The sequence below is a fragment of the Lygodium microphyllum genome, chromosome 28 (assembly GCF_053477565.2).
Source record: "Lygodium microphyllum isolate KBCC chromosome 28, Lygodium_microphyllum_v1.1.10, whole genome shotgun sequence".
Classification (NCBI taxonomy): Eukaryota; Viridiplantae; Streptophyta; class Polypodiopsida; order Schizaeales; family Lygodiaceae; genus Lygodium; species Lygodium microphyllum.
Genome location: NC_141162.1, coordinates 103061970 through 103206148, shown reverse-complemented (window position 1 = coordinate 103206148; position 144179 = coordinate 103061970). Strand labels below are relative to the sequence as shown.

The 144179-nt window shown below is 40.9% G+C and overlaps 1 protein-coding gene and 1 pseudogene across 4 annotated transcripts; both read left to right on the top strand.

Moving 5' to 3' along the window:
- The first annotated feature begins 42129 nt into the window (after positions 1-42129).
- LOC148011820 (NagB/RpiA/CoA transferase-like superfamily protein) lies at positions 42130-133132 on the top strand. Of its 4 annotated transcripts, none has more exons than XM_087670007.1 (9): positions 42130-42319; positions 43002-43129; positions 49187-49256; positions 85235-85339; positions 85463-85558; positions 120445-120501; positions 120662-120779; positions 128546-128612; positions 132799-133132. In XM_087670007.1, the coding sequence occupies exons 1-9, from the start codon at positions 42188-42190 to the stop codon at positions 132887-132889; spliced, it is 864 nt and encodes a 287-aa protein (XP_087526133.1). In that variant the 5' UTR covers positions 42130-42187; the 3' UTR covers positions 132890-133132. The 4 variants fall into 4 exon arrangements, with proteins under 4 accessions (XP_087526133.1, XP_087526132.1, XP_087526135.1 ...); XM_087670006.1 differs by having other exon boundaries at positions 85445-85558; XM_087670009.1 differs by having other exon boundaries at positions 42211-42333; positions 85445-85558.
- Positions 80393-81738, top strand: LOC148011821 (uncharacterized; annotated as a pseudogene).
- Positions 133133-144179: the final 11047 nt, after the last annotated feature.

The following is a 144179-nucleotide window of genomic DNA, read 5'->3' as shown; positions in this document are numbered from 1 at the left end:
TTAAAACATCATGTTTACAACACACGAAGGTTTCATGGCTGAACAAAAATTTTTCAGAGGAAGATTTGAACAAAATTTTAGGTCTATGTTGGAAAGTCAAGGAATCTGACAACAAAGGTGATTTTATAAGGTGCAATATGTGCCCTCAATCATTGGGTTTATCCTATAATATATCTCGACAATCTCTTATCATAGGTTTTGATTGTAGAAGATACAAACTTAGATTGGGTGCTTGGCTTCCTCTAGATTCAGATATTGATTGTAAGACATTGAAATTTACACTGTAAGTTACCGCACAAGAAGTAAAAGAGGTGAACATTACTTCAAAGTGGAGTCTTAAGGATGTAAGAGACACCTTGGAGTTTCTAGAAAATATTACTCTTGGATATAAGTTCAAGGTAAATGGTGCTGTAATTGGAAAAAGAGCTAAGAGCTCCGTATCATGTATGAGCTATTTGCCTCCTAGTGTTGTGAGTTTCGGACCATAAATATGCATGTACAAATAATTTTGAATCTTTCTTTTGCTCACAAATATTGCTGCCAGAAACATGGAATTATACACATTGAGAAGTACTATTTAAGAAAATCTTAGTATAAGCTTTGTAATGATTATGTGAATAACAAATTGTCGTTTGTGGACCAAAATGATTTCATTATATCACGAGTTACAAAATTGCTGTACAATTTAATAGGAAAGACTTGGTACAAGCTTTATAATTCTTTATGATTCTATGAACAAAAAATCGTCTTTCATGGGTAAGATCAATATGACATATCATTACATTTTGGGTCAGAATATTGCACTATATATGTATATACAAGGGGAATGTTACTTTAGTACAAATAGACAAATTGATAATTATAAGGCTATTCTTTAGCTTCTCCATCCTTAAGACTTTCTCCTTCATCCGTCATCACTAGTTTCCTCTTGGGTGTTTTCTTTCGTTGCTCAAAGAACTTAATTACCTCAGGCACTCTTTTCTCCTTAGGATTTAGAGGAGATGTACTGAATTTCAATGGGGAAAGCTTAGGCATGCCCTTCATTTTGTGCCACTTTTATTTGAACCTTGGAGACTTCTTTTTCTTGGTGGTTGCCATTTTCTTGCCTTTGCTCTTCGTTGTTGCCTGTCCTTTGGAATTTTTAGCTGCTAGGAGAGGGAAATTTGGGTCCACTGGTGTAATTGCCCTATCCAAATCTAGTTCAATACACCTCTCCTGTATCCACCACATGTATGCCTCAGGGTAGTCTCTGCACTACAACAAAGCACACAAGTTATTTGAAGTAGCAAGATACTTTCACTATAAAAAGGATAAAGCATAGGAGACTTACATTCACCCCCTCTACATTCAGTAACTTTGAATCTATTATCCTCGAAGCATTTGAAACAACTCTCCAGCCAGAACTATGTATGCCATTTTGCAATGGGACCTCTTGAAGCAGAAACTTGAAAGGTCTTTGAGGATCAGCAATGCTTTCAAAGCTAGTGTCCAAGTGTGTAGCAACAAGTCTAGCAGCACTACACATATTAACTTATTAGCAAATATTATAAACTTTATCCAATAAAGATAAATTAAGAGTGTTTATTGACAATACATCTTTGATTGGCCATGGATTCCTGAAAGAGAATTCATAAAAATGACCTCTCTTGCAGGAATATCGATATAGATTAGGCTCCAGTGACCTTTGCAAACCAGAACACAAGTGAGCAATAATAACCTTATAAACAAATCATCAAGAGATAGAATGTTAAAGAAAGTACCTTTCAATATATGGAAAAAAAAAAGATGGTTTGTGACACTATGGAAGTCCTTAAAAAACCTTGCAATATTTGAATCAGATTTCGAAAACAAATTCACTGAGAGAAGTGGATCAATAACAAATATACTCTTAGCAATATTACTGCTAAGAGAAGCAACATATGCCGAGTAAAGACTGAATAAGAAAATGAGTACAATATAAGGACCCTTGGAAAAATTCATTATAAATAAAGAGAAGCAAAAGACCTTACCTCACAAAAATAAACTATTGAATCTGTAACTTGAGTATCCTTTTTCTCAAATAGGATCTTATCCTTTGGAGAAATGGTGAGGTACTCTTCTTTCTAAGGACTAATAGAAACATTCACGACCATTTGGTTGTACACTTTACCCATCCTCTCGTAGTTCACTGGGCCAAGAGTCAAAATCTTTCTCTGGCAGATCAAATCCTCAATTTCTATTGCCTCTTTCCTTCTCCTCCATGACAAATTCCTGCTCACTCTCAACCCTTGTAGGATACAAATGTGCAACCTCTTCAATCTTCGGTGCTGGTGGCTCTTTCTGCTTTCTCTTGGATGGAACATTGAGGATTTTAAATGCTTTTTGATTAGTCGGATGGAAGAGGCTTCAAAACTTTGTCAAACCTATGTCTAAGTTTGCTAACCATACTAAATTCTTTATTCATTAATGTAATTCTATATGCATGGGCAGCTGCAATATAAGCATCATTCATAAAATCTATCAAAAAATCATCTGTTGAATCTTGTAAGCATATGAGGGCAGACAACTGCCATCTCTTGTTGAGGTCATCCACAGAAGCAACAAGGGACAACCTATCAGATATCTCCTTGATCAGTCTAAAAAATGCAGCCTTAGGAATGAGGTGCTTGGTTGACTTTTGAGCAAAACATCTTTGCATGTAAAACACCTTTGCATGTAAAACCTTTTCATGTAAAACCATCTTGACTTTCTCTTTTTCCTGATAGGGGCTTCCTTGGCAGATTGAGATTGAGGAGAAGCTGAGGGCTCAAACTCACCAAATGACTTGTTCTCTGAGGGAAATTCACATGAACTACTAGCTGGTGTAACAGGGACAACAATTTCTTCAACTGTCTCCTCAACAATTAGCTCAGCACCTTCTTCAGATGATTTCTTCACCAATACCTTCCTTGTAGTTTGTTTTGTCCTTGCCATTGAAACCAACACGACGCGATCAGGAAGATGAATACAAAGGCGACTTGCTCCTCTCGCGCGATATGAAAGCCGAAATAATGCTTGGCCCAATACAACGTGATAGCGCTGATATGAGGTTTACACTTTGACCTTATCGCTTCGTATCGGAGCCGCAACGATGTTGTCCCTTGAACCCTTTATCCCTATTGCTTATTTCCAATATAATGCGATATAGAAAATTTGACACCCTACATTGACGTTATAGCTTCGTATTAGCCCTTGGACCTGTCTTCCTTTCCTTGCAAAAAATTCCCAATACAACATGATTTGGTGAATTTGATTTCCTCCTTTCCTCTAATCGCTTCATATTGGGGGATTACAACAAACCATGAGTGAATGAGCAGCATGGATGTATGACAGTATTGTCGATCGTACGGCAGTCGTGATGTAAGGTTTTGTCATACGAACGATAGTGGTGACGTAAGTTTTGAATTTGCGCTCCCGCCAAATGAGAAGTGCTTATATACTTGGGTTGCTTATGTCCATGTGTCACACTCTCATTCACCTCGATATTAGGGTTTTTTTGGAAAGTTCCTTTCTCCCCCTCTCGCTTTTTTAAGCCCACTCAAAAAATTTCACGCCTTTTTCCTCCCCATTTCCTCCTATACCAAATTTCTTCCTCTCTCCTCGGCTCCTTTCCTTTCCTTATCACAGACGCCCGTCTCCATCTTCATCCCCTTATGGCTTAATCACACATGCCCGTCCGTCCATAATTCCATTCCCCCAATGTCACCGAATATGTCATCCCAACATTCTATACTTCGTCCAAACATTACGTCCAATATCGTTCCCAACCCGCCGTAGAACCTTCCATGCATGCCTGAGCAGATTGCCAAAGTCCATCCCCAGATTTTTATCTTTGTGTTCTCATATTCACGTGTCCACACGTATTCACGTCTCCACTCACAAGGTTTTTTTCTCTCCACTCGCAAGGTTTTTTTCACATGCGAGTCTTTTAACATGTGAGTCTTATCCCATGTTAGGTTTTTTTCTCTTCAGTCGCAATGTTTTTTTCTCTCCACTCGCGTCATCCATGATCAAAACAACGTGATAGGTATTAAAGCAAGGCTTTCGTTTCTCATCCACTCGTGTCATATTGGAAAGACCTTATTGCGTCATAATCATGTCTGCACTCATGTCGTCCTCCATTCGCGTCGACCTCCATCGAAACAATCACTCGCGTCAACGTCCACCGAAGTAATCACTCGTGTCATCCTCCACTCGCATCGACCTCCACTGAAACAATGCGATAGAGCTAATATGAGGGCTTTTATTTCTCTCCACTCACGCTGTATTGGAAAGACTTCGCTTAAGGTGATTATTTTTCTTGCAATGTTCTCTCACGCATGTGTCTTTGTTTTGCATTGTGTGTGTAGAATCCCAACCAATTTTTGAACCAGAATGGCGCGATAGAGGAGTTTTGAGGCTGGTAAATGCTTCTACTCGCATCGTAAAGATTGATCTTCCAACACGGAGCAAGGGTTGCACTTCAAGAGATCTATACGTTTATATTTGCTTTGTATAGGCAAGTAGTTTTTAGAGCTATTGATTCAAGATGTCAGGAACTAAAGTGTCACACATATCTGCCTTCACATCTATAAAGGGGAAAAGAGATCTTGAGCCCACAATGACAAAGGAGTGAGTTTCTTCAGATGTTTCAATTGCATCTCATATGTCAGTGACAGGTGAAGGTTCAAGGAAGGCTTCAAAGAAGGGAAAGGCTTCAAAGTCTCCTGTGAGGGTCCCAAGGCTTTCCCAAATTATAGATGTTACAGCCTTTGAGAAGCTCTTGGATTTTCTCATAGAAAATAATATTGACCTTACATTCTATCCAACAGGTAGGGAGATTTTCAATCCAGAGTGGGATCTTGATCAAGTTCTTAATTTCTCAAAGGACTTTTGCAATGAAGATTTTGCAGAGTTTGAAGAGTTGGTATATCATGTTGTTCAGTTGGATTCCAAGGAGTATGTTCACACCCTTGTTGGAAGGTCAGGCAAGCACTGCGAAGTCCTTGTTTACCAAGAAATGTGGTTATCATTCTCTTGATAGATTTTATGCAGCCGAATTATGCTCTTTACACCCAAAAAAATGCAGGCTTATGCTTAAGTCTACTACATTCATTGTATTTGCCCTTGTGAAATACCCTCTTAAATATGATAAAAAGCATAAAGAAACCTCAAAATTATCTAGTTGTTGCCTTCTTAAAGAGATAGTTGATGAAGTTGATGTTGAGGAGCAACTAGACACCTAGATGGAAGCACTAGTTTCAAAGGGCCTGGATGTTGCTAAATTTAAAGTAGAGATTGTAATTGAAGAAACCACTATAGGGGTTGATGAGCCATTTGACAGTCTTTCAAGCCTTATTGTTCCATCTTTGCCTACTTTCCCAATTAAAGACAATGAATACATATTATTGTCTAATCTCCAAACTCTTTTCAATTTGAGAGAAGATTATTGCTTGGTAGTTATTGCAAAGGCATAGTGGATGTTGAAAATGAGTCCAAGGAGGACTTATTTAAATTAGATACTCAAATGTCCGATGATATGTTTATAGATGCATCAAATGCTTTATCCTTATGTTTAAGGAAGGTTTGCAATACAATACAATACGCGGTATCTTTAACCTTCCTTAAACATGCAAAGATACTGAGATAAAGATGTATTGTATTGCACGACTTGACCTTCCTTAAACATACACGGCTTGACCTTCCTTAAACATACAAAGATACTAAGATAAAGTATAGAAGCTGACAAAGAGTTTGACCAATTTCAAGAGAAGCTTGGAATCTCCAATTTTGGAAGGGAGGAGTCAGAATATGTAAACGAGCTCAAGGATATCAAGGAGACATCAATCAGCTTATGGAATCCAAGCAAACTTGAGAGTGATGAAAATCAAATGGTAATGCATTCTTTTGTTTTTATGGAATCACATACATATTTTCATTTTTTTCATTCTGACTATTACTTTTATAGTTGGAGATTACAGATGAGGATAATTTCTTGGGAAGAGCCAAAGGATCGAGAGTTGGTGGTAGTTCCCTAAAGGATGTTGCACTTGGGCATTACATATCGAGGATTGATTCCAATATTCTGTTGGTTTTGCATAGCACTTTCTCAGAGGAGGCCTCATGGCCAATTGTTTATGTAAAAACACTTACACGGCTTCTTGGATACTCACGTTTGCAATACAATACGCATAAAGTTATGGTTTTGGAAAAGACAGCAGCCATCCGAATATTTGGTTATGGTCCCAGCTTCTCTGCCTCCAGGGCTGGATACTTCCTTGCATACTCATCTTATGTTTTAGCAGCAAACAAAGCAAATATCAAATCCATAGCTAGGTACAAGAGAAGAAAGTTTTTATGTTATAGAGGACAAATGCCCAAGGAGGAAGAGGATGTAAAGGCTCCTAAAAGCTAGTCATGTATATAGCATTTTGAAAATAGTATCGGTATTTTAGATTCCACTGTATTTATTGTGTTCTTTAAAGTTTTCTTCGAAAAAACCAATTGAATAACTCCTAAAGGACATTGGTTTTTGTTGCTCCTCCTCCATGTCTAGTGCTCCGAAAGAAACTCATGCACGCTTGGTAGTGAGATTTCTCTATACCTTGGCTATTGTAAGTTGCTAGGGGCCCTTGCTCTTCCACAAAAAAAGGCCCATGAATAAGAAGAATATGCTATGACAACCCAACAAGCAATAATCGGTTTAAATCATTAAACCTTGTTTTCAAAACAGAAAGGTTCAAATTTATGTTCATTTTACTAAGTAGAAAGTAATATCCTTTTCTCCCCAAGCTTTCTTGATTGCTCGAACAAGATTCACAATTGAACGTTTGTACTCTTCCGAATAGTTAGATGTTATCTTTTGTTGCCTGAGCATTTTTAAAAATATGTCAAGGTGTCTCCAAACCTCCATTCGTAGAAATGCTATTCGTGGTGTGCTAGCCACATTTGTTGTGATTGCACACAACTCTCTCCAACACTCCTACAATGCGTTCATTTGTTTACTAGTATGATTTCTTAGAAATCGTCTAGCTTTTGCACCCCCCATAGAGACATCTGCTAGTACCTCTCTTGTTTTCCGTGAGCCTTTTGGATCCTTTCTCACGTGAACTTGACCTCTATGAAAATCCATTTTTGACAGTAAAGCCTCACATTTATCAATACAATCATCTGACAAAGATACTGGTTTTATTGAATATGCATAGTCAAGTTGCAATCTAAGCAACTTATCAATTATTCTAATCTCTACATGTAATGTACAAATATGGATGTTTCTTAGAGAGATTGAGAGAATAGGATCCCATAAGCCATCCACGTTTTTGAACTTACTCAAATCTATAGAGTTTCGAGTCGGGGCTCTTCTTGCTGGCCACAAAGTACTCCATTGTTTGGATCCCAAACTCTCCATGCAATAAATACAAGGATATTTTGCATTGGCCCCATTACTTACTCCAAGCATACATTTGATAGTTTTTAAGTCAACACTCATATGCCAGTCCACATTAAAACTACCAACACCATCGACTATCAACATTTCACCTTCACTTTGAGACTTTATAATATCAGGAATACTTGTATGAGAGAATAACCATTTCAAGATTTCATGACTTTTAGTTGGTACTTGGGCCGCACCAATCCACCCAAGCTCATCTTAGATTGTATCTTAAATTGTTGTTCTGGCTCCTTGCTGGTACTGTAATCCAAAGGCCTATTCATGATACAGATGCTGACTCTTTCCATCTTTTGTCCCTTTTGAATCTGTGCTTCATCCAATTTTTGTGCAAACTTCAAAATACCACAACATTCTTGGACAGTAAATTTATACATATGGACCATTGCAATCTGGACTCTTTTAAGATCAATCCAAATATTATTAAACATGTTGTATTTAAAAAAGGCATTTGTTTTATATTTTTCATAGGGCATGGATCCTTCTATATGAATATACTCCCCAAAAACATTTGGAATCCTACGGTTCATAGCTGTCCTAGCAATTGAAACTACAAGAGGCTGAGGCAAACCAAATGCACTTATTATATGGCATTTAAGATTTGTAAACCACAATGTAGAGAGAGCACAATAACCTCTATGACTGATACCCATACTGTCACATGTCTCCACTATTTCATTTGGTTTAATTGTTCCTTTTAATGGGTTCTCAAGTCTACATTTTCAGGTGATTTAAGAATCCTTATAATGTCCTTCTTTGTCATGGTTTCTTTAATAAGCTTAATCCTCTCATTGTTCTCTCGAATATTAATACCTGAAATATTAGAGACACATCTCTTTGCAAGATTTAGTCTCCTTTTCTTCACCCGACTACACAAGTCCATTATATTTTAAGTGGTCTTTTTCTTTGTCTAAACCCTATTGGAGTTTCTTTCAAGCATAGTAATTTTTCTTGCAATGACTGATTAGAGTTTTCTAGATTATCAACCTTGTCCGTTAGCTCAGAAATAGTTTTTTGTGCCAATGTTAATGGTTCCTTCATTTCGTGAGTTTGTTCTGTAAATGTAAAAGATGTAGAATATAACCTCATGCAATAGCCAAGCATCCCATCACAACCATCTCCAACATACCTTATGAAGTTGTGAATATTGTAAAAAGGAGGATGCTTACCTGTAGAAGGGTCCAGAGGATAAATATTTCCATCCATCCATAAATCTACATGCTTCTTTCCTTGTAATCGCAACCTGTTAGCTTAATCCTTGTCCAACAATGCTCGATGGTGTATACTCCTCCAATATGAATAGACAGGATCTAACAAAATAGTAAGTTTATACTCCTCCAAGATGAATAGACATGATCTAACTAAATAGTAAGTTTATACTTGCATGGTGGGACTGTGCTTGTATTGCTAGAAGAGGTACTGGTAAACATTTTAGTAGGGAACCCTAAATGGGACAACATTATCACAGAGAAGGAAATAAAAACCACAGGAAAGAGAGGTGCAAAAAATGAACATCGAGGAACACAAACGAGCGACGTCTTTTGGTGCGAAAATTCAAAAATACAAGATTTTGCAATTTTCAAGAGAATAAGACTGAAAAGGTGACACTTAACATCCATTAAAGATTGAAGATATCTAATACTCGACCTCTTAAATGAATCATCTATTCTCTCATTAATCAAGTCCAAGTAGCCAAATTTGGAGGATTTTTCTTTTCTAAACCTCTTCTAATTAGAAACTTAATAATTTTCTTACGAGTGACGTTTTGAAACGTTTTTGGCCCTAATGCTATGGCGATTAAATCACTTACACATTGTACATTATGGATCAAGAGGGGGTGCATGTAAATGCCAACTCCAAAATGTTGTTGAATAGTTAGATTGTGTTTTTGTTGGTTGAAGAGAAAACATTGTGGGTCCATTATTTCCCCCCGAAAGGAATTAGTGTAAAAAATGAAAGGATTAAGACACTCATATTAATGAACATAGGAATAAGTGGAATATGGAATGGGCAATATATTTACTATTGCAAGTTGATTCTACAAATGTACTAAGGTGCACATTGTATACAAGCATTTCGTCGTGTGGAAAAAAAGAGAAAGAGAAGATTGCGATAGGAAAGAAAAGAGTGAACACATCAATCTACCTTGTAAAGACTAATATCTTCTCATTAAAAAAAGGGGGACCTAGCCATGGAAAAGTAATGTTGATTGTGGTAGAGAGATAATGAAGTCCTTTGCACACGAAGAGGGGCCTTGGGCCACGTTAAGAGGGAGAGAATGTTCCTATATAGGAATAGATAATAGGTTAGTTTTTTCAAAAGACTAAGTCTATTCATAAGTTATTTCATTTTAAAAAGGAGAAAAATCAATGATTAAGTCTATTCATACATTATAGTATTCAAAAATAAAAATAAAAAATCAATGATTGTACTTGTAGAAGGAGGGAAGCAGGGCCTAGCCTTAGCCCCCCCCATCAAATTTGTGTATCATTGTCACCTCCATGTCATTTTATTCACAAGAGTCAACACCTTATGCCTTGCATCCATCATCTTTACATTATCTATGGTGGTTGTCATCGAGTAGCTATCGCCTAAACAATGTTTACAAGTCAATAATTATGGCAAATTTGTGAAAGATATATCAAGTGCAATTGTAGATTCGTAAGCCATTTAGATGTAAATCTTTGACATGCATCTTTTGGTCATCTAATGTTGCCCCTACAAAAATATGATGTGGTGTCTTCATTATATACTCTTCAGGCACTTCAAAACACATTTGTGAGAACTGTATATTAGACAAAATCTATCATGTTTCCTTTCAAAAATTGGTACAATGAAAGATGTTTGCAAAGTAGAGCTTGTACATAGTGATGTTTGAGATCTAATGCAAATATTGTTTCTTGGCAAACTACATGCACTTCATGACTTTCATTGATGGTTACTCCACGAGTGCATGGGTATATGCTTCAAAACCGAAGTTCAAAGTGTTTTTGTGCTTCAAGAATTTATAGGCATGGATGAAATTTTTTCAGAATATAAAGGAAACACTCTCGCTTCTAATTTGGGAGGGGGGTGGTAATACATGTTAGGAGTTTAATGCATATCCATTGAACATGGAATAAAATGTTATAGTATTGTGTGCACCACGAAAAAATGATAATCTAAGAGAAATTAAATCTCTCTCATAGAATTGGCATTAATTATGATTAAAAGGAAAGCTTACATAAATTTTGGCTTGAGGCTATTTTCTATGTAGCTTACATACTTAATAGATGTCCCTAAAGGCATTGTAATCTTTAACTCCATATTTCGCTTAGTATGGTAAAATGTCATCCATTGCTCACTTATATGTTTTTGGGTACCTAGCTTATGCATTGATACTAGTTTGGTAATATTGTCTTTGTAGAAGATACTATTCAACCTTTAATTTCATGTATCAAAGAGATAAATGTATGCTCACAAGATATCTTGATACATTGCCATCTCTTTTTAGTGGTAGAAAATCAAATGTAGCACCAAATGAGCCACTCTTTTAGCCTTTCCACTCTTTGCATGTTTCCATAGAGCAAATGCCCCATCAAATTCAATGCCCTTCTATTGATGAGCATAATCCTTTGCTAGAATTATAGCCATATAGCAATCAACACTACAATGTAGCTTATGCTTCAACTTGTAAAATCAATTAGTAATAATGACCTTTGCTTCCTATATCTCTTGAAGCCGCCACAAAGTGGACTATTGTTACTTGCATGCTTTGGAATGCTAGTATCATTTAATGAGTTTCTAATGAGCTGGTACAAATGAATGAATTGGTTTTAAATAAGATCTCCATTATCTAGAAGAAACTATCATGATCCAGCAATTGGCCAACTAATCATACATGCATCCAACTTCTTCAATAGGTGTTTAGACAATCCTATGGTATACCCATGGGTTTCTCATGCTCTTCATTACCTAAAATGTGAAAATTCACCTCAAATAAAAACATTGGCACTCAATCTTTCATATCCTTGAAATAGTTAAGGCAATTGCAACTAGACACAAAAAGTTGGCACTCACTCTTTCATATTCTTGAAATGGTTAATGTAATAGCAACTCGACAGAAAAATCCATGACAAAATGTAGTTAAACTAGCCAATGGAGTGGAAGGAGAATCTAATCAAAGTGCAAGAATGGTTAAATTTGAGCTAGATAGCAAAGCTATCAAGAACAAATTCAAGATCCTACTATTACACACTTTTAATTGTGTCTTAAGAATGAATTGTCATATACCCAATGCTACCAATGTACATTGCAAAAGGAGACTAGCGAGTTTCAATAATCATATGGAGATAAGGTTAACAAAACAGACACCAAAAATTTATTTACATAAAGCAAACCACATGCAAAGGGAAATGAGAAAGAACAATCCACCTACATAGTTAAGTTGAACAAGGTTAGAAGAACCTAAGGTGGGGCTTATAATAAGCTTATTATTATAAACTATTTAAAGCTTAAGCATTATGAGAAACTTGTCACTAATTATGGGGTTATTTACTACCATTTTTAGCACCATGATTATTGAAAGGAGGTCACTTGCTATTAGCACATTTTTTGGATTGAGATAATGGTCACAATTGGTGGAATAAAGACAACAATAAGGGAAATGATTCTAGTGTGATTAAAATGATGGCTACAAGCCTTTAATTGATCTAGTAATAGCCAATAGTAGCTCGTTGTCTTGTGGGGGGAAATTTCTCTCTCTTCTTACCTTGGAAGAACCACATTAGTGTAGGAACGAACTTTGATAAATAAATTTGAATAAAATAGGACTTGAGAAAAAAAAGGTCGTGTGAAAAAGCCTTCAATTAGATCTATTGCAGTTATACATAGGAAATAATGAAAATGTTCTCTCACGGGCTTCAAGCCATAAACTAGTGGACAATAACTTAATTCCAGAGTTGCTTGAGTGGTGCCAGATGGGGTGGATAGGAAGAAGACATTAATGATGGATGGATGCCTTGTGCTTGATGGAGACCTTGCAAGTGACACATAGACCAATCATTGAGTTTTGATATCAATGTTGGAAGAAATCACTAGAGATTTACTAAAAGTTAAAGAAAATTCATGAACAACTAATTGCCAAAGAGTAGAGTTAAAAGATAAGAGCACAAGAGACCAATTGGGTACAACCATCTCACCATGCATAGGTGAGCACATTCCTCATGCATGTATTTGTTCAATTTTATTCTCTTGGTGCCCAAAATACAAAAGATATCCCAAAAATAGGCTACACATATATCTTCCTTGCACAGCTCATCTTTCCTAATTCTTTTCTCTAAAGTGAACTATTTTTCCTAAAGATAAGATCTAAAATATCAATCTTAATCTAGAAAAAATATATATCCATTAAATAATAAAAAAAGGCTTTTATAAATTAGCCTGTAAATAATCCCTAGTGCTTGTGATCATACAATTATCATGTTGAAGCGTGTGTATCCATAAAATAATTCCACACTACTTGTACACGCAATACATATTCCTTGCACACCATAAGCACTCTTTGATAAAATAATATCTTATTTTGAGATGTACATCAAGCTATCATCTTATTTTTTCATGATTATTCTTGTAATTTTGATAACAAATCCTATGTCAAGACTAGTGGCTATCATGGCATACGTCAAACTACCCACATAGATACATATGAGATCTTGGCCATCTTAGCCTTCTCAATCTACCTATTTGACCTTCACATGAGAAGGTAATGAGAAACCAAAAGGCTTACCATCTCACATATAGAGATGCTCAAGAATTTTAGGAATGTACTCCTTCTATGTGATAAGTAGAGGAGTCTATTAGAGCGATTGCATGTAATGTGCATACCAAGTATATGAGAGACATGCCCCATGACTTTCATCTCAAATCTCTTCCAAAGCCAAGTCTTCAACACATCTAGCTCATCATGTGTACTCCTAGCAATCAACACATCATCAACATATAGCACTAAAATGATAAGGCTACCACCACATGTCTTCTTCATGTAAAGACACACATCCATAGCACTACAAGAGTAAGCTTGTGAATGCATAAAGGCATCAAAATTATAATACCATTTCCTAGATGCCTCTTTAAGTCCATAAAGACTCCCACAATTTGCACAAGAGGTGTTTCTTACCTTTTTCTCAAAGCCCTTAGGCTACAATATATAAATGTCCTGATGCAAGTCTCCATGAAGAAAAATCGTTTTCACATCCATCTAGTACATGTCCAAATCCATATGTGCAACCAAGGGTATTACCTACATAGTGATAGTTGTCTTAACCACAAGAGAGAATATCTCACTAAAATAAATTCCCTTCTCCTACTTAAAACTCTTAGCAACCAATCTTACCTTATATAATTGCTTGGGGAAACTAGCAATACTCTTCAACTTTTAAACCCACTTACATGGCAATGCATACTTCCCATTGGGCAAAGGAACCAAATCCCATTTATGATTTTTCTACAACAAGTCATACTTAGACTACATGGCCCTCTCCCAAGAGTGACTATCACATATGCACATAGCCTCCTCATATGTGAGAGACTCATCAGAATTTGTCACCATGACATAATATATAAAGGGCTCAAAATGATTAAGAGGACATGAGACTCTAGTAGAGCATCTCAAAACTAGTCAATGTGGGGCTTATATGGCTTGCCCTCTCTATCCAACATCATGATTGTGCACAATAGGCAATACCTGGGCCACTACATCATCAACAAATTGATGTAGGCTATCTAACTAGGACTGGCCATACTATAATAGGATGCTCCTCTTAAAAAGATTACCCTACGTATCTCAACTACCTTCTCTAGTCTCATATGCATCTCTTCCTCATGGAATGCCATCATGGCTATACGGATAACATTTCGAGCCTATGGATCTCAAAAGTGATACCTGCATCACCATATCCAAGAAAAATGCATTTGATGGACTTCAAATCTAGCTTATTATATTTAACATTGAGAATATGGTAGAAAGCCTCACATCCAAAGACATGCAAGTATGCATACAAGGGAGATTTACCATACCGTACCTCCTCTGCAACTCTATCATCGAAAGCAGTGTATGGGCATATATTAATCAAATGAACTATAGTAGCAACTACCTATACTTAAAAGTATTGTGGTAAGCCTACACAACTAAGCATACTATAGAATCTTTCATGAATAGTCCTATTCATACACTCTAAAACACTAATATTGGTTGGGGTATACAAGGCAGATCTTAGGCATTTTAGCTAATGCCAAGACTGGTGGTTCTTAACCATAGCTAGAAAGTGTTGGAATGTTGACAATATATCCAATTTTTGCTTTAGGAATAGGCCCAAATCTAATGCGAATAATCATCAACGAACATGATGAAATACTTGCCACCACCTATTGATTGAAAGGCATGAAACCACAAACATTTGAATGAACAAGAGCCAAAGATTCACCCACACACATAGAGCCAAAGTTTTTATGAGAGTTACATGTTTGCTTGCCATATAAAAAATAATAACGAGTTAAAACATAAGTAGTCAAGTGGCAATAAATACTACAAAGAGTGTGTACTTTCATTCCTTTAAGAGACATATGCCCAAGATGGAAATGTGAGAGAGACACATGAGGAAGATCAATCACAAATCAAAATATGATCAATGGATCTAGATATAAGCCAAGGATAGAGACTGCTAATCAAGACTACCATGAGTAATCTTCTATGCAGAATCACCAAAAGAGACAAGGTACCTGCAATCATCTAGTTGTCCAGCGAAGATAAGGATTTTAGTCAAAGTCGAGACATAACATACATCATGAAGCATAAATGGAGTACCAACACTAAGCTACAATTTCATATCACCTATGCTAATAATATCTAATGCAGCATCATCCACCAATCTAACGAAACCTATAACAACACAGTAGGTATAAAACCAATGATGATATGGGATAACATGAAATGAAGCTTGCAAATCAAGAAGCCAACACTGAGAGTAAGAAGATAGAGCATTGATTAACTGAGTAGTATTAAGTGATGAAGCAACAAGTATGTAATTATTTGAGCTGGATTCCAAGGCATTTATCTATTCTATCTTAACACTAGACTTAGAAACAATGCTATGATTATTGGAAAATTTTACATTATCTTATGGTTTTTCTTTATCTTTTTTGCATCTTATGGAAATGTGGCCTTATGTGACCCTATTGTCCATGATAATGACAAGAGAGGACTTAGGACCACATGACTTATTTCATGACTACTCATGAGACTTATACTTGCCCCTATTGGGCTCTAAGTCTCTACCACGATTATTATTTCCATTACCACCTTATTTGGCTTCTGATTGTAAGTGCATCAGAAGTATAGGCTACAAGAAAAATTATTCATGTGTATGCTCTCTATAAGGAAAGAACCCTCTATATCCTTGAGTTAAAAGCAACCTTCAGGAGGGTCTACACTCATTGTATTACAAAATGTACCCCAAGATTCAAGCATTATGACAAACAAGAGAAGAGACTTGACATTCTCCTCAAACTTAAGACCTTGGAAAGTAAGATGATTGAAAATGGAATGAAACTCATTTAAATGAGAAGACATAGATATCCCTTTGTTCATATGAAGCTCCATGAGTTTCTTAGGCTAATACAACTAAGTTGCAGAACTCTACTTATCATAGAGATCACGAATCTTTTTCCATAATGCATGTGCACCACCCTTACTCTCAATGATATTGAAGTACATCTTCCTTGACAATGAAAAAATAATAGTAGATATGCATAGCTCATCAAGCTCTTCCATATCCTCTACATCATAAAGATTTGGCTTTACGCTCTCTAATTTCAATGGCTTGACTTGCTTATCTACCAAATTTGAGTCTTTCCATACTAGAAACTATTGCCATCTAACTTCTTTCTTGTTGAAGATAGCACTATCATTGGAAGCACTTAAAGCACCTTCCATTGTGTCTACCAAATAAAGAGAGTATGGCTTGCTATAATAATAACAAATCAACTCCAAAACTAAGCCAAAAAGAGTGTAGCAAAAGAAAGATTGAGCCAACATACTATTGTCCACAAGAAAAAGCAATAGAGTGTTGAATACAAGTGTCTGCCCTCAAAAGAATTACTCAAAACTAATTTTTAGTATGGCTATCCATAAAACTATAGTAAATCAATATATAACTATAGGCAAGCATGCAAAGGAATAAGATCCCATAGCCAAGGAGATTCAGGTAGCAATTGAGATGTATAATGCAACTAGTAGTGTAGCATAACCATTGAGTACCAAAGACTATCAAAGCATCTAAGGTATCAAATACATAGTTGTATACCACAATGCATGCCAACCATGTATCCACCAATGACAATCCACTAACAATAAGTGGTACAAGGTGTCCAAGTCAAAGACAAATCAGCCTACAGTCCCTCATAAACTCTACAACGATAGTGTATGCATAAACTAAGAGAGCATAAAAGAGTCTCCCATTGACGCACCTACCATGCTTGCATCTTCCAATATGTGAAAGTAGTGCCATCAAGTGTTTCAAAATTGAAAATAGTACTATCATTTGAAAAGCCAACCTTAATGACAAGATACCAATGCAAAATCCAAGAGAATGGGTTGCTATAAATGATTGCAAATCAACCCCAAAAACTCAACCAAAATAGGGGCAAACCAAGAGGGAATACCAAAGTATAGAGATGTCCACTGACTACAAGCAATAGACTACCAAAGTACAATGTTTGCTCCCTAACAATGCTAAAAAGTGTAATCACAACAGTGTTGAAATAAAGACATCAATATATTAAATCCAAATATGGACAAATGGCTAAGAAAGAAAGCTCCCACCACTAGGGATATCTGAGTAGCAATCGGGATACAAAGAATGAAATTAACAATGACTAAACATAGACCACCAATACCAAAGACTATCGTGAACTCAAATGTTAGTAAACCATACATCCCATAAGCATATACATCATTGACAAACTACTAACAAAGGTAAGTGTCAATGCCCAAAGCATAGAGAATCAAATCAGCTCACAAGTAGAGGTAACTGCATCCAATAGCATACAAGAGAGCATATACATGAACCAAGAGTCCCATCATTTCAAAGAACCAAACTCAATTACATAAAGAAACTAAAGCTCTAATGCCACTAGCAAGTAGCTCCCGCTAAAGCAAATTCAAATGCCAAATGAGCAATGCAAGCTCAAGACATTAGGTACATGACCATCCAAAATCCAAGATATGTTCGAGAGCATGAAACCTAAGTAAGTCTTCAAACCCATAATGTCAATGAATGAAGCAAATGAAGCATAAAGTCATAGCTCCAAAGTATCCAACGTAGCTCAAATGCGAGTGATAAATCCATCCATAATCATATGTGGGTCTAATTATCAATGCTAGACATCAATACATGTAAGTGGCATACTCAAATAACATCAAGTCTCAATAGGTATAACCTTCCCATTTTAGAAGGTTGTTATCCAAACTATTATTATAGGCATAACCTTCCCAATTTAGAAGCTTGTTATCCAAACTATTATTATAGCAAAAAACATTTGCAAAACAAAGCTAATCAAGCTTTAAGCTATCCAAATAGTACCCCAAAGCATAGACATATCTTTCGAGTACCAAAATAGCATCCCTGAAGCATCAAATAAGCATAGTGGAGCTCATTGATTGTTGTCCAAACCAAAGCTATTCTTTTATGTGTAAAATAGAAAATTGAAAAATGCATAGAAGCAACTCTCTATGAACACTCAAATCTATAGCTCTCATCGTAATCTTCATTTTTAGCTATAGAATTCTTGAATCTGATATCATATGCAAAAGTCATGAACCATATATTTAGGAATTTGGGAATTTTCATAAAGTTTGGAAACTCTTAATGTGATTAATATTTAGACACATGGTCAAATCTTATCCCCTTACTTGAAGGTGAAATTGTTCTTAGATACTATATAAGAAATTCCCCCAAGTTCCACTCTCAAATATGGGGTTATGATTTTGCCACTTGGTCAAATCTTTACACCTTATTTGAAAATGGAACTTGGGAGATTCACAAATTCTCTAATATGGTATTTATGGCTAAAATATGAAAGTGCTATCAAGTTGCCATGGATATCAATAACTTTTGCAACATGCTATGTATCCACTCAAAATGGATAGAATTGCTACTTCTTATCCCAATAAGCACTCAACAAGCCATGGGAAGCTCATCGACAAACTGAGAGTAAGTTAGAACAAGTTGGGAGAAGGGAATACTCAATGCATACCTTGAGAGGAAGAAACAATGGCTACCATGAAACCTTGAGTTAAAGCTTTGAATTCATGCTAAAGCAAAGGATGAAGATTAAATGGTTGGTTTTGATACCGGTTGAAAGGTAGAGCCCGAGTGGAAGTACAAAAGTAAAAGCAAGAGCTATAGTGGATGGAGCAAGAGAGCAAGAGAGAGCATCACCATATGTGGGAACTCCAACAATCACAATGTGTGACTAGCCTTTTCTTATTCAATAATCACTAAAAGAATAAAGAGACAATGATGGGTGCCGAACATCTACAATATATATGTGTGTGGTCACAGTGTGTGAAGTAAATATAGGGCGGTGTAGGCGCACGTGCATTTACCCCCAACAAAGTCAAGGTCACTAGGCCTAGCAAGGGTGAGTGTACACATAGGTGCATTTACCCTCAACAAAGTCAAGGCCACTAGGCTTGGCAAGGGTGAGTGGGCCACTCTAATCAACCATTTGTCTTGTGCTATTCGACTTGTCTGATTTAAGCAGATTTTCCTTGGATGTCACAATTGACACGAGCTTCCTTGCCATTGTAAGGCATGTGTAAGGTGTATATAGCCATGTGGCTAGCACATGACTAGTAGTAAGCTTGGGCAGGACCAACAACTCCTCTATTGAAAAGCCCTAGGTGGGGTAAGCCTAAACTTTCATGGTTATCCTAGGATATGTCACAAATTATGCCTAATATCTTACCTTTGCATCCTTGGGTGCAAGGCTATGTGCACTTTGCAATACTATGTAGAAGCTCTAAATCACTATTGCTACATGTATAAGAAAACCATAAATAAGCTCAAAGCTAAAACATAATTGGCAATTGTATAATGCACTTCTAGTTGAGTCTAGTGTTGGGAGTTAAAGGCTACATGTGCCTAGTCACCTACATTTAGTTGTACTTATCACCCTCACACGTACCTACAAGTGGTGGGGTTGCTCAACACTATCACTTTATTATTTATTCTTTGCATGACAATAGAATAAGGAAAGTTAGGTTACACATTGTGACTATTGGAGTTTCCACACATGGATCTCTCTTTCATTTGCTTGAATCTCCATAGCTCTTGCTTCTGTCTTACTTTCACTTATGCCTTCACTCTTGCTCCACCTTTTAATTGGTATCAAAGCTAGCATTTGGGAAGCTTCTTTAGCATTGCATTCATCCTAGGAAGAAGAGCTTTCTTGAGGCTTTCATGTAGCCAGACATTGAGGTATGGATAAATCCCATTGAGCTTCAACTTACTCCAGAGGTTTTTGAGGCCTTTCAAGGAAGCGTTTAAGCATTGTTAAGTGCTCCATTGTGGTACACACAGTTAATAGCAGCCCTAGCCCTGCAAGAATAGTCCATGATGTTTGCACGTACACTTTCTAGCCCTATCTTACTTCATACAGGTCGTTTGCAACTCTTGCCTTGGTCTTTAATACTTCAACATTGCTCCTAGCATTGAAGTCTTGGTTTTGAATACCATTTCAAGTGCATATGCTCATTTGTTAATTATGAACATAGGGTAGAACTTCTATAATACCATGTTGATATCATGTATTTGAATACCTAGGGTTTATATAGTGCTTATGGGGCAAGTTTGTAACCCATGAATGTTGGTTTGCTGCTTGGGAAACCTTCTTGGATTGATCAAAGCTTGAATAACTCAACATTTGAAGGGTTCTTTCTTGTAGCAAAGTTTCAGTAGAAAACATTCACCATGGATGCCTATATATTGATTACCTACATGCTATTTGGGTATGTTACATGGTTATCTTGATGCTTAACATTGATGTTTATGCTACCTAGAAATGATTAAGTTGAGCTCTCTTGGATTTGAGCTCCGTTGGTTGCATTTGGAAAATGGCAATTTGCTTCAGTGATTTCTACTTGTAGATTTGAAAATATATTGAATGTTTATGCTCGCAAATGTATATATGATGTACTTTGGGCACCCGATGCTATGAGCTCTATGCATTGAGCTTCTGTTGCTACTTTCAATACTCCAGATTTTCTTTAGTGAAAGTACTTGGTTTTTTAATGTAAGAAGTAGGTTAGGCCTTCGAAAACCAAGAGTGTAAAGCCCAAAGACATTAGTCAGGATGATTGGTTAAAAAAGAAGTAGGTTAGGCCTTTGAAAACCAAGAGTGTAAAGCCCAAATATATTAGTCACGATGATTGGGATGAGTTAGAAAAGCTATGTAAATCCACTCTTATACCATCATTATCTAAACAAGTTTAATTCAATGTTTTGGCACTGTGGGAGCTTTCGCTCAACCGCCAAGACCCACGGACCGCTTATTGTTTCAAGCGTTCCAAGCCGAGCACTAATGGCTACCTCTCACATAACTGACGCGCCATCCATATCTACGGGTGTAGTGAGCTTACCTCTGTGCCATTTGAGTTACCTCCTCTCCCGCGCACTTCGGTAGCTCCACGATCCAAGTGCAAGCTTCAAGTAAGCTCGATCCCTCCCACTCCAAGCTCCAAGCTCCATTGCCACGAGCAAGAGAAGAGAAGAGAAGAGAAGAGAAGAAGAGAGGAGAAGATGGAGAGCTTCTCCACCTCACAGTCCCTCACCCTCACACACTCACTCCCTTATACTCTCACACTCCCTCTCTCAAGCACAAGCTTCAAGCAAGCAAGAAGAAGAAGAAGAAGAAGAAGAGGAGAGCTACTTTTGGCCACACACAAGAATGAGCTTCCCATTCACTTTTCAACTTTATATACATGCCCTATTTTTCATGGGCGGTCATCCCTTTCCCCTTTTTACATGGCCGACCGTAGCCTAGGCCATTTTTCCCATTGTCATTCTACCTTCTTAGCTTCCTTTCCACCGCCCATCTACATTTACAAATTGCACGGGCGCGACCTTGTCGCTCCTTGAATTAAACCATGATGCGCTTGCACTCTTTTACAAAAGTTTTGACTTGCGCTTTTCCTTGTGTGCCTTTCTCCCTTATTTAGGACTCTTCTCCTTGTGCGTCTTTGTCTTCCGTTTCTCTTTGCCTTGGCCTTTGTCTTTGTCTTCTGCTTTAGATTTTTCGGATTTTCCACCTTCCTTCATTTGGGGGTTAACATTACCCCCCTCCTAGACGAGTGCCAGTCCCATGGCACTCACAATCGTAGGTAGCAGGCTGTAGCATGCATCGAAGACATGGGTGACAAGGACGCCTGTGGTTTCCGTGGAGGAGTGTTGGTGGTGGTGTGGCAGAAGGTCCTGGGGGCCTGTTGGTGGCCAAGGTGGCTGGTGGAAGGTTGTTGGAGTTGGTGGTAGGGATATTCTGTGTTGGGGATTGCATTGATGGCTAGTTGGTTTGTTGGGGATTCTGCACATGACAATTCTTTGCGGGCTTGTCGGATGGTAAGGGATAAGCATTCAGAGTTGGGTGTTGATGAAGAGCAAACGACACTTTCGTTGGAGTCTTCAACACCTGCAATTGAAAACCTCTCATGTGGTCTCTCCCTAAGGGCTAGTGCTAGTCTTCTTATCATGCACAAGACATATTTTGATTAGTTTGGGAGACAGGTCAAACTCTAAGCAAGCCTGAAGTATTGTCCTGCACTTGAGGACCCAAACCGTGTATAGGTTATAGTGTGAATATTAAGTGAGTACACATGCATATTTAGGTATTACTTAGTTAGAAGACTGTCGGCCTAGTTCCTTGTATAGCAATGGGTCAGTGAAGCAAGGGCTTAGTTGATGGAAAAATTTGTCGATGAAGACGGGGAGTACACTTGAAGATTGCTTGAGACACCATTATGGTCTTGTCAAGGCAATGTGGCACAATTAAGCTCTGTGATGTCTTAGCTTTTGGTAGCTAGTGGCTACTCATAGTGCTTGAAAAGTATGGTGTACTTTTCCATTGTCTTTCATGCCTTGCTTACCACTGTTGATTGTAATGGCATTGAGATGGAGTGCAAAAGAAATGGCAAGTGGTTCAGGGTGACAGGTCTAACCATAGGTGAGGCGAGCTCCCTAGGTATATCATGCCCTTGATGTGCCCTGAACAATTGTGGGGGATGTACAAAGGGCTAGGGAATTAGGGACGTGGCCAGCTGACCAAGGTCATTGGGCGTACCTAATTTGAGGACCCCTAGGTGCGGTGCTATGATCATGTGTGCTTTTTCTTTCTTTCTTTCTTTCTTTCTTTTCTTTTCTTTTCTTTTCTTTTCTTTTCTTTTCTTTTCTTTTCTTTTCTTTCTTTCTTTCTCTTTTTTTTTGTTGTGGAAAAAATGAATATAATCAATGCCATACATTGAGGCTGTTAGCCTTTCATTTGGATTGAGAAATGTTGGGATCCAAAGGCTATGAAGAATGGATATTATAGAGATGATTGTGTCACTAGCCTTGATGCTAGAGGAACTGTTGTTGAGATGAAGAGATACACTTGAGATTTTGCAAACCTCTTTGTAATATGTGAGACATCGAACAATTGAGGCAGTGCTTGGAGTGAGCTATGCATGGACAAGGGCAGAGCATCTTGCGAATTGAATCCTGGATGATGAAGAGACGTGCGCCCTTGTTGAGAGCATGGCTCCTACCCAAACATAGAGTTTGGCCAAGAAGGAGGAGGTAATCGATGATTATGCTTTGGCCATGCTCAGTTGCAATATGTGCTTTCTGCAGAGGTGTCCTTGGGTTCTCGCCCAGTGGCGTTTCTGTCATGGCTTTTGTTTCTTGGTATTCCTATCACTTCCTCCATAATGGTTCTTTGTGGGGTTGGTGGTCTTGTGGTGACTTGGATATTAAATGCCTCTAGACATTGACCTGTGTCATTCTGCATTCACTTGGAAAGGCGTGAGAGTACATGCAAGTCACATGCTTCAACCATAATGAAAATGTCCAGCTAAACAAGACATCGCCAACCTGAATCCCTTAGTTTTGACTTGATGCGTATCACCTGCACTTGGTCATCATTGCTCATGGGGTGTGTTGGCCTTTGCTTCTTTTGGTATTATTTACACAGTCACAAAACACATTGTTCATTTATGTATATGTTCATGAAACCATATCACTCCGTGAGGATAAAAACCAATTGTAGAACTCAGGATTGTACTGGAGCGTGGCACACGCATCCAGCACTCGTGGTAGCTTACTCAGTACCAATAGATATTTTGCCATATCGAGCAACATGGAACCTTCTCCGAGTCTACTGGCAACATGTAACTCCTCCTCAATGAGAACCTTATCAATCAAAGGGCTTTTTAGGCTAGTTCTAGCTAAGTCCGTACCCCGAATGTTAATCAGCACTCGAAGGGAAGTTGGTGCCACATAGGTTGGGTCTCTTTGAGACCGCCATTTGGCCAATCTCTCCTCTGAGACTGTCATGATCTGGGCTCCTAGTTCGGCCATTGCAATGCGGTTTTCACACCAACGCTGCTCAAATTGACTTCGGCCTGCTAACAGTCGCTTTAGTTGCTCTAGGTCTACGAGATTCAGTTGGCAGACCACTTCATTGAACATGATGGTTAAGCGTAGTTCATCAGCTTCCTCGCCCGAGATGAGTTGTAAGCGTTCGTGTAGGAGCTTGCTATAGTGCTCATCAAGGTGTTCCTGCTCTTTCCAAGATAAAGGGAAGGGCAAGTAATCTGCAAGCTGCTCCTTGGGGATTGTGCCCACATCCACAAGGACGTAGACTCGTGCGAACACCTTGAGGTTAGCATCCAACTTAGTTAAGCATTCCGTGACACTTCTATGTTCAACGAGGGCTTGCTCGGTTGCTATTTCATGCAAGGTTCTAGGAGTTTGGCTAGGCTTTAGCATAGCTGGGGGTTCAGGCCTGTATGAGTAAGATTGGTCAATGCTAGGATTGCTCATGCTCTTGGGGTTTCCTTGTTTCTCTTGAGGCTTCATTATTGCGCCATGGTTCTCCTTGGGTGTGATTGGTATGACCTTGTCACCTTGTTGTGATAGTGTTGTATCCACTCTTGATTGGTCAATGTGAGTTCTATTGTCAATGGATAGAGTGTTGCAAGCAACTGTTGATGGCAATGGTTGCTTTGGTTTTTCAGAGCACACGGATGTGTCTAAGGGTTCACCGCTATTAGGAGAGACATCAATGGGTTCATTGGTGGATAGACTTGATGCTTTATTCCCCAGCTCTCCCTCGCTCTTGGTCTCAATGCTCTTGGGGTCCACCACCACATATAGCTGCTATTGTTTTTGATGTTTTCTTCTCTTTTTCTTGGTCAATGAAGGTGCATCTCTCAACGACTCAGGACCCTGGACTAGGTCAACCGTTGATGTGCTTGGTTGGGCCTCAACATTCTCTTTCTCTAGTGTGTCCTTACGGGACATGGCCATGGCCTGCTGAATAGCCTCGCTAGGTTGTGAGAGCACAACTATCTCCCTTTTCGGAGAGTCTAGCCCTTCAGCCAACTCCCTTGTGTTTAATTCCTCTAGCCTAGGCTTTAGGCACTTTGAAAGTGCTGGAGTTTTCGAGGGATTTGGTTGCGACACCTCCCCCACAGGTAAACTCTTAAGGACATGTTCCACAAGGGGCGTTGTCACCGCTAAGGGATGTGACTGCTGTGATTTCTGATTGGAAGTAGTGGTGGCTAGTTCAGTGCACTGGCTACCATTGGTAGGTTGCGGTGTCAAGTCCTTAGGCAAATCAAAAGCGGTCGTGCCTTTTGTTGCTCTTTGCGTATTCACTTGTGCAGATTGAGTAGCGGTTGAGCTAGCCACGGTGGATTGCATACGCACATCCTTAGGTTGAGAGCTAAGGGTGGCGTCATGTCCTGCCTCTTGGACATTTGGAAGCTCTGATGTAGGTAGAGATTGGGATTGAGTAGCCTCACTTGATGAGTGTTGTGCTTTGTGTGTCCGTTTAGGGGAAGAAGGTGTAAGAGGCTTGGAACTCCTAAGTGGCTTTGACACTGGCTGGGAGATTTGCTCGTGGCTGTTAGATGATTTTGCTATTTGCTTTGTTGAGCATTCAGCCTTATCATGAGCAATGTTGTGCCTGTGGTACTCATTATCCTTTTGAGCAATCAAAGGCTCCTTGAGCACTAGTGGTCCTTGTACATGCTCGACAGTTACCTTTGATATCTGCTTGCTAAGCATGCTAGGCTAAGGATCTAATTTTTGATAGGTCATGTTTGGTTTCTTGATTCCAATCGTGAGGGGCTCAATCACTCCAATATTTTTGGTTCGAGACTTGGATTTTCGTTTAGGTTTCCTCCTATGCCTCTTTGCTTTTGACATAATTTGGGCTGCTATCAGAGGTGGTTTAGCAGGGGGTTTTGGTACCCAAATCCATTGGTTGCCTGCATAATACCTTTAAACCCGAAGCAACGCCTTGGATATCCATCGTGGCGTCGTGTTGGCTCTCCATTGACGCCTCCGTCTATAAGGCTTGGACTTCTTTCGTGGTCTTCTACGATATCTGTAAGTCCCAACTCCATCCTTGGCCTTGTCTCCTGACCTTTTTGTTTCAAGCATGGCCTCACTCACTGGTTCTCGTTGTTCGACCTGTGCTTGTATCAACTCTTTCCACAAGTCCTTGCCCTCGTTTGTAGGCTTGACTGTTATGTCATCACCTTCCTTGCCTTTCCCTTGAGGTTCGATGAAGTCACCCTTGCTAAAGGTAGTGAGTATCCTCACACCCGGTAGTGTCAGGTTTATCCTTTGTGCTACATAGTCAGCCTCACACTTGGTCGCCCTTTTGAAGGGTCTTCCTAGGAGGGTTTCTTTCCTGCAGCTAGCACTTTTTGGAGGAACATGAAATAGGATAGGCAAGCTTTCCGTTTCAATTGTTGCAAGGATTTTGCACTTCCCTATGAGTGCTTGTGGGTGTCCCCCATAAGGGCTAAGAGTTACACTAGTCAGTGTGAGCTCTGGTTGGCCTAGTAGGATCCATGATTCATAGGTCAAGATATTAAAATCTGCTCCTTCATCAATTAGAGCATCGATAGTATGCTCTCGTTTCGTGGTGAGTTTGACCCTAAGATAAGCAGGTGGTACTATGTCTTCATCTTCCGGGTCTTGGCTTGTAAATTTAAGCCTTCTGACAAATGTCCTTGAGTTCTCAACTGCACGGCCAGATGTGGATTCTCCACTGATGTCTTGGGTTGTCTGTGTAGTGTTGCTCAAGGTACATCTCTTGTCAAGACTGTCATATCTAGTCATTCTCGCTATTGTAGCTTGATGTTGTTGCTTTCCGCTTTGACTAGATGCAGCCCAAATACAACACATATGTGTTTTTGCAGTGTGGCCTTTTTGCCCTTGTTGGCTAGATGGGTCCATTGAGGTTCTAGGGTCTCTGTTTGTCTCTATTTGGGTACGGGCTTTTGGTTGCTCTTTTGCAAGTGAGAATCCATGCTCGTGTAGAGCCATTACTACACTAGGGTCTGTTTTGGAGGACCTGTCACGGCGCACGTTTTCTCTCTAACCTACTTAGGGGAGGTACAGAGAGGGCGAATCCCCCTCTGCAGGGGTCCGGGGAGGGGGGGAGCACTCCTCCCTAGCCCGCAGGGCCGTTACAGTAAACGCCATATGCAATTTGGAGGATTGTTTATAGCCAAATTTTGAACTACTTGCTCTAAGTTTCAGCCCAGTGAGACGGATTTGGGATGTGCCTTTAGCTCTATGTAGCATTTGGGGTCAATTTCGGGGTTTAGATGCGTCAAAATTTGTGTTCTAGATACCTGTTCGATTTTGACAGTTTTTTGTCCGATTCTCAGATGTTCGATTTTCAGGAGTCCGATTATCAAAATCGGACGTCTGATTTTGGGTTGATCCGATCGGCCCAGTGGTTCGATTTTGGTCACGTCCAATTCTGGGAGTCGGATCGAAAAAGTGGTCCAATTTTCAAAGTGGTCCAATTCTGGAAATCGGATCGGACAGGGTGGTCCAATTCTGGACTGGTCCGATTCTGGCTGGTCCGATTCTGGCTGGTCCAATTCTGGGTGGTCCGAGTATCCGAGTGTCCGAGTCGGACGGGTTGGTCCGATCGAACGTGGTTGGTTCGATCGGACTGTTGTCCGAGCGTCCGAGTCCATGTCGGACGGGTTGGGGGTCCGATTAGACGGTTGTCCGAGTGGTCCGAGCGGTCTGATTGGACGGTTGTCGGAGCATCCGATTATGGACTGGTCCGATTATGGACGGGTTTGATTCTAGGACTCGGACGAGCTGGTCCGACTACGTGGCCGACGGCTCGCGAGTTGCACGCAATACCTCTAGGCTGATGTCTACTACACCAAATCGTCTAGCACCTTCCAAATAGGTACAAGACACTATAAGGAAATGCCAGACATGCCTAGAATAACTATGGTGCTCGAATCAAACGGCACTCCAAGGATCTGTGCCCCTATTTCCCTGTTTTTGCCTGTTATACAGCAACAGAAAACCCTATTGTTTGCTTCTTTTTCTTTGTTTTTTCCTATCCTAAATGCATCCAAATCACAAAGTAAATACCTACACTACTCCATCTCACAACATAAATCTCAAAAAATCAAAAAACCTACTTGCCAAGGAGATCGAATACCATCTCCAACCTCCCTTGCTTCCTACCTATCTACCTCAAGCACCGGTTCGGGAAGCGCGCAAGCGCTCAAGGCTTGAATCCGTTGGTCCCGGCAACGGAACCAAAATGTGGGAGCTTTCGCTTAACCGCCAAGACCCACGGACTGCTTATTATTTCAAGCGTTCCAAGCCGAGCACTAATGGCTACCTCTCACATAACCAACGCGCCATCCATATCTATGGGTGTAGTGAGCTTACCTCTGTGCCGTTCGAGTTACCTCCTCTCCCGCGCACTCCGGTGTTGAGATATCGAGCTCCACTCGTGATATGCCAGGGTGACCGTTATGCATTTATGTCACCGACTTGTCAGTTTGCAGATGCTGTTGGTACATTGCCCATGAATAATAGCTAGATGACAGCTATCCTTATCTACTCTAGTTCGTGGCTCAGTTAGTATGCCACTTTAGTTAGTTGAGTTTGGTTTGAGACCCATATATAGGGTTCTTCTATTTCTTTGTATGAGAGTTCTTTTTGACTTACACAACTAAGAAGAGGAAAACTGTTTTTAGCCTCCACCAGTGTGTGTATTCCCCCATTGTGCAAGCAAGAAAGCTACAAGTGAGACTCCTTCCTTCTCTCCCACAATCTTGACATGGTATCAGAGCCTTGTTCGTGGTAAGGAGCTCAAGAAAGCAAGCCAAGTTCGCGGTGTTCTGGTAAGAGGACCAGTGTTGCTTTCATTCTTCTGTTTTGGTAGCAAGTCTCTACAGGTAGCGCAGCCGGAACGTGCAAGAGTGCATTGTCTCAGGTTGAGACGCCTTTCGCGATGAAGCAAGAGGGCAGTATATGTTGTGGGTAAGGGGCTTTAGCCCTCGGTGACCCTGCTTTTTTGATTTGAGGCCATTTCGGGGCCTGTTTTGGAGGCGGAAGTTTTCTGCACGCACTCAGAAAAGGCCCAGTTTTATGCTGTGCGACCATTGTTCTACAGGTCGGTGAAAATTTACTGTAGAAATTGCATCGTATGCCTGTGCACAGAGACATTGGGAGTTACAGAATCATCCTTGTTGCCTGTTGATGCAAAATCGTCACTAGGAAGTGACTGTGTGGTTAAATACCACTTTCGTTAGTTTTGCAGATTTGCCCTTGTGAGGCTGAAGCTGTGTTCTTTGCAATGACAAAATTTTTTGCAGTATTCTGTAATGGCGTATGATTCTCTTTCACAGATTGTCACTGAAAAGCTTGACAAGAACAACTTCCAAGCATGGAAGTTTTAGAATGACGAATTTCCTTATGGGAAAAGGATATTGGGAATTTGTTGCAGGAAATGAAGAAGAACCATTTCTTCCTGATGTTCCCAATCAACAGCAAATGCAAGCATTTAAAGCATGGCATGAGAGAGCCAGGAAAGTTATGTACTGGCTGTCTATCAACATTTCAGACTCTATGATTGTGCATATTCAAGATGCAAGTACGCCAAAGGAGGCATGGGATACTTTGTCAAAAATGTATAGCACAAATACGCAAGCCAGGAAAATGCAGCTCAAGCAAGAGTTGCATAATATGCAAAGAGAAAATATGAGCATCAATGATTACCACATGAAGGTGAAGAAGATTGCAGATGCACTTGCTTCCATTGGGTCACCAGTGGAAGATGATGATTTAGCTTCTGTGACCTTGAATGGTCTAGGAAAGGATTATGCACAGTTTCGAACATCCATTTTCGTCCGTGAAAGATTTCCTGATTTTGAGGAGTTGATTGCTCTTCTAATTTCTGAGGAGCAGAGAAATGGTGGTGTATCTTCTTCAGGAGGAACTTCAAAAGAAGCTGTCTTCTACTCAAATACTGGAAGAGGTAGAGGCAGAGGTAGAGGAGGCCGATCTGGAGGCCGTGGTAGAAATCAGAATATGCAGCAAACTCAAGAAAACCAGTCCTATGGAGGAGGACATGGTAACTCTAGAGGCAGGGGGAGCCAAAGAGGTCGTGGTGGATGGCAAAGAGGCCAAAATGCAAACAGCAATGTTGAATGCTACTACTGTGGTAAAATGGATCATATGGCTAAAGACTGCTATAAAAAGCAGAATGACATCATGAATGGAAAATTGCAACAAGGAAATTATGCATCTTCTAGTAGACAGGGTGATGACAGAAATGAGCATTTGTTTATGCTGCAGCACATGAACAATTCTGTGACAAGTGTAGAAGAAAGCAACAATGTATGGTATGTTGACTCAGGTGCCTCAAACCACATGGCAGGTCATGCAAAATGGATGGAGGATGCAAGAAAATGGAAAAACCAGGATTTGTGGAGACTGGTGATGATACTGCACATCCTACTGTGCAGATTGGAAAAATTTCTTTGTCTATGCAGAATGGGAAAAAGAAATACGTGTTAGATGTATTTCATGTCCCGAATATCACCAATAATCTAGTTTCTGTTGGTCAAATGGTTGAGCAAGGCTTGCAGGTCAGATTTAATCCTCATGGATGCTTTGTTGAGGATATGAAAAATAAAGGTCGCTTGATAGCAAAAGGAAAGAAGAAGGGCAGAATGTTTACATTGGATGCAGACATGCCTGAATTGAGTGCAGCAATGTTTGCCCATGGGACCGGTGTAGTTGCAGATATTGATATCTGGCATAAACGCATTGGTCATGTTAATGTACAACGACTTAAATCAATGCAGGCCTAAAATATTGTTACAGGATTGCCTAAATTCAAGGTTGCAGAAATGCATAAGGTATGTGAAGCCTGTCAGTTTGGAAAACAGGCAAGGAAACCATTTCCTAGACATGTTCAAGAGAGTAAGAAGCCATTGGAATTAATCCACTCTGATGTGTGGACTACTAAAGCTGCATCTCTTGGAGGCTGTCATTATTTTGTCACTTTTATTGATGACTATAGCAGAAAAGTTTGGGTGTATTTTATGAAAAAGAAAAGTGAAGTTTTTGGGCATTTTAAAACTCTTAAAGCTATGGTTGAAAAAGAAACATGCCTGCAAATAAAATGCCTAAGGTCAGATGGAGGGGGAGAGTACCTCTCAAATGAGTTTGCAAGGTTCCTACAGGAGCATGGCATAAAGCAGCAATATTCATGTAGTCATACCCCATAACAAAATGGAATTGCAGAAAGGAAAAACAGGCATATTGGAGAGGTATCTCGTGCCATGCTCAATGAAAAAGACTTGCCAGATTTTTACTGGGCTGAAGCAGTTGCTACAGCAGTCTACATAATGAACATGACTCCCACTGCAGCAATATATGGCATGACTCCGGAGGAGAGGTATACTGGTAGGAAACCAGATATTTCTCATTTGAAGATTTTTTGTTGCATTGCCTATGTTTATGTGCCAGATGAGTTGAGATCCAAGTTGGATCCAAAAGCTGAAAAGTGCATCTTTATTGGTTATTCTCTACAACAAAAAGGGTATAGATGTTATAACCCTTCTACTCGTAAGTTTATAGTGAGTAGAGATGTTATTTTTTATGAGATGAGTAGCTGGTATAAACCAGTAAATGTGATTGATAATGTAGATGCACAAAATGGTAATGCTGCATAGAATTCACAGCAGCAGTCACAAGATATTAGTGGACCATGAGCTTCCTCTAGCAGTGGTTCACATTCTTCGCCATGGACAGGCAGATTGAGATAAGGAGAATCTTCTCAAAGTAAAGCATATAGTGGTATGCAGGTATCACGAAAAGGAAAAGAGAAGGTAGATTAGTCCATGTTTGATGCGAATGCAGGTCACTCTTATGTGGATAGTGAATCCAATGGCTCAGAACAGAGCATTGATGATGAGTTGGGTATTCCTTCTATTGTTACACCTGGAGTAAGGAAGACCAGGGATGTTTTGAGAGCACCTGGGAGTGAACCTACTTTGCGCAGGTCTACCAGAGCTAGGTATCCTGTGGATAGGCTGAAATATGATGGATTTACAACCATTCACTATGCCTATATGGTCAAAGTGATACAAGAACCAGAACCCACTTCTTTTGAGCAAGCCATGGGAAAAGAAAAATGGGAGAAAGCCATGGATGAAGAAATGGATACCTTGGAAGGAAATGCTACATGGGAATTGGTACCTTTGCCTAAAGGTAAGAATGCAATTGGTTGTAAGTGGGTTTATAAGGTGAAGCATAATGCAGATGGTTCTGTGAATAGATACAAGGCAAGATTAGTAGTCAAGGGGTATGCACAAACATATCGCATTGATTATGAAGAAACATTCAATCCGGTTGCAAGGATGGCAACCGTAAGAGCAGTCATTGCTATGGCTGCATCAAAGGAATGGTCTTTACATCATATGGATGTAAAGAATGCCTTCTTGCATGGTGATTTGCAAGAAGAGGTATATATGGAGCAACCACCAGGTTATGTGCATGCTGTTCATCCTGAGTTTGTTTGCAGATTGAAGAAAGCATTGTATGGCTTGAAGCAAGCACCTAGAGCATGGTCTGACAAGATAGGACAGAATCTTGTCAATATTGGCTTTCAGATTTCCAATGCAGATTTCTCACTTTATGTGAGAAAAACAAAGAAAGGTATTATGCTACTTGTCATTTATGTTGATGATTTGATTATGACTGGTGACAGTGATGAAGATATCCTTCATGTAAGTTATCATGCTAGAACAAAGTACATTGAGGTGCATTATCACTATGTGCGAGAGAGAGTTTTACTAGGTCTTATTGATCTAGTTTATGTCAGCTCAGAGGATTAGGTAGCTGACATATTCACGAAGGCATTGGGCGCAGAGAAGCCGCGCAAGTTCAAAGACCTGCTTGGTGTGCAGGAATTGGGATTGAGCTCGAGGGGGAGTGTTGAGATATCGAGCTTCACTCGTGATATGCCAGGGTGACCGTTGTGCATTTATGTCACCGACTTGTCAGTTGCAGATGCGGTTGGTACACTGCCCATGAATAATAGCTAGATGACAGCTATCCTTATCTACTCTAGTTCGTGGCTCAGTTAGTATGCCACCTTAGTTAGTTGAGTTTGGTTTGAGACCCATATATAGGGTTCTTCTATTTCTTTGTATGAGAGTTCCTTTTGGCTTACACAACTAAGAAGAGGAAAATTGTTTTTAGCCTCCACCTGTGTGTGTATTCCCCCATTGTGCAAGCAAGAAAGCTACAAGTGAGACTCTTTCCTTCTCTCCCACAATCTTGACATCCGGTAGCTCCATGATCCAAGTGCAAGCTTCAAGCAAGCTCAATTCTCCCACTCCAAGCTCCAAGCTCCATTGCCGCAAGCAAGAGAAGAGAAGAGAAGAGAAGAGAAGAGAAGAGAAGAGAAGAGAAGTAGAGAGGAGAAGATGGAGAGCTTCTCCACCCCACGGTCCCTCACCCTCACAAACTCACTCCCTCACACTCTCACACTCCCTCTCTCAAGCACAAGCTTCAAGTAAGCAAGGACAAGAAGAAGAAGAAGAAGAAGAGAGCTACTTTTGGCCACACACAAGAATGAGCTTCCCATTCACTTTTCAACTTTATATATATGCCCTATTTTTCATGGGTGGTCATCCCTTTCTCCTTTGTACATGGCCGGCCGTAGCGTAGGCCCTTTTTCCCATTGTCCTTCTATCTTCTTAGCTTCCTTTCCACCGCTCATCTACATTTACAAATTGCACGAGTGAGAGCCTGGCGCTCCTTGAATTAAACCATGATGCGCTTGCACTCTTTTACAAAAGTTTTGACTTGCGCTTTTCCTTGTGCACATTTCTCCCTTATTTAGGACACTTCTCCTTGTGCATCTTTGTCTTCCATTTCTCTTTGCCTTGGCCTTTGTCTTTGTCTTGTGCTTTAGCTTTTTCGGATTTTTCACATTCGTTCGTTTGAGGGTTAACAGGCACCTAAGGATAATAGTTGGTAGTTATGGGAAAAGATATGCGATCTTTATGATATGCAAAGTCTTTATTCATAGATATATTGGTCAAAATAGCTCATGGACCTTCGCCTAAAGGAAGAGAGTAGTGTGTCCACGCATTTGAATGAAGTTTATTCTATTTTCAACCAATTAAATTTGCACAACATTGAGTTCATGGGTAATCTCCCTCCCTTGTTCTTGCTTGTGACACTTCCTGAGTCATAGGACACTATCCATACTACCATATGTGCTAATATACCTAAGGATGGTTTGAAACTCCAGAATGTTGAGGGTGCCTTACTCATAAAGGAGATAAACAAAAAGAATATAGATGTAGCTTTTACTTCTCATGCATTGGTTGTTAGGGGTAGACACAGTGGTAAGAGTAGTAATGACCACCATGTAGAGACTCACAAAGATGTCAATCTTGCTAGTAGACTCATAATAAGTCCCATGGATGCAAGGTCTCCCTTACATGTCATTACTATAGAAAGCATGGTCATTTTCGATCGTAGTGACATAAGATGCAGGACGATAAGTGCACAAAGAAAGATAAGGGCAAAGTGCAAGAAAAGTGGATGATCATAGCATTATCCCTAGTAATTCTAGTGTAAAGATTAAAGAGATAAATATATGCAACCTGAGTACATCTTAGCAGCTTCCTCTCTTTATGCCTCTTAGTTGACAAATGCTTTGTCTACATTTTCTCAGTGTTGATCTCTTAATTCATGGACTTTCTTTCACCCCGCACAGGGATTGGATTCAATCCTATAGTAGCATGACAAGTTTTGTTAGACTAGGAAATGACTTGGCATTGGATATATTGGTATTGGGGATATACAATTGTAGCTTCCTTCAAATAGCTCTTTTACTTTGTATAATATACATATGTATTAGCTTTGATCAAACACCTTCAAACTATTGGATAGTTGGATAATGCAAGCTATTATGTATCTTTTGGTAATTCCACATGGAAGATTACTTGTGGAAATCTTATTTTTGCTCAAGGTGCCAAGGCTGGCAACCTCTATTCCTTACTTGTATCTAGGTCTATTGACCATCTTTTGGTTGTGGTTGATATACCACATGTATCTTTATAGCATAATTTCTAGAATGAAAATGTTTTCTTGTTTGCAATATCTTTCACCCCTTGGCTACAAATGTTATGATTCATGTGATCATTGTCTTTATAAGAAGTTTGGCATTACGTGCATGGGTGAGCCTTTGCCTCGTTTATTTTGACATATGTGGTCCCATGCCCCTGAAAATCATTAGGTGGTGCAAATTATTTTGTGACTTTCATTGTTGATTATTCACATAAGGTCTAGACATATCCCACAAAGCAGAAATTAGATGTATTGGCTACCTTTCAACGTTGGCTTGCTCTTGTTGAGAACGAGTCTAGGTATAGGCCAAAATGCCTAAGGTTAAATAATGGGGGTGAATATATCTCTAAAAAATTTGAGTAGTTTTGCGATGAGCAAGGTATTAAGCATTTGTTGACTACCCCTTACACCCCACCCCAAAATAGTATCCCAAAGTGCATGAAGAGGACAATTAAAGAGAGAGTTTGTAGTATGGTTAGCCACATGCAAGCTTAACACAATATTTTTGGCTGAGACAATTACTATTATCATGCACTTGATAAATAGATCCACATACACTACTATTGGTTGTTAGGTTACAAAGGAGATATTGTCTAAAAAACTCCATCTTATGCTCATTTGCATGTCTTTAGATGTGAGGCTCTTTGCCATGTTCCCAAGGAAAAATACAACCAGCTAGATCCTAAATCAGTAGAATGCACCTTTCTTGGTTATGGAGATGCAAGTGATATGTACTATTAATAATCTATGAGATTTGTAGGCTAATGAAGGTCATATATAGCCATACTGTTGTTTTTCATGAAGAGACGATGCATAAGACACCTAAGTAGGTAGTTGAGGTATGCAATGTGATATTTCAAGAGGAGCCTTCTACTATCATAGAGCTAGCTCAATAACCTATAGCCTGTTGTTGACTTTAATGAGGTGTTTTTTCCTGTAGTCAAAATGACTACCCTATGATTGGTATGCTTGGTGTTGGCCTCGATTACTCAATTAGATCTAGATCTCTATTAGGTGGATGTTAAAATGGCTTTCTTACATGGAAACTTGCATGATGAGATCTATATGCAATAGGCTAAGGACTTTCAAGAAAAGCATAGGGAACACCTATCATGCAAGTTGAGAAAGACACTTTATGGTCTTAAACCAACACTTAGGGAATGTATCATAAGTTTGATGCATTTATGCAATCATAGTCTTACTCATGCAATTATATGGATCCATGTCTTTATACGAAGAAGACTCGTGATGGAAACCTTATTATCTTGGTACTTTATGTGGATGATATATTGATTGTTGGGAGAGCTCATAATGAGCTCAATGCTTTGAAAACTCAACTCAATAAGAGCTTTGAGATGAAGGACATGGGGCAAGCCTCGCATTTTCTTGGGATGTGCATCATGCATGATCGCTCTCAGGGGCTCCTTTACTTGTCTTAGAAGGAATACATACATATGAAAGATGCTTAAGCACTTTCATATGCAAGGTGTTTAGCCTATTGGATGTCCTTTACCTTCCTATGTGAACGTCAGTTAGGCAAATTGTACCTAGTTAGATGAGGAAAAGGCTAAGATGGCCAAGATATTTTATACATCCTCACTGGACAGTTTGATGTATGCCATGATCACCCCTCGCCCCCTTGACATAGCATTTGTAGTGGAAGTTGTGACACCCTATATGGTTACACCTAGTTGGCAACATTGGGACACTATGAAAGGTATCATGAAGTACCTAAAAGGCACTGTATATATGAGCATTTGCTATGGTGGCCAATAAATTACAATCATGGATTAACTGACTCCAACTATGTGGGACATTTCTTGGATGTTTAGTTTGCGAAAATGCAAAGACTTATTTACTATTGAGGCAAAATATGTTATAGCCAATCACTAAGACTTGCAAGGAGGCCTTATGGTTAATGATAAACCTTGGCATTAGTAATACTCCTACATTGCATTCAAATTCTACAAGTGCTATTCAATTGGCCAAGAATTCGATCTTCTATGCAAAGTCAAAGTACATTGAAGTGCACTATTACTCATTAGGGATGTGGTAGAGGACAAGTGTGTTAAGCTTGTCAAGAACTGGATGATGAGAATCCTACATATTTCCTCACTAAAAGTCTCTTAGCGGAATGTTTGGCCTTCCTTAGGAAGATGATGGGCATAGGATGAGATGACATCTATTTCTCATCCTATTTTACTTTACGTACATTTGAACCTTATCACTTTTTTCTTTTTCTCTTCTCACTAGAGATACATTCACCTTTAAGTAGGAGCTTGTTGGGGGTAAAGGCATGTATGCCTACACTGCCTTGTATTAACTTCACACACCATGACCGCACACATGCACACTACAAGTGGTGAGTGCCCATCACTATCACTTTTTTCTTTATTCTTTCAATGATTATTGAATAAGGGAAGCCTGGTCACACATTGCAATTGTTGGAAATTCACATACAATGGCTCTCTCTCTTGCTCTCTTGCTCCATCTGTTGTCATAGCTCTTACTTTTGCTTGTGTATTTCCACTCGGGCTCTATCTTTCAGACTTGAACAATGCCATGTGTCATGCTATTGTTTAAGAGTGGAATTATCAATGGGCCGAGAGATCAACTATGTCTCATGAAGAGTAATATGTGGGGTTAGCTGAGCCAACCTGGCTATCATAGTGAGTTATTGGATACTAGTCAACAAGAAGACATAAGACTTGGTTTTCACATTCTTTGGGGCCAAGTAAAAGGTTGCTAGAATTGAGGCAGCCTAGGGGTGGTTGAGGACTCTATGACTTGATAATAGTGCAACCCAAGTGGTTGGAGCCGATGTAGAACTGGCTAGGACAAGGTGTAGCTTGCTAAACATGTGGCCTATGAGCTGCCACGTAACAGGTGGCCAAAGAAGAAGGCCTTTGTACACCAAGTGTAAGCCAAGGAGTCATGGCTAGTAGGTGTGGTCGAAACACTTTGGGCCAAGAGAAGCATTGCAGGGCCAACGAGAGAGGCCAATATAAAGGGCTAAGAGAATTGGGGCTGTTCGAGCCTCAATGGGTCGAGAATAAGGAAATATGGCCCTAATTGGGCATGTCTAAACCGAACTATAGAGCTAGCATCTGAGCTCATCTCATTGTCTAGAGCATTTGTAGGGCCAAGACATTGGCCCAAACTAACAAATCAACCTTTTCTCATATCATTTTTTTCAAACAAAACTACGCCTAATTTCAAAGTTCCTAAATCTATTTCATCTTGAGACCAAACTTCTATTTCATTTCAAATTGTGTGCTTCTATTTTGTTGGATGGTGGAGAGTATGAATGCCATAATAGTTGATTTTATTGTGTCTCAGTGATGGAACCAAAATATCTTAGCTTTCTCAAGCTCGATGCAATACTTAACATAATGATTATTGATTCAATCGCTTCAAATGGCATGGCTATGGGTATCTCTCATAATAACCATTGCATGTTCTCACGAAGACCATAGCGAATTCATTGATTTACCTATTCATCCTATCTGCAAGGAAACTTCTTGATGGCTCCATGACTCAAATGATGCTCCTCAAGCAAGCTCCATCTCCATAGCTTTGATTGCCAGTGTTGCTCTATGAAGAAGAAGCCAAGAGGTTCAATCACATCGGTCTCTTACTCCCCCCCCAAAAGCAAGATGGAGAAGCAAGAAGCAAGAAGCAATAAGATAGCTCCATAATATTGCACACCACAAGAATGAGCTTATCCATTCATTTTCTAGCTTTTGTACATTGGGCTTTGAGTTGGACTTCCATTGAGGTCGAGTGCTTATCCCTCCTTTTTACCTCTTAGGTGATCTTTCTTGCTTGATGCATCCATATTTGGATTATATCTATTGCACCAAAAGTGAATAGAAGCTAGTACCCATGCCCTTATCTAGTTGTGTGTCTTCTATCCCAATATAAAAAATATTACATGTTGCATGAGCTTTGAGCATGGCTCTCAAAATAATATTACAACTAATTACATGACCACATTATTAACTAGAAAATAATGTGCACACGTGATCAAAATGATTAATTTGTAAACCTTTGCTAGATTTGTGCTTTTATTTCCTCTCCACCTTTTATTCATCTTTGCCATTTATCCATTGCTTGCCTGGTTGCCCGTTCCATTTTATGGTTCATAGTTTGTGTCACATAGATGTGATTTCATGCATATTGCCTTAAAGTGTGGAATGATTCAAATGTATATTTGTTGTTGAGAGAAGGTAGGTTGTTTGCACCAATTTATAGTGGATGTATATATATGTTGCATGCAAAATTGTATCAATATTTAGTAGACAGTGTGTGTGGCATTGTACAATGTTCATGTTCATTTCATGTGGATAAATATTGATAAGAGAATTATTCTGCCTTCCTCTTTCAAGGGTGATTCAAGGTTCATGCATAAATTATATCAAGATGCTATGGGAATTATGCATGCAAAGGGGAAGCCCATCTTCTCATAAGTTTTACATATTACTAGGATAGTTAGCACATGACCATCCTTACTTTGTTACTCTAAGCTTTTCAAACAAAGCATATTGATTTGATGGACATTAAGAAAAATATTTTTGGAAGCTTTGCTAGATATTGTAGATCCATTTAGACCTTCCATTGTAGATCATCATGATAGAATAGTTTACATAGAATTTCTAGATAAAGAAAGCTTCAATTTATTGCATGAAACAATTGAAGGGGGAAGTTTGAGTGGGAGCAAGAGCAAGCAAAAGCAACGGAGGTGCAAGCTATGGAGAGAGAGAGAGAGAGAGAGAGAGAGAGAGAGAGAGAGAGAGAGAGAGAGAGAGAGAGAGAGAGAGAGAGAGAGAGAGAGAGAGACGTGGGAACTCCAATAGTTATAATGTGTGTCGACTTTCCCTTATTCATTAGTCACTGAAAGAATAAAGAATAAGTGATAGTGATGGGTACTCACCACCTATCGTGTACAAGTGTGCGGGTACTGTAAGTGTAGTGAAGTATAGTGAATACACATGCAGCATAGGAACATGCATCTTTACCCCCAACAACCTCCCACTTAAAGGGGAATGTGCCTCTAGTGAGGAGAGAACAAGAAAAAAAAAGACAAAGTACAAACATAGAGTAATGATAAGTTGAGAAACGACGTCATCTCATCTTAAAGGCCAATGCACCTATAATCTTGCTTTGAAACTTGAATCCTAGAAGAGGGCTATGCAATAAAACAAGGCTGATATGCAAGGGTTTTAGTAGCAAGGTTTTAGAGGCTAAGATGATTACATGCACAAATATTGGTGCTAGAGTTTTCATTCCAAGAGCCACATTCATTCTCATAACCTTGCACTTTCCCTTTTCAATGAGGCGATGATAGTTTTGGTATCAACCTGCATTTGCAATGACTATTAACAAGGCTCAAGACCAAAACTTGACTTCAATGGGACTCTATCTTAAAAACCTTTTCTTTACACATGGATACATATATGTGGCTTTTTCTTGAGTGAAGTCCTTTGGTAGACTAGATTTTACGACACGTGAATGATGATTATGCGGGTTCCATTGTGAATACTGTGTACAAAGAAGTCCTACATACTTCTTGCAATGTGTATCATGCACAAGTATTTCAAACATTATCGTTCTTTCTAGATTCATTTTATCTTCCTTTGTTTAATTTTTCCCTTTAGTTTTGTAAGGAAATGAAGATCCTAGTGTCTCGTTACTATAGTGCATACAAGATAAATTTTAATCCTTGGTAGAAGCTTCTAAAATGCATGGATCTCTTGCATGCATGGTTGAATGCATTGAAAGTCTTTTATTTGTTCGAAGGTTTGAAGACCTTTTTATAGGGATTATTTATGAGTGATGTGTATAGTGTTACTATGTGGCACCCCATTATCTACAAGCATGCAATGTCTTGGTTGCACTCAATGAGGATTCCTCCTCGATGGCAATGATGGGAGTGCCATTATCGGTGTTGCTTGATTGTGCTAGAGTAGTTGAATATGGGTATCCTCGAAGGCATTTCTTTATCTTTATTGTAGTTAGTTTTATTCTTTAATATGCCCATTATATATTCTTTGGTTCATGTTGTGTTGTGTTGTTACATCACATAGCATATTATGTAAGGTTGTAAAGTCTAATAACAAATTTTCAGCTAAAGGTTCATTGCTCTTGCACATGGAAATGAGGATCCTTGTTGTCATTGATAGCAAGTGCCACAAAAGAAAGCTATTAGACTAAGTGATACTTTGGCAGCTTATTTTATGTTATCTTTATGTGTGAATAATTTAAATTGAAATTTCATTGGCTTTTGGCTTTGTAACAAACATGCATTATATCGTTGTGCAAAAACAATAAAGAGAGGATGGTGTGATGTTTATATATTACAAGATATAAGTTTAGGGTGTAGGGTAAACACCATCGCTTCATAGACATGCTACCGATCTGTGCTTGATTTGGATTGTAGTGGGAGTACTGGTTTTCTATTAAACCCTGGTTTTTCGAGAATACGAAGAGCCTTGCCATGTGCAGGTTTATTGACCTACTCATCGACACACGACAACTTCGGGCCTCATGGTCTTGCGCTGATCGACATTGATCTAGAGTGGATCTCATCGGCATAGAGTAGGGGCTAGGAAGGTATTGGGAGGAGAGAGAAACTTTTGTGTAGGTCAGAGGTAATCAAGGGAAAAAGGAGCCATCTTATAAAATACTGCCACGTGGATTCGCTTCGGCTAGTAGACGAAGTACCTCTAAATATGGAGGTACTCCAATGACTCGATGTAGCTCCGGTTTTTAACGGGGTTAAAATGCAAAACCGCGGGACACATGTAAGTTAAACTCCAATTTGTATACTTGCTGGCTGGAGTCAATTGACTTACGTGTGTCTCAGCTCTTAGCAAGCCCGTTGTGATTACATCGCCTTGTTCAAATAAAATAAAACAAAAAATATACCGGATTATCCACTGTCCAGTGACCGGTCCATTCTCAGTTCGGCTTTTAAATACTGGGAGAGAGAGAGACGAAGATAGCAGCGATGGCGGCGGCAGCTGCTGCTGCCACCATAGGAATTACGAGCTCAATGCCCTTCTCGTTCTCTTATCGATCGCCCAGCCCTGTACCCATGGCCTCACTGGATCACCGATTAGAAGCTGCAGCTAAGCAAACTGTAATCTAGTCTTTGTTCGTAATATCAACTATTCATCCTCAAGACTGTGATTGCTCTTGCGATGCAATTTTTGGCAATCTGTTCTTGCAAGTGAATATCTCGTCTGTCCAAGCAGGAGGCCATGGTTGTCCTTGTGCTGCAATTCCCATCAATCTTTGTCTTTGCAAGTGAATATGTTATTTGTCGAACTAGAAGACACCAATTCTAAATTTTCATCAATCCTGTCACAATAACTTTTGACATTTTCCTATGTGGGAGAGAGGGGTTCTTTTCCCTCGTGTCTCTCTATTGTCCTGAACATCGTGAGCTTCTGATTGGGAGGCACTGCATATCTAGTTAGATGTGGTTGCGGGCAGCAGGGAGCCGTTAGCCTCAGGTGCCTTAATTCACAATGTGCAAATTATAGTGGGAATCTGTCTAAAACTTCTTGTGTGTCTTTGCAAAGTGAATATGTGAACTATCAAACTAGAAGACTGTGATTGTCCTTGCGCTTGCACTTTTGATCAATCCTGTCTTTGCAAGTGAAAACGTCTACTGTTTAGCTAGAAAACTGTGATTGTTCTTGTGCTGTAGTGTTCTGTCTTTGCAAGTGATTGCAATCTATCAGAAAATGCCTTCTCTATTTTTTTTTCCATTCCATTCTCCTTCGACGTGTCAAACCTTGAGCATTTGCACCTGGCAGGTCGATTTCTTTGTCAAGGATGGAATGCTGTTAGGACTTGGAACTGGACCTGCATCACGTGCTGCTATTTCATATGTGGGTCAGAAGCTTCGGACAGATGCTCTTCGAGAGATTGTTGGTGTGCCCATGTGAGTTGCACTGGAATCATAATAATAAACTTGATGAGGATCGTTGTGGAAATTTGTGACTGTGCCTATGCAATGTTAATTGGTGGTTTGCCCATGTGAGTTGCATTGGGACTATGAACAAGCTCGGTAAGAATTGGAATCATGCTGGTCTGCATGTAGTGTTTATGTGAATGATCCTGATTTCATATTGATTATTCCATGTCAGACTACAAGTTCTATTTGTCTGTTCAATCTGTTGGTTTGGCTTAAGTAAGACTATCCTTGATTGCTGTCTTGGATTGCATGCACTGTCTATTAGGCAGCTACTTTCCATAACAGAAATAAAGGTTTTGATTGCACTTGCTGTACATGTAACATGCCAGTATACAGCTGGCAAAGCCATCTTGGAGACCAAAGATCTTCTGAATTACCATGTATCAACACATAATATAATATACTTGACTATTTTCTCAGTTTTGGATGTCTCAAACATTGTAACTTTGGGTGAGAACTCATTGAGCTTTTCATGGGTTTCTTTGTTTTGATGTAGACTAAGACCTGCATGTTCAGCTTACAAATTTCAATAAAGGGACTTTATTAAACTTGCAGAAATGCTATGCAGGGGAAACCTTCCTTACTATTTGATCTCTTCTTGTCAACTTCTCTAGTCTTTAGAGTGTATAAGCCTATATCTGTTTGTGAAAGCATAACTCCCTTGATGAGCTGGCAGGTTGTAAGTTTAAATTCAGAGACTAATGGAGGATGGACAACTTGGCCCAATGAAACACACATTCTCCTCCTTTTGCCCGTGAATGGCACCCCTCTTTGGCCTCCACACATTATTAATACCTCAATCTACACAGATCCCTTATTGTTGGCTAAGCACCTGCTCTCTCAGTGCATTCATGCTGTGAGTTGGTCTTGGTGTCTCACCCAGGTAACTTTCGTACACATGCTCATATGTGTCGGAGCATGCAAAATTTGCGTTGTGAGTTTTGGTACTCTTAAGGCTCACATAGTCTATGTTCTAAGGTTGAAGGCCTTATTAATACATCCATGGGCTTCTCTGGATGCATGGCAGCTTGAGTAGAATCTCAAGTGTCATTTTCCCACTTATAGATCACTTGGGAAGATCCATTTTGGTCATACCCACTTTTGTCTAGGGCATCTACATTTTTTTGGTGCGTTGGCATCCATGATCCCACCAGTCATGGATACATGTATGACTCATTTTCCCACTTATAGATGACTTGGGAAGATCCATTTGGGTCATACCCACTTTTGGCTAGGGCATCTACATTTTTTTGGTGCATTGGTATCCATGATCCCACTAGTCATGGATACGCGTATCACTCATTATATAAAGTGAAAATTTGCCCTCCAATGAGTTGTGAATTTCTTGCTTCTGTTATTAAGCAAGTGTGAGTGTAGGAGAATGTATGCTAATTTAAGCTTTCTTTCATGGTACCAGAGCTAGAGAAAACCACTATTTGTGTTTTCATCATCTGATGAGGAGAGCTTGCTGGTAATAGGGTGTAGTGGTACAGGTCTGTATCGTCTTGCTAGCAAGAAGCCATTTCAAGCTATTTTGAGCTGTTACAGCTGTGTTCAACAGTTCTACATCATCTTGAGGTGATGCACATCATAGGTGGGTGCATTCACATTAGAACAATACTGCAAGTGATTTTTGCGTCAAGTGGCAGCAGCCGCTGGCTGTATTTCCACTTTCTGGAGCGACAGGAGGTTATTCAGCCACATGAGGCATAGGATGCTATGTGGCAGCAGAGGCTGCTGTTTTGTACAGCCAAGTTCAGCAAGAAGCTTCATTTTCAGTAGATGTAGCAACAGGAGGCTGTGTTTTTGCAAGATGAGGTAGCAAGATGCAGCATCCCTGAATTTCAAGGCAACAAAAGGTGTGTATTCATCAGGCCAGCAAGATGTTGCATTCCCAATTTGTGGCAGCAAAAGATGTATGGGGTGTAATTCCAAGTATGGCCCCATCATGATGGACAGGATGGATATGAATTTCGAAGTGACTGTCAGGATAGTGGAAGCCTCATCCTTTTTTTGCTATGGTGTCCACCATTTACTTAACACCCTTTGTGGATGTATATTCATCGTTCTTGGTTTGACATGATCTTGTACTCGTGCAAGGGATAGTGATGGATGGTGTTATGCCCAAGAAATTGATCCAAGTCTGGTTTGTTGAGAAGTACCATCTATAAGGTGTCCAAGGGAAAGACCAAAGCAAAGAAGTGTTGCTTCTGAATCAAAGAGCAAGTGGAGGATGCCATAATTCAGATTGAGGACTTTCAGGTAAGAGTTTCCTTGAGAGTGGTCTCTCTTCTCAACGTTGATGTGATCTTAGGATGGCCACTGTTAGTTGTTGATTGGGTGGAATAGAAAGGATGTGTGTTGTGCAAACTCACAAAGTGAAGCAAGAACATGGAGACTGATAAAGTAGAGATAGTTGGAATGGTAGCTTGTATTAGGTAAGTGTTGAATGAAAAGCAAGCTAACAAAATATATCTCTAAGGTACAAAAGCAAAATCATCACTGCCCAAGTGGGTGGTCATACAAGAAAAATATCCCTCCCTAGCAAGAGTGTAAAAAGCGGCCGTTGTGTTAGAACATATTCACACCCAAATGGCTATGAGAGGAGCACATAAGTGTGACAATCCCCCCCTAGAGTGAACGATGTGAATGGATACAAGGTCTACTGATTAGTACCCAAAAGGGAGTAAACCTAAAGCCTTCCGGAAGACTTCAAACTTTTCTTGTGAAAGAGCTTTTGTAAACATATTTGCTACATTGTCTAGTGTAGGCACATAGACCAAGGCAATCTTTCTAGCAGGAAGCCTTTCCTTGACATAGTTATAGCAGACCTCAATGTGCTTTGTGTGAGCATGGAAAATTTTCTCTCACAATAGTCACAACACTCTAATTGTCAGTGTAAATGTGTATCAATGATAATTGCTTCACACCTAAATTGGCTTATAGGCATTTGAGCCACACACATTCCAAGGCAGCAGTAAATGCTGGCAGCTGCCTTGTATTCAGTCTGCTGTCTTAATCATTCCAGCCCTATCATCATCTTCTCTCTCATCTCTCCTTTGTAAGATTCTCTCACCTGCCCTTTCAGTCCGGAGCCCTCACTGACATGGCAGAGACTACACGTCCAGGGGCTGTTGTATCAGGTTTCCTTTGCTTTTGTTTAGATTGAATTTTTGCTTCCTTCATCATCTTCTGTGTTCTTCTTCAAACTATGTGTTCTTTCTTGCTTCTGTATTGTGCGCTCACTTTCTTGGGGGATGTCTTGCGCACGAATTAATTGCTATAGTAAAGGAATAGTTTGCCTTTCTGGATTTACCAGATGGTTCTTGGAGACAAAGACTCTAGGGTCTCAGAGGAGTGGGGATCATGAAAGAGACAATGGTAGGGAGCATATAGACACATCTTAGACTTGAGTTGATTCCTTTTCCAAATGAGATAGATATCCTGTTTGGAGTGATTGCAACCAACAGCAAGAGTCCCTTCACTTTCGTAGTAGATGGGGATGGCCCCTGCTTGCACGGGCATTGGAGAGACATGTTAGTGACAGAGTAGGACTGGAAAGTAGCATGTGAGGAAGAGTGCTGGCAACAAAGAATGAGGAAGTTAATGACAAAGAGTATAAGTGATGGTGAATGAACCTAGCAGCCTATACATAGGTGGAACCATTAAATCTGGCTGATCTGAATAAATGCAGGTGAGACCTGTCAAAAACTGGACAACTGCATGCTAAAATGCCCAGAGGGCTCCAAAAACTTGTGGGGCATGCCAGGAAAATATAGGGGACATGGTGCTGGGTCTAGATGAGAGCAAGGTTCAGGAAAAGAATTTTGAGGAAGAGGAAGTAAATCCTGTTCACCATCATTTGATAAGGAAGTATCCTCTATTGAGACTGTATTTTATACATAAAATTGAAAAATATAACTATATTTTTAGAAATTTGAAGAGGATTTTTTCCTTCTTCCAAAAATTTGAGAAAGATTTTTCTCAAGGTGAACAAGTTCTAGGTTGAAGCGAAAAAATCAATGTAGATAGTGCCAAAGCTCCAAATGTCTCTATCAGAATTAGATTGAGGCTCACAAATAGGAGATGACATGTAGAAAAAAATTAAATAAATCATGATTGCTAACATCTCCTACAAGATCTTGGGAGTGGCTGAATGCCAAAAATGTGCATGCAATGAGACATAAGAGGCACTGGAAGTTCCTTTGTGAAGATGTTAATAACATTGTCCTTTGTATGACAATGCACCAGTTCCACCTCATCGTCCAAGATACTCCCCCTGACCATAATGGAGTTCAACCTTGATGTGCTTTTTTGCAGCATGAAACATGAGGTTCTTTGCAATTGGCTAGAGCACTCTGATTTTTATATTGAAAAAGAGTAGCTTGCCACTGAGAGAACCTCATCTCTGCAAACATTTGTTGAAGCCAGGCAGCCTGCTATGCTAAGGAACATACAACTTGATACTCGGCCTGCATATAACAAAGAACATACAAATTGATGCCACAACACCCGCATTGTGGCTTGCCAATGGGAACTAGAAGTTTCTTCATGAAGGAGCTCAAAATGGCATGTGTGGAATGGCAAGCCACTTAAATTAAAGGCATGCATTGACACGAAAGTGCTACTTTTACTTCATTAAAAAGGCTTGAAAAAGATTTGCTTGTCAGAAATGCATTATCTTTATTCAGTAGGACAAATGCCCAAAAATTCACTATAAAATGACATATTGCAGGCATTCAGATTGTCTCATCTCTTTCATCCTTGATTATCCATCATCATTATCTTCATAGCAAACAGCTATTGCACACTCCTTTTCTGCCCATGCCCATTGGAGGAGCTGTCACCCAGCCTGAGGAGGTGCTGCCCTGCTGCCCGGAGGTGCCCTGCTGTCCATCCTGCAGCCCAGTTGCTGGATGCTGCTGCCCTGCATAGGAGGATATCACCAGCCCCTGAACATCTTTGCCAGTCACTGCCAGCCTGTCTACTCCCACCAACAGCTGCTTGCCATGTTTCTGATCAGCTGCAGCTTATGTTTTCACTGTGCAGCCTGCTTTTCCAGCTTGTGCTTGGCAACTTGTCAATAAACTGTTCTCACAAAAGCTTACATTATTCTAAAAGCTCGCCGACAGAAACTTGCCAAAACCTTTCCCCATTTCCAGACAAGTAGAGGCTGCCTCATTTTACTTGCTTCATTAAAGGGGTAGATGGAAGTGACATACTTTGCATGATTGTTGGCATACCAAGTGACTGATTCAAGAGGTAGGAGAAGTCCAACAGCAGATAAGTTTACTACATCATAGTAGCCATAACATGGTCCACAAACACTACATAGTCTATGAACAAGAGGTAGTTTATAACATCGTGGAAACCATAACATAGTGCACTTCTACTTACATTGTCTATGAAAAAGGCAAAAGTGATGAAGGTGGAAAATGTAAAATTATAAAGAGTAAGCATGAAGACCATGGAAAGTGTTACTCTTTTCAGTTTTGAATTATTTGGCAAGAAGGATATATTGTACTGAGACTTGACATATATCACCTGAGTACTTTGTCATGTCAAATTTTCTGTATTTTCTTTCAGTTTTATGTGGTTAAATGCATCAAGTGTGATAGAATTGACAAACAGTGCAGCAGCTGCATTTGCCATTGCATCTTAGATCAGCATGTACATTTTTGCTAGTGATGGACGTGATCAGGATACTCTTCTATGGGATTGACTAGTAGTCAGGAGAAGATGCTGCCTGTAGGCTGTGCGCGTCAAATATGTGAAACAAGCCCCTACCTAGCACCTATGTATGGACTATACCTTACAAAATATGGCCCCTCTCCCTTCTAAGATCCAGTCTACCGAGGATACTCTCAGTTATGCATGTTGGCCAATTTGTGTTTTAGTATTGAACAATCCTTAAATTGTTGCCCCCTCCCCCTTTACACTTATACATCTCTGTAAAGCTGTTTCCCCCTCTATTACCCTTTTGAATCTCTCTTCTGATGGATGCTCTTGGATCATGCTTGTTAGGTCAAGCTTTAGTGCTTCCGAGGCTGCAAAATCTGGATTGCCACTTCGTTCATTTGAAGATGATTTGAAGGTATTACTTCTCCATTTGAGAATGCCAGTGGCATAGTATATACATAGTTGTTTGTGCCATGCAGAATGAAAAATTTGGGCTTAGTTCTGTTAATGGTTTTCTATGCTCAGATCTTGTACTCTCTTTATCCTGTCCAGAAAAAGATACATCTAGGCTTACGCATCTATGATGTTAGTACTACAAGTGTATGTAGGCTGAAATCAGTTAACTAATCAGTTTTGATGTGATTTGGAGTGTGGGCTAAATCCGCAGAATAAACAAGTAGATTAACTTTATGGCACTATCATAAGTTTGTCTATGTGCATGTAGGCCCTTGGGATTGATTGCTTAAATTGTATTGATCTTTTGAGAGGATACTATACATTGAGACTTTGTGACTGTTTTAGTAATGTACTACTCACTGGCGAGTTAAGGGTTCATTGCGGTCTTGGTCTATATTACTTTAGGGCCTTAGGCATTGAAATATGAAGAACCTTGTGTTTGCATAAAAATGATATAATGATCTGAATTATATATTAATATTACTTCATTAGGGATCAGAACTGGAAAGGAAGAGGAAAGCTGAGCATCATACAGCTAGTTAGCCTGGATCACTGTTAATACATTGTCCTTTGCATGAACACCTCCTGCCTGGCTGTCACCTCACTGCGTAGCTGGCTGTCTGCCTGGTCAAAACCCTCCACCCTCCATTTTGCTTGTCCTGCCTCCAGTGCTTTGCTTGTTGCCCACGGGCTGTCCAGCTACAAGTGTCTGCTCGCCCCTTCAACTTTACACACTTTTCAATCTCCCGCCTTCTGGCCTCCACACATCTCTGACTTCCTGCTGGGTGTTTGGAACCTATAGGTCTGTGCCGTTATAAATGTCGCTTCATACCCTGAGAGAACGGGCAAGGCTAGCCCCCTGAATCCTAGCCAGCCTACTTGATGTGACTGCACTTTTTGAGCTGCATCCTGTCGTGATCTCAGATCTGTGGGTTCTAGATGACTGGCTGTCTGTCAGTCTTCTCTTGGCATATTTGGGGCCCACTCCTCAAGGGCCTTACACAAGCTCTACCAGACCTGTAACAGGCTGTGGAGAAAAGATGATCTTCGTAGTGTAGTTGGTGTTGTAGTGAAGATATATCTTAGAGATGGTCTCCACTCCCTGCCTAGACGAGGTTTGCACTCTTGATAGCCCTCCCAAAGGAGGACCTTTCATGTCTGCTCACTTGAAGTGAACCCTTGGATCACTAGCTTGCCCAGCAAGGCCTGACTCTGGTACTCGGAATTAATGATCCCCAAGACTGCCTTTGGGGGACGGTGGACGATGGTCTCCCAAACTACCTTAGCACAGAAATCCTTGGACTTGTTTGAGTCGGACCAAAAGAAGTTCCGAACTAGGTGGTATAGCTAAGCAAGACATGGAGGGAAACATTAGTAGGAAGCAATATACCAAGTCGTCACCAAAATAACTTGGTTGACCACTAGGGCCCTGGCTAAAAGGGAAAGGCAGATCGTGCTTCAGTAGGTCAGCTTCTGGTGAATGGAGTCAAGCATGGGGACAAAGTGTTGGGCTGCTATGATGTCAAGTGCCACCTGGAACCCAGGGTACCTGATAGTCTGCTCACCCATTTGAACCCCAAATGGATGCCCCATTAGTTGCTAGAATTGGGATCAATGAAAAAACCACGTGACTTTTGCTAGTTGATTTTTGCACTCTGTTGTGCAGAACATCTCCAGTGCTAGGCTCACTCTCTCTTTAGCATCACCTCACCATCCTCAACAGAGAGTCGTATTGTCTGTGTACTCTGAATCCAACAACTCTGTCTTAGCCCACACTGGTAACTTGAGGCCCTGCAGGCCGCTAAACCTTGAGCAAAATAAGTAAGATATCGTCTCCACAAATAGCAGGAAGGTGTAAGAATCTAGGGGGCAGCCTTGCTAGATTGACTGTTTATCCACTATTGAGGGAAGCCTAACCACACCAAGGTACACTCTAGGAAGTCCCAATCGAACCTGTCATAGGCCTTCTCGAAGTCTAGGATAAGCTCTCCAACCTTTGGCTACTCTCTTGGATCCATTATGTAGCCTTGAAGAAGGTAAAGATATTGTCTATGATATTCCTATCTTGGATGAACCTTGTTTGAGTATCGTGAATGATGTCTGGAAGAATAGGGCAAAGTCTATTGCCAATCATCTTTTCTAGTGCCTTAAAGGCCACAATAGGGTGATCAGCCAATTGAGTTAACTCCAAGGCCCCCTCCCCTTACGTGAAGGAGACCTGCTAGATTTGTGGACATGCTTCTTGGCATCCGACCCGAAGATCAATACTGCAATTTATGACAGCGAACAATGAGTTGAATATTCAGTTAATATTAGCCCAAATTTTCAATCAATGAGAGCAAGGTTTAGTCCAAGTACATGTACAGCAGTAGAATGGATGACTTTCAGTAGTATAGCTGAAATCTCAGCATATTGCCAGGTGACTCCCTCTTCAGTAGTATCACCAAAAGTACATCTGCAACAAACCTAGTTTTTTGCAAATGATCACTAAGATTGCTGCAAAATGACTATTTTGCAATACATCAACTCAATGGGAGCTGCCCAACATATGTGCTGCATACGTATGTGACCAAGTACTTATGATGCACAAAAGAAACCAAGATTCTCTGCTATTTCTTGAAAATTTCACAAGTGGGAGATGAATCTCACTGCTTACTGCACCAAGATTACATTAGCAATGTTTCCAATGTACATTTCAGATATCACTCTTGCCAAAATTCTCAAATTTCAGCAAAAGTCCCGAAATTTTACTGACAAATCTGCAGCAATTGTATTAAAGCATGAGCCCGAGACCATAAAACAGGAAAAATTAGCAAAATTTGCCAAAATCTTCTCAGGTCAAATGTGCACCAATGTCAACAAATTTGACTTTGCTAAGCAAAATTTCATTGAAATGAGAAAAGGCCCAAAATTTTAGAACCAATGTGTGCAATTTCTGCAATTTCCTGGTCAGATCGTCTTGTTATGTATGACCAACATTAAATTTGGGAAAGCCCCCAAATTTCGGGGCATAAGAATGCACTAGTTTGAAGACCGTGCTTGCACACACGAAGGAGGGCTTAAAAATAAGCCACTCCACAACACAAAAAAATACGAATTGTTGGCTGGTCGCTCGTCTGCCATGGCTGGCAGCTGCTGATGTATAATGTACGCCAGTCAATCCTGGGACCGTTGACTTGACACGTGACGTCCGTTAGATCGCGGACGATGTTGCCGAATGCCTCCACCCAGACTGGTCGACCCATATCGCGAAGTCTGCCTGGCCGCCGCGTTGGTCCCGTTGGATGGTGGGCCCGTAAAATCTAGTCGCCCGCTGGCGCGCCAGAGCCATGCGGCCTGTGCTGGTCGCTTTCACCTCAACTCCGTCTGCTCCACGCTATCTTGGTCTGCCTCACGTGTCGAGTGTTGTTTGTCGACTGCTGTCAGTCCTGCGACCTGACACACTTGTCGACTAGATCCTGTCCCGCGACCTGTGACATTCTTGGGAAGCACAAACGCTGTAACCAATACTCTGATACCAGTTTGTTGAGCTAGAGTGCTCACCGGAATGAGCAGGGATAGAGCCGAGAGCTGAGAGGATCGAATAAGAGTCTACCAGCGTGTTGCACAGCACACAAAGAATAAAAATGTATTTATATGTTAGGGTACAAGGAAAGGGCATGGGATAAATTAGAGTTTACACCTAAAGGGGCTTTACACCCAACATGGCATTCTACATTTTTTCTATTGCGTGCTTTGTTGTTAGAGTTGCCCTTTTGTTGGGATCTCCCTCTAGTATGCAATGCATTAAAAGACCTTTTTTTTTGCCTATTGAGCTTTTCCATGAGTAAAGAGCTGTCCGCATTTGAATATAACAGCATAGTAATTCCATTGGAATTACTCATTGCTGTCCCAAACGTATCCCAACTCTCAGGCAAAGTGCATAGCAAAAATGTTGCCTTGAACTTCTCATCAATGTGAGACTCCAAAGCAATCAGGTGGTTGAAAATAGAGTTAAACTCATTCAAATGTACAGACATGGCTATATCTTCCTTTACATGAAGGTCCATCAAAATTTTCAACCAATAAACCTTACTGGCTGCACTTTTCTAAGCATATAACTTCTCAAGTCATAGGCAGATTTCAATTTCTCTATGTTGAAGAGCAAAGTGACTGATACTGAGAGTTCTATGATAGAGTGTGCAAGCTCATCTAACTCATCCCACTCATCTTGATCCATGGTTGCCGGTTTTATCCCTTCTGTCTTTATGGGCTTCACTTGTTTCTTTTGCACCAAGACATTATAGCATTGCTTCTACCATATAGCAAAGTTGTGTAAACTCTCAAGGTTCTTAATGTGCAAAAGATTTATGTATCACTGCTGCCAGCCATGATTTACAGCTCAAAAGTGACTCAAACGTCAACAAATGTGAGCCCAATTGTCACACAAATGACCAAGGTATGAAGCAAGTACCAACCAACAATGAAAAATTAAGTAATGCCAAAAATTTTAGATCTGCAAATCAATTTTCAGATATTTGAAATGTGTGCTATAGCGCACCACAACCAAAATTGCAGCTATGTCACGGACTAATACATCAATTTCATGAGAAAGCCCCAAAATTTAGTTGTAATTTTTGTTCCAAATGTATCCACGGGCATAAATTTGACTCACACGGTCAAAAGTCTCAAAATTTCTCTCCTCAAATTGCTTAAATTACATCAGACATAACTCCCAAGTGGATTGCACAAGCCAATCTTGCAAAAGTCTCATAAATTTTGCAAAAGCCCCAAATTTGTATGGGGTCTAGGGTGCTCAATTTGCATAGAAATTGTATTGCAAGTACATACCAAGACTAATTTGACCCAAATTTTGCAAAATTTTTAAAAGTCCCAAATTGTGTGGGGTTCAATGTGTCAAAATTTCAAGATATTGTAAGTGTTCCACTGCAATTTTTGCAATTACATGAAAAGCCCCAATTTCTAAGACTCGAGAGTGTACAAAATTTTATAAAATTTACTCACCTGAGTAAAATCTTTAGTATATGCCAAAATCCCCCAATTTCAAGAGTAAATACATACCAAATATTTGAGATTTTTCAAGATGTGCTTATGCGTGCGTGACAACCCACAAAGCCCCTTTAAAAAATGATTTCTAAAAAAAAACTTGTCAACAATTCGAGACACACATGACTTGCACTAACCTGTTGATGGCTACCCACACTGTCACTTGGACTGGTACCGCTTGCCTGCTTGTCGCCTACTTGTTTGTTACCTATCGCCTGCCTATTGTGACCTGCTTGATGCCTACTTGTCATGGGCTTCCTATCAATTGCTAACTGCTTGCATGCAAACTATGACCTACACTTGACTACTAGATCGTTGTGTGACCTGACTTAGATTGACAACTTGTTGTGTCAGAGCTCGGACAAGCTCCAGAAGCGTGGTGGAGATGGCCTTCAGCTCTAATACTAGTTTGTGGTGGCCAATGCGTAGTGAAGTTATGATATTCAGAAATGGCAATGGTGGAGAGAAAGAGTGAGTAGCAACAGAGATTGAGAGAGAGCGAGATGCATGATGTGTGGGTACAATGAGTTGTACCTCTTTTAGGTTTTTGTGATAGTCATATGTAAAGTACAAGTGTTAATGGTGTGTTCACACCTGAGCACGTATAACAAGCACGGTGATCCTTTATTCCCAATATACCTTATCTTGTGAAGGTGAGTACAGGGCAGCTTTCACAGCGATAGTTGAATGTGTTTGGTTGTGCGTTGTATTTGCTGATCTCCATGTTCATTTGGAGGGGCCCACTGCTTTTCTTGTCTGAGAGCAAAGTGCTATTGCAGTAGTACGAAATCCAGTGTTTCATGCTCGTATGAAACACATTGAGATACATTATCACTATGTCAGAGAGAGTTCACATGCAAGGGATATTAGCATGATCTACATTCATACACAGAAGAATATTGCAAATATTTTCACCAAGGCACTATCACATGAAAAGTTTGAGGAATTTAAAAAATCCTTGAATTTACTACATTTTGGTGATCGATTCACTCCTTGTACATCATCACATTGACACTATAAGGGGTTGTTAGAATTTGTCAATTCTAGGCAGTGCCTAACGCAATTTGTGTAGTATGGACACTTATTAAAGTGTCAAAGTATAGTGTGTCTAGGACTTTAAAAGTAGTGACACTAGACTCTAGTTGAATTAGGGATAGGTCTAACTTACTTAAGACCTAATGCACTTTCATTCTATCATTCTAGTACTTGCATCTTTTGAGTTTGGAACTACTGCTACTCTTACTCTTACTCTTACTCACTGTCTTTTGTTTACTCTCTCACTTTCTCTCTCTCTTGCTCCATTTCCAACACTACTAGACTCTCCCAATGCTTGTGCCATCTCCTTTGCAATCCTCCCACTTCATGGTTGAGCTGTTTAATTTTTCTCCTCACTACTAGACTCTCCCAATGCTTGTGCCATCTCCTTTGCAATCCCCCCACTTCATGGTCGAGTTGTTTAATCTGTCTCCTCACCTCTTGTTGCTCATAGGCTAAACTTAGGATTAAATAAGAGAGAGGGTCAAGGGTTGAAGTTGGAGCATCTAGGGGATTGGAGCATGATCTGATAAGGTTGTCCTTGCTAGTTATCCACCACCCATCACTTCCACTCCCACCCCTCCTCCTCCTGCTCTTCCACTACGGCCCGTGCATGCCATCAAAGAAGATTCTAGATAATTCTTTGGAAAGTCTTAGAAGAGGCTTGCATCAATGCTTACATCAACATTGTTTATGCCATCACTTATGTCAATGATTCTAGTATACAAAGGGATCTACAAGCCCTTCAGTCTTGCCAACATTTGTAATGGGCGCTCAAGAAAGGATAGCCCTTGGTTCGTATACAAGTTGTTATAGTTTATGGTTCCATGAAGTTTCTAGAAGATTCGAGAAAGTACAATTCTAGGAAGGTTCTCGATAATTCTTTGAAAAGTTCTAGAAGAGGCTTTGGATTACAAGCCCTTCAATCTTGCCAACACTAGTAGTGAGACTTCTGTTAGGTAAGTCCTCTTCTAGTTCTTGTCTTTTTCTAGTCTTGTCTTGTAATCAAGCCATTCTCTTGTGAACATTCTAGTCTTGTATTGTAATCAAGCCATGCTCTTGTGAGCATTCTCTTATAATCAAGTTCTCTTGTAGCTGACTTATCTCGCAATTAAGTTCTAGTTCATTTCTCTCTCAAAGTTCTTTTCTTGTAAGTTGTGAGAGCGATCTCGCTCTTGAAGAGCAATTGCTGTGCTTATAACAATGATCACTCATTGAGACCTTTATAACTGTCACATAAGCATATCGTGCCATAATTGTTTTTAGCAAGAAGGACAAGTGTGGCCTATGGGAATCTTCTCGGCTCAATAAAATCCTTAGCTAGTTATTCCTAAAGTTGTCCAACTATCTCGTCCTCCTCTTTTGGAATTAACCTATTAGGTTGCTAAGAGACGTGATAGTTACTGACGGGCAACATCTCGATTCTATGGTCTAAGGTTCCATGAGATGGCAAGAGTTTGTCATGTAGTTTGGATTGAAAGACATTAACATATTCTTGTATAATTGGATCCAACTACTTACATTTGAATTCATGTTAACATTATTATTTAAAGAAATTAAATTACATTGTGAATCAAATGATTAAACTTTTTCAATGAAACAAATATAAATAATAATATAATATTCACTAAATTTCAATATCGAAACCATATATACATTATTTGTGATTCTCAAGGGTAAACAACCCTTGATCACATGGAAATGACGAACAAGTTCAAAAGAAAGTACATGAGTTTTGTAGTCAATGTACAAAGATGAATATTTATAAAAAAACCATGCCACGCTAAGAATGACATTGACATGCTCAAGGCTCATAAGTCCATATGCTGATGGTATTCTTGGATCGAAATTGCCAAACTAGGTACCATTTGATCCCATTGATCCACAATAGGGTTCTCCACATAATGGACGCGATAAACTCACTTTGCCTTCTTATTTTAGGGGCATTCTTGATCGCTGCGAAAGTGACCCATTTGATGGTAGGCAAAGCAATGACCCTTCAAATGATCTTTGCTACGAGTGATCTTGCACTTACTATATTTCTTCTTACATAACTTTGAAGATGATTGATGAGTTGTTATTGGGGTAGAATAATTCTTTGACTTAAAGATAGAGATAGCTTGATGGGAACCCCTCGTCGATTGGCTACTCCTACTTGTAGCTAGAATATTATAAATTTTTTTTGCATACCTATATATGTCTTTCAATGATATAATGGATTGTAGAGCATCCCATTTTGGTTGTTTGGCAAGAACCTAAAACGATTTCACAGGTAGAGGAGTGCTTGAGGATTGTCCAAGGCTTTTGTTTTATGTAACACATCTTTAAATTTTTGTGAATATACATCCAAGCTCTTCGTGCCCATATCTACCTCAAATAATTTATGGAGAATTTCAATCAAATCATCGGTTATGAAACGCTTTCGAAAAATGGATTGAAAATTTACCCATGTTTCCAACTTGGGATGTAGCCTCACCCACCAAGCATATGCATTTCTCTATAACATGATTTGTATATGTCTGATACGCTAAGTGTCATTGAACTGATACAAATCAAAGTATGCCACTCATTTGGCCAGTTATGAATTGATGCTCGTTTCATTACATTTCTCCTTCTTCTTCTCTTTAAAGGGATCAGGTTGGAATTGGAGAAGCAATGTCCTCATGATTGTGAGTACGAATAGGAAATGGAGAGTGTGCATCTCGACTAACTACGATTATATGTCCTTGATTTGAGCTTGGAGAATCACCACTGGTGTGACGAATTTTGATCAGATTTAATAGAAGAAGACACTTCGAGACGCTTCTTGTGTGTATGTTCAGGTTCGGGAGAAGCCAGACGGGCATAATTTGTTACATCCTTGGATATTTGGATGAGTGCTAGTAGCATTGGTCGCAATGGTCATGAAGTGACTTAGTGTGAACTCACTAAGGATACTTTAGGATTAGGGCAGGTGAGTCCTATTTATAGGACTCAAGGCCCTATTGTACACATTCATTTCACTCTTGGATTATACTTTAGGATTAGGGTAGCTGAGTCCTATTTATAGGACTCAAGGCCCTATTGTGCACATTCATTTATCACTCTTGGATTTTTGGCCCTTTGGCCCTTTGGCCAACTCATATGTACACCAAGATGGTATGAGCTGGTGGTATGGTACGCCAATACTTCGGATGTGGTCATGATTCGGAGTGCTTCTAGCTCCCAAGCTCAGGGGTGAGCTTGTCTAGCTCTATGGCTGGGAGGTAAGTCTGATGTCCATTCCCTTTTATTTGTGGATATGGCTTGTGTCGTGTCTTGTATGCAGGTTGGATCCTTGCAAAAGGTTTCATTAGTATCAAAGCGTCATCTTGCAATTGGATGCGAGATCTAATGACGTGCACAAAACCACTTTTGCTCATGGAACTGCGATGGTTCAAGCTTGACGGCTATGACTTTGTCTGGTTTAGGGTGGTATGGGACACCACTAGTGGGAGGGGCGTATATGGGGGATACGTGTAGCATGTGGTGGATACAAGGACAAGGTCTGTGCCTTGTCCGGCACTTGTGCTCGGGTTTTGTGTTGGGATGATGCTTGTGTAAAAGAAATTTTAGTGGTTCTGATGGTCAGAGTTCGGGGAGTTGCCACACTAGGGCTGTGGTAGACTATTGTTGGAAGCTGAAATCTTGTGGCCTAGATAAGTATCAATATTCTTGATTGGCAGTGATTTTTGTTGATTTAAAATTTAATGTTGATGCATCATTAAGTGTTATTGTGATATTGGCTTTTAAGTTTGTGTTAATGTGATTATTGATTTTAGTATTAATATTATCCTTAAATTCTGTGACAAACCCTGTCAATTTTAATTTTATATTGGGGAAAGAGGCAATGAGTGTAAATGAACTGGGGAGAGTAATATAACGTGTCGAGGAGAAAAATAAATTTGGTGCAGGCTGCGCAGGATAGTATAGTGAGAGAAGAAGACGAAGAGAGAGAGACAATCTCTCTGTAGTAGTGCAGAGTAGCGAGAGAGAGAGAGAGAGAGAGAGAGAGAGAGAGCTCTCGTCTCTAATGGAGAGGGAGAGAGAGAGAGCCGGCCTGGGGGGACAGGACAGGATAGGACAGAACTGTCCGTCAGCTTCTATGGCCTCGTGCACAGGACAGGGCGGCAGCTTGGTGATTTCTGATTGCCACGCAGTCATCCCTCCACAGGCTATTGAGTGTTCTTCGGGCGTGGGATAACTTCTTGTCCATCGTGGAAGACAGTCCGAATTTGATTAAAATGTGGCTACATTTTTAAAAATGCCATGTATCATACATGAAGCAAAGCATGAATGAAGACTCGATATAATTTACTCTTTTTCTCCCTTTTTTTCTCAAAACAAAATCTCTTTAGAACCTTTTGATATTAAGAAGGTTACTCCTTTGCTTACTCACTTAAAGGAATAAAAAGGATTCAATAGATTTGCATTAAATACACTTTGTTTAGAGTCTTGTTCTCTAGAGTACCTTGTCTCTCTCTCAATTCTGATTAGCACTTGTGCTTTCTCTCAATCTCTTATATTGGTTGAGATGTATACTTTCCATTTTTTGTTTGTGTTTGTAGCCATGAGGACATTGCCTCTTCAGTTCAATCTAATCTCTTAAAGGGAGGAAAAAGAAATGTGATGAGACGAACATCAATTCATGGTTGACCAAATGGACAGCGTACTTTGATTTATATCAATTCGATGACACTCAATGTATCGGGCAAATACAAATCATATTATAGGGAAGGTGCATGCTTGGTTGGCAGGGCTACGTCCCAAGCCGAAGACACCGGCTGATTTTCAATCCCTTTTTTGGAAGCATTTCGATGATTAGATTGAAAATTTTTGCAAATTATTTGAGCTAGATATAAGATATAAGAGCTTGGATGCATATCCACAGGAGTTTAAAGATTTGCTATATAAAACAAAGGCCTTGGACAATGCTCAAGAGCTGCTTTATATACGATACCTTTTTGGATTGCTGCCACACTCTTAGAACGAGGTGCTCGGTAATCCATTACATTCGCTTGAGGATGTTTATATGTATGTGAAATTTTTTGATAATACTTTGACTATGAGTAGGGGCAGCTAGGTAATAAGGGTTTCCTATCAATCTACCTCTATCTTTGAGTCAAAGAATTCTTCTATCATAGCAATGACTCATTAGCCACTTTCGAAGTTGCACTAGAAGAAAGATAATAAGCACAAGATCACTCATAGCGAGAATCACTCGTAACGAGAATGTCTTTCCGTTTGAACTACCTAACAGAGTCCGGTTGTCTCGTGAAACTATAGACCATACGATCGAGATGTTGACTAGTAGCCATCTTTTCTCTTGGTAACCTTATAGGTTTAAGCTTGAAAAAGGAAGACGAGATAGCTAGGTAACTTTAAAGTTATGTAGTTAAGGGTTTTATTGAGACGAATAAATCCCCATGGGGCGTGCTTGTCTTTCTCGCTAAAAAGGATGGCACGATACGCTTTTGTGTTGATTACAAAGGTCTCAATAAGGTGACTATCAAGAATAAGTATCTATTACCTAGGATGGTTGATATTATAGATCGACTTTGTCGTGCGGGATATTTCACTAAAATCGATCTTAGGTTCGGTTATCATTTGATATTGATAGCTTCAAAGGATATCTCGAAAACTACATTTTGAATGCGATATAGATATACTCAATTTTTGATCCTATATTTTAGATTGGTCAATGCTCCTGCAACTTTCTAGCAAATAATGAATGACTTATTTCGTTTGTATCTCAAAAAGTGGATAGTGATTTTCCTTGACGACATCCTTATTTATAGTAAGTCATTGGAAGAATATGTGAAACATTTCTGTGCCATTTTACTTCTCTTAAGACTAGAGCAATTGTTTGTAAAATTATCCAAGTGATTTTTTTTTTTTCGCACGGAGCTATTGTATCTTGGTCATATCATTGTGATTGATAGCATCTGAATCGATCTAAAAAATGTTCGAGTAGTGCTTGATTGGCCTATTCTAGGGACCATAAGGCAAGTAAAATCTTTCTTAGGTTTTATTGGATTTTTTGGAAGTTTATAAGGGACTACTCATATTGCTAAGCCCTTAACACATTTGTTTAAGGCTATTCAAAGCAATAAAAAACATGTTAGTCCGCGAGTTCTTTGGACTACTGAGCTCAATGAATATTTTCAAATATTAAAACGGCTAGTACCACTGCACTGGTATTGCATATTATCGATCCAAATAAACCTTGTAAGTTCATATGGATGTGAGAGATTATGATGTATATATTATTTTTTATCAGGATGGCCGACTATTGCATTTGAGAGCAATAAGTTCACGAACGCCCAAACCCGTTACACCACCTAAGAGAAGAACAATTGACGGTCATCGATGCGCGCAGCTAGCACCTGAAAGGCCAAAAGATCATGGCATAGATCTTATCCCTAGAAGTAGCCCACCTAATAAGCCACCCTATAGAGTCAGTGCAACCCAACAGGAATAGATTATGATTTAGGTAAATGAGTTGTTAGAAAAATGGTTGATTCAGCCCAGCTTATCTCCTTTTTGTTCTCCAGTGCTTTTGGTGCAAAAAAAGGATGGTTTATGGCGTATGTGTATTGATTATCGTGCTTTGAACAAGATCATAATATAGAATCGCTTTCCAATTCCTCGGATCGATGTTGTTATGGATAGATTGCAAGGGGCAGCCATATTTAGCCGTATAGATTTGAAAAGTGGGTATCATCAGATATGCATTAGACCAAAAGATGTGTCTAAGACAGCTTTTAGGACATCTTTTTGATTGTATGAGTTTCTTGTTAAGCCTTTTGGACTTACGAATGCTCCTGCGACTTTTAATCGGATGATGGATAGTATCTTCAGGCGACATAGAGGATTTGTGGACACTTTCTTTGATGACATGATTGTCTATTCAAAGAATGAGGCAGAGCATAGAAAACACTTGGATATGGTGTTCAATGAACTGCGTGACCATAGGCTGGTTATCAATGACAAGAAAAGGGAATTCTTTTTGCATGAAATCCACTTTTTGGGGCATATTGTATCGGATGATGGTATTCGCATGGACCTTGCAAAGGTTGAAGCAATAGGATCATGGCCACCTTTGAGGAATGTGCATGAGATCCGCAGCTTCTTGGGTTTATGTTCTTACTACGGGAAGTATGTATGTGGGTTTGCTGAAATTGCATCTCCATTGCATGCCTTGCAGAAGAAGGATGTGCCATTTAGATAGACAGCAGTGGAAATTCAGCATTTGAAAAGTTGAAGGAAAAGATAACTTCCGATCCTGTGCTTGTGTTGCCCGATCTAAGGAAGTCATTCATAGTTCAATGTGATGCATGTGGTAATAGCATTGGGGTTGTTCTTATGTAGGACGGCCAAGTTGTGGCTTATGAGAGCGAATTCTCCATGGTGTAGAAAAGAATTTGCAGGTTTATGAGAAAGAGCTCTTGGCTGTAATTCATGCACTGTCTACGTGGAAACATTATTTGCTGGGGGCTGATTTTATAGTGCAGACAGACCATCAAACTTTGAGGTACTTTCTGATGCAGACAAAGTTGTCAAAGAAACATATGAGATGGGCAAATTTTCTCTCTATGTTTCATTTTCAGACTGTACATATTGATGGTAAAAAGAATGTTGTGGCTGATGCACTATCACGTAAGCCACAAATTTCAGCTGTCAGCATGGTTTATCACATTGAGTTGGATGCCATGAAAGAGTAATATGTTACTGATCAGCTTTGCAATGGCCAAAGGCATGAACACTTTGTGCTAAGAGATGGATTTTTGATGATACACGGACGACTATATATCACAAAGCAGTTAAGGCCTAGAGCTATCACTGAAAGTCATGTTTCTCCGTATGTAGGATACAGAGGTATTGATGCCACGGTCAAGGCAGTGGAGCATTTTTTTTATTGGTCAGCTTTGAGGCATGATGTAGAATAGTTTGTTAAGACATGCATTGTATGCCATAAGGTAAAGCATGATAGGCAAAAGTTGCCGGGTTTATTGCAGCTCTTGCCTATTCCAGATCGGCCTTGGCAGAGCCCTTGCCTATTCCAGATCGGCCTTGGCAGAGCCTTGCAATGGACTTTATTTTTTAGCTTTCTAAGACACCTACAGGGAATGATGGGATATGGACTATCATTTGCAGGTTTAGCAAACAAGTCCATTTCATTCCGGCGACGAAGAAAATAAAGGCTGATCATATGGCACGATTGTTTTTGCAGCACATCTTTAAATATCATGGTATACCAGAGTCGATCATTAGTGATTGAGACCCCCGAATGACGAGTTTATTTTGGATGGGCTTGTTTGAGAATATCGGTACCACACTGAAATTCTCATCATCCTTCCATCCGCAGATAGATGGTCAATATGAGGAAGCAAATTCCACAGTGTTAGATCTTTTAAGGTGCTATGTTTCAGACCACAAGACACAGTGGGAGTAGTATTTGCCCTAGGTTGAGTTTGCTTACAACAACACAATGCATAGTTCTACGGGCAAAGCTCCATTTGAGGTGGTTGAGGATGGCAAGAAGATACCACCTATTCTACAAACTAAGGATAAGATATTTGAGGCCGATCTTTATGTGGAAAACTTGGATGTAGCCTATGCAAAGATAAAATATGCACTTTAGAGATCGCAAGAAAAGCAAAAGAGGGCAGGTGATCGACATAGACGTGCTTTGCAGTTTGCAGAGGGTGATTATGTATTGCTGCGTTTTGAAAAGACAAGGCTGAAAAAGATGAAAGTAAGATAAATATTGTATCCGAAGTTGAGTATGAGATACTATGGACCCTTCCAGTGTTGAAGAAGATTAACAATGTGCCATATCGGCTGAAATTACCTCCATATTGGCGGATACATAATGCCTTTCACGTCAGTTTATTGAGGCCTTTTCATAGTGATGTGCCAGAGGATATGTATGCTAAAATTCAGCCTAAGGTTGAGAAGCTAGATGAGATTTTGGTACCTGAGCAGATTTTGACACATAAGAAAAGAAAGGTCAAAGGTAAAGTTTCCAATAGATACTTGGTGAAATTTCAGAATTATTCACCAATGGAAGCCAAATGGATGGAAGAGGATGACTTGACAGACCATCCTCAATTGTTGTAGCTTTACCTAGATGCCTTTCAGTTAGAGCCGACGCTCCGTCAGGTTCAGCAGAGCAAGGGTACGGAGTATTGCCTGATGCTCAAGGGGAGGTAGCACTTCCTCTCCTCCCGTTATGGATAGCTCTCGTATGTAGAGAATCTCGGATGTATTCAGCATGCATCCAAGGTAATGCGGTGACAGTATGTTTGCCATGAGATCACCACTTAGTGTATTAGTCACTGTGAGATGTATGCAGATGAGTATGAGTTTCACCCGGGCATTGGAACTATACTTTTGCATTGGCTTATGAACAATTTAGCATGAACTTTGCCTCAATTTTGAGACAAAAATCCTGATCAGTTTCAGCTTAGCTTTTGATCAGCTTGAGAACCGTTTATGGTCACTTTTTGGATTAGTTGTGTATGTGTTTTTGCACAGATTATTGGTCAGTTTTTGCAATGAGTTTGTGATCGATTTGTCAGAGTGCAGCGGTGCGGAAGCGTAGGACTGAGAGAGAGAGAACGCAGAGAGAGAGAAGAGAGAAAGAGACAGTAGAAGATGAAGATCTGCTGTATAAAGTATGCTGTATACAAAGATATGCAGATATATACACGGGCGCAGTGCGCTGGACTGCGTGTCTCCACCTCGACAATGCAACCTGCTGTTCACCTCGAAGTCCGCTGTAGTCTGCACTGTCTCCTGTCTGAAATCTACGAACAGAGACGGAATCTGTGCGAGCCACTAGCCTATAATCTGCGAGCAGATGAATGTGGGCAGAAGACTGAAAACTCGGCTATAAATAGCCAAAAACGCAGCCCACTGTACTACAGCAAGTCGGACTGCCACGTGGCAGTCCGACTGTACAGTCCGGCTGGACTTTGCAGTCCGACCAGGCAATGATCTCTAACACCCCCTCTCAGAGCGTGGGCGGGGCAGAAGCCTGAGGGATCTAGAATGTCTCCGAAGTAGAGCCTAGGGAAGTGCCTTCGTAAACAAATCTGCAAGATTGTCCTCCGTCTTGCAGTACTCCACGGTGATGGTCTCATCCTGAAGCTTCTCTCTGATGAAGTGATACTGGATCTCTATGTGCTTCGTCCGGGCATGAAAAACAGGATTCCGTGCCAGGGCAATGCAACTCTCATTGTCGCATTACAGCAAAGTAGGACGAGTCTGGGGGCAGCCAAGCTCCTCCAACAATCTCCGAAGCCACACAGCCTCACATGTGGTGGAAGACGCGGCCCGATACTTCGCCTCAGTAGACGAAAGGGTGACCGTGGGCTGCTTCTTGCTACTCCATGAGATAACACCTGCACCCAAGGTAAAACAGTAACCTGTAGTAGACCGCCTGTGGTCCACATCACCGGCCCAATCGGAGCCGCTCCAACTTGCAAGAACAAGATCTGAACCACCTGTGCCTGCGGGATAATGAATCCCTAAATCAGACGTCCCCCTCAAATATCGAAGTATCCTCTGAGCAGCCTGCCAATGCACCGTTTGAGGTTCACTCATAAACCCTACCAAGAGCCCAACAGCAAAACAAAGATCAACACGAGTGTTGAGGAGCCAAATCAATGATCCAATTAACTGACGATAGTGGGCGGAGCCTGCTTGAGGCTATACAAGGCCTTCTTCAACCTGTAGACTTTCCCATCTGAAGATCCAAAGCCAGGAGGTTGCTCGACATAGATCTTCTCCTTCAAATCACCATTGAGGAAGGCCGACTTCACATCCAACTGGTAGACAGGCCATCTCCTATGGCCAACCAAGGCAAGAACAGCTCGAATAGTCGCCATACGAGCAGTGGGGGCAAAAGTATCATGACAATCAATCCCTGGGCGCTGCGCAAAACCTTTAGCAACAAGGTGAGCCTTGTACTTGTCCAAAGAACCATCGCTAAGGTACTTGGTCTTGAAGACCCATTTGACGCCAATCACCTTCTTATTCGGGGGGCGTGGCACGAGTGACCAAGTGCCATTCCTCTCAATAGTCTCCAACTCGGCTTCCATAGCTTTCTTCCATGGTGCGGACTGTAAAGCCTCCTTCACGGAGGTGGGCTCTCGATCTTGCATAACACGGGTCATCAAACAATAGTTAGAGCAAACAAGCTCCGTAGAATGTGCCTAGTGCCTCCGTGACCGCTGCGGACTATCCTGGGGTCCCCACTCCTCAGGAATCCCCTCGATCCCTGAATCACGGAGTGTGTCACGGACCCAACGAGGAGGAGGCCGGACCTCTCCTCGTCTCTCTCCATCAGCTGAAGACTCTGGAATATCCATCGGTGGTAACTCCTCGGGGGTGACCGGTGGAACAATAGATTCTGTATCAGAAACAGAATCTGAATCAAAAGACGCGGGCTCCAAAGGAACTGTCGCGGGAGTCCAACTCTCCCCGGGATCTCCAAGAACGGGATTCTCCTCACCCGCTGGTATGGCCGGAACCTCCACAAACCGAACATCTCGACTAGTGTACACATCCCGCTTGACGGGATCATACAAACGATAGCCTTGGGACTGGGAGCTGTAGCCAACAAATACATGTCTTCGGGAAGCTGCTTCAAATTTATCACGATGAGCCTTGGGAATGTGAACATAGGTATCACACCCAAAGACCCTAAAATAAGAAACATCGGGCTTAGTCCCAAAGTAAGCCTCAAAAGGTGTCATCCCATCAACGGCCGAAGTGGGGGATCGGTTAAGAATGTGGATTGCAGTAGCCACAGCCTCGGCCCACAGAAACTGAGGTGTCTGTCGGTGCTCCATCATGGTGCGCGCCATCTCGGTCACAGTACGGTTCTTCCATTCAAGAATGCCATTTTCTTTAGGAGTGTTGGTATTAGCAAACTCCTGGTGAATACCTTTATCTGCACAAAAACGAGCAAACTCATGAGAAACAAATTCACCACCATCGGAAGAGAGTTTGGACTCATCTCTCACCGAGGGCCGTGTAAACGCCCCGAACAACGTAGTATGCTTAACAATTATGATATTTGCTTGTTTTCGAGATTTAATATAAAAGAGAATGAACACTTAAAGCTGAAAATGAAAATTACTCACAAAATTACAGCCATGAAAATGTAAAAGTAATGGAGACAAGATTGAGGGTTGAAGATGGGCAACCCCCCCCCCCCCCCCCCGAAGAAATATATTTCTGCTCAACCCAAGTCCCTTATGGAAGAGCTCAGTTACAATCAACCTGAGAGTGAGAGGAAGTAATTCTCACTCTCACAAGATCATGCAAAGATGTACAAACACACATGCATTATCTATTATGCAATGATAAGAACTGATTTCTTTACAGTATGAGAGAAGAAAAAGGGGAATTCAGTCTTTCTCCATCGTTGATCAGTAGTACATGGATAGAGCTTGCTTCTTGTAGCTAAAATGGAAGAAAGAGCTCAAGAAGGAGGTGCTGTAATGAATTTACAGACTTGCTGTCTTGTAAAACAATAGTGATAGAAGAGGGAATATGGAGGAATTTGATAATGGAGAAGTGGGGGATGATGATGGGGATGGATGGGGCCAGTTTCTGGCTATCTGTGGGTGCTGTACATGAGTTTATAGCAAAGAAAAATGATGATCAATGAAGAAAAATGAGCTCTTATTTATAGGAGAGGGGAGAGCTAGTACAAAAGGGGAAAGTGGAGTAGCACAAGACAAGTGTCCAGCCACATGTCATGAGATGTGACAAGTGGTGGGACACTTGGAGACTTGTGTGACAAGTGTCTTGACACTTGTCTCTTCTCTATGGCCTTCCTTTTTGGGTTGAATACTGTCAAGAATAGAAACAACCAAATTTAGTAAGCACAGTCAGAGTACAGAACTTACTATTTTTAGAATGACATCCCTATTTTTTAGGACTAGCATTTTTAGGCTAATTCGAGGCTCCTAAATTTTAGGGACCTCCTAAAATTTAGGGATCTTCTAAAATTTAGGGACCCCCCCAATATGGGTGTCATATGAAAGCTTTTTCCGTGTACATCGCAAAAATGGTATCCGAATCTTCATGTGACTTTTCTATGCAAAGAAATGTGCATTTCAAGCTTTCAGCCCACACATGCACATTATACAAGCATTTCATGATCATGCCATCTTGTTGATTGTAACTGTCTGTTCTAGTGGATCTAGCCCACACTTCAAGGCATCAATCCTTTCTGTGTGCGAGTCTAACCCTGATATGCATGAGTTCTAGTCACAGGCGCCCAATCGGGTCATATAGGTGGAAGTGTGAACTATCTTTTCTCTAACCCACCGCGTGGGTCCACCATAACCTGTGACCACTCATCAGTGGCCAACTCCAATGCACTTTTCTTTATATCTAATTAGTGCAAATGAAATAAATTTAATAAATCATTATATAGACAAATTAATGAAAAAGGATACAAATTCTGTTTCTATAGAGTTGTGACAGCCCTCTGGCTTTTATTCAGCTGTCCTCAGCTGAAAAGCTTCTTGATATTGCTGTAGAATATTTGGGTAATCCTTCATGAATTTTTTATCTATCCACTGTGCATCTGTTGTGGGTAGATTCTTGAATTTTAGTAAGAATTTTCGTGTCACAAGGCCACTTCTCGTGGTTCGATCCTTGAGAAACAAAATCTTTTCAGGTTCCAAGAGTTGCTCTGTTTCTTCAACTTCTGGGGAATCTTCAATAATGGGTTCCTTTGGTTCTGGTCCTATGTAAGGTTTTAGCAAACTTACATGAAAAGCGTTGTATATTTTCCAATGAGCAGGAAGCTCAAGTCGATAAGAAACTTCATTTATTTTCTCAATCACTTTGAAGGGTCCAAAGTATCTACTGGAGAGCTTTGGAAAAGATGAATTTTGACCAGAACCTTGTTTGAGCCTGCTTTTATCAAACTTTAGCAAGACATATTGACCTTTTTCAAAAGCCAAAGGTCTTCTTCGTTTATCTGCTTGCTTCTTTTGTCGCTCTTGTGCAACTTTGATAGTGGCTCGAACTTGATCCATTGTTGTTTTTAAATCTGAAGCAAACTCATCAGCAGCAAAAATCTTATCTTTAGTGCGAATAATTGGAGGAGGAATCACTTTACCCTGTACTATTTCATTTGGAGCTTTCCCTGTGGATGAGTGCACTGTATTGTTGTAAGCAAACTCCAATAATGGAAGATATTTCTCCCATTGTGACTTATGTTCACTAACATAAGCTTTCAACATATCCAAAAGAGTGAGATTTATCACCTCTGTTTGGCCGTCAGTTTGAGGATGAAAAGCTGAGGAGAACTTTAAAGTGGTTCCCAAATTCTCAAATAAAGCACGCCAAAAGTTACTTGTGAATTTGGAGTCTCTATCTGAAATGATCTCAGAAGGCATACCATGTAATTTGAAGATATGTTGAATGAAAAGTCTTGCAGCTTGTGCGGATTTCAATGTTTTATGACATGGAATAAAATGTGATTGTTTGCTGAATCTATCAATTATGACCCAAATCATATCATGACCTTGAGGTGTTCTTGGAATACCTGAGATGAAATTCATTGTGATAGATTCCCATAGATCTTTGGGCACTGGAAGAGGTTGCAACAATCCTGGAATCTTCTGCCTATCATATTTGGATTTTTGGCATACCAGACAAGCCTCAATGAAGTTATGTGTATGTTTTCGTAATGTTGGCCAATAAAAGTAGCGCTCAATTGCACTTAGAGTGACTGCCCTCCCTCTATGCCCTGCATAAGGGGGTTCATGACTTTCTTTAAGCACCTTTTGTCGAACAGGAAGAGTGACACAAAGGCGATTGTTCATGAGAAGGTAACCGTCTTTGATGGAATAATCTGGATGAGAACCTCCTTGCTGTAAATTTGACCAAATTGCTGCAAAATCAGTATCTTCATCATAAGTATTCTTCATCGTTTGAAAATCTTCATGATGAGCCACTGTAATAGTTGCAATGTGAGGCACTCTAGAAAGTGCATCAGCAACTACATTTTGTTTCCCTGGAGTGTACATAATTTGAAAATGAAACATAGACAAGAAATTTTCCCATCTTGCATGTTTCTCCTGCAAATGCTTTTGAGTCTTGAAATACTTCAAGCTTTGATGATCGGTTTTAATAAGGAATTCATTGCCTAAAAGATAATGTTTCCATATCTTTAAAGCATGAACCACTGCTAAGAGCTCCTTTTCATAAATGTCATACCTTTTCTCCACATCATTTAGACGGCGGCTTTCAAAGGCTACGGCATGGCCTTCTTGATTTAGCACTGCACCAATACAATCACCGCAAGCATCTGCTTCCACCACAAATGGTTTTACCAGATCTGGAATGATAAGAACAGGTCCAGAAGTAAGAGCTGTTTTCAGCCTTGTGAAGGCTGCCTTCTCTTTTTCCTTCCATTGGAAAGAGATCTTCTTCTTTGTAAGGTCATGAAGTGGAGAAGCCATATGTGCAAAATGCTTGATGAAGCGGCGGTAATAAGAACATAAGCCAAGAAACGATCGCACCTCATGTACATCACGAAGATGAGGCCATTCTTGGATTATCCTGATCTTTTCAGGATCCATCTGAATCCCTTCAGAAGAGATGACATGCCCAAGGTAATTTATTTTATGCATGAAAAATTCACTCTTTTTACCATTTACCAAGAGTTGATTTTGTTGTGGTAATTGTAGAATAATTTCCAAGTGTTGATGATGCTCCTCTTCATTCTTGCTAAAGACAAGAATATCATCAAAGAAAGTACCGACACATTGTCGATGCTCTCTAAAGATGCGCTCCATCATTCGATTAAAGGTGGCTGGTGCATTGGTTAATCCGAAAGGAACCACCAAGAATTCATAAAGACCGTATGAAGTGCGGAAAGCAGTTTTGTGTACATCTTGTGGTATTACCCTAATTTGATGATAACCACTCTTTAGATCAATGCGGCTGAAAACCTTTGAGCCTCCTAGACGATCCAAAATGTCGTCAATTCTGGGAATAGGAAACCGATTCTTCACAGTGATTTTGTTGAGGGCTCGATAATCAATGCACATCCTGAATGTGCCATCTTTCTTTTGAACAAGAAGAACCGGTGAACAAAATGGTGAGCTACTTGGCCTAATTAGCCCACGGTTGAGTAGGTCTTCGACTTGCTTTCTGATTTCTTCTTGTTGAGGACGGCTCACACGGTATGGTGCTATATTAGGAGGAGAACTACCCGGGATAATATCAATATGATGGTCTTCTGGCCTTTCTGGGGGAAGCTGATAAGGAAGATCTTCCGAAAAACAATCTTTATACTTTTCCAAGAGCTGAAGTTGCTCTTGGTTTTCAGCATTCATATTATCTTTTACATCAGTGACATAAAGCAGACAACATTGAACACAATCCTTAATTGCTCTAGAGACTTGCATATGGCTTACCATAGGTATGGTGTCTCCAGAAACTCCAGCTTGGATCTCGTACTTCTTGCCTTTTTTTGTGAGTTCTACCTTCTTTTTCTGAGAGAAGATGGTTGAATCTACTCTATGATTCGAGGGCATGCCAAGAATCACATCGCAACCATCAAGGTCTCCGATACAGAAGGTATCTTCGTCACTGTAGCCTTGAATTTGAAACTTGGGCTTGCCAATGTAGGGTATCACAGTCTTCACTGTGTCACCTTCATCAGCATTCAAAGCTTGGCGAACTTCTGCCAGAGTGTCCATCTCTTCATTCTTTAATCCAAGCTCTTTAGCTAATTGCAAGGAAATAATATTTTCATTCGCCCCAAGATCTATCAAGAATAGTGCTTGCTTACCTTGCAACTGTCCCCAAGCTTTTAATAATTTGTGTGTCTCTGGAGTGTGAGTTGTGTTTGCAACTACATCACTAATAGCATTGATTTTCACTGGCGACTTAGGCTTGTTGTCAGAAACCTTACTTTGTCCCTTGTTTGGACATTGCTTCGCTATGTGGCCTGTTTGTCCACATTTAAAGCACTTCCCTTCTTTCATGAAGCGTTGCTTTTCTTCTTCGGAAAGCTGCTTTGCTTGTGGGTATAGATTGGAGCGAAATTGAGGAGCATTAGGAGGTGCATAGGGCTTCATCTTCTTTTGATTTGATGGCTGCTTTTGCCACTGTTTTTGTCCTTCATTTGGGGCTGAATACTCCTCCTCATCAGCTACTCTCTTCTTATCATTCTTTTGGAATGATTTGTTGCCATTGTGCTCCATTTCCCATGTCTCAGCATGGTCAATGAGTTCCCTGAGACTAGAACAATGATAATGATTAAGAGCAGTACGAAGTTTAAAATGCAAACCTCCTTGAAACTTCCTAAGCTTTTCCGAATTGCTGATCTTCTTGAAATGTTGGACCTTCAAAAGTAGCTCCCAAAATCTCTTGGTATAGTCAGCAAGTGACTCATTTTTCTTTTGCCAAAGCCGATTCCATTCTATTTTTACATCTCTTTTGAAATGAACAGGAAGAAATTGGCTTTGTATCAGGCGAACAAAGGACCGCCATGATTTTGGGGCAGCATGATCATATTCCAACCCCGTCCACCAAGTATGGGCTAAGTCGGTTAAATGTAAAGCTGCAAACTTAATCTTTTCTTTTTCTTTATACTTGTCACGACCATACAAAATTTGAAATTGACGAATAAACTTCAGAAGAAGATCAAGATTTCGGGAACCATCATACATACTGAACTTGATCTTCTTTTCAAGTTGAGATAGTGACTTAGTCTTCTTCTTCTTCTTATGCCTTTGTCCATGCTCGGATATTGAGGTTGAAGATGATGAAGTGCTTGATGGGGATGAAGATGGAGACGAGGGTGAAGAATGTCGACGCCTTTGACGATGATGAGGTCTTCCACGAGAAGGGTGTGACTCTTCATTACTAGAAGAGGATCCATCAGAATAGGCGCCAGATGACTTTGAAGAAGAGGATGAGCTTCGACGCGATCTCTTTCTTTGTCTTGAAGTAGAATGGGACTGTCTCTTAGAAGTAGTTGGACTTCTTGATCGGCTCCTTTCATTGGTATGGCTTTGTCTCCTTGAAGTAGATGGGCTTCTTTCCTTGAATTCTTTGGGATTCTCAACTTTTTCTAGTTTGAGAAGTTGATCACGAATTTGCTGATTCTCCTCTCTAAGACTTTGAATGGCTTAAAGGATAGCACTCGATTGATCCATTGAGACTAAAGAAAAAAAATATGCTCAAGCACTCAATGCAAGGGCTGAAAACAAACAAACTTATAGTTATAACCACTACCAGTGTTGGGGGTGAGGACCGAGCCAAAGCTCTGATACCACTGTAAACGCCCCGAACAACGTAGTATGCTTAACAATTATGATATTTGCTTGTTTTCGAGATCTAATATAAAAGAGAATGAACACTTAAAGCTGAAAATGAAAATTACTCACAAAATTACAGCCATGAAAATGTAAAAGTAATGGAGACAAGATTGAGGGTTGAAGATGGGCAACCCCCCCCGAAGGAATGTATTTTTGCTCAACCCAACTCCCTTAGGGAAGAGCTCAGTTACAATCAACCTGAGAGTGAGAGGAAGTAATTCTCACTCTCACAAGATCATGCAAAGATGTACAAACACACATGCATTATCTATTATGCAATGATAAGAACTGATTTCTTTACAGTATGAGAGAAGAAAAAGGGGAATTCAGCCTTTCTCCATCGTTGATCAGCAGTACATGGATAGAGCTTGCTTCTTGTAGCTAAAATGGAAGAAAGAGCTCAAGAAGGAGGTGCTGTAATGAATTTACAGACTTGCTGTCTTGTAAAACAACAGTGATAGAAAAGGGAATATGGAGGAATTTGATAATGGAGAAGTGGGGGATGATGATGGGGATGGATGGGGCCAGTTTCTGGCTATCTGTGGGTGCTGTACATGAGTTTATAGCAAAGAAAAATGATGATCAATGAAGAAAAACGAGCTCTTATTTATAGGAGAGGGGAGAGCTAGTACAAAAGGGGAAAGTGGAGTAGCACAAGACAAGTGTCCAGCCACATGTCATGAGATGTGACAAGTGGTGGGACACTTGGAGACTTGTGTGACAAGTGTCTTGATACTTGTCTCTTCTCTATGGCCTTCCTTTTTGGGTTGAATACTGTCAAGAATAGAAACAACCAAATTTAGTAAGCACAGTCAGAGTACAGAACGTACTATTTTTAGAATGACATCCCTATTTTTTAGGACTAGCATTTTTAGGCTAATTCGAGGCTCCTAGGGATCTCCTAAAATTTAGGAACCCCCCCAATATGGGTGTCATATGAAAGCTTTTTCCGTGTACATCGCAAAAATGGTATCCGAATCTTCATGTGACTTTTCTATGCAAAGAAATGTGCATTTCAAGCTTTCAGCCCACACATGTACATTATACAAGCATTTCATAATCATGCCATCTTGTTGATTGTAACTGTCTGTTCTAGTGGATCTAGCCCACACTTCAAGGCATCAATCCTTTCTGTGTGCGAGTCTAACCCTGATATGCGCGAGTTCTAGTCACAGGCGCCCAATGGGGTCTTATAGGTGGAAGTGTGAATTATCTTTTCTCTAACCCACCGCGTGGGTCCACCATAACCTGTGACCACTCATCAGTGGCCAGCTCCAATGCACTTTTCTTTATATCTAATTAGTGCAAAGGAAATAAATTTAATAAATCATTATATAGACAAATTAATGAAAAAGGATACAAATTCTGTTTCTATAGAGTTGTGACAGGCTGGTCGATCTCCTCCTGTACAAGCTCCGCCAAATCGTAGGACTCAAGGATGGCCAACATCATCACATGCCAGATCCGGTAGTTGTCGCCATTGAGCTTTTGATCTGCGGGAAGAGCCGGTAAGACAGGCACCTTTCGGTCCATAATCGTTTGGAACTCCAAGTCAATCTCTGTAGACATCTTCACCTGTAATGCCTTGACAAACGCAAAAGCAGCCCCCTCTGACTGTGAAAGCTTAGCCTGCTAGGGCTCTTCCGCGTCTTGAAACTTCTTCACCCGCCGGAGGCGATGAAAAAGCAAAACCTGCACTTGAAAGTTGAAAACTCAAACTTCCTCCTCGTCAAATAGCAGTAAACAGCAGCAAATCCACCACCTGGACTCCTTTCCCGCTCGCCCACGCTCGCTTCAGCCTTGTTCTGAGGCGCAGCCCTCCTGCTTGCCCTCAAACGCTGAAAACGCAGCCTTGTGTCGGGATAGAAACTCCTCTTCAGGTTGGTTCTGCACTCAGTCAGCCCTTCAACACTGCTCTGATACCATGCCAGAGTGCAGCGGTACGGAAGCGTAGGACTGAGAGAGAGAGAGAAGAGAGAGAAAGAGACAGTAGAAGATGAAGATTTGCTGTATAAAGTATGCTGTATACAAAGATATGCAGATATATACACGGGCACAGTGCGTTGGACTGCGTGTCTCCACCTCGACGATGCAACCTACTGTTCACCTCGAAGTCCGCTGTAGTCTGCACTATCTCCTGTCTGAAATCTGCGAACAGAGACGGAATCTGCGCGAGCCACCAACCTGTAATCTGCGAGCAGAAGAATGTGGGCAGAAGACTGAAAACTCGGCTATAAATAGTCAAAAATCTGGGCACCAGAAAATGCAGGTCGGCTGCATTAAATGCAGCCGACTGTACTGCAGCAAGTCGGACTGCCACGTGGCAGTCCGACTGGACTGTGCAGTCTGACCAGGCAATGATCTCTAACACGATTTGATATCACATCTGCAACAGTTTGTGATTAGTTCTCAGATCAGCAACAAGTGATCAATTTATGATCAGATTATGCTCAGTTTTCAATGGTTTACATCTAGTTCCATGGACAATAGCATATATTATGATGGCATTGATGTTTTAGCCATGGTTTATGCTTGGTTATGCTATGCTATGGTTTGGTTTTGCCAGATGAGTTGAGCTCATGAGAAATAGACATGTCACATGATAATCTGACAATGTTTTTGAGATTCTTTGTGAGTCTTATGTTATGTTATGTTGGTTGGTAATTTTCAGCATATGTTCGGCATATAGAATGGTTGAATAACAGTGCGCAATGTTGTATTGACTATGATGCCCTATGGAAATTTCAATGTAGTACTTTGCTTTTGATGCATTTGGCAATGCAATTGAGGATAATTGCAAGGATTTCAAGGGGGAGGATTGTCATGAGGACATGTATTTTTGAAATCTCACTTAACATATGGATTAATTTTTAGTCACATGATTAAGTAAATGATACACATGTGAGGTGCAACTGGGGTTAAAGTAAATTTACAAGCCCGAGATTTGAAGAAATCACGGGATGTCAAAGCCAAAAGTTGCTATAAGTTATGCTGCACACGTACTTGGTGGTATCTGGTACCAGTTGTTGGCCTAGGTCATCCATTTGGCTATAAGTGTCAGTTGGTGACACTAGAGAAGTGGCGTTTAATGATACCTAACGCCAATCTAATGGTCAAAGATGGTGCAGAGAGACTCGGGAATAGAAGTTGCCTAGCCAATTTAATTATTGGCTAGTTAGATTATTTTTCAGGGCACCGAAATAATTATTAGATTAATTTTCAGTATTTTAAGGTTAAAAATTAATATTTAATTATGAAAAATGCTGAAAAAACCATTTGGGAAGGTTGCTACTTGTGAAAAATGCCCATGCAAGATTGAAAAACGTCTTTAGAGGTTGTAGAGAAGCATTTCTATAAATTCAGCTTGCAAGAGAGAGAGAGGCGAGGCTGCTGGTCTGATTTGCAGCCATTAGAGGACGTTCTGAGGCAACCAGGGGCAAAGGAAGACCAATCAATAGCAGGAGACAGCATCTACAGGCTATTGAGGTAGGGCAACAACAATAAATGACTGATTTTCTTCATTTCTTTGCATCTACATGCTGTTGTGGCAGGGCAGCAACTGCACTTGACTGATTTTGTGTCATTCTTCACAACAAAACTTTGAATTTTCTCTCTCTTTAGCTTTCCCTCTCGTCTCCTAGTCATTTCACAGCCTTGCTCCGAAGATCTCAACATTTGGACCCTAGGAGGCTGAGAAATTGCAAACTTTTCTGCTGTAAACCGTAATTTACAGCAGAAATTAGGGTTTAGCAGCAACCTTGGGAAGCGTGCCAGAAATTGGAAGCTCCAAGGACTTGGTTTCAACAAGGCTGAAGGTGAATTTCAGTTGAATTCAGGTGGAGGACTAGGCAGCCATTGAATTTGGGGCATTTTCATCGGGTGAAGGCCATTTGAGTACCCAAATCAAGGGGCAAAATAGGTCGAAGACTTGCTGGTCACTTTGGACAGCAAGGGGAGTTGAAATACCGAAAGGTATTGGGAGAATCCCATTGTAAGTCAACTTTTTCTTCAATAAAGCTAAAGAAATACCGAAAGGGGCGCCAATTTTGGGGCCAATCGGGTGTGCATTGTCCAAGATTAGTAGGTAAATTTGTATTTTCAGATTTGCATTTATTGTTTCCTGCTGTAATTAAGTTGTAATCATGGATTTACCACCCTATCCTAGGAGGATGGTTGGTTTCAATGGTCGACTTTTTGCATGAGATGTAGGAGATGTTGACAATTGTTAGAAATAACATTAGAACGGCCCAGGATTGTGTTATGTTTTATACTAACCAACACTGTACTTCTCGAGAGCTGTAAGAGGGCATGTGGATTTACCTTAAAGTCCCAAAGGATTGTGATTTGATGACTACCCGTAAATGTTATAGATTATCTTTGAGGTATTGTGGTCCTTTCTAAATTACCAAGAAGATAAGTAGCGTATTCTGTGAGTTGGATTTACCTTCAAATATCTGAGCTCAGCCTATGTTCCATAGTAGTTATTTGAAAGAATGATTGGGATAAGATAAATTGATTGTTTTGATTGAGAAAGTCATGGGGCTCAAGGATACTGCTTGATATATTCCACTTGGACCCAAATTGGTTCTTGGCCTTAGGACTAAATGATCCTCGTAGACTGTTTAGCTTGAGTATTTGCTCCAGTGGAAAAATTGCTTGAAGGAAGAGGCTAGTTGGGAGTTGGTATGTTTGTTGAAGAGTTGTTTTCTTCACTTCATCCACGAGGATATTGTTGAGCACAGCAATTATTCATAAGGGAAGAAGTGTCATGTCCTCGGACATTTGAATGACACTAGTAGCATTGGTCACAGTGGTCATGAAGTGACAGTGTGTGAACACACTAAGGATACTTCGGGGTTAGGGAAGTTGAGTCCTATTTATAGGGCTCAAGGCCCTATTGTGCAGATTCATTGTGTGATCACCACTCTTGGACTCTTGGCCTATTGGGCGGTGCATTTGTACATTGCAATGTTGTGGACATGATGTGGGCTTGTGATGTGGGACACCAACCCTTGACATGTGGTCATGACCTAGAGTGTTGCTACCTCCTAGGCTCAGGGGTAAGCCCGTTTGGGTCTATGGCTAGGAGAGATGAGTGTGATGTCCAGTTACTATTATTTGTGGATATGGCTTGTGTCATGTCTCATGTGCATGTTGGGTCCTTGGAAAATGTTTCATCCTCTATGTATTGAGGTTTGGTAGAAACGGGTGCATCAAAAGTGTGTACTCCGTGAGAAGCCAGGATGGTGGAAGAGAATGTATAATTCACGAGAGAATAAGAGGATTGAGAGAGAGTGCAAGAATAGGTGGTGATTAGAGTTGAGAGAGAGATAGGGTGTTGAGAAAGATAGGATTGTAAATAGAGTGCATTCAACACAGATTTGTTCAAACTTTTCTTTTTCTTTTTGTGGAGCAAGGAGGCTACCTAAGGGGCTTGCTTTTCACCTTTTAATTAGAGGTTCAAATTGTCCATTACAAAAGAGACAAAGAATTATCAAAGAATAGGAGAGTTGATATTAGGCAAGGTCACATGAAATTGACACAACCCCCCAACTTGAAGAAACCAAGCCACATGGTTTGGAAATACCACTTCTCCCCTTCATTTCTTCCACGTGGGGAGTCTAGAGACATTGCTATACAACTTGTCCCTTGTGCTGATTAACCCGTTTGGTGGTCCATGGCCACAATAGGCGCATGGACCCCATTTACACTGATATAGACTAACGGGGACAAACAACTTGTCGTGAGGACCTGATGCGACGTACCTGGCGTGATGTTAGACTTGTCATGGTGTCAAACCTGTCGGGAGGGACCTGTCGTGATGCTAGACTTGTTGTGAGGCAGTATCCCTTTGATGTGAGGCAGACCTGTCGTGAGGCAGCCACCTCTCTGGCGTGAGGTAGACCTGTTGTGAGTAGGAATGTACCTGGCGTGAGGCAGACTTGTTGTTAGCACTATAGTGATGTAGAGATGTATTGAATGCATTGACGCAGGCGTACTGTATGCAGTAATGTATTGACACAGACCCAGATGCCAATGTACTGAGATTGCAGATGTAATCAGATTGATATGACACGAATGTACTTAGAATGACATGAATGCAGACCTGGGTGACTGTATTGATGCACTGGCTTGTGGACTAGGCAATGATGCATTGACTTTGCTTTTGATCATGTTCTGGAGTATGCAGTAATGTACTAACTAGGGCTGCAATTTGTATTTCTGCAGTGACTGTAAACAATGTGAAGGCATTTGGGCTCGTAAAAGATTACCGGGCTTGCTAAAAAAAATAAATAAAATTTAGTGAGGGGTTAGGAAAACCCTGGAAATTTGTAGGAATCACATAAATTGCTCTGATTTGACAGTACAAAGTACAAGCTGAGTGGCTTTGCACACAGTGTGTGAGAGATGGATAATGTAGACAAATGCAAGCATCAAACCGTGGAAAATGAATATCTGGGAGATGAATCTGATTAAGAACTAACACAACCATCCATGGAAGCAATGTTCAACACCCTTCTAAGAACACATGGTACAAGACGTATGGCCGTAGGGTCTGTGATTGGACCTGACAGGCATGGAAAAACCTCACGCATCATGAATGAAAATAAATATGAAGAAATTCATCTCATGATTCGCTCTGAACTACGAATTATGAGACAAGAATTGGAGAAAGAAATACGAGAGCAAGTCAAAGCCGAACTGATAGTAAGTCAGAGGGCAGAAATGCAAGATATGCATATAAAGATTAAGAATGACTTACAAGCACAAATGCTGTCCGAAATGCACACGCTGAAAACTGAAATGCTGAAAGTGGTAGATGCCTATAAATTTGAAATCTTAGAACTGGGGGAAGAATTGAATACATTTAAGAAAAAAGAAATGAACGTGCAAGAAGAACTACAAAAAGAGAAAGAGACTTTGAAGACATGTGAAAGGGAGGTTCACTCATGGGCAAAAGTGGCAAAGACAACACAGAATCAAATAGAAGAAGCCAGCCCATGGGTTGAGGTAGTAAAAAAGAATAAGGGAACATCAATGAACAAGACTGAAGTAATGAATGCTACCTTGGAAGAAGAGACCAAGAGATGGGCTAGGGTTTTACATGTACGGGTAGTAGGATGGGAGGAGAAGAGGAGCCAATAGGAAGATGCTAAGACACTTGCTGACAAAATTGGGGCTTCAGACGTACCTATCGTGAGTGCTTGGAGAGTGGGGAAAGATGACTCTAAGTCCAAGGCTCTGATTCTTCGCTTTGCGGACATAGAGAAAAAAAAGCCCTTCCTCTCCAAGAGGAGAGCCCTCAAGGGTGAGAAGATTTATTTGGATGAGGACCTTACCCGAACACAAATAGTGCATCGCAGAGAACACATGCCCAAGGTATTGGAGGTTCGCAAAGAGGGAAAGTGGGCTATTTATAGGGATGGACAAGTCATCATCACTGACAAAAGGACTTCATGATGGTACGAGGCCTATGAGACACTTTGGATGTCAATATGGAATTGTAATGGAGCCCTACGCTTGGATGCTGGTTACTTTGAAGATAGCTTTTGAAACATAGATATAGAAATGTACATAGAAACACACCAATGTAAAGGTAGCCGACTACCAGACGTGCGGGGATATAGGTGGGAAAGTGCATTTCGTCTAGCAGCTAGAAAACTAGGAAGCACTAGGGGTTCTGGAGGTGTGGCCATACTATACTGGGAAGACCTCAAAGGGATAGTGCAAGTAATGAAAAGAGATGATGATGCACGATATTTATGGATTATGATACATGTAGGAAGACCACGGGATATATTTATCGCAATATGCTACTTTCCTCCTGCAAATTCTACCTATATTTTTACAAGATCTTAGGCGTTTCGGTGCTGCAGAAAGCCTAATCTGGGATATCTCTAATGATTCCGTATCTTGGCCGAAGATTTTCCAATTCGTGCATACGCTGAATTTGATTAGTAGTGTCCCATGCCACCCTGAATGAGATAAAGACATACTTGTTAGGCGTGAAACATCATGGTTTTGTGAGAAAAAATGGTTTTGTGCAAGTCATCACATCTCACGTTCAATTGTAGGTTGATACTCTAATATGAATGAAATGTCGCCCTAGAATCCAACCTACACATGACACATAACACAAGCCATATCTAGAAATAAAAGGGATTGGACATCAAAGTGACCTCCTAGCCATAGAGCCAAATGAACTCGCCCTTGAGCTTGGGAGCTAGCAACACTTTGGGTTGCGACCATATCCAAGGGTCAGTAATACCACCATTTAACATAACCCTGGAAGAAGCATTAGCATTGATGGTATTGATCACCTGGGACATACATGGCCTGAATCCCATAGTATGCATCAGTTTTACAAGAAAGGACCAGTCCAAATAATCAAAAGCTTTCTCCAAATCCAATTTCACTAATATCACCTTTTGGATAGAGTGCTTGGTATAGTCAATTCCCATCTGCATATTCCGCACATTATGCAAAATGTTTCTACCCTTATTGCAATACTGATTGGGGTGCACAATGGCAGGGAGATGTCTATGGAGGTAGTTAGCTAGCACTTTAGAGAAAATTTTATACATTGAGTCCATTAAGGAGATGGGTCTTCAATGTTACACAATTGATGGAGATGGTACTTTCACAATTAATTTAATAATTCCCTCCTTCCATGATGTTGGCATAGCTCCTGTCTCCCAAACCTGTTGAAATATCACAGCCAAAGGTTTTGCCAGGTGAGTGGCATAGGTCTCAAAAAATTCATTAGTGAGGCCATCCCAACTGGGGCTTTTATCTATGGGTAAGTGCAATACAACATCCATGGCCTCCTTCTCATGAATGCCACTTTCCAATGCAATTTGTATGTTAAACGAAACGTGGTCATGAACCAAATCATAAAAAGCCAAACAAGTTGTAGAAATATGCTCAGAGGAGTTTGGGTCGTTCCAAGAAGCTCCAAAAAATAGTTGCGACACATGTGAACAATGGACTGTGGATCTATAACCATGTGCCCATCTACATGATGTAGTCTAACCATATTCTCACGGGCAAGGAAAGGATGTAGACCCCGAAAGAATTTATGAGACTAGCAAGAGGCATCTTGCAAATTGTCAGTCAAAAGATTTTAGTTTAGCTTGCTGATAAGATCTGAATTGGAACTGCTAGATAAGATCAACCAATAGCTAGTGAGGACAAGAATGTATCATCCGGGGACTAAAGACTCAATGAACCCACAAGGCTAATAGTTCCTTTGCCGCTTGTCGACATTGTTTACAAAGGGATACATGATGGATGCCATATTGTTGGGCTATCCTTTTTACATTACCAATCAATTGCTCAAAGGAGGGAGCTCCTCTTGACGAGAAATCAGACACGAATCAGTTAAGAAATTACCCCGTATAACCATTGAAAACAGGGTGCTTCAAATAAGACGAATTGAAGCGCAATGGAAGTTTGCCCAAAAACTGGGCAAAAGGAACCACCGACCATGCAAGCATCTTAAATTGCATAGGGAAATGGTCTGACAAGGCGTAGCTTTGCAAGACTTGCATGTCCAAGATCTCTCGCATGAAGGCATCATCAAGCATGACGTAGATACGATCTAGTCTAGACTATGTAGTGATATGTTGTGCTGAGTAAAAAGTGAATCCTGGATCTGATGGGTAGAGCCAGGACCAAAGATCTTGTTTAAGAACATTCAAAGCAAGCTCCTGCCAAGCACGACTCTTAGGAGCATCCATCACCGAATGCTTAGAGGTAGACTGTGATGCATCAATACACATATCTCTCTCTCTCTCTCTCTCTCTCTCTCACACTCACACACACACACACACACACACACACACACACACACACACACATACACACACACGCACGCACGCACGCACGCACGCACACCCACAATTTTCATCAAGTTTGCTTGCTGCAATCCTTTGTCAGCAGCTGAAGATAATCCTGAAGTTTCTCATGGCCATCTCCACTGTCATCCTCCACTTTTTCATCATCAAATCAAATTTCCCTCCTCTCTCAATGCTGTTTTTCAGGACAGCAGGCCTGTAAATTCACGACAACCCCTTTTTTTGAAGCTCTTCTTCCAGTTTGGGGTCCTGAACAGCCGGACAACCATGAAGAAAGGCTGATTTTCTTCATGTTTTTGCATTATCTTGTCAGAGTGAGAAATAGTTCTTCTCACTCTCAGGATGATTGTAACTGAGCTCGATCCTAAGTGAAAAATGCACTACTTCAGGGGGTTGCTGGTCTTCTTTCAATGCTACTGAGGACCTTTCTACTCTATGCTCAAGATCTGGTATCGAGTCCACATATTCACCTTTTCACCAAAAGGAAAAATGAAAAACTAGCTTAGTCAATGGTGGTCACATACACCACTACTTGCATTTTAGTAAGTTAACCATGTGACATGCTCATGCTGGATTCCTTTTGATCCATGGGCTTCTTGTGGAGCTTTGTCTGATGTCTCTTTTCCTCAGGTGGTCTATGGAGGAAACTTTGGTTGAGATGAACCTCTAAGTCAAGCAATACATTGAGATGGTGGCCTGTAGGCTAATTAGCCATCTTATGAATATAGTGAACCTTATTGAGTATAAAGGGTTCTTGCTCCACTTATTGCAATACTTCTTCATAATTATACTAACTCCTACTCCACATCAAGGGTCTCTTTGGCATCCTTTTCATTGAAGTAGTTAAGGGTGGCCCTTGGCATCTTTTACTTGAGCTAGACTGGAGTGACATTGAGATGGTGTCCTGTAGGATAATTACCCATCTTATGAATATAGTGAAGGTTATTGAGTATAAAGGGTTCTTGCTCCACTTATTGCAAGACTTCTTAGTAACTATACTAACATCTACTCCACATCAAGGATCTCTTTGACATCCTTTTCATTGAAGTCGTTAAGGGTGGCCCTTCACATCTTTACTTGAGCTGGACTGAAGTACTGTACCCTGTCAAAAGATCTACCCCTTTGTTAGCTACAATTGAAACTGATTATAAACTGCAAGGAATACAGTGAAGGGAAAGTAAGAGAAATACAGTCCGCTTTGTGGGGAGAGTCTCTAACCCATCTGAGGGAGAGGGAAAATCTGTGTGAGCACTGAATATGCCATGTAATCTGGCTATGGCCTTCTATGGGAAAAGGCTAGATGATCAGGTATACTTTGCGACATATTCACAACTTTACTAACTGTACAATGGCCAAAGAGGCTGCACATTATATATCCTAGGTATCTTAAGTAGGTAACCAACCACTTGCTCGCTGGCCCTCCTCAAGAAAAGAGATTGATTCCATGGAGACTTGATTCGCTGCTTGTCCATAATACTCATGCAGATTTTTCACCAGAGATACTTGGGTTTAAATTTGATATTCTGAGAATCTGCTCATCATTTGCTTTCAGTTGTTTGCAGGAATTCTCATCTGCATCACTGAAAAGCTTGTTTTCATCATGCTTGTAGCTAGATTTTGCTTTTGATGATGCGGACATGATCCAAGAAGGGACTCTTTTTGGAATTGTTGGTCAAAGAGGCACAGAAGGCAGGGAATCTATAATGAAGGAAAAGGTAACAACTGGTCTTTGACCTTCAAGTAGCAAAGTCCTTAGTCAAAATGAGTGCGTGTTTATTTCAGATGCACTCGGTTCAATTTTCCAATTTTCCTTTGCTAAGCATTCAGAGTTTTTCAAGGAAATCGCCAGAGCAGCAAATCAGTTCGTATTCATTGTCGATGAATCCAGATTCAAACAACAGCTTACTGGTGCAGTTCCAGTTCTCATTCAGCAGGTTTGTAGTTCTCCCGATTTCATTGAAGCTGAGCAAAAAGTTTGAGTTTTACAATTGTTCATTTTATAAGAGTAGATGTGATATCGTACCTAAGATGCAAACTTGAAACTGGTAGAAGGTTAAATATGGCACTTGACCAGACATTGTATTCTTTTTGTTTCCTCCTCTCCCACTCCTTTTCTTGATGTTCCTTTACTACCTAGTCTTCCTCTTCTTCCTTTCCTGTTCCTCCCCTTTTTCTTCTTCTTTCTTATTGTAATTCATCTTTATGGTTCTTGTTGTTGTTCTTCTCCCTTGGCAGCCAAAAGTCATTTGTGCATTGTGTAAAATGCTCCAATTCTAAAATTATCTTCACATTTACTCGTCCATTTGATGTGAGAGAGTGCCTCTTTCCAGGTGACAACTAGTCTTGTTATAAAAGGGGTATTCACATATGGAACCCTGAAAATGTTGCAAAATCCAATTCTCAGCACAAATGGTCCAGTTTCCAAAAACATTCTTCTGAGGATTTATGCACAAAGAAGTCAACATTTTGGTCCAAGGTTGCTGTCACTCAGCACATTTCTCCAACGATGCTAACTTGTGAGCCACAACTGTGCTCATGAATATCAAGAATAGACAGCCAATTGGGTGGGCTGTAATGCCAAAGAATATGTGACTCAAAGTGGAAGAAGGTACATGAATCCTAAGTGTGAGTAAAAGCATTTGTCCTCCACCTAATACACTTAAGTGTCACCATGTAGTCTCTCCCATCTCCCACGAGGTGGATAATCTCCATCTAGATCCTGGAGAAAGTCTCTACAATAGAGATGTCCTTTATATCAATGGCGCATGACTGCACCTCATGGGTCAAATGGATCAAGTAATGATTCTAGGAATCACCTCCCATCTGTGGAAGTGGCCCCCAATCCACTCTTCTGTGAGAAGTTTGTATGTCTTGTATATTATGGCAAGAATTGATGTAAAATCATCAATATGATCTTAGTCCACATGTTTAAAGGCAGGGGAAATTGTAATTATGACCTGATAATAGATTTCATGATTCTCAATATAACATGCAATGACTGTTTTGATACTTTATAGGTTGTGACATTTCAAGTCATAGGATAGTCCACATGTTAATGGCAACATGATAATTCAGAATCTCTCCTAGCCATGCTAGTTGATGCCAATTCTTGACATTCAAACATAACAGTTTGGACTCTTTGCAATGAACACTCATGCCTGTAGGCAATGCTAAAGCATATAATTCTAGGTAAGAAAAAAAGAGTCATCAAGATGTATGCTGATGAGCCAAAAAAGAGTGGATGTTGAGCTAACATATGTATTACATGCTGATTAGCCTCTTGAACAACCCAAAAATGCTCATTTAATGTAAAAATCATAAAACAGGGAGTGGTTTGAGAGAGTTAAAACAGGGAGAGATTCTAGACTGTTCAAGACTTGAAACTTTTTATAAATAGGCATGCTGCCCTCCGTTCAGCCTCAATCTCATTTTTGTAGGTTTCAGGCACTTCAGCTTTGCTGCCCACACCTCGTTTGCGGAGGACATTTCAGTCGTGCTGCCCGACATTGTCTCCACCCATCTGACATCTATTTCCAGCATCCATTGCACAGTCTACATCAATTTCTGCTGCGTTTGTTGATCAGCCACATCATCTAGAGCTGGTGCGTTTATGATCTGCTGCTGCTGTACAGACTGCCACATCACCATACCTGCGTTTTTTGCTTCCATCAGCCTACCACGTCATCAAACCTGCGTTTTGCTGCCATCAGCCTGCCACTTCATCATCAGTGGTTGCATTTGCTTGGTTTTCTCTCTCCTCTACTTGTCCGACACTGAACCGGCATCATCCTTTACTGTGTTTGCTGCTGCCTCACATCTTGGAGGCTGCCTTGCTGTGATTCAGGATTCGTTAGTAGTAGGACACACTCTCCAACTCATTATCTTTGCCTTGGTCCCTGAGACACGAGAGTTTGAGGTTTAGTATTCATTCCCTGCATGGCATTGAATATTCATTATTCATTCACTTTTTCATTCAGTGTGTTCATTGTCTTTAAGTTACCCTAACACTAATTGCATTCTATGTTGAGTTTACTCTTTGTCGTACATCTTTTCTATGTTTTTGCCTTAGGGTATTTCTTTACATGGTATTAGAGCCAAGTACTCTTAGAGAAAGCTTGGTCTTGATGTGAAAGCTCCTTACCAAAGTTAGAACCACAAAGGGGAAGATGACTTTGAACACATCTTTACCACATCATGATGCTCCTGAGTCTAGCACTTCGAGATTCGAGCTAGAGTAGGTCACACAACCTACTCCACCAAGATCCAACATAGCTAGAGAGTCATTGGATTACCATGGAGTGCTTTGATCTTTTGAGATTACACAAGTTGAGTACGATCTTATCTTAATGCATCAAGCTCAATAGTAGATTGAAGGTAAATCTGAGTTTTTGCCTTTAGATTTAGTGCATCCGTCTAATGATTTTGCAAGAAAAGGACAAAAACTCTACAACAGATTGGCCATCTTGAAGTGGAAACTAGCATGGAGTACAAAGCTTTCATCTCTCTACCACCTTCATCTTCATCTCTATCTCTTTTATCTCTTCCATACACATCCCCATGTTCATTCACTCCTATGTTAGATATGCAAAACAACACTTCTCAATCTCTTGAATTTACTTGTTGTTTTCCACAAGATATAGATGGTGCTTAGGATGAAGGAACTCTTCAAACCAAGTATTGGTTCATAAGTCTTGAAGAAGATAGATTTCTCCATTTGAAATGAAGAAAAGGTAAGAAAAAGTTGTGAAAGTGTGTATGTGGGAGGATGAGCCTCCATTAGGGATACACCACGCAGATAAGAGAAAGGAGAGGTCCTAAAGGCTTTGGCTAAGTGCGAGGAACTCCTCACTGTGGTTTTTGTAGTGTAGTGAGGTGCACTTAATGGAGATTGAAAGGAGTGTGCAACAGAAGGGGGGGGGGGGGGGGGGGATGGGTTGGAGATTAAATGGATTTGTAATTGGTGTAGTAGTGGGAAATTAGTTACGTTCCTCTTCGCCATTAAATGTAAATGACGATTCAACAAAATCAAATTAACCAAGATGAAGAAGGAGCACTCACTAGCTCGAAGTGTGAAGCATTTGGTACGACAATTCGCCTCTATGGTTTTACCTATTGGACCACCTGCTCATTCTGTAGTACCCCAGCCGACATTTTGAGAGGGCTTATGTGTCCCAGTGCCTCAATCTCCACCGGCACTTTATGAAAATAGTCATGTTTCAATACCTCCGCATCAATCGGTACTCATTGGACACCCATGGGGGGATGGGTTGGAGATTAAATGGATTTGTAATTGGTGTAGTAGTGGAAAATTAGTTAGGTTCCTCTTCGCTATTAAATGTAAATGATGATTCAACAAAATCAAATTAACCATGAGATGTAAAAGCGGAAGGAAAAGATGAAGAAGGAGCACTCACTAGCTTGAAGTGTGAAGCATTTGGTACCACAATTCACCTCCGTGGTTTTACCTATGGACCACCTGCTCATTCTATAGTACCCCAGCCCACATTTTGAGAGGGCTTATGTGTCCCAATGCCTCAATCTCCACCGGCACTTTATGAAAATAGTCATGTTCCAATGCCTCCGCATCAATCGGTACTCATTGGATACCCACAACCTATTTCTACCTATCCATCTCGTCATCCTATTTCTTTACCTCCTCCACCTCCACCACCTTACACATGCTACTTGTACCCATCCTCTCAAACACCTCATGGTTCTTCGTCCTCATCAACCAAGCATGCATTTAATGATAAGACTCATTTTAATGGGTCTAACTATACTCCTTGGTCAAATCTAATGATGAGACATAACCTTAACTCACAAAATTTCTCGGATATTGTGCAAAGGTTGCAACCCCAACCTAATCCCAGACTTGTTCCATACAAGGTTATTCGCTCATGGAAGGCTAGGAACACCTCCGCTATTGTTGAACTGATACAAGGCTAATTGCCCGAGTTTCAATCTCAGCTTCAACACTTTGACTTAGTGTCCAAGCATTGGGAACACTTGATTGGCCACTATGCGGTTGGAGATAGGACCTGTCGCATAAACTTGGACTGTGAGCTTCATAACTTTAAAATCACTGTTGGATATGACCCGAAGATCAAGTTGGCAGAGTATCGATGACTCCTCATTGAAATGTCAACTATAGGGGCTCCTGAGTCCCTTGATGACTAGGTTACATTGTTCCTAAACAAGTTGCCAAGGAAGTATTTCACCTTTGTGTAGCAGGTGATCTCATAGCCCGTATACTCATGTACTATGAATTTAGTGTTAGCTACTACGTCGCGCTCAATTGTTGGATCAATTTCATGGTGTATCTCTTGTAGAGGGCGATTCTTTTTACTTCTTTCTCGAAGGGATAGCAAGGGAAGGGCAAGAAAACTGAAAATTCCACTCAGACTCAAACTCTATCTAGTGAGACCAAAGGGAACACCTAGTCATCTCTTAAAATCAGGTGGCAGAATGTACCAAAGAAAACTTGATATTGTCAACATTGTCAAAAGGTTGGCCATTTTGATGATGAGTGTTACTCAAAGGCTAGAGACACACAACCAAAACCCAAGTCCCAAACTCTCGCTCCTCAATCAAGCACCCCCCAACAAGGGAGGCAGGGTAGTGGCAAACCATCTCAAGCTCAGTTAAGATTCAGGGTAGTGGCAACCCAACTCAAGCTCAATCAAGATTCAAGGTCACGATCGTGTCACTTTTGCCATTGACCGGGTTCCGGATTGTTGAGAATCAGCAATCACACTTAAACAGCCTCTTTGTATGGAGTCTCAGGGTCAAGGATATGGAGGCTAACTTATCCCATATGCACAATGGTGCCTACTGCAGTTTCCTACTTTCCTATAAAGCATTGTACTTGCTTCCTTTCTTAATGCAATGATAGTACTCTTTTCTTTTCAGTGAAGTGTCAATGTCATTGTCCACATGCACAAGATTGTGTTTATGAGTCCAAGTCTCAATCTTGGAATCTAATTCACTTGTGTAACAAACAGTGTCCTTGTCTTCTCCATCATGAGTCCACACTTCTCATTTCATCCTCCATAGCTTCCGGTTTTGCCATGCTCTAGATCCCGCATTTCTAACATGGTATCAGAGCCCAGTTGGGCATGGCATTGCTTGTCTAGCCTCTCTTGATTCCTTTCAACCTCAATCTAGCTCAATGTCAGCTCATGACTTCATCTCCCAACTCTACTCTCACTAAAGCTTCCATGGCAGCCATAGCCAGCAGCACCCTGTCAGATTGAGCTGCTTATATCTCACTCCACAGGTCAAATCTTTTGGAGCTTCCTTCTGGAAAAGTATTCCCCAACTCATAAAGCTTCCCTGTATCACATCAATCCAGGACATTGGACCATCTGGAGCTCAGCATTGTGAAAATTCTCAATCTCTGCTCTGTGTCTGCCATAGCCAGATAGGACCTACCTTACTTGGAGCTTCCATAACTCTTCAACCAGGCCATTTCAGCCCACGATTTCTTCTAGGGAGTTGTTCCTCTGCTCAAGGCGCTTCATCCTGGCATGAGAATCGACGACATTACTGCACCCTGGCTCCAGCATTGCGGAAATCGCGGAATCCTGTCAGAACTGCGCCTGCTTCTGTTCGACGTGTCTGCGTGCTTCATACAGGCCACAATCTTGACGATTATGATAGGGCTTTGGTAGCCCATGAAGTCAGCTTCCTAGGCATATAAAAATTTTTGAAAATGATCCACTGTAGCTCCTGCAATCAGCAAAAAACCAGGCCCCTGTCTCAGAAACCCTAATTTCACCATAGCCAAAGCTTCAAAATTGTGACATTTTTCACTGTTTCTCTCACTGAAGTTATCAACAGTGATTTTAATCACTGAGCAATATTCTCTGAAGTTCATTAAAGTACTGTCACTCAGATCTGAAGGTATCAGCATCAAATCGAGAAGGGGAAGATCACTTGGATTTTTAAAAGAGTAAAAGACTTTTGCAGATTTGGTATTCATTGACACTCAATTAGTGTTTTTTAGCACTTGTGTCTCTCAACCAATTCTTCTGTTGCTCAAATCTAATAAGTCTGAAGTTGATTTGCTACTGTTCCCATAAGTCTAACATGGGCAAAGACTCTCCAAATGCTCGATTCAAAGGAGTCGCGTTCCACACTTGGCAAACCCGCATCAAGCTCATCCTGATGAAGAAGGGTCTCTGGGCCATCACAAATGGCAAAGAGAAGAAACCTCGGGACGCGGACCTTGCAACTACTTGGCAAAAGAATGATGACAGAGCACAGGCCATTATCAAACTGGAGCTAGACGACAGTTATATCCATCATGTGGATAACTGTGAGACCTCACAGGATACATGGAAAAGACTTGACACCCTGTTCGGTGCACAATCTAAATCATCAAAGTATGGTCTCCTGATTGAGTTCTTCAGGCTTGAAATGAAGTCCAGCACATCACTTGCCACACATCTCAATTACATGGAAGGACTCCTAACCCAACTTGCAGGAATCAACATTAAAATGGATGAAGATGTTTGCATCGCTGTTCTACTTAAGAGTTTGCCTCCTGAATATAATAATGTATCAATAACTTTAATCAACATGCCAAATCCTGAACTTGTTGATATCCAGGCATCACTGTTAGAAGAAGAAAAGAAGCTAAAAACTAAAGAAGAACCAAGTACCTCTAGAGATGAGCATGCATTATATGTTGGCAACAGGTACAAAGGCAAGAAGGATTAGCTCTTCTGTGACTTCTGCAAAAGGACCGGACACACCGAGAAGTTCTGCCACGCAAGAAAGAGATCCCAAAAGGCCTATCTAGTCGCAGTCAAAGAAGAAGAAGAAAATGGAGCAAAGGAAGAAGAAGATGAAGATGAAGACCACCAGGATCGGAAGGACAAGACTCATCAGTCCTTGTACTCTCATAATTTTGATAGACTGTTTTAAAAGCCTTGTACTTCCTTGCCCTAATGCTTCCTGCCATAAGCTTTGTAAACTCCTTATGTAACTTGGCATTACAGTCCCTGTACACTTTGTGAGGCCCCTGTTACAGCCTCTGGATGTCCACCATGTTTATGGTACCCACACTTAGCTTTTTTGTGACAGCCTCTGGTGTTTTGCCATGTCTGTGGTATGCCCACACTTTGCAGGTGGTTTTCATTATAGCCTCTACACACTTTGTGCCTTTTCTAGTTGTGATTGAGGAGGGGTGTTGAGAATCAGCAATCACACTCAAATAGCCTCTTTGTATGGAGTCTCAGGGTCAAAGATATGCAGGCTAACTTATCCCATATGCACAATGGTACTTACTGCAGTTTCCTACTTTCCTATAAAGCATTGTATTTGCTTCCTTTCTTAATGCAATGATAGTACTCTTTTCTTTTCAGTGAAGTGTCAATGTCATTGTCCACATACACAAGATTGTGTTTATGAGTCCAAGTCTCAATCTTGGAACCTAATTCACTTGTGTAACAAACAGTGTCCTTGTCTTCTCCATCATGAGTCCACACTTCTCATTTCATCCTCCATAGCTTCCGGTTTTGCCATGCTCTAGATCCCGCATTTCTAACACGGATCGCACTATGTTGGATTATATATACTATGTCCCCTAGCTTGGGGTGAACTTGTCATCTATTCAGCAGCATTGCCGGTTGGGACGAGTATTCTTCTTCACCAATGACCACACTCGAGATCCTTGACTCTCGGATTGGTTTAGTGATTACTTAGGTAAAGCAGAGCCTAGCGGCATGTACCACATGACATCATTTCTTTGTGAGCCAACAACTGAAGGCTCTGAGTTCCATCACTTCCAAGCTTTAGTCACTGCACAAGAGCCGACGAACAATGAGCATCTTTGGCATTTTCTCTTAGGGCATCTCGGATATGATTCTCTTTATGAGATATCATGCTGACAAATGGTGAAGGGCCTTCCACGCCTGAAGCTATCTGTAAAGCATATCAACTTAGGAAACACAACCATATCCCATTTCCTCAACAGTCCACACATAGAACTGAGGCTCCTTTGAGATTGATTCACATTGAACTTTGTGGATTGATGCCCATTGTTACCTTGAACAACACGCTTTATTTCTTTTTTATTGTGGAGGATTTCTCTCGATATATGTGGGTATACTTTCTCACGCATAAGTCTGATGCTTTCACATATTTTTCTTCTTGGGTGTTGTTGGTTCATAATCAAACTAGTCATTGTATTGGTTGCATGAGGGATGATAGTGGTGGTGAGTTTACCTCCCATGAGTTCTCGAGTTTCTACAGAAGCATGGCATCTCTCACTAGCTCACCTCTACCAACTCCCCCTCACACAATGGAGTTGTAGAGCATAGAAATTGCATAGTCGTAAACATGGCTCACTCTATGCTGCTAGCAGCAGAGCTTACTGATTATCTAGGGATCAAGGTTGTTAACACCTTGGTGTACATCCTCAACTGATGCTCGACTACGGCTATCCCTCAGTGGACTCCGTACAAGGCATTCTTTGGCGATTGGCCTGTAGTGTTCCACTTTAGAGTCTTCGGGTGTCATGCCTATACGCACACTCCTGATGATCACATAAGAAAGCTCACTCTCCGAGCTGATCTCTTGTTCTTTGTAGGTTACATCTCTGAAGCAAAAGTCTAGTGTTTGTTCGATCCTTGGATAAACAAGGTGATTGTTAGGAGAGATGTAGTTTTTTAGGAGAGTGATATTGTGCAATCATTTGTACCAGACTCTAAGCCAATTCCTCATCCTACATTATTAGAGATAGTGCCTACTAAGCTAGGCCTTCTTCTCACTCATGACCAACACGTAGATTCTTCCGTCCCAGGCCTACTCTATGAGACTTATTACCTCGTTGATACAAGGAGACCATGCAGGATTTGAGGATTCTTTCATTGGATTCCACTCTAGAGGGCCCTAGAAGATCTTTCGGCTTGCCTCTCAAGCTTCATTTGCATTGCTATTTACAATTGATTACATAGCGCATTCTAAGCCAGATAGTTGGTAGAAGGCTCTTCAGCATCCCCAATGGCAAGAGACCATGGAAAAGAAGCTTGAGATTATTGATCGAAATGAGACTTGGACCCTAGTGGACCATCCAAGCCACAAGAAAGTCATTTGGATAAAGTGGATCTTTCAAACAAAGCTAAAAGCGGATGGAACTTTAGACAAATAAAAGACTCGCCTTGTAGTGCAAGGATTTTGATAGAAGCAAGGCATTGACTATGAAGAGACCTTTGCTCCTACTGCACAGATGACATCATTAAGTTTGTTGGTTATGCTAGTCGCTCACTACAGGTGGTAGATCTATGAGATGGTCGTCAAAAGTACCTTTCTAAATAGTTATCTAGAGAAGGAAGTCTATGTGAAGTAGCCACTTGGGTTTTCTTATATTGACCGGAAAGAGAAGGTCTTCTGCTTGCACAAAGCTCTCTATGGGCTGAAGCAAGCATCTTTGTCTTGGTTCAAGAGGATGGATGGATTCGTTGAAAGTCACGAATACCATTCTACCCCTTATGACCGGAACTTATATATACATATCAATTTAGAGGGGACCGACTATATCCTACTTTATATAGATGATTTGTTGATTACTGATTCAAATTTTGCTGCCATAGTAGAAATCAAGGCCAAGATTTGTGCCACTTTTGAGATGACAAACCTTGGTTTATTGTCTTATCTCTTGGAGATGGAGGTAGTTCACTCTGAGGGCTATATTTTTGTGTCTCAATATAAGTATGCTCTTCAGCTAGTGGAACAATATTGCTCCGATCAGATACATGACTTGTAGCCATACCACTTGAGCACACCTATGGATCTGTAGTAGGGAAATTTCTTTGGTTGATTCATACTAGGCTAGATCTAGCTTACTTAGTCAATCTACTTAGTCAATATTTCACTGCACCTTGCATGCCACATTGAATTGCTTGTTGGCATGCTTTGAACTTGGGAATCACCTCTCTCAAGTCTCACTCTCTCCTCAAGGATCATTGTCATGAGGACATGTATTTTTGAAACCTCACTTAATGTGTGGATTAATTTTTAATCACATGGTTTAGGATGTCAAAGGCAAAAGTTGTTATAAGTTATGTTGCATAGGTACTTGATGGTGTCTTGTGCCAGTTGTTGGACTAGGTCATTCATTTGGCTATAAGTATTAGTTTTGGTGACATTAAAGAAGTGGCATCTAATGGTACCTAATGCCAATTTAATGGTCAAAGATGGCGCGGAGATACTCGGAAATGGAAGTTGTCTAGCCAATTTAATTATTGACTAGTCATATTATTTTTTTGGGCATCGAAATAATTATTAGATTAAATTTCAGTATTTAAAGACTGAAAATTAATCTTTAATTATGGATAATGCTGGAAAAACCATTTGGGAAGGTTGCCACTTGGCAAAAATGCCAGTGTAAGTTTGAAAAACGTCTTTAGAGAGTGGAGAGAGGCATGTAGTGCATTCGGCCTGTAAGAGAGAGAGAGAGGATATGTTGCTAGTTTGATCTACAGCCATTGGAGGACCTTCTGAGGCAGCTAGGGGCAAGAGAAGACCAATCAACAACAAGCGACATCATCTACAGGTTGTTGAGACAGGGTAGCAATAGTAAATGACTGATTTTCTTCAATTCTTTGCAAAGTTTGAATTTTCTCTCTCCTCAGCATTCTCTCTCATCTCCCAACCTTGCTCCGAGGATTATAGCATTGAGATCACCTGAGGTTGATGAATTTCAAATTTCTCTACTATAAACCCTAATTTGCAGCAGAAATTAGGATTTACAACAGCCTCGGGAAGTGTGCCAAAAATTGGAAGTTCCAGGACTTCGATTCAACAGGATTGAAACTATTTTCAGTCAAATTCAAGTGGAGGGACCAACAAATCAATGAATTTGGGCCATTTTCCATCTCCATCAAAGTGGGTGAAGGCCAATTGATTACTTGAATTAAGGGGCAAATCAGATTAAAAACTTGCTAGTCATTTTGGATAGCAAGGGGAGTTGGAATACCAAAAGGGATTGGGAAAATCCCATTGTATATCAACTTTTTCTTCAATTAAGTTAAATAAATACCGAAAGGGATGCAAGTTTTGGAGTCAACAGGGTGTCCATTGTCCAAGATTGCGAGTTAATTTGTATTTCTCAGTTTTGCAATAAATGTTGTTGCTGTAACTAAGTTGTAATCAAGGAATTATCACTAATCCACGGAAGGAAGATTGGTTTCACTCATCCTCTTCCTCTTGTCTCCAAGTATCAACCTCCCATCCCCTCCCTCTTCAAGCATCATCTACTCTTCCCCTTTTCTTTTTGCCCCATCCCCTCCCTCTTTATTGTTCTTCCGAGTTCCCCCCATGCCCTCCCTCTTCAAGTATCATCTCCTCATCCCATCCCTCTTCAAGCCTCTCAAGTTCTCACTCTCTCCTCTTCCTCCTATCCCCTTCCTCTTCAAGCATCATCGTGATCAGAGTGATGAGTCTCGACTTTGTTCTCTCCATCCGGCCTTTCCTTGGCACCTCAGCATCATGACATGTGAGAAGCATGAGGCCTTGAATTTGCATGCAACCTAGCTTCTTCAACATCTTTCCAAGACGGAGGGGAGGGGGAGTGGCTGTGTGCAAGGCGATCCCTTAGCACATTGCGGATGAGATTCTCACCAAAATGAGAGGGAAATCCACTAGAGAAGGAGAAACTGGCACATCGGCGAGGTCACCCACATCTATGTCAACTTGTGAGGAAGCCTCAAATGTAGACGTATCTTCAACCAATGCAGGTGAGGCCTCCATAATTGGTGGTACCGACTCCACATCCACTTCCGGCTCCAGTATTGGTAAAAGGAAAAGGCTAGTAGGGGCATGCTCATTCGGTGCCCTCTAAGATGGACTAGGGGTGGTTCAAGTGGTTTGCAGACATATGTGAGGTGGGGCTCCAGTAGCTCTTATCTGGTACTTGATGATGATATCTCCCCCTTGCCTACAGTTACACAACCATTGCCTAGGGAGCCATCATTTGGTGATGATAGTAACCTCATCAGTGAGGATGAGTATGAGAGTGTCTCATCATCCGATGCCGAGGGGTCATCTTTAGACTCTCTTGATGAGCGCTCTGATGATGATGATGATGATAATGATGATGATAATTATGATGTATGATGTATCATTGATGATTGTCTCTACTATCTAGATTGGTAGATTCTACTCTTGACTCTTGAATCTATCGTGACTCACCTGACTCTTGACCCCTATGATAGTTGTATCATGTATGATCATTTATCTTATTTTGTAATGGCATGGCTATAGCCTATTTTCACTTTAAACATGTGTCTCATCATTTACACTTTTTTTAAAAAGTAAGTTGATTTTTTTCGTACTAATATCGTACCGTATCTTATAAAATCATAAGTATCGTTTGGTACCGTATTTTATCGTATTGTACTGTACCGTATCGTACTTTTTGTACATGATAACCACGGTGTTTAATAGGCAGGTGTTGCAATATATTCTACCTAGGATTAGCTTGGGTACACCCTTCCCTACCTCTTTAGCTTGATGGGGAGAGCGTGCAACCCGCCATCTTTCCCTTCTAGTTTGAGAGGAGACGGCTTTCTTCTCTTGGTTGTCACAGGATGGTTTTATAGTCTTTGATTTAGACATTTGTATTTTATACTTTTGTATTTTCATCCGCACTATCACGAGATGTGATTGTAAAAGGGCATTGGACAAGTAAACAATTCCCCTATGAGGGCATTGTCCAATGGCACCATTTGCATTGCATTTTGCATGAGCATGCACCTCTTGCATAACTCCAATGGATCATTCTATTCGTATAAACATGCATCTCTACGGATTTATCTCTTTTCGGTATTTTGAGTGGTTGACTCTAGATCCACCATATTCATGGCAGTGCATATAGTAGTCTTCGAGGCAGTCTCCCTTGCTTGCTTAGCTTGTCTAGGTTGCTATCCACATATTTTTTTGACTCTCCATATACTCACCATATTTGCTTCACCTACCCTTAGCCCATTCCTTCGCCATTAACACCTAGTAATGGTAGAGTTAGCTTGCTTGTTTTGTAAAGGTCTTGGGTTTGACCCTCTTTGTTTTTAGTCTTCCATTTATCACTTAATTGACCGCAATCTATACTTTCTAAACGAACACTCCCAAAAAAAAGAAAGATTCATTATGGTTCCATCGGCCTTTGTAGGACTTGGTAGGCCACTAGGCAACTGACGTGCACTCTTTGTTCGATGCCCTAGCCTCTCTAGGGTGACCAATTGGACTCCCTTGGTAAGATAACCATCGCCTCCATAGTCTTGATAGGCCTCTGGGCAGCCTGACGTGCATCCTTTGTCGAATGCCTTGGCTGCTTTGGGGTGGGATGCCTTAGTGTAGAAACAAAAACAACCAAATTTGGGTTGGCCTTTTGTTCTAGCTCATTTTTGTGTCTAAGAGAGCTTGTGCCCGAACATAAGCATTATAAGCCTCTTGAATAGTCCCAAAAATGCTCATTTAATGTAAAAACCCTAAAATGGAGAGCAGTTTGAGAGTTAAAATGGGGAGAGATTCTAGACTGCTGAGGATCTGAAACTTTTCTATAAATAAGCATGCTACCCTCCATTTAGCCTCATTCTCGTTTTTGCAGGTTTTAGGCACTCTAGCTTCACTATCCACACCCCGTTCACAGAGGACATTTCAACCGAAGCTGCCCGACATTCTCTCTATCCATGAAGCACATATTTCCAGCCTCCATTGCACAGTCTACATTGATTTCTGCTGCATTTGTTGATTAGCCACATCGTTTATAGTTGGTAACCTATTGAACAGCTGTGTTTATGACCAGTTGCTGTTGTACAGACTGCCACATCATCAAACCTGCGTTTTTTTTGCTGCTGTGAGCTTGCCATCAAACTTGCATTTTGTTGCCGTCCACTTGCCACATCTTCATCATCAGCTGTATTTGTTGGTTTTCTCTCCTTTGCTTGTTTGACATTGATCTAGCATCATCCTTTGTTGTTGTCAGATATCTTGGAGGCTGCCTTGCTATGAAGTGGGATCCATCAGGAGTATGACACACTCTCCAACTCATTACCTCTGCCTTGGCCCTCTAGACATGAGAGTTTGAGGTTCAATATTCATTCCTTGCATAGTTTGTTTGTTGCATGAGTATTGAATATTCAATATTCATTCACTTTTTCATTCAATGTGTTCATTGTCTCTGAGTTACCCTAACCCTAACTATGTTATGTGCTGAGTTTATGCTTTGTCATACACTTTTATTTCTGTTTTTGCGTTAGGGTATTTCTTTACAGAGATCCATTCGAAAGTGGTAAACCATGCAATTTATCAAATATCATGAGATAATCAAGATACATAGCAAAAGATGAGTGGCAATTGCATAATGCATAGAGCTAGAGAGGGTAGCCTTGCCTCGCAGATTTGCTCAAGATTTTATGATTCATTCAAATTTGATCAATGATACAAGAATCATTGTTATCCTCGTGAACCAATAAATGACATGTTGGAATGCTGGTCCAAATCCCAATTCTTCACGCCTATGAGATAAAATTCTAATGCTTAGATTTCAAAGCGTTTTGCATCAATTTGCAACAATAGAACATCTTGGCTTGTACGTATAGCATATTGAATTGCCAAATAAACATTAACCAAGGTATTAATGTATATGCAGCATATGAAGAATTGTCAAATTAACTTTAGGCAATTCTTCATATTGTCTTACATCGAAAACAACAAAACTATATTGTTTTCGATGCAAGACAATATGAAGAATTGCCTTCAATTAATTTGCAATCATATGGGTGACAAGTTTGTAGTTGATAGCTAACTGGTATAAAAGTTATAGGCCTCTAAGCAACCAGAGATCCACATAATCATGGGATCATATTGGTAACAAGTTTGCAGGCGATAACTAACCGGTATCAAAGTTATGGGCTTCTAATCAACCAGAGATCCACATAATTACTTTTGAGGAAGTTACTTCGCCAATCCTTCCTTCCAAGCATGCAGTAATTGTCTTGAATGCCATGCATATTTATGAATTAAAAAATATATTTTTCAAGTTGTTCCGAAAAGCTTTGTAAATTTCAACCCCAAGTCCATCCACCCAGGAAATTTTACCAAGAATTTTGACATCGTGATACATCTTTCTTCAACAATAGAAGTCTCAAGCAAATAAGCATCAAAAGCATCCAAATCAGATGAATATGACTTAAAAACGCTTCTCTACTATTCAAAATATTTAGTGAGGCTAAAGGAATTGCAAATTACCGCAAAATTTCAAACTCAGACTTAGAGGTAGTTTATTGATCATCATCTTTAATGAGCTACCTATTTCTGCACATGCAATATTTGCCACAATCATGTATGGCATGTTGCATGAGGCTGAATTCCACAAAGAAATCAAAAGCATCAAACTCATGTATCAATGCTTGCTTCTTAGTTTTGCCTTTTGAGTGCCAACATATGAGAATGACCAAGGAGCTATCCATTTGTGAGGAACATTGTTAAAATCCTCACAATCAAATGAGATTTGCAGCCATGAATAAGCAGCCATTTGAGCCCACAGATTTGTCACATGACCCAAAGCCCAAGGAGCATAAGCAACGGCTTTATAAGAGTCCCCAAAATAGCAAAGATTTATTGCAAGCTGTTTTCCATTCGAATCATTAGAAGCCAAAACAAGCTTCAAGTTTGTTGCAACCAAATTAAGCGCTCATATTTATCCTTCATACTTTTCTTTCGACCACTATTGGAGCTAGTCACCAATACATTTTTCTTACCCTTTCCCTTGGTCAAGTTTATTTTTGGACTTTTGAGATTGTGGTTGAACATTCAAGTTGTTCAGCTGAACATCTGATTGCGCCATATCAATAGCACAAGGGGTGTATAATGATATAGGCATTGATTTGACATGTGACCAAATCAATATTTAGCATAGCATGCCCAAAAAACATCCCTCATTGAGACTATTGATATTCATCTCTAGTTCTCTAAACATCTTGAACTTGAGGGAACAATCTTCTTACTTGTGTTCCAAAGCACATAGAACGTATTTTTGCTTCCATTTAACTTGGTGGGTGGGCATACCACTTTACTAAGCAAGTTTACAATGGCAAGAAGATACTCTTGAAGGTAACGAGGGAAAGCATATGCACCAATTTATGGCCAAGGAGGCAATTTCTCATAGCATAACCTATTTTTGACTCACCTTTGATAATTGTACCATAAAATTATGTTTTCCTAGAGGAACTTGGAGGTCTAACTGGCATCCACTTTTTGGTAGGCTTTTGCTTCAGCCTACTTGGATGAGTAGTTTGTGGCCACCTGGATTCGCTGTGGCTGCATTTTAAAGCTCAATTGATTGGCCCTAAAAGTCTATTCTCATTTTTAAAAGGGTTGATGTGCTATTGCAGGGTTCAGCTCCACCTTGTCCCTTGCTTGGGGGAATTTGAGGCATTGGCATTCCTCACAATGCTTAACATATGATGCAGCATCCTCATGAGAGAGGTAGATTGGCACTGTTGAGATTGGAGGATTTTCCTAGGCCATTAAAAAAAATCTCAGTGAGCATACTTATCTTTATGCATATGAAAACCTCTCAATATGTTTTGAACCCATTGCCCAACCTCTTGAACTGTAGGCACTTTCGTAGGGAAGAAAACAATCCTAGTTATCTCCTAATATCTATTAAGAGGTTCCAAGATGCTTGGAAGAGCTAGTTTGAATTTATTGGTGAGTAGAGAATCCACCATGTGAGGATACACTAGGGTTTGCATAGAAAACACCAAGCAGAGTATGGACACAAAAATAAGAATCAACTCAATTGCAAATGAAGAAGAAGAATGAGTGCAGAATGCTGTATGCATTAATAGTGGATGTGAGGAAGATTCAAGATACACAACTGTGGACTCAAGGAGCAGAGGCTGTCCAACAGCCATTTTCTCTCATGGAAGCATGCTGAGGGAGAGCATTGGAGATGGTGGTTGCCTATGAATGGATCCCAAGTGTAGTAATCCACAAATGTCGATGTAGAAACCTGATTGTCCCACACAGCAGGTCAGCAGAGGAAGATGAGGGCTAAGGGGGTTGTAGGCTGGAGTGTCAAACAGATCAGGTCTAAAGGCTGAGAAGACAGCATGCAGCAGGCTGTAACCTGGTGACAGGCTCTAGATGAGAGAGAATCGTTTGGAGATGAAAATGTAGGCTATTTCACGTCAAAAATTTGAGGCTTTTCACAGTCAAGCCCAAATTTCACCAAAATTCATCAAAGAAATGTGGGCTTTTTGTTAGAATCGTCCAAATCCATAGACATTGAGGCCAATTTCATTATCTACACTAACATTGGGGACATTGGAGCCTTTTCAATCACAAGTTCTTCAACATCATGAATTCTGCATGAAGTTGTGAGTTTTTAAAGCTTTTTTTTGCTTTTTCATACTGTTTCACCTTTTAATACACATTTGGTAGCTGCTTTGTAAAAATTCAATTTTACACAGCATGTTTGATTGGATGACATGAATTATCCGATGTGGGCATATATGATGAAGCATGTTTTGGTTACCAAACATTTTTGGGCTTATGTATATGGTTCTGAGATTAGGCATGCAAGCTTTGTTGTACAGAATGTTGCAGGCCCATCAAGTTAATCCACTATCACTAGAGGAATCTGCTCCAACTCTGCTGCACCTAGTTGAGATGGGATGGGAGAGATAACTAGGCACATGCTTTGATTGCATTGTCATGCAAGAGATGGGGTATTCTGTACATTCGGTTGTGCACAATCACCAAGGATGCTAGAGATGAACTGTTTTTTGATATTAGGTGTACAATGAGGCTCGTGTAGCCTACTTGCATAAATAACTTGAGATGGAGCACATGAGAGAGGGTGATTCAATAGATGCCTATATTACACATGTAAAGGATATAACGGAGTAGCTTGCAAATATTGATGAGAATTGCTTGCTTGCAAAAGAAGATGCTAATGCATACACATTTGATGCATTGGTATCATTATTTTTGCAAGAAGAGAAATCACGGGTGAATCACTTCAACATAAGTATGGAAAAGCAAGCATTTGCAGTCAACCATAGGAACAAAGGAAAATCATGGCAACCATCAAACTCAAAAGGTAAAGGCAAATTTGCCTCTTCTACAAACTCTTCAAGCACCAAGGATGACGGTGCCAAGAAAATGAAATGTAATTATTTCATGAAAAAGGGGCATATCATTAAGGAATGCAGACAGAGGATTGCAGTGAAAAAAGGAAGTAGTAGGGCATCACTATTGCTGAAAATTTAGATTACCTATGGAACATCACATTGAGCAAGTTTGGATATTGTCCAATCTATGCTTTTGTTATGCATTGTTCCTATGATTTTTCTTCTCATGCACATGGCTTGTTAGTGGTCAAAAACAACAATACACATTATTTTACTAGTGCCTCCAAGCCATAGTTGAACGAAATAGGAAAATGGAAAAGAAATGGAAACGGCAAGTTTAGAGAAGGGGAAAATAGAAATTCTATATCATTTTGTTGGGGGGGGGGGGGGGGGGGGATGGGAGTGAGCTTAGAGCCTAGGTGCTTAGAAGTTAGAACTATGAATACATGTTTTGTTAGAATTTGCTAATTTGGGCCGTGCACAATGTAGTTTGTGTGGTGTGGACACTTATTAAAGACTGAAGTGTCAATGTAGTGTGTGTACACCTAGTATCTTAGAAGATTAAAGTAGTGACACTAGGCTCTAGAGCAAATAAACCTAACTCTTGTTAGTTGGTGGAAGGTTGGTAAGGTTAATCCTTGACATAAACAGTGGTTGTACTTTCACTCTATCTTTCAGTTCAGCAAGTGCGGTATGCTCTTGCTTTAGCTCACACACAATCATTGTTTCTTGTTTCTCTCTCCTCCATAGCTAGTGCCATTTATCACATTTTGTATTGGAGCAGCTTATGCATGCAGGTTCCATTTAGCTACTGTCAGTTGGTGCCACTCTGCTCGAGGTCCTACTGCCACTGGCTTTGTTCATGCGAAGAAGAGGATGAAGAGTTGTTGAACTTTGAGTACCTGCCTACTAGCTTTGCCAACCCTGTCTGTAGCTCAGCAAGGTTGTCCAGTGCCACGAGCCTCTCCTGCTATTGCTGCCCGTTAGAGTGTCACCTGCTAGGTGCCAACCTACATGCGTCCCTACCAACAGCTTGTAGTTGCGCTGCCATTGCTGCCCACCATTTCCAGCATGTCTGCGTGCAACTTCAGCATGTGCCACCACCCTGGCCATTGCCTATCACGCCCGCGCCGTTTGTCTTGTGCGCTGCTTGCACTAGCACCTCCCACAGGTTTGGTTGCGTCGCCACCCTGGTCGTCACTGCAGCGACCACTACCCAGGCTGCCCATCTGATCCCATAGTACCAATAGATCTTAGGTCAACTCAACCGACTGCTCAAAGGTCTCAAACTCTGCGTGCACTTTTGAGGCACTAGCCAACATTTGGGACTTTTGACCAAATTGCCATTCTCTCCGTGTTTTCACACCCAAAGTGCCGACATTGCACAAGAATTGTGCAAGAAATTTGAGGCTCGTTAGTCTATTGGCTGCGACACACATCACGAGGTGCATGACGGCTACTGGTTATAGTTGGAACACATCCCAAGGCAACTTTTCGGTAGAATTTCAGACTGCAATATATTAATTTCTTGAATTTCTTAAAAATTTGTGAGAAGAAATTTGGGACTTTTGCTTGATATACATTCCAAGATAGGCAATAGGTCTTACAACAATATTATCTTACTGCTTCAATCATATTTGGCATTGAATTTTGGGGATTTTTAGTGAAAATTGGAAAGTTTCAGCATTAAATTGCTCCACTTGAGGGTTGTGATGTATTCCTTGGTTTGCCATTGTGTCACTGTATACATGCAATGACTTGATGTAAAGTTGAAAGGTGAATCTGTCCCTGTTGTATCTATAGCTACCATTTCTAAAGTAATAGAAAATCATCTTTCAACGTACTTGGTTTTTACTAAGGATAAAGATAATAGTGAGAATATTGGGAACATGTCTAAGTTAGAGAAGGATTGCATGTCATTTCTGAAAATGTATACTGATTGCTTCTCTCAGTCACTTCCAGTGCAACTATCGCCTCAAAGGCCAGAAGATCATGGCATAGATCTTATCCCTGGAAGTAGCCCATCTAATAAGCCACTCTACAGAGTCAATGCAACCCAACAAGAGGAGATCATAAATAAGGTGAATTCTTTTTGCATGAAATCCACTTCTTGGGGCATATTGTATCGGTTGATGGTATTTGCATGGACCTTGCAAAGATTGAGGCAATATGATCATGGCCAACTTTGATAAATGTGCATGAGATCTACAACTTCTTGGATTTATGTCCTAGGCCTTCAATTTTGACCACGTATTCGAGGCAGCTGTCAAAACCCTAATTTTTGTTCTGAGTTAGGGTTTATAAGAGAGGTGGATTGAAATCTTTTCCTTTGATGGCTTAAACTGCTGGAAATGCTAAGATAACTTGATAGATGGCTAGGGGATGAGAGAGAAATTTTAGAGTTTCATCGCGAGAAACACTGAAAAACTATTGTTGCCATGCTTAAACAACCATGAAAGCTATCATATATAGCTTAGGACCACCAAAAAGACCAGTGCGCCTTCTGTATGTTGTCATCTGCACTGGAAGGACCTTGGGCTGTTGTCATCTGCTTTTAGAGGGCTCCAAATTGCTGTTACTTGTTGTTGGACTAGTCCATGGTAGTTGCAAATCACATCAATAGCATCTCCTTGCTCTCTAACAGCCTCCTTCTCTCTCACAATGGCTCGAATAGACTCCATCATCACTAAAAACGTTTTTTCTACTTGCATGGGCAAGTTTTGCCAAATAGCGACCTTCTAATTCCTTTTTGCAGCATTATCCAACTTATTAAATTAATTTTCAAAATAGTAATTTTAAAAATTAATTTAAGAGTTATTCTAGTGCTCAATAAAGTAATTTTACCAGCCAATAATTAAATTGGCTAGGCCAATTTTTCTTCCAAGTATCCCTGAGCAATTATTAACCCTTAGACCAGCATTAATTAATTCATTAATGTCTAGTCTCTAATGTCACCACTAGCATTAGTGGCCAATAAATTGGTCTAGGTCAACATCTAACACTAGATACCACCTAGTACTTATCAGGCATAACTTATTACAACTTTTGCCTTTGGCACCCACTGTATCCACAAGGTCCTTGGCTTGTTATTATAAAACAACTATCATATGCATCACATGTTGTAAACAACCTCACACATTTGATTATGATCTTAATAAAATGTTATTGGCAAGATTAGAGCATCTCAAAATTTCTCCTCCCCGTGATAGGAAGAATGCTTGCTTATTGGATGATACAAAACTACTGGTGAAGAAGTCACACCTACATTACTATATGGAGCAGAGGTATGGGGTTGCAGCTTGTATCACAGGCGTCTTAGCCCACTCACTGATCAGATTGGAATAGAGAGGTATTATTATGATGGTTGGGATAGCATGAAAAGGCCATTGATCATGATGATAGCACGCATGATTAGGAGTAAGCCCTCCACTCCACATCCCATTGTCAGAGCAGAGCTAGGGGCAACACCTATAGTTACAGAGGCACTCTTCAGGGTAGTGACCTTTTGGCACAAACTATGGGAACTTCCACGCCTTAGATACTCTAGATTGGCACTAACCTCATCTACAAAACTAGCAGTTGGAGGCGAGAAGAACTGTTGGTTTTCACAGATGACTAGTTGGATGAGCCTACATGGTTTGGATATTGACTGTCTTCCACCTTTGGATTATAGCCTTGACTGCCCTACACTTTCTCTCAGGCGATCAGAGTTGAACCAGGTGATCAGAGCTGATATCTTGAGGATTGAGACAACAAGGACATGGATCCATTCACCACTCCCTCTAGGATCAAGGATGGAGTTCTACAGGAGTCATTTCTTGTGTCTCTTTGACGATGGTTTCACTATTCAGCGAGCATATATGGACACTCATCTCTCCCATAGCGTACGGATTGCTCTCGGGGACAGATTCGCACCTCCTCACATAGGCTTCAGATGGAGACAGGCAGATGGACAAATACCCTAGTAGAGGATAGGACTTGCTAGCTCGATGGTCTAGGGCCTGAGACGGAGGAGCACTACATACGCAGATGCACAATATACTATGATATAAGAGGACGGTATCACTGCCTCTTTGGTGATGGATTTGGACCCCTTCGTCGCGCCATGGAGTACGAGGACCAGAAATGCCCAAGTCTTTTCCTCTTGGAGCTCGAGAGGCGCTAAATTGCACTACTACGAGACAGGAAGCCAGCTCACCTAGAGGGACACACACAGAGAGCAGTGACAGACTTCTTCTACAGAGCCGACCCTACTAACACTACCAACCTAGCAGAGATAGAGCCACCCCGCCAGACACCTTACAGGCCACACCGTGGTGCCACATTGGATAGAGCCACTTCCCTTTGTCGAGCACGACGACCCCGTCTACCAGGACCACGTCCGAGGAGGCCACACCACAGTCGGATTAGAGCCATTATCACGAGACACCGTAGACTCACCACCAGGCATATCAGTGAAGCAGCTAGGGACCGCATCATAGCTGAGATCATGTGCAGATCTTGAGATCACCTAGAGCCCATAGTCCCCACCACACTTTTGTACATGGTTCTATCAGATCTGGTTCTCCTTTTCTTTTCTTTTCTTTTCTATTGATGGAATAACACTACACATGGTTCAACCCTAGTATAGTCCCATCATATAGTTATTTTCAGTATTGTTTCATAGGCCACCCACTTATTTGTAATGTTATCTTTACCTTGCTGATGAGATGACACTAGACATGGATGTACTCTGGATTTTGTCTCATAGGCCACATTGGCCTTATGTAGACGTTAATATATTTTTCTTTCTTTCTTTTCTTTCTCTCTCTCTCATAATGGGTAATTATATCGATTACGAAGTATAATATATCAAGATTACAAAGTATAGGTTGGCTCTAGGTCATCATGTATAAACCAAGTACAACAAGATGAGAATGCAAAAGGCATCCTAAGACTAGATAGACACAAAAGATCAAGAGTTTGGACAAGATTTAGCCACATGTGCTTAGGCCTTAGCTACCAATGTCTCCAATACACTATCTTCAAAGAAATACCCCAGCACCACAAAGGGATTGGATCTCTAATAAGGAAGAAGGCACATCAGCTAGGCAAGAGGAAGAACTTGGATATCTACGATCCCATGGAGTGATGACTCTACCATTAGCATCAAAAGCAAACTGAGCTGGATGGTCACGTGCGCGTGGCGATGATCAAGACGATTGCTGATGTTATTGGTGCTCCTAGGGGATGGGGGGTCCTTAGCGACAACAAGAGCTCGATTAGTAGGCACATCCAAGGATTTGTCTTGGCAATGCAAATAACTGTGGAGGGGATCCTGCAAATAAGAAGGGTCAGGAGTTGTTGTGGGGACAGAAGTCTCTTTTGCTTTGCCTTTATTGCATCGGGCTTCTGCCACCCCTAGGCTTTTAAGTTTGAGGAAGGAGCGGATTGCTTGCCTTTGGGCTGACTAGGCTGAATATTCTGTGGCTTGATAGAGTGGGGGGGAATGTTCTGACCCGTGTCCATGGGCTTATCCACCAAGGAACTCTTGTGATTTCAACATTTGCTCATGAAATTACCCAGTTGACCACATGAGGAATAGTTACCAGGAAAATATACCACTTGAGCTGAAACCAAAGAGGCCGTATGTCTATTCAATTGAGGGGCAACCGGTTGGGGTCCCTTCCTAGCAATATCCCACAGCATGCACAATCTATTTCTATTGGCTGCCTTTAGACCAAGGGGATACCAACAAATGGCCTTTGGTAGCCATTGCATCCTTGAGAAGGGCCTAGTAGACAGCTGGGCAATTTTCCACAGCCACCCATACTAGACATTGTTACTTCAGTAAATATTAGGATTTTGCAAGTGGATGCCGTGAGACAATATGCACCAATTGTTTCTCAAAGAAAAGGAGATCCTTTTGGAGAAGGAAATTGCGGATCAAAGCTGAGGGAAGGATGACCTCATAAAATCCACATGGACCAGTGAAGATCTTCTCCATTCCATCGGTTGCAATAATAGAGATCAACCAATGGTGGATCCTAGCAAGCTTCAGAATCTGACCTGTGAATAAACTTGCAAGAGAGGCTAAAAGATGATTGATGGAGCAGCTAATTCCCTACTTAGAACACCCACATTTGGAAAAAAGATACCATCAGGGAAGACTTGTTTGGTGGAGCAAAGGTTATAAAGTGATTGAGCAAGAGGATGGGACATTTGTTTGGGAGATCAAAGTCTTCTACCATCATTGCTTAAGGGTTTTGATGAGTATCCCTGTTGGATTCAATGAAGAAGGTGGCATAGAGCCTTTGGTTTACCCTTTGAATATACTGAATTTTGACTATCATACTTACGATTAAAGAAGCCGACAATGGCTAGATGCGTGAATCCTTTATGGACATATACATTATATTTTGATAGAGCATTCAAGGGTCCCAATAAGAAAGGGAGTATTGAGGTAGTCATTCGAGATCCCCGACGTAGAATCATGATGAAATTAGCAAAAGAGAATGACACCGTGCTTACGAAAAACTGAAAAGGAGCGAAGAACCTCTTGAGTGAGTACTTTTGTATTTAGAACCTCCACCGCACGAGTAGGGATAGCTTGATGATTATGCAAAACAAATTCTTGCAAGAGGGAGTTTGCGAACTTGAGCAAGTGTTTCCAATTCAGTTCTTGCAAACCCTGTGAAGCGTAAGCCACCTGAGCATATGAGCAAGGTGGAGAATCATCCAGGCCAGGGGACTCAGGAGCAGCAGTAAACTCATCATAAAGATACTTGCTGTGTTTGCTAAACATCAAGGTGGGGTGAAGCCATCTCATCAGTGCAGGCTACCATGTCTTCTTCTTCGGCTGCATCTTCTTCCACTCCCATGTTTAGACCCGGGGTGTGGGAGCCTTCGCTCAACCGCCAAGACCCACGGACCGCTTATTGCTTCAAGCGTTCCAAGCCGAGCACTAATGGCTACCTCTCACAATTCCGATGCGCCATCCATATCTACGGGTGTAGTGAGCTTACCTCCATGCCGATTGAGTCACCTCCTCTCCTGCGCACTCCGGTAGCTCCACGATCCAAGTGCAAGCTTCAAGCAAGCTCCATCCTCAGCTCCACGCTCCAAGCTTCATAGCCGCGAGCAAGAGAAAAGAAGAGAAGAGAAGAAGAGAGGGGAAGATGGAGAGCTTCTCCTCCCCGGTCCCTCACCCTCACACACTCACTCCCTCACACTCTCACACTCCCTCTCTCAAGCACAAGCTCAAGCAAGCAAGAAGAAGAAGAAGAAGAAGATGAGGAGAGCCACTTTTGGCCACACACAAGAATGAGTTTCTCATTCACTTTTCAACTTTATATACAAAACCCTAAATCCCTTTTGGGCGGTCATCCCCTTTTCCCCTTTTTTACATGGCCGGCCGTAGCCTAGGCCCTTTTTCCCATTGTCCTTCTATCTTCCTAGCTTCCTTTCCACCGCCCGTCTACATTTACAAATTGCACGAGCACTTGCGCTCCTTGAATTAAACCATGATGCGCTTGCGCTCTTTTACAAAAGTTTTGACTTGTGCTTTTCCTTATGCGTCTTTCTCCCTTATTTAGGACTCTTCTCCTTGTGCGTCATTGTCTTTCGTTTCTCTTTGCCTTGGTCTTTGTCTTTGTCTTTGTCTTCTGCATTAGTTTTTCCGGATTTTCCACTTTCGTTTGTTTGAGGGTTAACATTACCCCCCTCCTAGACGAGTGCCAGTCCCATGGCACTCTGCGTCGAAGGTAGCATGCGGAGCTTGCACCAAAGATGTGGGTGGAAGGGACTGTTGTGGTTTGCCTTGGAAGAGTTCTGATGTTGGTGCAGATAAAGGTCGTTGGTGGCACTTTGCTGTTCTGATTGGCTGGTGATATGATTGTTGTAGGTGGCGATAGGGCTACTCTTTATTGGGAATGGTCACTCATAGCTGGCAGGGGTGTTGGTGTTCTTGGGATGCTCATAGTGGATTCTGCTCGTGATGATTCTATGGTGGTCTTGCATGATGAAGTAAAGGACAAGAGTTCAGAGTTGAGTGTTTATGTAGAGCTGACGACGCTTTCGTTGGAGTCTTTAATACCTGCAATTGGAAAACCTCTCATGTGGTCTCTCCCTAAGGGGTAGTGCTAGTCTTCTTATCGTGCATAAGACATATTTTGATTAGTTTGGGAGACAGGTCAAACTCTAAGCAAGCCTGGAGTATTGTCCTGCACTTGAGGACCCAAATCGTGTATAGGTTATAGTGTGAATATTAAGTGAGTACACGTGCGTATTTAGGTATTACTTAGTTAGAAGGCTATCGGCTTGGTTCCTTGTACAGCACTGGGTCAGTGAAGCAAGGAGCTAAGTTGATGGAAAAATTTATCGATGAAGACGGGGAGTACACTTGAAGATTGCTTGAGACATCATTATGGTCTTGTCAAGGCAATGTAGCATAATTGAGCTCCTTGATGTCTTAGCTTTTGGTAGCTAATGGCTACTTGTAGTGCTTGAAAAGTATGGTGTACTTTTTCATTGTCTTTCATGCCTTGCTTACCACTGTTAATTGTAATGGCATTGAGATGGAGTGCAAAAGAATTGTCCAAGTGGTTCAGGGTGACAGGTCTAACCATAGGCAAGGCGAGCTCCCTAAGTATATCCTGCCCTTGATGTGCCTTGAACAATTGTGGGGGATGTACAAAGGGCTAGGGGATTAGGGATGGAGCCAGCCAACCAAGGTCGCTGGACGTACCTAATTTGAGGACCCCTAGGTGCGGTGCTGTGATCGTGTGTGTTTTTTTTTCTTTTTTTTTGCCCTTTTCTTTTCTCTTTTTGTTTCCTTCTTTTTTTTTCTTCACTTTTTTTTTTTTTTGTGGAAAAAATAAATACAATCAATGCCATACATTGAGGCTGTTAGCCTTTCATTTGGATTGAGAAATATTGGGATCCAAAGGCTATGAAGAATGGATATTACAGAGATGATTGTGTCACCAGCCTTAATGCTAGAGGAACTATTGTTGAGATGAAGAGATACACTTGAGATTTTGCAAACCTCTTTGTAACATGTGAGACATCGAACAATTGAGGTAGCACTTGAAGTGAGCTGTGCATGGACAAGGGCAGAGCATCTTGCGAATTGAATCCTGGATGATGAAGAGACGTTCGCCCTTGTTGAGAGCGTGGCTTTTACCCGAATATAGAGTTTGGCCAAGAAGGAGGAGGTAATCGATGATTATGTTTTGGCCATTCTCAGTTGCAATATGTGCTTTTTGCAGAGGTGTCCTTGGGTTCTCATCCAGTGGCACTTCCGTCATGGCTTTTGTTTCTTGGTATTCCTGTCACTTCCTCCATAATGGTTCTTTGTGGGGTTGGTGGTCTTGTGGCGACTTGGATATTAAACGCTTCTAGGCATTGACTTGTGTCATTCTGCATTCACTTGGAAAGGCGTGAGAGTACATGCAAGTCACATGCTTCAACCATAATGAAAATGTCCAGCTAAACAAGACATCGCCAACTTGAATCCCTTAGTTTTGACTTGATGCGTATCACCTGCACTTGGTCATCATTGCTCATGGGGTGTGTTGGCCTTTGCTTCTTTTGATATTATTTACACAGTCACAAAACATGTTGTTTATTTATGTACATGTTCATGAAACCATGTCACTCCGTGAGGATAAAAACCAATTGTAGAACTCAGGATTGTACTCGAGTGTGGCACACATATCTAGCTTCTGTGGTAGCCTACTTAGCAATAATAAATATTTGGCAACATCGAGTAGCATGGTGCCTTGTCCGAGTCTACTGGAAACATGTAGCTCCTCCTCAGTGAACATAGGTCGGGTCTCTTTGGGACGTTTTTCAAATTGGCTTCTACCCTCTGATTGTCGCTTTAGTTGCTCCATCTCTAAGAGATTTGGCTGGCAAAGCATTTCATTAAATGTCACGGTTAAGCGTAGTTCGTCAGCCTCCTCGTCAGAGATGAGTCGCATGCGTTCATGTAAGAGCTTGTCATAATGTCTGTCAAGATATTCTTGCTCTTCCCACGATAGTGGATAAGGCAAATATTCCTCAAGCTGCTCCCTAGGGAATGTGCCCATGTTTGCGAGAACATAGACACGTGCGAATAATTTCAATTTAGTGTCCCACTCGGTCAAGCACTCTGCCACATCTCTATGTTCTATGAGGGCTTGCTCGGTTGCTATCTCATGCAAAGTTCTAAGGGTTTCCTTGGGCTTTAGCATGGCTGGAGGCTCAGGCCTAGATGAGTAAGATTGATCAATGCGAGGATTGCTTATGCCTTCGAGGTTTTTATGTTTCTCCTGAGGCTTTATGGTAGTTGTGTCATGGTTCTCCTCGGATGTGACCGGCGTGGTCATAGCATCCTGTTGTGACAGTGTTGTATCCACTCTTGATTGATCAATGCAAGTTTCTGTATCGGTGGATTGAGTGTCGCAAGCAACGGTTGACGGTAATTGTTGCTTTGATTTATCAGAACACATGGATGTGTCTGAGATTTCACTGCTGTTAGGAGAGGTGGCAATGGGTTTATCTATGGATGAACCAGACGCTTTGTTCATCATCTCTTCAGTACTCTTGGTCCCAATCTTCTTGTCGTCTGCAGTAGCTTGCAACTGTCATTGTTTTCGTTGTTTTCTTCTCTTTCTCTTGGGCACTAGAGGTGTATCCTTTAAGGACTCAGGATCCTGAACTAGGTCAGTAGTTGATGTGCTTGGTTGGGCCTTAGCATTCTCTTTCTGTGGCATGTCGTCATGGGATTTTGCTACGGCCTCACTAGGTTGAACAGCCTTGCTAGGTTGCAAGGGTTCAACTACCTCTCTTTTTAGAGAGTCTAGCTGTCCAGCTAATTCTCCTCTGTTCCGTCCCGCATTCGATTGCATTGACAGTTGCTCCTGATTAGGCATTTGCTCTAGATTTTTGTCCTTATCTATTAGAACCTGTCTCCATTGCTTCTTGTCAAGGTGAGTGTTGTGTTTAGAACTGTTGTTCTCTTGCTCTGGAGATTTGGGTGACTCTAGTGTAGAACCATGAGACGATTTAGGGTTTTTGTCATGTAGGCTTGGAAGAAACCAATTGAAGAAGTCAGGGTTGTATTGATGGGAAGCATAGAGATCTAGGATTGCAGGGTCTTGAGTGAGGCAGAAGACATATGCGCTGACATCAAGTGCCATGCTCCCTACTTCTAGCCTACTAGCCACGTGTAGATCTTCTTCTAGAAGCACTTTATCATACAAGGGATGTTTTGGACAGTGGTAGAAAGCTGGACATCATGGGCAGTTGCCAACACTCTCAATGAGGTCGGGGCAATGTACGTGGAATCATGTATTAATGTCCAAAGGGCTTTCCTTTGCTCAGCAAGTGTCATTAGTCGGTGGCCAATTTTGGCTGCCAAACTTTGGTTGGAGTACCAATTTTGTGCAAAGCCCCTTTCGTTTGATTGCTTCAAGCTTTTCCTTGTTTGTCTCACATAGAACTGTACAAAATGAGGGTATCAAGCGCAATTCTCTAGTTGTGGCTTTTGAGATGTCCTTTATGACTTCTTCAACAATAGCTGCATAGCAGAAACAAACATGTTGCTGCTCATACCAAGTTAGTGGTTCAGCTATGAGCTTTATGTGCTCTGGTGTTGGCCTTCGGATGTCCACATGGACGTATGCACGTGTGATGGCTGCCAGCTTGTGATCAAGCTTCACCATGCACTTCATCTCTGGTTCATTGGTCAGATGCGCCATTTCTTTGGCCAAGTCTTCAAGAGATTTATCGTCAAGCCTAGGCTTTAGGTGCTTTGGAAGGATTGGAGGTGTCAAGCATGTTTGTTGTGACATCTCTTCCAAAGGTGAACTGCTAAGGACATGCTCCGCAATGGTCCCTGATTGGAAGTAGTGATGGCTAGTTCAGTGGACTGGCTACCATTGGTAGACTAGGGTGTCGAGTCCTTAGGCAGATCAGAAGTGGTCGTGTCTTTTGTTGCCCTTTGCACATTCACTTGTGCAACTTGAGCAGCGGCACGAGGTTGCTGCTGCCGTGCTTCACATGTCCATTTAGATGAAGAGGATGTAAGAGATTTGGGACTCCTACGTGGGCTTGGCACTGACTAGAGAATTTGCTCGTGATTGTTAGACGATTCTATCATTAGCTTTGTTGAGCAATCAGCCTTATCATGAGCAATGTTGTGCCTGTAGTGCTCATTATCCTCTTGGGAAGTCAAAGACTCCTTGGGTACTAGTAGACCTTGTGCACGCTCGACAGTTACCTCTGATATCTGCTTGCTAAGCACGGTAGGCTGAGGATCTAGTTTTTGATAGGTCATGTTTGGTTTCTTGATTTCAATCGTGAGGGGCTCAATCACTCCAATATTTTTGGTTCGAGACTTGGATTTTCGTTTAGGTTTCCTCCTACACCTCTTTGCTTTTGACATAATTTGGGCTTCTAACAGAGGTGGTTTAGCAGGGGGTTTTGGTACCCAAATCCATCGGTTGTCTACATAATATCCTTGAGCACGAAGCAACGCCTTGGATATCCATCGTGGTGTTGTGCTAGCTCTCCATCGATGCCTTTGTCTATAAGGCTTAAGCTTCTTTCGTGGTCTTCTACGATATTTGTAAGTCCAAACCCTATCATTGGCCTTATCTCCTAACCTTTTTGTTTCAAGTGTGGCCTCACTCACTGGTTCTCTCCGTTCATCCTGCGCTTGTATCAACTCTTCCCACAACTCCTTGCTCTCATTACTAGGCTTGCTTGGTATGTCAAAATGCTCCTTGCCCTTCCCTCGAGGTTTGGTGAGGTCACCCTTGCTAAAAGTCGTGATTATCCTCACACCTAGTAATATTAGGTGTATCCTCTGTGCTATATAGTCGGCTTCACACTTCATTGCCTTTTTGAAGGGCCTTTCTAGGAGGATTTCCTTTCCACAATTCTCGCTATTTGGAGGAACATAGAACAGGACTGGCAAGCTTTCTGTTTCAATAGTTACAAGGATTCTGCACTTCCCTAGAAGTGCTTGTGGGTGTTCCCCGTAAGGATTAAGAGTTGCGTCAGTCGATTTGAGCTCTGGTTGACCTAGTAGAGTCCATGCTTCGTAAGTCAAGATATTGGAATCTGCTCCTTCATCAATGAGAGCATCAACACTATGCTCTCTTTTTGCAGTGAGTTTGACCCTAAGATAAGCAGGTGGCACTATGTCTTCATCTTTCGGATCTTGGTTTACAACTTCAAGCCTTCTGATACATGCCTTTGAGTCCCTAACTGCACAGTGAGACGTGGATTCTCTACTGAGGTCTTGGGTCGTCTGTGCAGTGCTGCTCAAGGTGCATCTATCGTCAGGACTGTCATGTCTAGTCATCCTCGCATTGATAGCTTGATGATGATGCATTCTGCTTCGACTCAACGCAGTTTGAACACAATGTACATGTGTTCTTGTGGTGTGGCCTTTTTTCCCTTGATGGCTAGACTGGCCCGTTGAGGTTCTAGGGTCTTTGTTTGTCTTTGTTTGGGTATGGGCTTCTGTTTGTTGCTTTGTAAGTGAAGATCTATGCTTGTGTAGAGCCATTACTACACTAGGGCCTAATCCGGAGGACCTGTTGCGGCACGCATTTTCTCTCCAGCCTACCGGGGGAGGTGCAGAGGGGGCACCTCTGTGGGGGTCTTGGGGAGGGGGGGGGGGAGGCAGTCTCCCCCGGCCTGAAGGGCCGTTACGATAAATACCATGCATGATTGGGAGGACCTCTAGTAGCAAATTTTTGAACTATTTGCTGTGGCTTTTAGCCTAGTGATAGATCTATGATGTGTCTTTGGCTCTATACGATTTCTGGAGTCTATTTTGATGGTGGCAACTCAGTTTCTGGCCAAAATGGAATTCTGAAAAAATTGCAGTTTTTGGGCCGAGTCCCAAATTTGGCCGGCCGAGGGCCAATGGCCAAGTGGGTGTGGGCCGAATGGGCCGAGTCGGCTAGGCCGAGTGGATCGCTCGGACGGGCCAAGTCGATGTTAGGGCCGAGTTGTCCGGGCTGAGGGCCGAATGTGAATGGGCCGAGTCAGCCGGCCAGGCCGAATGAGTTTTTTGGCCGAGTCGGCGGGGCCGAGGGCCGAATGGGAGCGGGCCAAGGGCCAATTTTGGGGTTCGGCCCAAAATGGCCGTCACTTGGACGGGCCAAACGCGGCGCAGTTTTGGCAGATTTGACGAATAATGCTTCGTTTTTTATGATTTTGGTCTTGAGGGGTCATACAAACTTTCAGAATCCAAGAATAGACATGAATGAAGGATTCTATACCCCTGGAATAGCAAATGACCTTCAAAGTACAAATCGGCAAGCAAATCAAACCCTCTTTCCCTGTTTTGACAGCAGAAACCCTAATGCTTATTTTCTTTGTTTTTCTTTATTTTCTCCTACTCTAATGTATCCAAATCATAAAGTAAATACCTACACTACTCCATCTCACAATATAAACCTCAAAAAAGCAAAAAATCTACTTGCCAAGGAGATCGAATACCATCTTCAACCCCCTCACTTCCTACCTATCTCAAGTAGCTGTTTGGGGAAAGCCCTTACTTCGATGCTTGATTCAAAGCGCGCAAGCGCTCAAGGCTTGAATCCATTTGTCCCGGCAACGGAACCAAAATGTGGGAGCCTTCGCTCAATCGCCAAGACCCACGGACCGCTTATTGCTTGAAGCATTCCAAGCCGAGCACTAATGACTACCTCTCATATAGCCGATGCGCCATCCATATCTACGGGTGTAGTGAGCTTACCTCCATGCCGATTGAGTCACCTCCTCTCCCGCGCACTCCGGTAGCTCCATGATCCAAGTGCAAGCTTCAAGCAAGCTCCATCCTCAAGCTCCAAGCTCCATAGCTGCGAGCAAGAGAAGAGAAGATAAGAGAAGAGAAGAGAAGAGAAGAAGAGAGGGGAAGATGGAGAGCTTCTCCTCCCGGTCCCTCACCCTCACACACTCACTCCCTCACACTCTCACACTTCCTCTCTCAAGCACAAGCTCAAGCAACCAAGAAGAAGAAGAAGAAGAAAAAGAAGAGGAGAGCCACTTTTGGCCAGTTTCTCATTCACTTTTCAACTTTATATACAAAACCCTAAATCCCTTTTGGGCGGTCATCCCCTTTTCCCCTTTTTTACATGGCCGGCCGTAACCTAGGCCCTTTTTCCCATTGTCCTTCTATCTTCCTAGCTTCTTTTCCACCGCCCGTCTACATTTACAAATTGCACGGGTGAGAACCCGGCGCTTTTTGAATTAAACCATGATGCGCTTGCGCTCTTTTACAAAATTTTTGACTTGCGCTTTTCCTTGTGCGCCTTTCTCCCTTATTTAGGACTCTTCTCCTTGTGCGTCTTTTGTCTTCCGTTTCTCTTTGCCTTGGTCTTTGTCTTTGTCTTCTGCTTTAGCTTTTCCGGATTTTCCACCTTCGTTCGTTTGAGGGTTAACACGGGGCTACAAGTGATGGATCCATAGCATCCTGATGCAGGCCTTCCATGAAAGAGCAGGCCCATCAGTTCATTCTCCCTCTGTCTCCCACAGGCTAACTTGCCCAATGCACAGCAGGCAAAGCAAGCTCATGGCATTCATGTGGCGCACAGTCAGGAACAAATGGTGAAGAACATGCTGCACAGAAGGATCAGCACCAAGCCGCAGGCAGGGAGGGGCTGCACAAACAGGCAGAGTAATAGGGTGGTGCCCCATACAGGCAAGGCGGCCTGACAAACAAACAGGACGGGTGTCCTCCACAGACGTGCAGGAAGGCAAGATGGCTCTTTGCACAGGCTGGGCAGACTTACAAGGCAGCTCCCAAATGCAGCAGGCAGACAAACAGGGCATGAGTAGTTTGTAGGCACGGGACAGGTAGTCCCAGGATGGAAACCCTAGGCAGCAGCATCAAGGGGTTCTCGCCATCTCTCTCTCTCTCTCTCTCTCTCTCTCTCTCTCTCTCTCTCTCTCTCTCTCGCTCTATATATGTGTGTGTGTGTGTGTGTGTGTGTGTTCCATACAAGCATAGCTGCTGTTCCTCATAGTCTCCGGCTCCAATACCCAACATTGTAGTCTCTAAAGAGGCCTCTTCTTATATGTCCTTGTTTCAAGCAATCCATCTTTCATGTCTTCGGGTTTGGGTCTAAACTCTAGATACCAGGTCCTCCTTTCACTGAGCCTCTCATATGGTTTGGCACTATAGCCCACTAGGTTGGTTGGTAAGGCAACCATTGTATTTATGATGTATTCAGTTGTATTTTCTGTTCTCCAAAAAGAAAAAAGCATTATCCTATGAGTGTTTGCATAACATCGAAGGTTCCTTCCCTTGGCCAGTACCTTTTGTGTTTCTGATGCCTTAATAGTAGCTGACAGTAATAGTAAATTAGCTGCTAAACACATTTGTGAAGATTCATTACATGAGTTACATTAACCATTCTGTTGTGTATTTGCTAATATTTCTCACCTATTTGTGCTACACCATGCACATTTATTTAAGTTGTCTATTGTCACATAGAAAAGTATGAACATTAGATGCAATCATATTTTCAGTACACCAAGTACTTTTTGATAATGTGTAATTACAATCCATGGTGACAGCAATAATTGGTGTGCATCCTGGATGGCTTATGGATCTGTTAGTTTGAAATCTGATGCCAATTTCTCTGCAACAAATTTGATTTTTTAAAAACTAATAAATTGATGTCATGTAGGAAAATTGGCTGGAAACTGCTGAAGAAATAGACGACTTATTCTTAGGGGTGGCAGAGGTAATATTTTTCTTTAACAGAATTTTTAGATTCTCACCAGTAAAATCATTCGTTTAAAGTCTTGGTTTTGAGATCCTCACCAGTACCGTCGTTTCAGGGGAAATTCTCATTATTACAGTTTTCTGAATTGATGTGGTTAGACTAATATAATCTTCTTCAGGTTTGGAGAAGGCCATCCTTTGGTGAGGCAGGTCCTTTAGGTGGTGATTTCCCACTTATAACCAGTGGGGGTCATTTTGTGCTGGATGTTATCTTCACTATGCCAATTGCAAGCCCAGGTGTCTTGTTTATTCTGTGTCTTGAATCTCTGGTCAGAAATTTCAGAAACTTGTTTGTTATTTACACACGTCAAGATTTTATTGCTTATGAACTCTGAAGATGTTACTCACTTCAATTTGGCCTATGTTACGCATTCAAGTATATTTTGAGGACACATTACAAAGTTAGCTTCTTTTGGGTTGCCTCCAGTAAAGCATATTTTTGCAACATTGTCATTTCTAGAATCTCTGGCAATAAAGCATCATCATGCATAACATATATACAATCCAATTGAGACCATGTCACTGTATACTGGGCCGAATGAAAGGTAAAACCCAAGGGGGATAGGCAGAGCCACAGCCAAAGATCTTGTTTGAGAACAGCCAATGCAAAATCATCCCAAGCCTGACTCTCTGGTGCATCCATCATGGGGTGCTCCGAGGTGGCTGTAATGGATCGACACACATATTGAAATCATTCATTAACAAGCCCGGTCTACCAAGAGACAATCATTCCTTTAGGTGCCTCCATAGGTCATGATGATGCAATAAATCATTCAATGTATAAACCCCAACCATCCATAAAACCTTGCCTTCAAATATGATTTCAATCACTAAAAAATACCCAAATACATCATTCTTCACAAGCACTAGTTGAAATTTCTCATGAACAACCATGAGGACATTAGAGCAATGCATTGCATTTCCCCTAACATAAAACAACTAAAACCCATGGTAGTCCAAAATTCTACCCATTTCACTGTGATTTTTATATTCAACAACACATAATACATCCCAACTATTTTCATGAAAAATGTTCCGCATGTCATGTTGCTTGCTTTGTGAGGAAATCCCACGACCATTCCACATGGCGATCTTCATATGTGAGTAAAAGGGAAATCGGGTTTGAGGCTGATCCTGCCTCAATTTGACTCTCTCTCTCAACACCTCTAATACCCCATCATCCAAAAAATCAGTTAACACTGCAAATGCAAATGCATTCTTTCCTTTATGATCAGGCTTTAAAGTAGAGGGCTGATCCTCAAACTTAAGAGCCAATCTTGGATAACAACAGTCCCAAGGAGTGATCATCTTGTCTTTCCTACCAAAGGCAAGACAAGCTGCCGGATCCCATAAACGATGAGCAAACACTTTGGCATTTCCTGATCTCCACTATCCAAAAGGAATCACCTCAAAAATGATACGTTCAAAAGAAGGCTTATACTTCCTTCACACATATGTATGTAAGGAGTCTTGAGAACTTGCGTGCATGGCAACTAGCAATTCCACATCAACCTTTTTCCCTTTTTTTGAATGAACAGTAACCCAACATGGGTTTTTTACCTTTATCCATATTTCTACACACACAAGGGGCTTGATCAAGACTCTTGACCATCATATCTGCCATATCAAGAGGAGTAGCTGCGTTGGCATTTTTCTAGGCACTTTGCCATAAAATGGCCCAATTTCCCACAAGAAAACTAGTGGCCTGTAAAAGTGCCCCATTTAAGATGTAAGAGCAGCGGATGCATACCTAAACAGTTCAAACACAGCCAATTGGGCCTTTTATGAGAAGTATCCCACATCATACGCATAGGATTTCAATCCGCCCTCTTATCGAGGGGAACTAGAACAGTGCCAATAGCCACCATTTCTCTTTTAATAGAGGCCAATACACTGCAGGACAGCCTTCGACGTCTACCCAAATGCAGCATTCCTGCTGTAGCAAATGCTCAAAATTCGCCGTAGGTCTCCATGGCACAACATGCATGAGTTGGCGACCAAAAAACAAAGGCAACGTTGCCAAAAGTACATCGCGATTCTTAGATGAGTTGAGCAAGACCTCATAGAAACCTCTTGGTCCCACAAAAATTTCATCTGCGCATTATCCCTACAACACTGAATGCAAACACTAACATATCCAAGAAAGCACAAAGATCCTGCCCATGGAAAAGAGAATGACGCCTTTCTCATAAAAACTGGAAAAGGATCACAGCACTGCTTTAGTATCCACACGAGCGTCCAGAACATCGTCCATATTGAAGTCCGGAAAAGCATTATGATTATGCTGAACATATCACTTATCAAAGCATTGGCGAATTCCAACTAGTGCTCCCAGTCCAAATCCTGAGATTCATCAAAGCTAGTGATGGCCTACACGTAAGAGTGCACTAGAGGCTGTGAGGGAAGAGGGCCCTCAGAACTTGCCATCAATTCATCCACATTATGCTTGCTGCCCTTGACAGCTGGCTGATTATCAAAACTCAGCACCGTTTCCTTGGTGCAAGGACCATTTTTTCTTCCTCTTCAGCTTCTGAATCTGGTCCCAGGGCTTCCACTACCTGGTCAATAAAGACTCTGTTCAGCATCTCTCTCGCTTGACAGTACACTCGAGATGATGGTCTTGATGGCCTCCTTTTGGCCAACTACAGGGCTATTAGGTCCCACTGGTCCTACCTGCACCTGCCTGAGAGTGAAATTCTTCCTAGTACCCTTTGCCTGCATTTCCCCCCTACACCTCTTCAGGGCTATTAGGTCCCACTGGTCCTACCTGCAGCTGCCTGAGAGTGAAATTCTTCCTAGTACCCTTTGCCTGCATTTCCCCCCTACACCTCTTCAGGTCTGCAATGTCGGAGATAAGGGAAGAAAAAATCCCTCTCTTTGTGCTGTGTCATTGGTACACAGCTCTCTGCAGTTTTGTTTTTTTTTTTTTGTTTTTTAAACCGGGTGCCTAATCAAACTCAAAGGCAGAACCCTGTGCCACTAGCTTGCAATCATGTAGGTCTGTTCGTGGAGCTCCCACTAGTCTGAATTTGCTCTACATGTATGCTGGTTTGTGTATATAGGCGCGGCTGGTTTATATCTGCTCTGCGTGTCATAGTGACTGCATGGCTGATTCTGCACATGACAGATAGAGAGGCTGCAGGATTGTGTGCTTTGTGTGGGGGTTTGACCGTGTGTCCCCCTGGGTCAGGCCTGTTTGTAGGTCATGACAGTGTCACGCTGGTCTCCCTCTCTCTCTCTCTCTCTCTCTCTCTCTCTCTCTCTCGTAGGGCATGTGCCCTACTAGAGAGAGAGAGAGAGAAGCATGTCCTCCCTTCTGAGTTTATAAAGTGAGCATGTTCTTCAGATTGAGGTAGTTACGGCTAACCTAAGAAGCCTATTGCTTACTTTTTCTAACCATCAAGTACAGGCCTCCAATGATGAACCTCAATAGGTGCCTTGATTCTACCAATGGCCAAACCATAGAAATAGGGAACAGCAATTCCGGCCTACAAGAATGGCCTTACACGTTCCAAACCCTCTAAGGAGATGAAGCGGCTAGGGAATGTTCCCTGCGGTTTCCTGGCCCGTTCCTTACCGTTCCCCCTGCCCTTTTTGAAATGGCAATTCCAAGCTTGCTGACACAAACTTGCTGTTTTCCCTATGTTTCCTTCTTGCTTGTGTCACACTCCTACCACCGATTCATCCATCTCCATTGCCTAATGTGCACCTGCTAGTCTCGCTCTCTCCAGCTGAAGATTCAAAGTGTCAAGACAAGCTACAAGCCAATCATGAGTCCATGCAGAGTTCACATTTGATGCATTATCAACTCTTGCAAATCACAATCAAATTTCAGTCCAGTTTTCAATTCCAAGGTTATCACCCATTTATATTGTCAAAATTTTGGGAAAATTGGGGTAATTGGGGCATTTGGGGCAATTTAGGGCAATTTGGAGTTATGGGAGTTATGGGGGTAATCAAGTCAATTTTGGGGCATTTGGGTCGATTTGGAGCATGGAGGGGTATTGGGGCAATTAGAGAGACATTCGGGGCATTCGGGAAATTGTGGCATTTTTGGGGCATTGAGAGCAATTGGGGGCAACGGAGGAAATTTTGAGACATTTAAGGCGATTTGGGCAATTTTTAGCAATTTGGGGGGCTAATGGGGCAATTTGTGGTAATTTGGAGCAAATTGGGGTAATTTAGGTCATGCAAGGCATATTTGGGACGCATAAGACATGTGTCGTTCCCCCCGTTCCTGTTCTCGTTCCCCAATTCTAGGTAACTATGGGCCAAACCATTCGTTGGATTCATATCTTGAGTTTAAAAACTTAGAAATTTGAAAGATATCTTGATTATGCTTAAACCCTTACCATTCGTTGGATTCATATCTTGAGTTTAAAAACTTAGAAATTTGAAAGATATCTTGATTATGCTTAAACCCTTAGTCAAGGAAGTGATCAGGAGAAATTAGCAGTTCAAGTCAAGGCCCTTAACTTGAGGACTCACGGACAAATTCTAGATGGTCTGACTTTGAAGACAAGTCAAGTGTGATGTCAAAATTTGAGATGGTCTCACTTTGAAGACCATCTTGGACAAATTCAAAGAAGACAAGGGAGACTATCCTAGAATTATGCTTCTCATCAAAAGACCAAACAAAGCTCTCAAAAAAGGAGACTAATAGATGATTGATTGATCAGAGAGGCACAAAAAACACTCTCCCAAGAATGGTCTTTATTAAGGTGTGCTTGATTTTTTGGGCTCACTCGAAAACACACACTTGGAGAAAAGTATAAGTCACCAAACTCTGCCATAAACCAAGGGTCATGCTCCCTTGATTTGGAAGATAAAATCCTTCCGAGCTGCCTGCTCTCCTCATTTGATGATGTCGATGTATTTTGTCTCCCATGTCCTCCAAGGCCCCTAGCATTTCAAAATTCCCATCAACCCAAGGTAGAGATTGAGTGAGGCTGGTCCAAGACCGTCTCCATTCCTATTGGCCATCAGGGGGGGCCACATGGCCAATAGCTCAAAAAGTCCCTCATCTACATTCACATAAGGCCTTTCCTGAGATTGCAATGCCCCAGTCTTGAACAACATGAACCCACTGCTTGCCTACACAAATGCAGACCCATGCTTAAATCTCTGTAGCACCTATCACTAGAGCCTAGTACGTGAATCTCCACCCTAGCAACAACTTGTTACTACAATGGGATATCTCGTCTTTGGAGAGATGGTGCTCTTTTGACATTAGAAAATCTATTGACTCTCCAACAACCGCACTATGAAGATTCTATCTCATGAGTTTCTGACCTAGTGAAACAAACACCCCTCCAAATCCTTGAATGTTCCATGAGAGGATCCTCATGGGAATGCCTAAGTCTCTTAGACCAAGGTGGCCCCACAGCCCACGCCTTTGTCCTTTGTCTCTTGGTGTAGAATCTATCATGCTTCCTCTATGCAATCTTTGCACCTTGGTGAAGGGTAGGGAAATCAATAGACTCTAGGGAGTCTTCTGAAGTTGTATCATCATCCTCTCTCCTTCCCTTTCTCTATTGGGTGGCCATGATCTATGAAACCAACTCCTCTTCTCTCTCCACGAGGGAATCCCCCTTTCCTCCATCCAAGAAAAGAGTACGAAGGACCTATGAAACTAGTAGGTTTGGATTTGCCTCGGTTACCGTTGTGAGTGAGGGTGAAGATATTGCCACAAGTGACTAAGGGGAAGGGTGAATAGGTTGATGTTTCTCAGCTTCTGATGGCCTAGGAGAGGACGGTTATGGACGCAACTGCCTTTGGTACCATTGGTGCTGAAGATGCTGATTTGTCTTGCACTACCACAAGTGATTGGGGGGCCTATGAGTTCCTCATCCATTGGTGACCTGGAAGAGGGGGGTGGGAGCTCCCTACCTCTATCTCCATTAATGTAGGTGTGGCAAGTATTGCCACATCTCTTCAAGCAACAAGCTTGGGGTCTCTAACAACTCCCCATTGTCTCTTTGGCTGCTATTGATGTTCTCGTCTCCCTCTCTATGTCCTCTTGGTGGCTCATCTCCTCTACAATCCTCTTTCACTCCTCCCATGAAGCAAAGCTCCTCCTTGAGTCCCCCTTTATCTTGAAAGGAGGCTTGGCAAGGCCTAACAACTTCTCTCCTCTAATGCACCCTAGTCACTTTACTACAATTTGGCAGACCATCCTACAGGCAAAACATTGCTTGGGAGGCTAGTGTAGTATGCGGCCTAGAGCATAATGTGCCATGCATTGAGGGCATCGTGATGGCCCAAGGAAGAGAGTCAAGTGAAGAGGTGGGGACCACAACCCTAATTGATGGATGTTCACAGTGCCGCTCCACTGTCGTATTTGCAAGGGTTTTGTTTCTTCAAGGGGTAAGTACTTGCCGAGGCCAAGAAAAGTTGTGATAGATGTGCCATCCCCAAGCATGGAATAATTTGTGCCCTCTATCCACCTATTGAAGGGAGCCACGACACTTCAAGTATCTAGTGGGTTGGTGGCAAGTGCCACCTTGGACTGCTCTGGTGTTTGGAAATCTTTGATGAACTTATTTAACATCCTTGCCTCTAAGCAATGCAGAGTTTTAAGTCCAAAAAGTTGGAAGAAATTATGTTGAGAAACATATGCAACACTTTGAATCATGCAAAGATCCCAAAATCTTTAGATGAGTTTTTTGTGAAGAAATTAGCAATGTTGACGTTGATGAACTGTGAAAGTGAGGGGCAAATTGACATGAGTATACTGCAAGCTGCCAAGCTTTGGGAATTCACAAAAGAAACTTATATACAGCCAAACATCACTTAGCAGTGTGTGCTTCAATGAGTGCACTGGTAGTGTGTCACCTACTAGTCGGTACACTAGAGATGACTCCCCCAAGGCTGCCACTTTGTCTTTGATGTTGACCTCTACATCAAGATCAGCAGACCTGATCTATGGGAAACTTGGAAGTATCAACTGTGGAACCTGTGGAGGCTGCACTAGAGTTTTCTGACCAGCTAGCATCTTGCAAATTGAGTTCAGATGGGAGCACAAGATTTTCTATTTCTAGAGAAATGAATGATTCTATTAATTTGGGACAAAATATCCTGAGGCAAAGTACAAAATTAGCTGTGCAAGGGACTTTCAGAAAAGGACAAATATAAATTAAAAAGGGAAGTCTATTATTACAAGGCCTGAATGAATAACCGATTAGGAGGTCCATAATGGCAGACCATACGTGACTGAAAATGAAAGAATGTGCCAGAGTCCTAGATCCTCAGAAAAACATCTGTCCTCCTCATCCTCATAGACTCCTAGTAACCTTGTAGTCTCTCTAGCTCCCTGCAGAGTGTGGACAATCTCTGCCACAATCCTGAAAATAGCCTTTTCATTGGCTACCTCTAGTAAATCTATAAAATGACTACATCCGGTGGTCCAAATAAATGAATATATGATGGCTCTTAGCTCCTATGTATGATGGTGCCCTTCGGTCCACTTTGACTGTGAAAAGTCTGGTGTAGCAATCCTGCTCAAGAGCTGACCAGAGATGAGATAGGGATGACTCCCCCGAACATCCTCATAACCACAAGCTGTGCCTTCAAATTGGAAAAAGAAACATCTGATAACTTTCAACTCCTTGGAAAATTTAGCCTCCTGATAACGTTTAGGAGAAGCCAAAAACTTACGAAGATGGTTCCTTTTGGTGGCAGGGTGGTTCTTTGGTGTGGCAATGTGAATATAACACCACTTTTAAACAATCATTCTTCATGTTAATGCAGTAGTTCTGGACAGTTAGCCTTTTGATAGTGCAGTTTTAAACTTCAAATGTTTCTTAATCATGGTTGCTTTATCTTAGACAGTTAGCCTTTTGATAGTGCAGTTTTAGACTTCAAATATTTCTTAATCATGGTTGCTTTATCTTAGAAGTGCTTATAAGTGATTTGTTCATTGAGTTTGATGTTTACTAATAAGCTTTTGTTTGGGCATCAGCAGCTGATGCACATCTAAATGCCGCTTTTCTTGTCCCTTGCAGTTGATGTAGCAAGAAGTCTAGAATTGATCGATGGAGTTGTTGGACATGGTCTAGTTTTGGATACAGCGTAAAAATTACTCTTCACCTATTTCAAAGTGTTCTTGTAACTTGTAGTTACTGTTTTCTTAACTGAACTTTGTGGTGGCTTGATTAATAAGTGCATTTTGGTCATCTTCTTTTTAACAAATGTGATATGATCTGAATATTTCCCCAGCATAAGGGCATGCTTGAAAATCAATCATTCACCGACATATATGAATCTGAATTTCTGTATCATGGTAATACATCTCAAAGAATCTTAGGCTCAAATATGAATGTTGACATGTGTGGTAATAATTTCTGGAGTAGAAATATGAGTGTTGACATCTCCACTGATCAGCGTATTAAAGACTGTTAAAGTAAAGATATATTTTCTTTCTGAGAAACTCTTATAGCATGAAGGATCAAGGAAAAAATGAGATTATTGTCAGATTTATGGTGCATTATGTCACACTTGGCAAAAAGTCACTCGTGTTTGGTCATTTCATGATCAAGAAAGATGTCTTATACCCTTTAATCTTTGTAGTTGTGTGAGTGTGGTGTCTAGGTGTTTATCTTTCTCCCTTCTCTTTCCTGTTTTTAACTATGTAGCTTTGAATTTCCTCTGTGTTATCAGATCTTAGGTTCAGAGATCCAATTGCAGTTTCGTTTGCTATTCCCTTGAGGAAGAGTTGTGACAAGATTCCTAAGTTGAGGCTGATGCGAGAAAGTGTTGGAGAAAACAACAGTTGACTAGTGGAAAGAAGGCATCATAGGATAAAAGACAATTTAGAGCAAAAATGTGGAGGTAATGTTAACTAGCGAATGCTGTCAACCTGATGGCAAATAATGTGTTGACAACGCAATCATGCATGCAAAAGCTGAGAGAGACAAGTACACAAACATAAGAATCACTGTAAGCAAATAGTGAGGTGAGATGAAAATGCAAGAGGGTGCATTGGGTTGGTTCATATAAGTGATGCCATAGAAGTCTGTATTTCTGGACCCCCTTCTCAGCTCTGTGACAGTTCTGCCATGAAGCCAAAGACGTATTGATTTACTCTGGGAGGTCATGTCCGGTCATGTCCTAGCACTACATCCCCCAAGAGGAGCTAGCAAAAAAAGCTCAGGATGGCTGGCCTACCTTGTAGCTCTGAGGTCAAGGATCAGTCTGAAGTACAACACCTTAGATCTCTTCAACTCAAGTTACAAGTGGACATGCTGAAGAGGATATCTCCTAAAGATGTAAAGGACTAAAAGCAATGGGAGCTAGCACAAACTCAAACAGTCCCAATAATACTTACTGGGGTTTGAAACGCCCACTGACAACTCGGCTACCTTCTTTAAAGGCTTGAGGCATCATTGCCTTGTGACGAAGAATCTGAACTCTGTTTAGCCTTGAACTTGGATTTTCACCTTGTCATGTTCATTTTTCTCTTCTCACATGCCTTCCTGACATGACATCCCTCTCAAGATTAGCACAAGGACTTACTCCTCTTTGTTGTCTTACTTGTCCCTCATCAGTGCCACCAACAAACTTGTGGTTTCTTCCCTCCTGAATCAGCAGTGTTGCAACTTCCTCAAACCTGTTATGATGCTCCAACTGTAAGAGAAGTAACAAAAATCTTGCAAGATGACAAGCTGTGAGCAAGATGTATGTCGATGGTGAGTTGACAGCTGCCAATTTGTAATGATATCCTTTGACATTGTGATGAAGGAAATGGCAAACCCCCCCTTGTTGAGAGACACTCCATATACCAAGTTGATGACCCTGCCAAGGTTCGTGCTCTTAAACTCATTTTGCACGAACTTCTAAGCATTAGCAGATGTCTTTGCTGTATGGATGAGGCGGATTTCAGATTCTGCCATAATCATGATTATCAACACAAATACATGAACTGCTGTCATGCTGAAGTAATGGTCTACTGCCCCTTTGTAGGCACGTTATCATTGACTATAGCACACCTATGGCAACAGTTATGAACGTGATCCCTCAAATCCTTGCCTTCTAGAACCTTCTATAGTTCTTAATATATATCCATCCAGTTTACCCTGCTTAATAAAGCCAAGTATAACAAGGGCCTGACCTTCTCTCATGCCCATCCACAGTGCTTCATCCAAAAGATGTGCAAGCACTCAACTACTAACTAGGAAACTAAGAAGAATACCTGTTAAAATCTATCAAATATAAGCTGTAAGTAGCCTACACACACCAAGCTGAAGCAAGTCCCTCCAATTATCGCACTGAACCGGCTGAAAATTCTTTTCTAAACATGTATGTGGATGCACACATGACCTGCCAGCAATGCCTAGATGACCAGGTCAATGGGTGCACCCACTTCAGACAGTAAGGAGAAGCCTACTTTATCAGGGCCTGCTTTGTGATCTCCCAAGATAATAAGAGTAACATACTGTTTCTTGACAGAGGTGGTATCCAAAACCAATATCATCGGGTCTCCATGGTGACCTTTCATAGAGTTTGGAGGTTGAATCCAAATTAATAATCAGGCAAGCGTTGAAGGGAACTATCATCCTGATTCATGAAACATTTAGCAGGAAATGCTAATTCTTTTCAAATGGTCCTGTATCTTGCGCATGAAATTGACACAAGATGAAACACCCATGAAACTTGACAATAGTATGAGCCTTGATTTCCCCAGCTCTAGACAGAGCAATAAATCTCTAAGCTTACCATCAATTCCTTTAATGCAATGCTTAGTTGTGCATATCCCAAGCTGCGAAGAAATGCTCTAAATGCAGAAAACACAAAACCAATCATACAACAAAGCACAAACTAATAAACACACAACACAATTAGGCCAGGGTAACTCAAAGAGTGAACACAATGAATACTGAAGTGAATTATTGAGTATACAATGCTCATGCAACAAACACACTATGCAGTGAATACTATTATATCTCTAGGATTAAGGCAGAGGTTATGAGTTGGAGAGAGCGTTGTACTCCAAAAACGATGCTGAAGCATAGCAAGGCAGCTTTCATGTGTCGAACACTAGCAAATGTAGCCAAATAGGCTAGATCTGATGCAAACAAGAGTGAGGAGAAAGAAAGACAAAAAATGCAGGTACCTAAGGAGAGAAAAAAAAGGCGACAGTTGGAGATTGTAGATGACTATGCAGAAGTGTAAGCGAGAGCTAGAGGAGAGAGAAACTCAGCAAACACAAGAATTGGATGATGGTGACAGCTCCAGCTGATGACATCAGCAGTAAATGTGAGGTTTTGACTGTAGGCGACATCTCTAGGATGCTAGCAATAGCTCATAGGTACCAGGAGAAAACTCCAGCATGCAAGCAACAACTCACAGGTACGCATGAGGCGTGCTCCGCGTTGTCTTGTCTGCCACATTTCGAGTTTGTGTCGAGTCGATAGACGATGGAGATGCTCATGCATTCCACCGTTTTGTGTCAACAAGAGCCTGTCGTGAGGTACAGTCAACCCCACCGAGAATTAGCCCCACTGATGAAGAGGCACCTCGATCACATCATTCCATTGGTTTTGGTCCATCTATATCGATACGAGCTGCACAATATTCACGATGAGGTTCGTTGTTAGCATTGAGAACCATGGAGCTTGAACACGATCTTACCACCAACGAGGCACGTGTTCAAGGCACCGCATTTTGCTCCTCACCACCTACTGGGCACACATTGATCACCACGACACGATGCCCTCGCAAGGATCACCATAGTAAATGCAAGGTTCAGACTATAGGCGACAACTCTAGAATGCATGCAACAACTCACAATACTAGGAGAAAGCTCCAATATGCAGGCGATAGCTCACAAGCTGAGTCAGAGAGACTGGAATCAAGTGCTAGATGATAGCATTCAGCAAGTGGAAGGTGTAACCGCAATGTCCTCTGCAAACAGTGTGTGGACAGCAAAGATACAACTCTTGAAACCTACAAAAACGAGATTGAGGGAGAGTGATGGCCTGCATGCCTATTTATAGAAAGTTTGGGGTACCCAAATTAGGGTTTGGCATATGGGACACAATAACTCTCTAGGATCGCTTTTCTTTTTAAAATAATAAGGTTTCATCATTAATTAAGCGTGTTTTGGGGCTGTTTAAGTCAGGCTAATGCAGTTTTAGCTCAACACAAGCCAAGCCCAATGTGTTGTGTCTTTTGGTAATGACTTTGTATGCTGGATTTTTGGACATTTGTTTTTTTTTTTCCTGGTCTTTAAAAGCCTTACTCTCTGCAAACCTCACAGGTATGCTGCAGCAGTTGCTAGTGCAGATGGAGTCAAGATAAGGACATCATTGTTTAGAAGTGCTTTCACATCAATGGACTATGGAGATTAAATGGAGTTTTCTCCTTTTCCTGATGCTCCCCAAGCTTAGTATGATCTACAGGGATGCTATTTTTGCAGGAAACTGTTGCACAGCCAGCCTTACCTGGTCCTAAATCCTCCTCTTAAAGCAAAAGCCTTTGGTGGAGAACAGGAGAATTGTTGTATAAGAAGATATTGTTGGGCTTCTCATTTTTAGGAAGTTTTTGTATCCTTCAATGTCTCAATAGAAGAAATCAATTCATTTTCTAAACAAGCTAAATCAGTAAGATGAGAACCTTCTAGAGTTTGTGGTAAGAAGCTTAACTGTCATTACACAGCAAAAAAGAATTTGCATCCATTTTGTATGTAATTTGTGCAATCAATAATCTATTGATTTTTTTTCCTTTGTAAATTAATAGATATCTAGAAAAGTACACTAGAGCTGCCCATTGTGAAACAGTTGTTACTGGTACATGAGTTGTCAATTTTCATGTAATGCTCATCCAAGATGAAGTGTTAAGTGGTAGACATGGCATGCCTTTATGCACAATTTAGTAGGAAAAGTAGAAAGTTCTATAATGTAGCTAGCTGCTATATATTCCTCATATTGAATGCAAAGCAAATAGTGGAAGCTAACCTACACAGTTATTTAAAAGTCTGTGCAATGTGTTTGAATAGCCTTGGTATGACCTATGGGATGTTCAAGCAAGCCCAAATCTAAGACTCAAAAGAAGCCACTGGCTATTTCTTGGTTGTTTTTGGAGAGTGACCAATAAAGCATCTTCATGAAGTCACGTGAAGAATGATAATAATAATAATAATAATAATAATAATAGTAAATAATGTGATGTTTACAAAGCAAACACATGCAACCAATTGGTAGAGCCAACTGTAATAATGTATTGTTGTGGATACATTTTGATGTGTCTGGAAGAATAACTATCCCATACGTGATTTTGGCATTATATGATTCATGGTAACAGGCTGCAATTACCCTGCTACAACAATTTAATTTGGCATCACAATAGGAATATTTTTCTAATGTTCTTGTATTAAGATAAAAAAGGTAGGTAATTACAACATCCAAAGGATGCAGTAAGGCTCAGGCCTTAGCTTCTATTTTCCTAAAGAAATGTTTAAAGATTCAGTTCTTTGCTTTCAAGGAGCCCAAAACAAGGAGAATCTCCTACCTGATTTGGCTAATGCAGCTATCAGGCTTCAGCAGAGAATGCGCCCTGAAAACTATATCATTTCTTCTAGACCAAATGAACCTTAGAACAATCCCACATAGCAGATTAACAAGTCGTCAGGTGTTGTCATCCATATTAGCCTGATCTCCAAAGAATGCTGTTGCAATGCCAAAGGCATCCTACAAATTGGCCACTCTGAGCCATCTTCTGATAGTTTTCCACATTGGTGAGACATGGATGCAGTCCCAGAACAAATGTTTCTCAGTCTCCTCGGCCCAGCCACAAAATGAGGACAAAGGAGAGAGTCCAGGCCTCTTGCACAATCTAGCCTGCAGTGGAAGCTTCTTAAGAGTAGTCCGCCATCTGACCACGTTAACTCTGAAGGCCAGCGTTGCCTTCCAAAGCCTTTTAAATCTCTTGTTCCAAGTGTGACTCTAGTCCTTGGAAATTATTTTCTCCATTTATCCTAAATATTCATTGGTATTGAGACTCTAGCATCCACAGGGCCACATGGTTACGGATCCATGAACCATTGTTTGCATGTGTAGAAACTATTTTCTGGATCTTCTTGGCTCAACGCCAACACCCTCTAAGCGGACTTCTGATGCCTATTCGGCTTTGTATGCTTTGGTCAGAGATCATGTTTCACCCAACATCCATATTGCTTAGGAAAGTGACATGCCTGAGGATGAAGTTATGGATGTCTTATTGCATTTACCCTTAGATAAAAGCCCTAGTTGGGATGGCCTCACTAATGAATTCTTTGAGACCTGTGCTACCCATCGAGTGAAACCCTTGACCACCATGGAGGTTTGGAAAGTGGGGGTTATGCCTGCATCATGGAAGGAGGGAGTTATTAAGTTGATCCCGAAAGTGCCTTCTCCATCAATGCTAAAACATTGGAGACCCATCTCCTTGATGAGAACAATGTATAAAATTTTCTCAAAACTGTTGGCTAACCGCCTCCATATGCATCTCCCTAACATTGTGCACCCCCAATCGGTAGGGATTCATCAAGTGCAGAAACATCTTTTATAATGTGCTGAATGTCCAAATAGGAATTGACTATGCCAAGCATTCCAATCAGAAGGTGCTATTGGTGCAGTTGGACTTGGAAAAGGAGATGGGTCTCCATCAATGCTAAAACATTGGAGACCCATCTCCTTAATGAGAACAATGTATAAAATTTTCTCAAAACTGTTGGCTAACCGCCTCCATATGCATCTCCCTAACATTGTGCACCCCCAATAGGTAGGGATTCATCAAGTGCAGAAACATCTTTTATAATGTGCTGAATGTCCAAATAGGAATTGACTATGCCAAGCATTCCAATCAGAAGGTGCTATTGGTGCAGTTGGACTTGGAAAAGGCCTTTGTTTATCTGGACTGGTGTTTTGTTGTAGAACTTATGCACATCAGGATTTTAGTTGATATACACTATCAGTGTCGATGCTTCCTCTTGGGTCATATTGAATGGTGGCGCACAGAGAGAGAGAGAGAGAGAGAGAGAGAGAGAGAGAGAGAGAGGCTTGCCAGTCCTTAACGCTTGCAGAGCATCACATCAAACAGGCCCAAGCATCATGACAGGAGTTGAGACTGACGAGGCAGCCAGTAAAACAAGAGCAGGTTCACACAGACAGTCTGGTTGTCAAGAGAGCTATTCTGAATAGGGCACAGACATTGTCCAGGCTTTCACGCAGACAACAGGGTTAGATAAACAGCCCATACAATTAGGTAAATAGGCGCTCAGTCCTAGGTAAAATGGACCGACAGAGATTGAGCAGGTTGCTGTTAACTGCCAGATAGACACACAAAACAAAAAGAGAGAACTCCGGTCCAGCCTGTGGGGACTTGCAGACCTGCAGACCTAGTTGCTCACACACACACACACACACGCAGAGAGAGTGTGTGTCTGTACTTGTGACTGTCGTGTGGCGCTCTTGGTTATCAGTGGGTGTATTTAGATCGTGCTTTCCAATAAACAGCTGTGTCCTCAATCGGAGTGATAGCGGGTTCTGCACTGTCACGCCCCCCTGCAAAGTGACACGTCAAGAAGATCTGTAATAACAGTTTAGGTAGCTAACTCTGCCACCATGCCTGAGCTTAATACAGCTTCATTGATCAGGTCGTGGGCGTATCGGGCTAGATTCTGAGGAAGAAGATAATATGGTACCATGTACTGAGGAAATGGCCGCATGCCCTGAAACACAGCTGGCTGTAAAACATTGTAAACATGATGTAGAAGATCACATGATGATCCCCCGAGAACTCTATCCCTTCGGAATCTATGCCACGCTCCTACACATAGGTTGCTAAATGTTAGGGCTTGGATTAGAATCTGCTAGACTTTGCTAACTCTTTGCTGGGCGGCGAATATATTCAACACAACCATAGCAATATTCTGATTTGTGATGTGAGGACATGATGAGACACAGATTGTGCTTCGCTCTTTTTCTGCTTTTTATGAGCGTGGGGTCATCCTTTTTTTCATGGTCCGGATTCTGGTGTTGCCTTGGATCCATCAATGGTTGATTTCTCTACTATGGTGTGATTATGTAGGTCATAAAGACTTCCATGAGGTCATGCTCGCATCGAACAAGGATCAAGATGACCCTTTGGACAGGCTGCTCCTCTTCTTTGATAGAGAATTGGTGCATCTAGTGCCATGGAGACCCATGGCTGATTCCCAGTGCTTGCTTAAACAAGAATGTCTAGTGTGGGTTGAGGTTGGAAAACTACCATTTTATTGGCCTCTGTCAAGGGATGCAATGGTAGCCATTAGTACTATTTTAGTGCCTCCAAGCATGTGGGCGGACAACAAGAATGAATTTTGCATGTTATGGGTTACTACTAGGAAAAGACCCAATTGATTGCATCTTGATTGCACTGGTACTCCTCCATTGTGGTTTCGATTTAAATGGGGTAGTTTCGCTGGCCATTACTTCTCTCTTGTAGTGAGCTTGATCACTTCATGGTTAAGTGCTTGGGCAAAAAGGATGCTCCTACTCCTCACAATATGGATATTGATACAATGATTGATGCACTAGCAACTAGCAAATGCATCGTGCAAAAGATTTGACAAGACAATTGGCCTATTCTATCTCTAGATCCTCATGAATCTAGATGGGTTGATACTTAGTGTAAGAAAGGTAAATAGGTTGAGATTCAACAACCAACAAATCCATCAACAGACACCCAAGATTATTTCTATATATATGTAGAAAGAATAAATCTTCCAATGTTTTGAATGCATTTGTCATGGCCCCCTACTAGTCACAACAAAATGGGGAATATATTCTTACAGAGTGATGTTGTTTGGGCTCTGTAATGCTCCTACTACCTTCCAATGAATGATGATGGTTGCAGTCAAAAATCATATGCATGATTTTATTGAGATGTACCTAGATGACTTTTGTGTATTGTAGCCTAATTCGTAAGCATTGGGGACACCCAGAGCAGTGCTTTGAGAGATGTCGAGAGTATGTGATCTCTCTCAACCGTGACAAATGTGTCTTCAAAGTCTATCAAATGTCATGGATTTCGACTATTTTATGCTGGGAATGCTGCAATCTACTATTCTAATGTCCTGATGATTGTTTGTGAGAGATTTCAACCACTTCTCACAAAAAATGATGTGTTTGGTCATTTTTTGGTGATTGAAATTATGGTTGATGGTGAGATTTTATGGCCAATGGGTCTCTATGCACAAAATAATTCCTCACATCACCGTGATTTATGGGCTCACTTGAAAGCTCACTCGTTCCTTGGTAGATTGGGCTTCATGATGGGTGATTTTAATCTATGTATTGCTTCCTTGCAACCTACCTTTTGAGCACTCAATTATGGATGCATAAGAACATAGTGCTTGGGATGGCTTTTTATTAGCTATTCTTAAACAAGATCTCTAGTCTTGGATTTTTCCATTTGTTTTAGGGTTTAACTTCCATTCAACACAACATATGATGATATGGAGTCATTTGGTTCACATGTATGTTATGCAAGATGATGCTTTCTTGCCAGAGATTCTAGAGATGAGGGTATTGCAACAATATGCATTATGTGCTCACCTCCCATTGTACGAAATGCTTGGCTAGCCTATTGCTCCCTTTGCACAATTTTTGGATGGGATCCCATTACGTTTCAATTCCTCCTTTTGAGTCATGCAATTTTTATTGGATGTGCAGCACCCCAACCAAGAGGTGGTTCTTGTCCAATTAGATTTGGAAAAGGTATTTGATTACTTGGAATGGTCTTTTTTGGTAGAGCTTATGCAAACCATGGGTTTAGGAGTCGCATATGTGTCACTTGATATATGCTATTACCAACAATGCCTCTTCGCATGTCATGTTGAATGCTTATGCAAACCATGGGTTTAGGGGCCGCACATGTGTCAGTTGATATATGCTATTACCAATGATGCCTCTTTGCATGTCATGTTGAATGGTGGTGTTACTTAACCCTTTGCCCTAGCAAGATCAATCTAACAAGGATGTCCTCTTAGAACTTTATTTTTTTCCCCCCTTACTACCTATTTAATTCTCACTATGTTGCCTCATCTTGTTGAGATTGAGCAATTTACATGAGAGAGAGGACGGATGAGATGGAAGCACAAGGGTTTTGATACATGAATGTGAATGATTAAATGTTTAGAAAACCAAAGGGGTTGAGTTAGAAGACATATGGTGCATCAATAGTGGTCTAATGGACTGATGGTGTTTCTACACTCAAAGCACCTGAAAAATGGTGAAGACGACACATAACTAATCGTTCATTCAAGATAATTTGTGAGAGTGTTAATATGAAACATTCCCATGGGCTGAGTTGAGTTCTTTGTGATATTTTTAATCTCTTTTCCTAGTTGGTTGCTTTTTTTTCTTTTTCATTATGAAAATTTGTCAAAAGTAAAAAATATACTAAAATGACCTAATAAATAGATAAAAATATTAAGTATGAAAAAATAGCATGATGATTCTCAAATTGTTATTTATTAGAAACATGATCTCTTGATCAAAAATTCATACTTCCTTTTAATGAACATTTTATTGGGCGAATCACATGTTTATGATATTGAAAGCTGATAGAGACAACCTCTATAAGGTATTGGAAATTTGGGATTTGTTTATCCATGCTTCGAGCCTTCATATTATTGCCACGAAATCATCATTGATCAACTATACCAAATCAAATGTGCAGGCATTGGGGTGGTAGGGGAAGTAGTTCCACATGATCGTATTGCTTGGCATTCAGGCTACCCTTTGGGTGCGGATGTACAACCTAAACAATTGTTGCAATGGATTTCTTAGAAGTTGGACACCAAGTTCCTCTATTGGAAATCTCAGGTCTACTGGCCTTTTCATGTCTTCCTTATAGTGGCACAAGCTATTTATGATACCCGTGCTTACTTATTATTTTCCTCTTTTACCTAGGCCCAAGAGTACCTTGCATGACCTTACCTAGCACATATGTTTAATATGGTTGAAAAAAAAAATCAATGAATGGCATTTTTTGGATTTCATGGAACCATGTTTGTACTCCAAAGAACATGGATAGAGGGGCTCTCTTGGAGGTTGAGACTCACATGGTTGGTCTCTATCGGTCACTATTCCAAGCCATGTGTGTAGGTCATCACCCTTGGGTCTATAGTGCTTACTTTTTTCTAGAAGATCAGGGAGTTACACATGGTAGTACTAAAATTCAAGGTTCATGATGGCACATACTCAATAATGACTCCTAGCTCTCGATTTCATATTATGTATTATTGACCTCTTTCATATGCTCCTTGAAAAAAATCCTTCAAAAAGTGAATTGCATTCACTAGAGGATAGATTGCATACGAATTCCTTGCCGATGGAATTATTGAAGGAAAATAGGAAGACCATTCTAGGTTGAATCATATGGTGCGTGTTTCTATGGCAGATACAACTCCAATGGTTCTAGTGTTCTCATGTCTTTTTGCACAGCCAAACAAGTTTTTGGAATTCCTCATGGATATAGTGATTTGTGGGACATGATCTCTAGGCTTTTGTAGGATTGCCACCCCTTCCCACTCTTGATTTGGATCACCCTTGGAAGGATTGGAGGAGATATAATTGCCCATTATGGGGAGAGAGAGAGAGAGAGAGAGAGGGGGGGGGGAGGGAGGTAGGGATGGAGAAGAAGAGAGAAGAATCTAAACTTTTACCAAGAAAAAGAGGGGACAGAGTTCCAACTAGGCTAGATAACTCAAATGTTGTCTATAGACCTATTTGTTTCATTTAGGATTGGCCATAGAAGCATTAATAGGGAAAAGTAAGTGGATTCCAATAGAAGGGATGTCATTCCCTCATTCTGGTAAGATGCAACCTTGCTATAAAACCCAAGAAGAAAGGATAGGTAAGTAGATCAATACAATAAGGATGTAAAGGATTGTATATACTTAAAGGAACTCCCTTCCACCCTATGCAAAGAGACTTCACGTAGCCTTACAAGTCACGAAGATAAACTCTTTATACCCAAAAGAGGGGACTATGGTTTAGGTGAACCATAAAGATCCTTAAGTCCCACTTGGATTAGGAGAACTAAATGTTCTTAAGGAGAGAAGTCAAACCTTGTTTAAATATATGAAAAATAATTGAAGGATTGCCTTCTCTTCAAGAGGCTAAACTAATGCCTTCCCTAAGTTCATGGCAGCTTAACAAGGTAAGTGGAACCTTGAGTTGGAAGGATAATACTTAGAACAAATTATGATTTATATAGATTGCATCTCAAGGATTCTTTGATGCATTGGGAAGGTTCGTTTGTAATCATATATTTTCATTAAAGTTTGTAATAATCAAGTTGAGCTCGAATATGTGCTAGACCATTCCCAAGGCTAGTCATGGATCCCCTCGTTATGGGATTGCTCTTTTGTTTGCTCCAAATGTTAGGACCACCATCAAATGCGAGAGGTCTCTCCATACAAATTGGACGCTAGCTAGGAGTCAACAAGGTTGCCATCTAGAATAAATCTTTTCAACATCTACTATTAATCTAACCCCTTGCGAATCTAGGAGGGTTCTCTTGGAAGGCCTCAATGCTAGTTGGGGGCAAATGGGTGGTATTAGGCCTTCAAGTGGATTCCTATATGGGCAATGGATTTGATATAATAAAACAAAGCCTTCAATTGTTTTTGTGTTGTGATTAAGTTACATAAATGAACATCGTGTCTAATGAGTTACTTAAGCAACATATTTTTATATGTCAAACTACATGTGGTAGAAAATTAAATAACTAAGCAAACATGCCATGAAAAGGGAAGCAAGAGGGCAAATTCTTGACAACTCCATCTATGGTAGGGTGGTCTCAATTAGCCAAGAGGCTTCCCCTTGAAATGATAGTTTAGGTGAAATTAGAACGTGTTGAATATTAACCATTATAGGAAATTATGATAGATCCCAACCTTGTGTCATTTTATGGGCAGAGCGGTCGATGCATTAACTCCCCCTAGTTTCTCATTCTCTTTAAACCAAGTGTGACATGGGTCTGCTTTGGTTTGGTTTGACTTGCACCTACCCATAACCAATGGTAGATGGGTAGTTAGGTGACCTTAGCAATTATTTAACAACATTGTTTTCAAGTCGATCCTCATGGGTATGGAGCAGAGCTTTCTCTACAAGGTAGACTCAAGTAACCCTAGGCAACAAAATATGTGATATTGCAAGGGAGCTTGAGATGGTGTTGCCTATGTCTATCTCTTGATCGACTACCGAAATCATGCCATCAAGGGTTCATTAGACAAGCATGTCACATGTAGTATCAAAGCAGAATAAGAAATTGTAGTTATGAAACTTATGTAGACACTGTTTATAAGTGTATATAAGGTATAATTGACTTGATGAGATCTCATGTAAAATGATTTATGACTAATTGATGGTAGACTTTCCAAATCTACAAAGTCAGTCATAGATTCCTTAGTGTTTCAGACTATATTTACTTCTAGTATGCACTTTCTAGATTTTGATTAGTGAGATCACTTTATGTGGATCTTGGAGCACATATACAATCCTTCTCCTTTGTATTAGGAGAAGCATTCACAAGCAACAAAATATGATGCCTTGTATTTGGCCTTTGTTGTGAAGTTAATGCCACTTTAAGTTGCTTCTTGTTGTTCCAAGAGAAAACTCTTGATCCAAGTGAGAAATAATATCCAACAATTGATTTTTTGGAATCGATATCTCCCACCTAATTTGAATCACGTTGGGCTTTCCCAATCTATAGGTGATACCATAATCTATTGTACCCTTTACGTACTTCAACACCCACATCCCTGCTCTCCAATGGCTCTCTCAAGGATCATTTGAGAATTTTATTAGGACGCCAATTGCATAACTAAGATTTGGCCTACTATTGCATGGAAAGATTACGACTTTCCACAAGCTTCCAATATTGGCTAATGTCCACATGGGATGATTGCAACATATCCAAATTTTCCTAATAAATGTGCATCACTTACCAAATTCTCTCATCCTCACATGCGAACTACCAAATTAATAAATATACATGACCCTACCAAATTCTATTATCCTTGCATGCAAACTACCAATTTTTACACTCATATATATATGTTTGAATACTCATGCACATGCTTAATCTAATTTATTTTGCTATATTCTCTATCTATTTGATTTAAAATATTCTTGTAATTTTTTATTTTCTAATTAATATGAATTGACCTTAATTATCTCAATTTTAATGCTAGTTACATAAGTTAAAGTCAAGTTTCATATTTAAATTTTACTTTTTGATATTTTCAGTATATTCTTTACTAATGATTTAGTATTTGATGAAGTATAACATTAATCAAGACCTAATGGATGAAGGGCTAAGTCTAATTCTCATTTATGAAGTTCTAAAAGCTAGAGAATTTCTAAAATAAAAGTAATAAACCTAAGTTGTGTCGATTGTTGCACTTTCGGCATTAAGGGTAGGGAAGGGACCCACAATTTAACCACACTTTCATGGAGCCATGGTAGTTGAGAGAAAAATGCAGATTAACATCACATGAACAACTAATATTCATTATTTGCATGCACACGCGTGCGCGCGCGCGCACACACACACACACACACACACACACACACACACACACACTCTCTCTCTCTCTCTCTCTCTCTCTCTCTCTCTCTCTCTCTCTCTCTCTCTTCGCTAGAGCCTTCTTTTACCACAAATGAGTTGATTGGGGGGGATTTTCCCACCCTCCCCCTTATTTCAAGGCTTAATTAATCCTTCTTTATTCTTTCTTTTTAATTTTCTCTTATTATTATCTTTCTATCTCATTTTTCACTTTTTAAAAACCAAAATTACATTAAGAAAATTTAAAATTTAAAATTTTTATTTTTAAAATAAAAAATAAACTAAAATTAAAATAATTAAATTTATTTTTAAATCAAAATAACTTGTTTTGAAATAAAAATATAAAATAAAAGTTTAATATTAAATATGAAAGATTGACATTATTTCAAAATATTCTTTAAAAAAATATAATAAATTACAATAAGTTGAGAAAATTAATCATGAGTTTTCATAAATTAGGAAAATTATAAAATAATTGGAATAATTTTTAAAAATAATAATTTTAAAATAAATTGAGGAAATTTTTTAGATAAATCATTATAATTGGGATAAAATTTATCTTTTCAAAATTAGTAAAGAACCCTAAAGAGAATAGAAAAAACTAGATATTGAATCAAATTTATTTTTAAAAAAAGAAATTTAATGTTTGTGATAATTAGTTTTGTGGGATGATTTTCTATTTTAATTATCATTAAAATATCTAAATAATATTAGTGTTTTTAATAATTACCTATAATTATTGAAAAGTTAATTTCTTTACGAATAATAGTGTTTGATTCACCTTATTCATAACTAAGCCGAAAATGGTAAGTAAATCGTTTGGTTTTCTTTTGTTACTTCTTAGTAATTAAAAATTAATCGAATCATCTTCATATTTAGGTTTACATGCATATCGAACTCAAGCCATGAGTTGATTGTGAGATTATTAATTAGAAGTTTAGGCATTGTTTGGAAAGTACTATTTCTATTCAATTAATCAGAATGATTGATTTTGATTGATGCAAAATCTTGCAAATGATACTAATGACATCCATGCCTTCG

Excerpts from the sequence above, each read along its gene's own strand:
- LOC148011820 (XM_087670006.1), top strand. The coding sequence starts at position 42,188 with ATGGCGGCGGCAGCTGCTGCTGCCACCATAGGAATTACGAGCTCAATG. Across the intron at positions 85,559-120,444 it reads TTCCAGTTCTCATTCAGCAG|GAAAATTGGCTGGAAACTGC; the intron begins GTTTGTAGTTCT and ends GATGTCATGTAG. Across the intron at positions 120,780-128,545 it reads TATGCCAATTGCAAGCCCAG|TTGATGTAGCAAGAAGTCTA; the intron begins GTGTCTTGTTTA and ends TGTCCCTTGCAG.